Consider the following 134,638-nt stretch of genomic DNA (forward strand, 5'->3'; position numbering starts at 1 on the left):
TTTCTGCTACTGACCGAACGCTGATCAGGTCCTGACCGGACGCGTCCGGTCGTCCCGACCGTTAGAGCTGCGATCAACTGATCAGACACTGCCAGCGTCCGGTCGCATTTTCGCCGCTCTAGAACCTCTCTATACTCGATTGGACGCTGTTGTCCTATGTCCGGTCGGTTTGCCGCTAGCGTCCGGTCCCCGCTGCTGTTGTCGAGCCTCCTGATCGGAGCATCCGGTAGCTTTCTGTCAGTGTCCGGTCCAGCGTCCGGTCGTTGCTGCTGTTGCCGAGCCACTGATCGGAGCGTCCGGTCACTTTCCTCCAGCGTCCGGTCACTTCTGTGAGCTCGTTTCTTCGTGATCTTGCGTACAACTTGGTTCCTATCTTCGTGCTTGGACTTTGCTTGATATCTTGGATCTTCTCTTGTGCTCCTATGGTCTTCCTTAAGGTGTTGATCATCAGATCATCACGTCGCCTTCGTCCAAGTCATGTCACCCTATTGAACTATAAAACAATCACTTGCAAATTCATTAGTCCAATTTGGTTATGATGGTCATCAAACATCAAAATTCAAAGTAAATAGACCTAAGGTCCATTTTCCTTACAACTAACACCATCAAATAGCAAAAGTGGCTGTGTCAAAAAAAATAGCAAAATTGCAGTGATAGGCATTTTCGAGCCGGCGATGATGAGATGTGTAGTGTTCATCCATGCCACGGTGCCACTTTGTGGGTTGGTGTGCAGTTTTTATATATACTCACCATGTGTTTGACATATAGAACCAGAAGCCAGATTTCATTGTTCTCTTTTATTTCAAATCAGTTTTGTTATTGGCTGAATAATATTACCTTCTAGATTACAGTTCTGTTGGTGCGCACGTGTCACTAGACTAGTGGAGTAAGGAAATATTAACTGATAGTTACGGCATTTTATCATACTATTTTTTTATATATTTTCTCCGTGGACAACTGACATTTCCTGCTTTTTTATTTGCCACCTTCTCTTTTTTTACATTCCCCCTTTTGTCTTTTGAGGTGTGGGCATGATCGAAAAAGGGTTCTCAGTTTTCGTCATGATCATCAGGGGCATGGAGTTCACATATATGGAGTTTGATATCACAAGAAAAAAATATATATTGTTTTATCTTGCATTCTGCTCACGATTACATTTTCAGACAACAACACCATTTTTCCTCACCAACTTCTTCCACTGTGATTTATTTATTCTGATACGAGACTTGCATATATATATTTTTTTAAAAATAGTAAAAAGAGAGGGGATTGTTTGTAAATGCCATGTTGGTTTAATTTTGCTGCTGCTGAAAAATAGGAAGCGGCATTAATTTTTCTTACTCCTCACTCCTAGGATGGCGTTCTAGATCCATGCATGGATCAAAACCACGTCATGTGTTTTTTTTGTTAGAAAGTTATGGTAGCCAGATCTCATACTGAGGACTACAGGGCTCTAATTTATATAATAAAAAAACATGGAGTTGGTGAGAAGTTGTTAGGCAGCACGCTCAAGGCATTATTGCAAAGGATTTTCTTCAGCTGCAGGTAGAGTGGTAAACCGGTAATTGGTAAATAGCTTGCAAACTCCAATGCCACTAAAATTGTGCGTTTCAGATCAGTTATGTTCTTGGTCGCAATGTGCTTATACCTTCTAGGTTACACTTCAGTGGAGTGAGAACATTATTTCAGTTAAAATTGTGCGTTCCAGCTTATACCTCTTTGTCCAAAAAAGAATACAATTCTAGTTTTGTCTTTAGTCAGACTATTTTAAATTTGATCAAATTTAGAAAAGAGTATCAATCTTTATCGACAAGGAGATGGGCCGGCCCACGGTCTGTCAGGAAGACACGGAACAGGGTGGTGTGATTCTAAGGCAAGAAGAATCGACCTAATTGGATTACTGAAAGTCTATCTATGTAATAAGATTAGAACTCTTCTGTTTTAACCGACTAGATCAAGAATTATGCGCCGGCCCTCTGGACTATGTAAAGAGAGACAGGGGCACCCCCTTGTAACACATCGTACAAAGCAATCCAGTGCAATACAACACGCCATACAGGACGTAGGTATTACGCTATTCAGCGGCCTGAACATGTATAAATCGTTATCTCGCATTTAACCATCGAGTTCAGTTTACGTTGAAGCCCAACTGATCCTCACTCCAAGTAACCCCGTAGCAAGGTTACCGGTCATTTTGTCCAAGGCGAACATGATGCCCGCCTTGAAAAACCAAAATTGACCGCTTGCAAAAAGCAGATATGCAGCAGTGTACGTAGCTTTTGCTATATAATTAGCTGTACACTATAAGCATATATTTAGAAAATTCAAAATGATTTATTGTGACTATATTTTCTCTAAAGAAATGGAGAAAAAAAGGTATAGATGCAGATTGTGTCGTGTTCACCCGTCGATACTCATACTCTTCTGTCACACCCAATTTTAAGGATAAAATGGGATGCATAATCTTATATGCGCTCAGAGATCAATTACACACATAAGCCGATAAATTATAAAAAGTATCATTACAAGTGTTTATTACATCACGAATAATATCACATAGTCTTCACATAAATATAGCGGAAATATAAAGATAGTCCTCTCGCGGAAGCTCCATAGCACAGGGATGTCAACTAGTTGACCACAAGACTAGTAATCCTCATGGAAGTCGTCATTACCATATCAATTTGTTATCCATCCGGGATTTTTATCCAAATAATAAAAATAAATAAGCGTAAGTATATCTCGTACTCAACAAGTGTAACATAGGGTTCATGAGGCTCAAAAGGCTTAACACAGGTTTAACATCATTTAGCTTTTAGTTGTCATAATTTTAGCATATGAATAGCATCAAGTTGTCATAATCTCATAGTAAACACATGATCAATGTAAACATGAATAATGAATAGCATAAACAATTGATTAATAGTGATAATCTATTCCATAAGGGTTCCAAGGCCGCTCGTGACTGTGAGCACGACTGATATACCAATTTTACACTCTATAGAGGTTGTATACTTTCACTGTGAGTCATGATTACCCATACGCCCGGGTTTATAATTCCCAAGCCTTTCAAAGATTCGTCTAACAAGTTAGGGCCGCTAGGTTTCTAATTGTCAAACAGATGTAAAGCTCCCCTTCTAAATGGCACATTCCGTGCAGGCTATACACATAAAGACAGAGGCCGCACTATACCCGATTCATCAAGCCCCTCTTGCGCCATAAAGGTAACCACTAACAAGCTAGAAAAGGTCCTTGTACTGAGCTAAAGCCAGAGCCATGTGGCCCTCACAGTTATACTGTAAGTACCAGATGATCACTTACAGATAAGTCCTTAGGGAGAGAAATCTGAAGCATTTAGAAAGTAGCTAAATACTCCAGCCCCCTTTTTCCAAGTTACTAAAAAAGTCATGTTTTAATGTTTATTGCATATACCATTAGTCAAGTTACAAGATCATGGTTTAGTTGAGCACTAGCAAAGGCTACCCAATGCATATCCCATAGGGTGACAAGGTATAAGTCAAATTCTAGGAAATCCTTAAATATAACAAGGAGGTACATGCACATGAATTAAGTATATTAAGGTTAATAGGAAACAAGGATGATCCCACGCTATACTTGCCTTGATCAAAGTGTTTCTGCTGATCCTGCTCGTCAAAGTAGTACTCTTGATCACCCACTAATTGCTCATCGTCTATATTCGATCATCACAGCAACATACAAGCATCCAGAAGCAATCATGCATAGCAAACAAAGGATATAGATTAGAACAATACACCAATAGCATAAAATCAAGATGAAAAGTTTATAAAACGAATCTACGTCTCGCTATGAACACACAGACACGAAGATCACAAAAATTGAAGCTACAACAAAGAAGTTATGAATTAAACAAGATTTTCTTTAATAAAATAATAGATTAAATCTAACCACGAATTTCAAAAGTTTAAAACATATTTAATAGTAGGATGAACATGTAGATTATTTAATTATGAATCTAACGCAACTTGAACGGACCAAAACAGAGTTAAAACAAAGATTTTATGGCTAAAATAAGATCAGTGACAAATCTGTAAACAAAGAAAACGTATTTTGAATCTAAATTAGAAAAACTACGCTTTTAGAAAGAGAAAACATATTTTGATGTATACATTATAGACTGCAAGTTAGATTACTGAAAAAGGGTGGGGCTCTTTTGCAAAACAACCATTGAAAGGGTATGATGACATATGATCTGTTGCATCTAATCTGGACGGTCCAGATTAGAAGAGGGAGGGGAAGGCGTTGCTGGCGGCGAGCTAAGCGACGACGCCATGGTCGAAAACGGCCCAACCTCGCCGGAGTTCGTCGTTTTCGACATTCCGGACATCATCAGTCAAAAAGAAAACACGGGGAGCAAGAGCGAAGCACGACGAACTCGATGAGGGCATCGAGGTGGCCTGACGCGGCACTGTGGTGACGTGGGGCTAAGTGGGGCATCTCGGGTACGATGGTGAGACTACGGTGAAGCGCCAGCGGTAGAGAACGAGAGAGATGGCAAAGGTGGTGTAAGGAAAATGGACCCTAGGCCCATTTACTTTGGATTTTGGTGTTTGATGATTAACACAACCAATTTGGACTAATGAATTTGTAAGTGTTTGTTTTGTAGTTCAATAGGGTGCAAGACATGACTGGAACAAAGGCGATGTGATGATCTGATGATCAACATCATAAGCAAGACCTTAGGAGCACAAGAAAAGACACAAGATATCAAGCAAAGTCCAAGCACGAAGATAGGAACCAATTCGAACGCAAGATCATGAAGAAACGAGCTCACAGAGGGCACATGATGCTGCACCGGACGCTCCTATCAAGCAACAGCAGAGTCAACAGCAGCGACCGGACATTGCACAGGATGCTGCACCGGACGCTCCGATGCACAGGACGCTGCACCAAACGCTGCATAGGACACTGAGTGCCAGAGTCCGGTCAACATCAGTAAGGTTCTAGAGAGCCATTTTCATTACCGGACGCGTCCGGTCAGTGCTGACAGGACGCTGGTCAGAGTCCGGTCAGTAGCAGAAAAGTGGGATTTCGTCCCCAACGGCTACTTTCTCAGTAGAGCTTATAAATAGACCCACAACTGGCCATTTGAGGGGTGTGGAGCTGAGGAAACATACCAAGGGTGTTGATACACCATGTTAGTGATCTCCACTTGCATAATGCTTAGTGATTCATCAGGTGATTAGCATAGGTGCTTTGTGAAGTGCTTAGGTTGATTAGACCACCGCTTATGCGCTTGCTCTAGGTTTAGGCCTAGTGTTTAGTGAGGTTTGCATACCTCTTACCACTCGGTGCTTGCGAGCACCATTATTGTACATCAGAGGGGCTTGAAGTCTTGTGAGATCACACTAACCGCATTTGTGGTGTGGCCACCACTGTGTACCGGAGGGAACAAGGCCCGTGGCGTTTTGGCCGGAAGCTTGATAGTGAAGACGGCGGGAAGCATCTGGGAAAGTCTTGCCGGAAGGCACGTCGGAGACCCACTTGTGCGTGGGGAAGGCCTGAGGCTATCCACGGAGTTACCCGACCGGGAGCTTAGCCCTTGCGAGGGATTCCTTACAAGGGGCTCCAACGAGGACTAGGAGGAAGCTTACACGCTTCTCGATACCTCGGTAAAAATACCGGAGTCATCGATGGGAGTTTGCATATCTCTATCTTGCTCTTTAGCTTCCGCATTTACATTGATTACTTTACTACGTTTGCGGTAGAGATAGCAACATACTAGCAAAACTATAGTTGCACATCTAGATAGTTTATCTATTGCATATGTTTTGCTAGGGTTAGAAAAAGAGGCTATAGTTTAGAGTTAGATTTTTTAAGTTGCCTAATTCACCCCTCCTCTTAGGCGTCATGGTCTCTTCAATTGGTATCAGAGCCGGTTGGCTCAATTTGGACCTTTGGCCTAATCGCCATTGAGCCGATGCTATTTAGAGTGGTTGGGATGGATACCGCTAGGCCTCCGCACTTTGATGGCACTAACATCCCATACTATGAAGCTAGAATGGCTTGTCACCTTGAGGCAGTTGATTTGGGTGTATGGAGAGTCACTCGTGACGGGATGAAACCCATCAAGAATCCCGAAAAAACCCACAAAGAGTGATGAAAAAGAAATGCACTTCAATGCTAGAGCTAAAAATGGCTTGTTTGAATCACTTAGTATGGATGTTTTTAACCAAGTATTTACTTTAAATACGGCACATGAAATTTGGTTAAAACTCCAAGAGCTCCATGACGGCACAAGCAATGTCCGTGAGAAAAAATATTGTCTAGCAAAGCAAAACTATGATTTCTTTACTATGAATGATGATGAGCTTGTTCATGATATGTATTCTCGTTTGAATCTAATTATCAATGAGCTCCACTCTATAGGATTATTAAAGCTAGATGATACAGACATCATGAGGAAGATCATCTCTATGCTACCACAAAAGAAATATGCAAGCATCATCATCATCCTTCACAACATGGAGGACTTGAGCAACATGACCTCAGGCATAGTCATTGGCAAGTTAGTGGCATTTGAAATGTCATGTAAGATGGGTCAAGAAGAAGCTTCTTCATCAAGCAAAGGCAAAGCTCTCGCTTGTAGCGAGAAAAAGAAGATGAAGGGCAAGCAAGTTGAGACGAGCTCAAGCTCAAGTTCCTCAAGTGAAGATGAAGAAGAAGATGAGGACGATGATGATGATGATGAAGATTCAAGTGAAGATCAATCTTCCTCCTCCACCTCCGATCTTGATGAAGAATCAATCAAAGTGATCAACAAGGTGGAGAAGATGATCCAAAGGCTCAATGTCAAGGGTGTGCCCATCCAAATTCAAGATTTCATTTTCACAAATCAAAGAAATGAGCAAAGAAAGAGAGGATGCTATGGATGCGGCGAGTTGGGGCACTTTGTGGAAGTTTGTCCAAACAAGCCCACACACAAGACAAAGAAGAAGATATGCAAGAACCAAGCCCTCACATCAATAAGATCATGGGATGATTCTTCAAGTGAAGAAGAACCCCATCACAAGAGGCGAGGCCGCAAGCACTCATCATCAAGCTCTTCTTGTGTGTGCCTTATGGCATGAGGTAATGAAAGCTCTTCCTCTAGTGAGAGTGATAGTGATGATGATATGCCTTCTTATCATAAACTTGTGTAAGAAAATCTTAATTATGCTAAAGCTTACACTAGTCAAAAAAAGAAGCTCAAAAGTTTAAAAGAAAAGCTAGATAGTTCACAAAAAGCATACAAAACCTTGCTTGAACAATATGAGAACTTTGCTAATCTCAATGTTGAACTATCTACTAAAATTGAGAAACTTGAGAGTAGTGCAACAACAAATACATGCACAATCAATGATGAGCAACTCTTAAAGAAAAATGAAAAATTAAAAGAAAAGTTAGCTAGCTCACAAGAAGCATATAATAGTTTGCTTGCTAAAATGGAAACCATGTGCAAACATTGTGATGAGCTAACTAATAAAGTTGCTAATCTTGAAGCCGTTAGCACAACCCCCACCAAGGCATCTAAAAAGAAAAGTCCTATCTTTGACATGTCTAAAAAGGATGCCTCTACTTCTTGTAATAATTTATGTTTAGACTCACCTTTGTGCAACCAAGTTTGTGTTGAGAAAGTTGTTGTAGATACATGCACACAAGAGGTTGCAAAGGAGAATGAGCAACTCAAGCAAGAAGTAGCTCGCCTCACCAAGGACTTGACTCAAGTGAAAGGCAAGGCAAAGCAAACCTAACTTTATCAAAATAACACCGTCAAGGGAGTGAAGAAGCTTGATGAAGGACAAACCGTGGTTTGTTATGTGTGCCACAAGGAAGGTCACAAGTCCTATGAGTGCAAGGTGAAGAATGGGGGAGGAACAAAGAAAAAGGAGAAAAAGCAAACAAACAAGCTCTCCAACACCTACACCAACAAGGTGGACAAGAAGGCCTCCATACCTTATCTCTTGAAGAAGAAGAAAAATGACAAGATGGTGGCCATCAAGGTAAACAAGCAAGCCAACAATGGGGTCAAACGCTTTTGGGTGCCAAAGGAAATAATTTCAAACATGAAAAGCACCAAGAAGGTTTGGATCCTGAAAGGGAAGTGAGAAGTCCGTCGAACTTCAGGGAATTTGGAGATTTGGCAAAGTTTGGGTGCATCATGATGGACAAAGTCATTGCCAAGTAGGTTAGTGAATACTATGGAGCTAAATTCCCCTTCCCATGTTAGGTAACTAGATGTCATTACTTTCAATTAGTATTCATTTCAATTGGTATTGTTTTTCCATTGATATACTCTTAAAGCATCTAGTTATCTTTCATGCCTATGTTTGCATTTACATGCTTAAATCTTTTGTTATGCATTCAATAGGTATATCATATGGTAGGCTTGCTCGGTTTCATTATCAACCCTTGGAGCAAACCTATATGGTTTAAAATTGTTTAGGAGCACGACACATAGCTTGTTTTATAATTATTTATCTAATATGTGCCAAAGTCCAAATTATAGATAATCTCTTCCAAATATCATCTTTCAAGTGGTATTTTGATAATTAAATCAATGTGCATAAATTTTACAAGTATTGCAACACTTGTGTGCATATATTTAGGGGGAGCTTAATCTATATAATGTGAGAGTCAAACTTTGTGATCTATTCCACTCTACATACAAAGGATCACGAAGTTTGACCCTCCCTTGTGCTACTAATGTCTTCCTTTTCGGTGTTTGATTCCAAAGGGGGACAATTTAGAGAACCAAAAGCAAGCATTATTTATTGGACCTATTGGTCTACAAGTGGTAATGGTTCGAGAAAGGGAGGATAGTGGATTATGGATTAGTCTAAGTAATGGGGAGAACTTGTAGGAAACAAGGCTTAAATCCATAATGCCACATGGGGACATTTGCAAGGGCAAGATAAGGTTGCATATAGTATCTTCTAGCATCACATAATCTTGTCCCTTGCATTGCATCCTAGCAAGTAGATAGTTTTTCAATTTTAAAAATTTTATTATTTGCTTGCTTTGGTCGTGTTGTCATCAATCACCAAAAAGGGGGACATTGTAAGGAAAATGGACCCTAGGCCCATTTACTTTGGATTTTGGTGTTTGATGACTAACACAACCAATTTGAACTAATGAATTTGTAAGTATTTGTTTTGTAGTTCAATAGGGTGCAAGACGTGACTTGAACAAAGGTGATGTGATGATCCGATGATCAACATCATAAGCAAGACCTTAGGAGCACAAGAAAAGACATAAGATATCAAGCAAAGTCCAAGCACGAAGATAGGAACCAATCCAGACGCAAGATCATGAAGAAACAAGCTCACAGAGGGCACATGACGCTGCACAGGATGCTCCAATGCACAGGACGCAGCACAGGACGCTTCGATGCATAGGACGCTGCACCGGACGCTGCACAGGACGCTGCACCAGATGCTCCACTCAAGCAACAGCAGAGTCAACAGCAGCGACCGGACGCTGCATAGGACGCTACACCGGACGCTCCGATGCACAGGACGCTGCACCGGACGCTGCACAGGACGCTGAGTGCCAGAGTTCGGTCAACATCAGTAAGGTTCCAGAGAGCCGTTTTCGTGACCGGACGCGTCCGGTCAGTGCTGACAGGACACTAGTCAGAGTCCGATCAGTAGCAGAAAACCGGGATTTCGTCCCCAACAGCTACTTTCTCAGTGGAGCTTATAAATAGACCCCCCCAACCGGCCATTTGAGGGGTGTGGAGCTAAGAAAATATACCAAGGGTGTTGATACACTATTTTAGTGATCTCCACTTGCATAGTGCTTAGTGATTCATCAAGTGATTAGTGTAGGTGCTTTGCGAAGTGCTTAGGTTGATTAGACCACCGCTTATGCGCTTGCTCTAGGTTTAGGCCTAGTGTTTAGTGAGGTTTGCATACCTCTTACCACTCGGTGCTTGCAAGCACCATTGTTGTACATCAGAGGGGCTTGAAGTATTGCGAGATCACACCAACCGCATTTGTGGTGTGGCCGCCACTGTGTACCAGAGGAAACAAGGCCCGCGGCGTTTCGGCCGGAAGCTTGATAGTGAAGATGGTGGGAAGCATCCGGGAAAGGCTTGCTGGAAGGCACGTCGGAGACCCACTTGCGCGTGGGGAAGGCCCGAGGCTATCCACGGAGTTACCCGACGGGGAGCTTGGCCCTTACAAGGGATTCCTTGCGAGGGGCTCTAATGAGGACTAGAGGGAAGCATGCGCGCTTCTCGATACATCGGTAAAAATACCGGAATCGTCGACGGGAGTTTGCATATCTCTACCTTGCTCTTTAGCTTCTGCATTTACATTGATTACTTTACTACGTTTGCGATAGAGATAGCAACACACTAGCAAAACTATAGTTGCACATCTAGATAGTTTATCTATTGTATAGGTTTTGCTAGGGTTAGAAAAGGAGGCTATAGTTTAGAGTTAGATTTTTTAAGTTGCCTAATTCACCCCCCCCCCTCTTAGGCGTCACGGTCTCTTCAGGTGGTACTCAAGGAATGCTTACCCCACGAAGGTGTTCAGCCGTGCAGTCGAGGTGGCGGAGAAGCAGCGGCGCGGTGAAGCAAACTCGGCGGCAATGGCTTAGGGTTGCGGCGACACTATGGTCTCTGGGTGCGGCAGCGGCTTGCTCTCGGGTTAGATAGGGAGGCGGCGTGGGCGTAGGGCGCTATTTAAGGGGCGGGGCGGCTTGCAGCGCACGCCAATCGGGCGAAACGGGGCAGAGGCGGACTCCCAGTGGAGCAGAGTCCTACTCGGACACGAACGAGAGGAGAAAGACGCGACTGACACACAAGCCTAGTGTGTCAGCGACTCCAGACGCGGGGCCGACTCGGCAGAGAGGCGGAAGGAGAAAAGGGGCTTCGGCTACGCCGCTTGCTGGGCTGTGAGCGAGGGCGGGATGGCCCAAGGGGAAGAAAGAGATCGGAGGAAGTGGGCCGGCGGGATGGAGGTGGGGGAGCGCTCCAAAACCGGGGAGAGTGAGAGAGAGAGAGAGTAAAAAAATCTTTTCTTTTTCTTAAACATATTTTCAAATCTAAATTCAAATTAAATTTAAATTCTTTTACAGTTTTGATCAAACCCAAACATCACAAAAATAAATATGCAGCAGCATGTATGCACAAGTATGTAACTAGATCTTATAGTTGATTTTAATTTAACAAAAAATATTATTTTTCTAAGTTTACATACACACAAAATATATAATTATCAAATTCACCTATTTTAAAATAATGTAAATTTTTGGGCGTTCATCTTCACATCACACGGTATAATAAACACAGCAAAACTAAACCACACGAGAGAGCTGCCGAATTTCAAGGCAAGGATTATTCAAATATTATTATTTTTTTCAGAAGATGAACACGTGGTCGCGGTCTTCGTTTCAACCGAAAACGAAGCCTGCTGGGGCCCGCGACGACCGGCATTTTGGTTTGCGCGCATTCCATGAGCGATGACTCACTGGCCACCAAAAGGCTGGTTGGAAGGTTAACCTCAAACAGTGATCCTAAAGAAAAGTAGGAGCATATAATATGTTACACTGTGAGCATGGATTGTTAAGATGTGACCAGCTCATGTTACTAAGTGGTTTTTCAATAAAAAGAAATAAAAACTGATATACAAAATAAATTTAAAAGGAGTTGAACGGAGTGTTTTCTTTTTTGCAAATTACATGGGTTTGGCATAGATACTTGTACATATAGAAGATATATTCACTCCTGTAAACGCACGCATATACATTCTACTTTTATGCAGTGGCGGACCCAGGATTTTACCTCTGAGGATGCGCCGCAAAAAAATTTCTAATACAATTCGGTAAACCATTTACAATTCGGTAAAACCATATTATAATTCATTAAAACCGGTTACATTAAATAACATAATAAGATTTAAATTCAAATATTAAGCTACGAACGAGCCAAATCTTGATATAAATTGTTCAAATGAAATACAAATACTTCAAAATATAGCAACAAGAGATACTTACAATATTACTTGTTTATCCGCCGCTTTCTCAATGACATAAATGTCTCAATTATATCATCTTCATCAACTTGGAAGAAAATATCCCGCTCAATAAATGTGACTAGACAATCATCCAAAACAGTATCACCTATCATATTCCTTGTCTTTGTTTTCACTATAACCAATGCAGAAAATACCCTTTCAACACTCGCAGTTGCCACCGGTAAAAGCAATATCAATTTGAGAAGCAAGTACACCATATCATACACTTTGTGCCTCTTTGTTTCAACAAGCTTAACTAAAAGATCAACAATGTTTTCTAGACCTTGGAAGCTAGCATCTTGTCGCATATCATCAATATAATTATCAAGTTGCAATTCAAGTTTTAAGAAATCATTGTTAGAGAAGTCCTTAGGATAAAATTCAGCCAATCTACGTACCTTCCGTGCATCAAAAGAAGCAAAGGAGTTGGAAGGACTGAAGGCTGCCATACAAGAGAGTAGCTCCATATTGATCTCATCAAACCGATTATCAAGCTCTTACTAATTTGATCAATGACACCAATGTATACTTCTCTTCTGAAATGGTCATCATTTGTTTGGTTTAAGGCACAGGCATACCACGCTGATTTTCCATAAGGCACATAAGCACCATCCATAGCAGGAACTTCAACACCATGTTTAATACAAAAAGAAGTGACCTTCTGAAGAAAATTATCCCAACCATCAGACCTCAACTCCTGCATTCTGCTCTTTGCCACATTAACAAGTGAGACTGCATTAAGAATATCTTGATCCCTTCTCTGCAAGCACTCGGATAACTCATTTGTGTATCCAAGAATAACATACATTAAGTGCACAAAGAAAACAAACTCAAAGGTTTCAAATGCTCCAAGCACAAAATGTATCTTTGTCCAATCTTCCTTATATGCAATATCAGCACCAAGTTCAATGAGCTCATCATGGATTGAGGAATATATAGTGATGATGCTACATATAGTTTTGTAATGAGAGCCCCACCGAGTGTCACCAGGCCTAGGCAAACCCATCTCTTGATTTAATCCCCTCCCTGTTTCAAGCTCACCACACTCTAGTGCTTTCTTAACATTCTCAAGCATTGCATTTCGAAGCATATCGTGACGCTTGCAAGAAACCCCAACAATGTTCAACAAGATAGATACTTGATCAAAAAAAAGTCTTGCAGTCAGTATTTCCCTTGGCAACAGCGACAAGAACTAGTTGGAGTTGATGTGCAAAGCAATGAATATAATAAGCAGAAGGTGATTCTTGCATGATTAAAGTTTTGAGCCCTTTAATTTCTCCTTTCATATTGCTAGCCCCATCATAACCTTGGCCTCTAATCTGCTGCAGACTCAATCCATTAATAACAAGTAAACCTTCAATTGCTTTCTTAAGTGACAAAGAGGTAGTATCATCTACATGAACAACTCCAATGAAGTGCTCACATGGCCTTCTAAGTTTATCAACATAACCCAAGCAAAGAGCTAGTTGTTCTTTATGTGATATATCACTAGACTCATAAGCGAGAATTGCATAGGGCTCATCACCAAGTTCCCCAATTATTTTCTTTCTAGTTTCTATGGCACAACAATGAATAATTTCCTTTTGTATGTTTGGGCTAGTCAAAGTGCAATTACCTGGTGCATTGTTCAAGACATACTTGTTCACTTCTTCACTATTTCCTGCAAGAAACTTCAAAAGTTCAATGAAGTTGCCTCTATTGCTAGACTCTTCACTTTTATCATGTCCACGAAATGCCAATCCTTGATGCAAAAGAAACTTGATACATCTAAGTGAATATGTCAATCTTTTCTTGTAAAGACGAAGCTCCTCCTCACTCCACTTGTCAATGTGATAATCAATTGCAACCTTGGGATTAATAAAACCAATGTACCTCTCTTGAGCTGCTTTATGTGCCCTAGAACCACAATGTTTAAGAAGTATTGTGTTTCCTATATTCCAATTATTCCATCCATCAACCACAAAAGTATTTGACCCACTGCCCTTCTTGAACAAGTAGCATATGAAGCAAAATGCAGAATCCTTCTTGACACTATATTCAAGCCACTCATAATTATACAACCATTGTATACTGAATCGACGAGGTACACCTCCAATGTTTCGGTATGGAAAATCATGTATATAAGGTTTGCAAGCACCTTTAGTAATATATGCTCTACGGATTGCATCTTGATCATTAACATGATAATTTTCAATGGGTAGCCTTTCACCTGGATCATATGGAAGGCGATTGATGTCATACACCGGCGACTTTGATGCGGGGGGTGGCGGTGATGCTAGAGGGGGCGAGGGCAAAGGATCTGCAATTTCTTCAACTTGTACTCTATCTTCTTCTTGATTGTGCTCTTCCACACTACTTTGATCCGGAGCCAGAGGTGGGTCAGGGTTCAAAGCAACAGCAGCCGCCTTCTTTGCTGCATTCTGAAAAAGCGATCGAATATCTCCGTTTCTCTTCATAATTCAACTATTCAAGAGTTCTGAAAATTAAAAAAAAACTCTCCAATTAGCAAAACTAATGAACGGACGCCTGGAACTGAGGAAGGGTGGAGACTGGAGAACTGGAGATGGACGGGGAGGAACGAGGATCACCTGTCACCTGAGCGCCGATCGGCTGCCTGGTGCTGCAATGCCGATCCGCGAAGGCCGAAGGGCGATGGCGGCGTCCGCGACAGGCTTGCGGCGAGAACGCTCCGCGGCCGTGAGCGGAGTCTGGTGATCCGACTCCCTCCCGAGTCCCGGCCTCCTTGGACAGTTCGACGTCTGCCGATCCAACTCCCCCTGTGAGCTGGGCCGGCCCATCGAGCACGAGCACACATTTACGCCGCACTCACGTACTATGAACGTCGAACGGACGCCGCACTCACATACTATGAACAGGACGGCTTGTTTTTTTTCATTTTTTCTATTATATTTGACTGACGGGCGGGCCACAGGGTGGTCGGTGGACCACCCAGACCACCCACTGGATCCGCCACTGCTTTTATGAACACTTTCAAAAGATGGAGGCAGTAGATCTCAAAATTAATGAGGTCATCACATATGTCTAGTTATCTACGAGCACGTCGTCTATTACTCAAAGAACAATGCCATCAAATCTTGATCATACCTTCCACCCTAGTTAATTGAGGTATAGACTCACACTCATTGATTTTCTTAGGCCAGGAGTATGAGATCAATTAGTGAGTTGACACGATCTCACTGAGTGATCTGCCAAAACGGCTCTGTGTCAGGGTCACGGTGAGATCTCCGTCGTCCTTCGCTTCTGTTAGGCTACCTACGCTAGCTAGCTACAGTAGGTGAGGCGCATCCGATCCGGCGTATGTAACGTCACCCGGGTGACACAGCTATAGGCACCAGTCACAGTGGCACCTGTCAATATCTTGTGAACAATGACATATATACTCCCACTCTCAAAAAGAAAGTCACCTTAGGTTAAATTTTCTTAAATTTGACTTGGTCTATATAAAATATTAATAATATTTATATCTTTTAATAAATTTACTATATATTTTAAACAATTAATATAACTGATATCTATTGTGCGCCACAACTATTAATAATATCATGTGTCTATTTAGTCAAAGTTAAAAATATTTGACTTAGAATGACACTCTTTATAGACGAAGCATGGTTCTACTTCTATAGACATATACACATACTCCGATCGAATATATATATATATATATATATATATATATATATATATATATATAACAATATTTATAACTTTAAATAGATAGTATGCAGCATATATATAACTTTAAATATTCCCAAAGGCTACATACTTCTATAGACACATACACATTCTACTTTTCAAATATGGCCACAGCCAAGGATCTCAAAAGAAAACGCAGCTACAACGTACTAAACCAGATGATGTTGCATCTTGTGATTCGTGGTCGTGGGTGGTATCTATCTATTTCCAAGGCTCATCAATCGTTTTCCCACGTGCAAGTGGTTCCTCCTGTGGCACTATGCAGCATCTATATATCTATTCCCATGCATATATAGCAGGCCTGTGTTTCAATTGCCTTGTTACGAAATTTTGTAAACCTCAAGATTTAGCACACCGTACCCGTGCTTTATTATATATATATTGTAGCATATTGAGCTGAAAGCTTTATAATAAGATACTAGTAAAGCCTAATTGAGCTGTAACTTGCTGCACTTTTGTATGCAGTAAAAAGCACTTTACTGCTGATAAGGAAAGCTTGATCTTTGTGCACCTCTTGTTATTCTACTATTGTCCACTACCTTTTTGTTTGTGCATGTGTCAATATAATATAATCTTTTCATGTTTGTGCGCTAACAGCTGGCTTCATAGTGGAAATCTTAAGTGCCATCACATCTTATAGGGGCAATAACAAAGATATCAAACATTTGCGATACCCTTTTTGAGTAACAGATTTTTTTCTTTTATATAGTTGTGCTTATGCACCAAGAATAAGGCTCCAAAGCCTCTAGACTCTAGTGTCTAGATCGACGTAGGTGAAGGTATCAACTTTTTTAGGCATCTTCATGAAAGCTGTAAATAAAGTCGTGAAAGCATATATATATGGTGAAAAGTAACAATTTTATACCATCTCGTTTTCTAAAGTTTGGTCACATTAAATCACCAATAAAGACTACACATACTAGTATACTACCTCTATTTTTTTCTATTTCCTTTTTACAATGAACGACATAGGACGTGTTTGGTTGGGACTCTGAGTCAAACAGTTATAGCCCGGCATCTATCTGAGCCCCAGGCGTGGAAAAATCCAACAACACCTGGGAATGATGGCTAGTCAGGCAGCTTCGGCAAGTTCACAACCAAACAAGTCAATAATGACTCTATTAAATAATATCTGTGTTCATCAACGATAATGACTGTATTCAGGTGCTCATTCGGCTTATTAAAAATATTTTAATCAGTTTTGATTCTACTACATCCATCCTAAAATGAATGTAATTAAAGATTTAGTGTCAGTTAAATTTTCTTAAGTTTGATAAAGTTTATGATAAATAATATCAGCATTTATATCTCTAAATAGGTTTCATATGCAATTATATTTCATAATTAATCTAATGCTACTTTATTCCGTGCTATAAATGTTAATATTTTTTTTGTATAGATTTGATACATTTAACTTCATGGAAAGTGGGAAGTACATTTTTTTGGGAGTAGGTCGTACAACACAAGACTACTAGAGAGAGAGAGAGAGAGAGAGAGAGAGAGAGAGAGAGAGAGAGAGAGAGAGAGAGAGAGCTGAGTTGGAACGGATCCTTGCTTGGGTTTGACCACATGGCCACATGGGCAAGAGATGTGGTGTGAAAGGGTCTTCGTTCAACAGAGAAGGAAATCTGCGCGGCTGCGCCATTACTGAGATTCACTGATTCAGTAGTCTAGAGGCATGTTCGGTTCCACGAACTAAAAGGGATTAAAAGACTAAACAAAGACCAAAACACCCTTGACTTTAGCTTCTCTGCTGCCCTTCACCGCAGCCATCGGAGAGGGGAGTGGAGGGCCGCCACCACTGGCGCCATCGGAGGGGAAGGGGAGCCCATCGCCGCAACCATCGGAGAGGGGAGGGGAGGGCCACCACCACCGGGCGAGCCTGAGGCGGGCGTGGCCACCAGGGCGCCGCATCGGGCGGGGGCGGGGCGCGCGAGGGGAGAGAGGGAGGGGGAGGGGTATGGGCCATTAGTCCCAATAAGCCTATTCCAAAAGAACTAGTGGACTAGAGACTACAAGTCCCTCTAGCAGTCCTCCTGTTTTGTTCAAATGGACTAAAAAAAGACTAAAAATTAGTCCCTCCATTAAAACAGGGCCTACGTTTACTTGAGTGCCAGCCACAGCACGGGCGGCACTCGCACCCAGTCGGTCTTGGTCCAAGTCAATGTCCCTGACCGGTGAAGGCTCAAGTCTCGAGTACCTGAGCATCAAGCACGCAGGTGGTAGTGGTACAGTAGGTAGGTCGGTAGGTCCAAGTCAATGTCTGCGTGTGGTGTGGATGACAAGGTAATCTGCACTGCACTGGCCTACGCTTGGAGCCATGGAGGAGCACTGTGTCTCGGCGACAAACAGCACAGCAGCTCGTGCATCCAGCCCGTGTGTGTCGCCGGTCGATCCGACGACGACGGGGCATTAAAAAAAAAACCGAAGCGAAGCGTACGCAACGCCGGTGGTTGCGGCCGCGCGTCAGGAACCGCCACTGGCTGGCCTGCGGGCGTACGTCGGCGTCGCGGCGACGGGCTGATGGCGACGGCGACGCTGCCTGAAAAGGCCGCACACAAGTGGAGCCGCCCACGCGAAACAGACGCGTGAAATGCAAAATATGCAATGCAAAGGTGCGTTGTTTGGCTGGGTGTGCGTCAGTCAGTGTGTGTGCGATGCAGATTGGCAGGACCCATCCAGCAGAAAAGGCTACTTGAAACCTGGCCCATATGTTTCGATGCATCGCACCTGCATGGGTTCGTGCACGCAGCAGCGCCATCCTTTTCCCACGTGTGTAAGTGCGTAACTAACTAGTGCACGGTATCACTGTGCTATCCATACAGTGGCAAAAAGCAAGGAACAGCAGCATATACATTGGCCACAAGCCCAAATCGTTACCGCCTTACCGGACTCCGGAGAGTTGACTTACAAATTGCCACCATCACACCAACAACAAAGCTTTTAAGTTCTAAATAAGTTGGAGTAGGCTAGAGTTGAAACCACCAGAAACAATCAATGTTCACGCCAAAAAAAATTTAAAACATCAGAGCGTGTTTAGTTGCCCAAATTTGGAAATTTGGGCTACTGTAACACTTTCGTTTTTATTTGGCAAATAGTGTTCAATCATGGACTAATTAGGCTCAAAACGTTCATCTCGCAATTTTCAACCAAACTGTGCAATTAGTTTTTTTTTCCGTCTACATTTAATGCTCCATGCATGTATCGTAAAATTCGATGTGATGGGTACTGTAGCATTTTTTTTTAGATTTTGGGCTGGGAACTAAACACGCTCTACTTGGCAATGTCAAAGCGTGGCCACTAGGGTGCTGCGTACCTACCTGCACGAAGAGTTCCTCGTCCACAAGCAAGGGCCTTGTTTAGTTTGTAAAATTTTTAACGAAATGATACTACAACACTTTCGTTGTTATTTGGTAATTAGTGTTCAATCATAGTCTAATTAGGCTTAAAAGATTCATCTCGTGAATTTTGTCTAAACTGTGTAATTAGTTTTATTTTTTATTTATATTTAATACTTCATGTATGTGTCAAAGATTCGAATTAATGGAAAATCTTGAAAAATTTTGCAAAATGGAAGGGAACTGTACCCAAGAGATTCCGCACGCACTCCTGTTCCCCGTCTGACGAGCGAATGAAAGGACCTCATCAGACTTGGTGCCACACCACACCAGTTCATATACCCGAGGCTGCGTTAGGCTGACCCTAATCCTGGCTGGATCCACTTATTTTTTCATTCGGAATAGTATTTTTCTCTCGTAAATTCATCTATGAACAGTGACGTTTCTCGTCGCTACAGTGCTTTTTTATGTCAGCGGTTGTCGCTCCCAGAAAAAAAGGTACGGAGCGGACTTTGTGGAGAGAACAGTCATCATCATCACGATCTAATCCACGGACCACAGTTAAATGTGGACGAGATTAAGCCACTTCCAAGCTGTAGCGTGCAAACAAGCTCCAACTTTGCGGCGTTACAGTACAGGCGGCTCCGCCGTATATAGCTGATGCGGGATCCGTAGGGTGCACTGTCTTGCAGTCCACACTTATCCAGTTATCCTCTTGTGCGTTGAGATGAATCATGTAGGGGCACAGCCACAGCGCGAAATCGATGCCACTGGGCACTGGCCATGCCAGCTTGCGATTTTACAGGGTTAACAGTTCCTGTTTATACTTGTGGTTTTGCTAATTAACTATGACTCTGTTCGCTTGTCTTATGAGCCGTAGTGTTTAAATGAAGGAACAGTATTTTTCTCTCACAACAAATCAACGAATAGTACTTTCAGCTGTATGTCAAGGGCGCTATGATCTAAGGTAGCTGGCCCTCGACTGCGCAACTCGTAGTCTCGGTCCGTCGTCTTCTCCGGCGAGGTAACCCTGCCGTAGGCTTGGTCTTCTCCGGCTGGTTGCCCAGGCCGTAGGCTTAAGAGGATGACGAGGAAGATAGATTGATAATTCTTTCTTGCCCCAGCGTTCACCGATTACAGCAATATATATGTGGCCATTGGCCCAACTAACAGGAGTAACAAATCTCCTTTGATTTAGGAACTAATAATAGAAAGCTATCTCTAAAAACATCCTCAGCCACTAGCCACGTCCGTGTCTTCAGCTTCGTCTGTTGCGCGCGCCGCGCGCTCAGCGTCGCGCCTGATGTCCCGTGCGCGGCGACGCCTGGCGTAGTGATGTCCAACCATGACATCTCCCCCCCTCGAGTAGCAGCTCGTCCGCGAGCTGGAATCCTGGATACTTCGCGCTGAACTCTGCAACATCTTCCCACATAGCATTGGCGGCTGTCTCGCCCTTCCAGTGAATGAGTACCTGATGCACGCCACGAGCCAGACGCGTACGCACCGCGCGTTCAGGCTCCGGAACGACCGCTCCATGCAGCAGCGGTGGAAGAGGCGGGGTCGCGTCTGGCGGAGGACCATGGAACTTCTTCAACAGCCCGACGTGGAACACATCATGGATGCGGGCGCGTGGCGGCAGGGCGAGACGGACGGCGACGTCGTTGATCAGTTCGGTGATGCGGTAGGGCCCGAAGAAACGTGGCCTGAGCTTGCCGGTGACCGCCTAGGGAAGTGACGATACCGTGCGCTGACGAAGGCGAAGGAGTACCCAGTCGCCGACGTTGTAGACCACATGTCGATGTGCCTTGTCGTAGTGAAGCTTCTGCGTGGCTTGAGCTTGTTCCAGGCGGTAGCGAACATCAGCCAAGAACTGATCGCATTCCTCCATGGACTTGGCAACGGCAGGCACCCGGGACTCGCCTGGCTCGTAGGACCTGATGCTTGGCGGGTCGCGCCCATAGACGACGCGGAACGGCGTGCCCTTGAGCGAGGACTGATACGCCGTGTTGAATGTATATTCCGCCCAAGGGAGCCAGCGGAGCCACTGTCGGGGGCGATCACCTGTAAAGCACCGCAAATACATTATGATGACGCGGTTAGCCGCCTCGGACTGGCCGTCGGACTGGGGGTGGAAGGCCGTCGTCATGTGCATTTTGGCGCCCACCAAGCGCATGAGCTCGCGCCAGAACGTCGAGGTGAAGACGGGGTCGCGGTCGGACACCAAAGACTGCGGCACGCCGTGTAGACGCACGATGTCGGCGAAGAAGGCTTGAGCGACAGATTCGGCGGAGTACGGGTGCGCCAATGGAATGAAGTGGGCGTACTTGCTGAACCTGTCCACCACCGTAAGGATGACGGTCTTGCCACGCACCCGCGGCAGTGCCTCGACAAAGTCGAGCGCCACGTCCGTCCAGACCCCCTGCGGCACTGGCAATGGCAAGAGCAGGCTGGCTGGGTGGAGATGTTCCGATTTGTAACGTTGACAGACGTCGCAGGCGCGCACCATGTCCTGCACTAACTTTTTCATGTTAGGAAAATGGAAATCTCAGCGCAGGCGATGAAGCGTGCGCTGTACGCCTTCATGCCCGTCCTGGTGCACCGCCTCCATGATCTCCTGGACCATCGGCGACGTCGGCGGGAGGTACAGGCGGTCTGCAAACTGGACCAGGCCGTCGACGATCGTCCAGGGCGCCCCACGAGAGCCACCCTCAATCTCCTCCCGCAGGGCGACCAAGCCGGGGTCAGTGTTCTGTAGTTGACGCAGCCGTGCCAGGAAGTCGAAACGTGGCACGGACAGCGCGAGCAGCGTGCCCTCCTCTGGCGTGTCGCGGCGGGACAGCGCGTCCGCCACGGCGTTGGCCGCCCCGGGCTTGTACTCCACCGTGAAGTCAAAGCCTAATAGCTTGCCCACCCAATGATGCTGTGGGATGGTCACGAGTCGTTGATCTAGCAGGTACTTGAGGCTGTAGTGGTCGGTCTTGACGACGAAGCGACGCCCCCACAAGTACGGCCACCAGTGCCGCACTGCATGAATGAGCCCAATGAGCTCGCGCTCGTACGCCGCCAGAGCGCGATGCCGTGGAGCCACCTGCCTGCTGAAAAACGCCACGGGATGCCCGTCTTGCACGAGGACAGCACCGAAACCGTGGGAGGAGGCATCACACTCGACGATGAACGGCTTGGTGAAGTCCGGCATTGCGAGGATGGGCGCCGAGGTCACCGCAGCCTTGAGGGCAGCGAACGCCGCGGCGGCCGTAGGGCCCCATGCGAAACCCTCCTTCGTGGTGAGCGCCGTGAGTGGTGCTGCCACCTCGCCATAGTTGCGGACGAACTTCCTGTAATATCCGGCCAGGCCGAGGAACCCCCGGACCGCGCGCGCCGAGCGGGGTACCGGCCAGTCGTGGATGGCCTGAACCTTGGCCGCATCCATGGCAATGCCGTCTTCCGAGATGGTGTGGCCGAGGTAGGAGATCGCCGACACCCCGAACGCACACTTGGAGCGCTTGATGAAGAGGTGGTGTTGGCGCAGCTCGGTGAGGACGGCACGGAGGTGTCGTAGATGATCCGCCCATGAACGACTATAAATCAAGATGTCGTCAAAGAAAACAAGTACAAAGCGACGGAGGAACGGGCGGAGTACATCATTCATCAGGGACTGGAATGTCGCCGGCGCATTGCACAGGCCGAACGGCATCACCAGGAACTCGTAGAGGCCATCGTGGGTGCGGAACGCCGTCTTGTGGACGTCGGTCGGGTGCATGCGCACCTGGTGGTACCCCGAGCGCAGATCGAGCTTGGTGAAGAACTTGGCGCCGTGGAGTTCATCGAGGAGCTCATCGACGACGGCTATCGGGTATGCATCCTTGACGGTGAGGGCGTTCAGCGCGCGATAGTCGACGCAGAAGCGCCACGAGCCGTCCGGCTTCTTGACGAGAAGCACCGGTGAGGAGAACGCCGACTCGCTGCGATGCACGGTGCCCTGCTCAATCATGGCGGCGCATTGTCGTTCGAGCTCATCCTTGTGCGCCGTCGGGTACCTGTAGGGACGCACAGCCACCGGAGCCGCACCCGGTTTGAGGACGATGCGGTGGGCGCGGCCTCACGGTGGCGGGAGTCCCTTGGGCTCCTCGAACACGTCGGCGAATGAGTGGAGCAGACCGTCGAGGAGGGGCTCGCTCGCGGTCGTCGTCTGCAGCGTGGGCGCAGCGGGCGACGCCTCGCTGGACCAGCGGACCGGGCGGCCGTTCTGGGTGAACGTCACGACCCGCTCGGTCACATCCCAGGCGATTGGGCTCCCGAGTTGCGCCATCCACTGTGTACCAAGGACGATGTCGTATCCAGCGAGGGGCATGACGTACAAGTCGACGTGGAACGCCATGCCCTCGATGGAGAGCGGTGCTCGACGAATGACGCCCGGGCAAGAGATCTTCTCGCCGTTGGCCACCGTCGCGGTCAGTCGTGGATGTGGCTGCACGTCGAGGCCCGTGCGCTGCACCGCCGCCTCCCTGATGAAATTGTGGGAGGAGCCGGTGTCCACCAGGGCCACGAACGTCGCGGCGCCCAGCACCACCCGCAGCAGAATCGATCTGCCCACGGGTACGCCAGCCACAACATGGAGAGAGAATATCGGGGCCTCGATCTCTGGTTCTTCGTCGACGTCCTCGCCCTCATCGTCGACACTGTCCAACAAGAACAGGCGTTTGCATACCTTATTGTGGCCCCGGGAGTACTTCTCGTCACAGTTGAAGCACAAGCCGAGGCGTCGACGTTCCTCCTGCTCAGAGTGGTTGAGCCGACGTATCGGGGGACCTTCGATGGTCGGAGCAGCCGTAGCAGCTTTGTTCGCTGCGGCCTGGGGTTGGGCCGCTCGCGTCCCTGGTGCTGGCAATACTGCCCGCACGGCCGGGTTGGCCGGGAACAGGTAGGGCTCCATCAGCTCGAATTGGTGGGCCAGACTCATGGCGGTTGCCAGATTGGGCGGGTTCTGCTGCTGCACCTGGAGGCTGAGTGGTGGCAGCAGTCCTCCCGTGAAGAGTTGCACCTGCTGGGCCTCATCAAGCCGTCCAGCGCACGGGAGCAGGGCCTGGAAGCGGTCCTGGTAGTCCTCCACGGTCCCCGTGCGGCGGCATGACGAGAGCTCGAAGAGGGGTGCGGAACGAAGCGGTGGCCCGAAACGCAAGTTCAGGAGTTCCTTGAAGCGGTCCCAGGTTGGCGAGCCCTCGGTTTGTTGTACGTGGACGTACCAGAGAGACGCGCCGTCTTGGAGGTTGTAGGAGGCCATCCAAGTGCGTTCTGCCGGCATGACCCGCTGTTGAATGAAGAAAGATTCGCACTTGTTGATGAAGGTCAGCGGATCCGACTTGCCGTCGTAGCGCGGGAACTCCGGCCGCCAGTGCTTGGGCGGGCGATCTTGATGGTGCTCGCCGGATGGCTCCTTGCTTGAAGACGAGGACGATCGGACCCCGGCCAGGGCCGCGATCGCCTGCGTGTTGGCCTCGAGCGCTTTCGTGGTGGCCTCGGAGGAGGCTTGAAGCGCGGCGAGGGTCTGGGCGAGGGCGTCCAGTGTCGGTTGGAGGTTGTTGTCACCCATGGGAGCAGCACGCGATGATGCGGCGGAGGGCGATGATTGTGCGGCGGCGGTAGGCGCGGAGGGGGCTGGTGGCGGGCTAGGGTTTGTGGGTGTCGGTGCAGCGGCGTTGGAGGAAACAGGGGATCGAATGGATCGTGATACCAGGTTGTCAAGGGCGCTATGATCTAAGGTAGCTGGCCCTCGACTGCGCAACTCGTAGTCTCGGTCTGTCGTCTTCTCCGGCGAGGTAACCCTGCCGCAGGCTTGGTCTTCTCCGGCTGGTTGCCCAGGCCGTAGGCTTAAGAGGATGACGAGGAAGATAGATTGATAATTCTTTCTTGCCCCAGCGTTCACCGATTACAGCAATATATATGTGGCCATTGGCCCAACTAACAGGAGTAACAAATCTCCTTTGATTTAGGAACTAATAATAGAAAGCTATCTCTAAAAACATCCTCAGCCACTAGCCACGTCCGTGTCTTCAGCTTCGTCTGTTGCGCGCGCCGCGCGCTCAGCGTCGCGCCTGATGTCCCGTGCGCGGCGACGCCTGGCGTAGTGATGTCCAACCATGACACTGTAGCTTGTCGGCGAAGCGAACAGGGCCTATGTTAGTGCCTAACCTGTCTTCGACTTGCAGCACAAGTCTACACTTGACGTGATGTCTTCTGCTATTGATCCTCCGTGTTGAAGATCTCTTCGGATTCCATGCGAGACGACCAGTAGTGCAGTAGGGATTCCACGGTGAGACGTCGTGTGGCGCTCAACATTGAGATGAAGAAGCGGCAGCCATCGATCTTGTATTCTTCCAGAGGATTTCTGTGTCCAAAACTCCGAACGTTGACCTAGCAAAAAAGTTCAAAACCCAGTCAACACCACAGAGTTCAGAATAAGACATCAGCAGACAATTAAGGCAAAGACAACATTCTTTCATTTACAGTATTTTCCTTTTAGATTTAATTTGCAGAAAAAGAAAGGCAGATGCAAATATTTCGAAAGCAAAACATCTCAAGGCGCGACTTACAGCAGAACTAAGCTTGTTCATGTTTACCAAATGGTCTTTCCATAATGTATCAAGAGTCTTCAAAAGTACTTCCCGCTGCAAATAAACAGAGGAAATATGTTTATAGATAAATCAAATATGCTACACCAAATTTACAGAGTTGATGTTTAAACAATCAAATATGTTTCATGTTGGGGAAAATATGGATATCGTTTTGTTGGGGTTTATGGCCAGACAAACTTTGTGAACAAATTCAAAAGAGAATCATACCTCAATTCCACTTATATATCCATCATCGTAACGGGACTCTTGCACAGCATTCAAGTAGGTAGCTATTAGAAAATCCCCAAAATATTTCCGGAGCAGATTGACAGTGTTTGTGTATCTCCCTTTCCTAGATTGTTTATCGAAAAAAGCAACATACAAACTTTCAAATCATTAACTATTGTTGTGAATGCTATATTGTGCCATCTATAAAATATATAGGTGTATCATATCACAACATACTTTGACGTATCATCAACACAAATGGCAAACCACCGCATTATAGAAGATGTTTTTTTTTTCGAAATCCTCTAAGTGAATCAGGCGGCACTGGCATGTTTGGAAGAACAAAACTATCAGCCTTCACTGGGTCCCAACCTTGCATTTCTTCAAGTGCTGATTGTAGGTTTTGCTCTTGGATGTCCTTGAATGATTCTGCAGAGCATCTCAGAAATCAGAATACCCATTATAGAATAACATGAACTAAAAATAATTTGTGTATATTACCACTCAGTAGTTTCCCTCCTAGACTGACAAATTCATCCAAAAGCTTTACCAGATTCCATGCCTTGGGTGGCTGAAAGAAATATATAATTTTGACAACTGACATAGCACTGAAAATAAATGCTTTCAGAAATGAACTTAAGGATCAGGACAGAGCAAGTACCTTTTGGGAATCAATATTTAGCAAAACAATTTCATCAGCTACCGCTTGCATGTACCTAATAGAATTTCAATTAAAGGCATGTTCATGAAAAATAAAGTAAAATAAAATAGCAGCATTTTGAACAAAAAAAGTGACTACATGCAATGATTCAAGTAAAAGCCAAACATCGTTTTGGAAAGGTGTTTTGGAAAGGTGTGTTGACAAAGTGAGGAAAAGCAATGACTTTAAAGTAAGATGGATTATTAATTCTTTCTACACCACAATTTTGATTCAAAAGGATATGCTTTATAGCTCTACCATTTCACAAACAACATTGAAAAGCTTCAAGCTAGAGGCACTAGTAAACTTACTGAAAATTTTGTTCACTGCAGCTTTCAGAGTCACCAGATAATATCACCTGCCTAAGGTTGTATACATGCTTTCTTTGGACCTATCGAAGGTATGAGCAAAAGAATCCACATGAATACTCGTGATGCTATTAGAAACTGAAAGGCATTCACAATCATTTCTACTATGAATACCTTTTTACTATAATTTCTATTGCCAATCCTCGTGAATACAAGTTTTCCAAAATGAGACTAAATTTGGAAAGCTAGCAAGAATAATTAAACTAAAGAGGGTTAGTCAAGACCCTTAGGGGCACCAATTTGCACCCCTACAACAAGATCTGTCAATCATGATTTGAAGAGAAAGATAACAAGAGTAAAAAAGGGTATTCACAATAGAAATGATAGTAAAAGAAGAGTGCCTGCCAAAGAAAAAGGAGATTACTATCTGAGGTTATTGTTCGTGCAAGTGAATAGCAAAATGTCATACTACAGAATACATGTACTGCAATTTGGGGCAATTGCATACCTCCAGGACTTCATCGAACTCAACAAGACTTTTCCTTATTCCAAAAAAATATTTCTCTGCGTTGATTTGAAGGCCAAGAATACATGTACTGCATCAGTCCATCGATGCATGCAGTGTAAGATAATGAAAGTTGCTGCTAATGGATAAGAAATCTATTTTAATCCAGAATCATAGGGTTATATACTATATGATATAAACTATAAAGGGCTAAGCAGCATGCAATGGCTCAGGTGCTTCCTGCTACATCAGCAGCATCTTACATGGTTATCAATTCGGCGTGAATCATGCAAAGAAGTTCCTACTACATGGAGCCCACCTAATCTCTTCACTGCAGCACCTTCAGCAGAACAATGAATTTCGCAATCCCTTAAGACACTGAGATAAGCAAGTCCTATTGCATCAGAAAGAGGGTATATCTCAGACTCTTCAGTCATGCGCTCTTGCAGTTTCTCCATCCCAAGCATTTGACCCATTTCTATAGATTCGGCAATAGTGGATTTTGCCTTACTAAAAGACCATTCATTTCTCTCGCTGTTGTGAATATATTTTGCTGGAAGCATATGTGAAAAGAGTGAAAGAGTTAGCCAAACAACAAAAAGATAAGTCGTTATATTTTACTATACAACCATTAACACTCAAGTACTTACACATGATTGCAGCTTTGGCCAGCAGACCTACTAATGATGAACCAAGTTCTATATTTGAGAGACCCTACCCATGATAAAAGGAAATAGTGAGAAACACCCTGCAAAGTTCTTGGGTCAGAGAAAAGGATCTGAATGAACCACCTTGTGGGATGTGGATTCCCCTTCCATGTCAATATCAGGAGGTTCATGGGTCAAAAACGGAAGTATGTTATCTTCTACTATTTCTTTTGCAAGCATCTGGCAACGAAAAGATGGATCATATTTCTGTTAAGTGTGTACAACAAAAATACCAACAATGCTGCTATCAGTTTTGACTTTTCGTACATTTTCTTAAAGGAGTCCTGGTGAGCAGTGCTAAACATATGCATGAACTTACTTTTGGATTACCACCTAAAATAATGTCAGTTCCTCTGCCAGCCATATTAGTTGAAATTGTAATAGCATGTTTTCTTCCAGCTTGGGCAATTATTTCGGCTTCTCTTGCAGCATACTGTCAGGAATAAGGCAATTAGCTTTATCAATGGAAAAGAACAAGACAAGAAGTTAAACTAAAGCAACATTTTACAAACCTTTGGTCTTGCATTAAGGACATTGTGTGGAATATTGCGAACTTTAAGTAGCTCTGACAAGTATTCAGAACTCTCGACACTGCAAAAGATATAGACACCATTTATTTAGATAGCTGTATGAAAAGCATCCCAAGACGGTAAAGGACTAAAGGGCATACCCTACATCTTTATGAACAGGTTTTCATCCTATGAAAAGATCTCTAAACCAAATTTTATCTCCTAGCATCTTACGGCCAAAATAAACATATCAAAATCTTATCTTCAGCAGTTTATCTACTACCAAAAAAAGAAAGAAAGAAACAGACAGGTATCTTTGAGCTGTTGCTACTGTGCAACTGCAAATAATATGGGCCCGATTGCTGCACTGCCCCTTTAAATTTGGATGTTTTCTCCAAAGTAAATAAGGGTGCATTCCCACAAATCCATGCCCAAATTTACTTCTTTATTTTCTAATAAACAGGTGGCAAGGGACAAAGGCAGTAGTAAAAATAATGATTTCTGCTTTCTCAGTTCACATCATTTTCGCTAATGCAAAGAAGGAACTAGTAATTTACTTTGTCAGCATCCATCGAAAGGTACTGTTGCGAAAAACCAAATTCCCAGAAGCATAAAATCACAAACAACAACAAATGGAGATAAAAGTGTTGAAGAAACCTAATTAGTAAGTTTTTTCTTGCCCGCAGTCATAACAAGCAAATTTTTTGAATTTGCTAAAAAAACATATTCGAACAGAACAAACCTTTTGTAGTTTTCAGTTTCATTAGCTCCTGAAGTATTATAAATCACAATAGGCGAAACAAATATCTAATACTAATAATCTCATACTGATACAACCAAATTTTCCAGTAGGCATGGAGGCGTGTTATATGGTGGGGATGAGATAAAATCTGCATTAACTATTAAAACAAAAAATAGAATTCACCTTGTAGTTCCAACTAAAACAGGGCGGCCTAATTGGAACATAGACTCTACTTCAGCCAGTACATATTGCCATTTGCCTCTTGCAGTCTACGAAAGCAACAAAATCAATCAATTTTTTTTCCTAGTACCAAAGGGAGGAACCACTTCCACAAGACTCACCGCAAAAGCTTGGATAGGCAAGTCCACCCGTATATTTGGCAGATTCGTAGGTACTTCAATAACAGGCATCTTGAACATCTTTAAAAACTCTTTTTCCTGGAAAACCAGCATGATCCTGTCAGTTTGGAATAATAAACTGTACAGATGAATAGATTATTTAGAAAGCAACCTAATAAACACCATACCTCTGTCTTTGCAGTTCCTGTCATCCCAGAAAGCTTAGGATAAAGCTTAAACAGTGACTGATATGTGATTTGAGCCACAATTACTGAGTCTGCCTGATTAAATTGCAATTAGCATTGCACACCAGAAACTATCATAAACTTTCAGAGAATTATAAAAATAGTAGCTCCATCAATGTCAAGTAGCAATGTGTAAGTCAATAATGACCTGGATTTTTAGGCCTTCTTTTGCTTCTACTGTTTGGTGGATACCATCAGACCATCTTCTTTTGGGTTCAACTCGGCCGGTTAGCTGGAAAAGAATTAATATTATCATCCAACGACAGGATTTCCAAAGCATGCAATTGTTATGAACTAATAGGCAATGTGAATTATATTATCAAGAGAACATAATAGATATATGACAGACATCAATGAAAGTTCACAAATGTGATGAAAAGAAATGTTCTGATGTTATGTTACAAAAAAAAGTGCATGTGCTGAAGGACATTCTGACTTGAAGGATCACTGGATCAGTATGGATGAATGTTATCTTAGTTAGGACGTTAGGTACACAGAAAATTTCTTCAACGCATAAAAAATTTCTAAGACATAATTGATAAAAGCATGATAAAAAAATGAGTTAATCAGTATTCGTTATGAGTGTTCATGAATGGCTTGTTCATGCAAAAACTGATAACAAGCGACTAGTTTGCATGGGCATTTTCATTGGCACATCAGACAACACATCATCATCGATCAGTATTCGTTACATTGTGCTTGTGAAATTGATTGTGTTGTCATAGAAACCTTTTGCTACTAACTGCTCAGTTGCCCAGGATTATGAAAATGAAAGAGCCTCTAAGACAGAATACCAGCTCCAGGATGGACTCGATAGCTAGTGGATATATACCAGGAAGAGGACTGTGCTATTGTCCTGACGTTTTAATTGATATTTTTTTTGTAGGATAGTCCAAACATATTTTCTCTGGTGTATTGCCAATTAAATGGGACCGCTAAAAGCTGATTGGATAGGACGATATGATCTACCTTTATTGGTTCCAATTTTTATCTACTTGAAAAAACCCATGTGGACAAAATGTATCATCATTGAGAAGAAATCTGGTATCCCAGTGAACATTTATAACTTGCTTTAAAAAACATTAATGAGCTTGCATGAGCATTTAAAGTGTCAATATCCCTTCCAAAAACTCAAATAGGCAGATATACAAGTGCATATGTGTGTGTACATATGCAAAGCCTCCCCTGCACAAGCTGCTAAGTACAACTAGGAACATATACAAATAAGAACAGCTACTAAGAAACTAATGGCAATCTTTTCAGAAATACTGAAACTCAGGGAGTACCTCATTAATTATTATACTGACAATATACTGGACATCCCTTCGGTAGAAGACTTTTGCCTTCAAAGCATTCATCACAAACCTGCAGAATTTGAGAAGTTATGGTTATTCACTAGGCACTGAATGTCCCAGCTTGCATTTAAGTTAGTTGCCCCCATCGTGTGATGCCATTATTTATCATTTTGTTTCAGCAGCTAACTGCAACCATGGAAAAGAAGGTGCGCAATGATCTGACTTAAGGCTGACACAGAAGAATTGTGACATGACATGTCTGATTCATTTTGTTGCTTGCACACATACGTATATTCTATAGCAGAAGGCAAATCCAAAACTGCATTCAATAGCAAAATTGGCTAATTGATCAAAAGTTGCACATAGGGAAATGATTGTAAAGGGGCCGTACCCAGTGCAGAAAGCTCCCGCTATGTGTGCAATGTGAGGAGATCGCGACTCGAACCCGGGACCTTCCGGTCACAGGCGGTAAGACTCTACCGCTTGCACCAGGCCCGCACGTAGGGAAATGATTGTAATCAGACAAAAAGGTACATCCAAACCATATAGGGCGTACATACCGCCGCTTAGTTGTAAAATTTCCAATCCCGCGTTTGAACCCTCGTGCGCGGACTAATGAAAGTTCGATTCCCGCGTGCTGTAAAAGTTACGCAGAGAGCAAGCAACCCCTACTCCAACATCCCCCTAACCCACCCACCCCCGGCACCCCCCACCCTGCCGCTACCCTCCCTCCCCCCACACACATAGCTTTTCTTTTCCTCATTGCTGTTGTTCATCATCGCTGTTCCTGCTCATCAGCACTGCTTAGCTCTTGCTCCATGCCGGTGCACATCGCTGGATTGCCCACACAAATCCACTGCCGAACGAGCTGCTATTGTCACCGGCGTTGCCACTCGTGCTCTTCGTCGCCAGATCTAAACGCAAGTGTAATAAGGCCTTACTTGCATCGCCGTCCCTTCTTCTCGAAACTCATCTCCTTACTAATGTTTATTGATGTAGTTCCATGCCAGAGCGGCCTCATCTCTTCGGCTGGTGGTGTCCTTCCAGGTGAAGGAGGCCCCCAACATGACGAGGAACGCAGTGGACAGCCTTTTAGACAATGTGGTTGCTGACATCTTTCGCTACCTCCCCGCTTGGTCCTTGTGCTGCTGCAAGTGTGTCTATCGCTCCTGGAATCACATCATCTCCGACTCCTATCACCATAAGAAGCTTTCACAGACTGTCGTTGGCTTCTTCTATGGCAGCTGGTGGAAGGACAATCGCCACTTCATCAGCTTCACCGATGAATGGCCCTCCTTGTCCTTCTTGCCTTTCCCCCTTCAAAAAGTCCTAGTCTCAAATTGTTGCAGCGGCCTCATCCTTTGCTGGTGTCCTAGGCCTAATGGATTACGGCGCTATGTTGTCTGTAATCCGGCGACCCACAAATGGCATGTAGTGCCGCATAGCATCTATTCTGTTGGTCAGGCTTGCTTAGGTTTCGGCCCAACATCCCCGCACTTCTATGTGATTGAATTTGTTGAGGTGAAGGGTGCGTGCGTAGGTATAGAGATCTACTCATCTAAAACTGTAGCATGGATCTTTAAGGAATCTGAATGGGGGCGAGGGTAGTATTGTTCTACGTTCAAAATTGAGAAGTGTTTTTCTTAATGGTTTTATGCACATGGTTGAGTACTTTGCGATGTTGCTGTGGATATGGAGGACAATTGTAAACCAGGTGGTGCTAAAATATCCATCCATTAAGCTCGGGGTCACCTGTGTGTGTGTTGTGCTAATTTTCACAATAGGTCTTGGCTTTTAGTGTAGATACTTGAAGACTATGGTACTGATGACTGGAGTTTGAAGCATATTGTGGACACGGAGGAACTGCTTGGATACATGAATATTAAAGTTGGTTATGAGCTTTGTGATGAGGAGTACAGAGTGATTATAGTTCACTCAGAATGAAATTTTATTTTTCTTATTGGGAAGGATAGAACATTGATTGCATATGACATGGACCACAGAATGGTTCATGCCCTCCATGCCCGTGTCATACGCTTTTGTAGATCAAGAGGGTGTTTCCATATGAATAGGCCTTACTATCTTCCTTATGTTCCCTTATTCATGGAGTCATTAGCAGAGCAGTAAAGGTGCATTTCCTGCATTTCGTTATCACGACAGTCATTGTTTAGGTAGGGAGTTGTTTTCATTCTATGAATGTATAGGCCAATTTTGCCTTGTTAATTAAAGGAATGGTATGGTCAATATTATTAATTCTGCTGCTTTATTCAGGTTGTAGATCAGAGATGAATAAGAGGGGTTCCATGGTGCATTGGCTACCAGTCCGAAGGATGCACTAATTATATTCATTTTGCCTTTCAAGCAGGAGTGCCACATAGAAGGAGCACAACTACGTCATTTCATTATGTAAGTCTGTATACATCAGTACCTTTAGTATGCTCTATGTACCGCTTGTGTTGGGACATCGGTTGAGAAAGATGTTATGGTAGCGTCCATTGTTATTGTAAAAAGTACTCTTATTTGTGAACATGATTTATGGATATAATGATTATATATCCGTATGCTTTGTGTTCATGAAGCTATTAAGGTCCTAGCTGAATTAGTAACTATTGTGAAATCGGATGAAATTATGTCACCATTGGATATAAGCACAGTTCATTGTTTTGTTATCACCACCGTCGCTATATGTATGATGCGGCAGGGATTAAAAGTATATCACCGCTGAATCCTTTAGTAACCCTACATCGACTAAATGATCATCAAAGGTGGATCATGGTGCAAGGCGACGGTGACCATGACCTTTGTACTGGTGGATCATACATTGAAGCAATGGTGGTGTTAACCTCTACACAGGCGTCTCGGTCGTCGAAGCAATAGTGAACCCGCACCGCTAACAGTCGGATCAAAGTATAAGGCGACGGTGCTGGTGACCACTACATAGGCGGTTGATGTGCCCACACAATAGTTTTGATAGCCTTGACACATGCGGATCATTTGCCAATGCGGCGGTGTTAGTGTACATCCACAGTCGGGTCGTGCTCCAATGCGACGAAAGTAAGGACCTAATCACGGACGGATCATAAGACAATACAGTGTGTTAGTGTACATTGCAGTCGGTCCCAGATGCTGATGGGAAGGCTATGACCAACACTGCCAATAGCTTACTGCCGAGGCTAAAATTGGACTACGATGGGGGTTACGACGTGGCTGTGAAAGGTCTAAGTGTAGTAGTGTTCCCTTTCCACAAGATATGTCTCTTGCGTCATGACATCACCTAGTACTTGGTTAGGGGTTATGTCCTTCAATCCTCCTCTAATGATGATCAATCTCAATGTCTTAAATCTTAGAGGTAAGCGCATCAAGAACCGATGAGAGACGTCATCATCACTTTTCTTCTCACCCAAAGCCTTCAAGTCATTGATGATCAGTTGCAATCTATGGAACATCTCCGGAATGCTCTCATCATCCTTTATCTTGAAGCTTGTCAACTTATCCTTTAGAATGTACAACTTGGCACTCTTGACCGCCGGTGTGCCCTTATAAGTTCCTTCCAATCTCTTCCACACTTCACTAGCTCTATCACAATCCTTGATTTAGTCAAACATCATTGAATCAATGGCATTGCAGATGGTGTTGAGAGCCATTGTATTGCATTGCTTGTTTGCCTTGTCTTGGTTGGTGAGATTGGTGGGATCAAGAATCATATAATCACTCCTGGTCACATCACACACTTGATCAATGATTGAATCAAGATACATCTTCATATTTCTCTTCCAATAGTCATAGCATGTGCCATCAAAGAATAGTGGTCCCCCCCACATGGTTGAACACAACTTGAGCCATCTTTTGACACTGAGGTTGTTAAGCCTTCAATCAAACGGTGATCACGGCTCTAATACCACTTGAAAGGTCCTAATATGGCTAGAGGGAGGGCGAATAGCCTATAAAAATCTCTATAAATATGCTAGAGCAAGAGGTTAGTAAACTAAACGGCGAAATGCAATTTAGATCTAGCTCTACAAGGGTTGCAAGCCACCTACCCAATAATTATAGTTACTATAATCACTAGGCATACAAGAGGCTAAGTCACTACTCACTAAGAGCTCTTCAAACAAGCTACACTAAAGAGCTCCACTAGGTGAAACTAAACTAGCAAGCAAGCTCTCAAAACTAGCTACACTAAAGACCTTGCTACTCAACTAGTTTGCAAAGAATGTAAGAGAGTGAGTAGGGTGATTATACCGCCTTATCGAGGAATGAACCAATCGCAATATGAAAACCAATCAATCACCGTGAGAATGCCAATCACAATAGACACAAGATTTTCTCCTGAGGTTCACGTGCTTACTGGCACGCTAGTCCCCATTGTGTCGACCAACACTTGGTGGTTTGGCGGCTAATAGGTGTTTCACAAACCTAGCCCAACACTTGGGCGCCACAAGAACCTACCCACAAGTGAGGTAACTTAATGACACGAGCAATCCACAACTCATGCCAATGCGCCTCCACTACTCCAAGCCATCTAGGTGGCGGCAACCACCAAGAGTAACAAGAAATCCACAGCCACAACGATCTCCAAGTGCCACTAGATGCAATCACTCAAGCAAATGCACTAGGAATCACTCCCAATCTAACTATGATGATGAATCAATGATGGAGATGAGTGGGAGGAGTTTGCTTAGACTCACAAGGATGTATCAGAGGTGAAAAATGTCAAAGAGAGTGAACCCAAAGCGCCCAAGTTCTATTTATAGAGGCCCCAAGCTCAAAGAGCTGTTGGTGCCTCGGGCAGTCGACCGGACCTAGTGACCAGACCCAGCCAGAGTCTAGTCCTGGTGAGTCAGGTCCTACAACTGCCCAACCAGAACAAGCCATGTCAGCACCAATTTGAATCCTACCATTGCCACCCACGTGCACAGATGACCGAACCCATAGCTTGACTGACCGGACCTAGTGCCACCCAAAGTCCGGTCACTTCCAGAGAGCTCCCAGAGCACTAAAACATGACCGAACCCAATCTAGTCCTGATGACCGGACTCGTAGGACACCAGAGTCTGGTCACGTCGAAATTCACATGGAGAGGTTCTGGGGCGTTCGGACCGAGTCTGGTTTCCCCCGATCAGACCCAGATGCAGGGTCCAGTTTTCCTCGTGCTGCCACATCGCCTTTTGCTCACTGTGCTTGCCTCAGTGTCGACCTCATCCACTAGTCAGACTCAGCGGACAAGGTTTGGTCCTACCATGTGCCTAGGTCCAGTTATTACCAGGCCTTCTCGGTCGCGGTCACTGCACTGACCGGACTCAGCTCCCCTGGGTCTGATCACTTCGACACCATGGTCCGGTCAGAGAGTTTCTTCTTCTTCTTTTCTATCTCCTCAACCACTTCACCTTGCTTCTAAGTTGCTAACAACAAAGTGTAGAACTTGTGTGCTCATGTGTTAGTATTTTTCAAAGCATTTTTAAGGGTCAAAAGTTAGCACACTAGGTCCCTAAATGCATATGCAAGAATCATGTCACCTAGTGGCACTCGATAACCGCTTAGCCAAAGATTTACTCTCTTTATAGTATGGCTATCGATTCTAAATGCACTTATACCCTCTATGGTGTCTCAAGTGCCAAAACACAAACCTATTTGATACCTTTGCCTTAATCTCCTTGGTTTTTGTTTTTCTCTTTCTTCTTTTCTAAGTTAGAGCTTGATCATCATCATTTCATGTCCACCTCCATCTCCATGGACCTCACCTTGCTCCATCACTTGGATTAGACCACCTTGTATAATTCACACACTTAGATCAAAGGTTAGTCCTAGGGTTTCATCAATTATCCAAAACCAAACTAGGGCTTTCACCCGGCCCCTCCCTTGTGAGGCTCCAAGGGCCCCCATGCTCCTAGTGCCGCTGCCGCGCCCATGCTCGTTAGCCTGCACCAACAGGCCGCCCCACGTGAGCTCGCCATCCGTAGCCACATCTTGCCTCGTGCAAGCTCAGCATTTGTAGACGCATCGCCCCATGTGAGCTCGCTAGGAGGTCAGCCAAGCAGCTCACCTTGGTCACCGCCACAAGTCGCTCGCGCTCGGTGCTCTGCCGCCTCGGATGCTCGCCGTACAACCGCCCTACCCACACGCCGGATTAGCTGCCTACGCTCTTGCCGTGTGCCACTCTATAGATGGCTCATTCATGCACACTACCCACATTTGCCCCTACTCGGCCATGACGGAAGAACAAGAAGAAGAAAGGGGACGCGCTCGTCCCCTCTTTTTCAATGGAGGGGGATATCCTTGATTTACTAGTATGTTTCGAGAATATTTCTATAAGGGATGAACCCTATCCTTATTGTCCCCAAACCAAACACCACAAACAAAATAGATCGATCGATCCTATCCCACATCATCCTCAACACCCTAAGCTAGCTATGAGCATGTTCGGTTGAGACCGGGAACAGCTGCATTTTGAGTCCAACCCCCAGGATTAGCCGGACGTGGGAACTTCCTCAACAAGGGTGATGAAACATGTGTTCGTTTAAGGCCCGCACATATTCTTCTAGTCCAGATAGCGGCAAGCTAATCTCCACACATGGAAGTGTTGATTGAATCTAGTGAGATGAACATGCAAGATCACATTCGACACTAGATGCACACCATTTGTTAATGTAGCCAAGCCTACGTCTTGGGACATGACTACGGGCACTCTATCCCAATACCAGCAACACCGGGCACTCCAGGGTCCCAACAACATGCCGCCGCCTTCCTACGAGCCTCAAGCCTATCGCTATATCATCATGGTTACAACAACCCTCCACTAATATTTATGAGAAGACCGTGTTAGAGAGTTCGACTTCAACTCTACAAACCCATACATTAATATTCGATACATATCTAACAATTTTGAATTTTTACAAATTGATTTTGATCTCAAACTTTGAGGCATCGTACATTTATATCTATAGATTATAGTTTTATTTTTTTTAAACACCTAAATATGTTTTTAGAGGGTTTTCATGATCCACTTATTAAATTTGGTTTACACTGAATATTTTTCTCGTACTTATTCGTACATTGGATCTCCCACGGTTATGCAAGTAGGTATACTAGTACTGGTATGATGTTGGCGCCCATTGCCTCAGTGTTTCATATCCAAGACGTGTTACATGCATTTAAGAAATGTTTTAGGCATAATATAGCTAGAAACGAAGTCATATACTCCCGCTGCAAATTAAAAAGAACATACAAATTGCCAAATTCTGAACAATGGTGCAGCCTAAACCTACGTATTCAGCCCTTAATTTATACTACAATGTATCTTTATGACAATTAAAATGATAATGTCATAGGAGTAGCCTTTTAGGCTAATCACACCCATTATATTCCATTCACCTGATCAAATCATTCGTAAACAAATTGCTGGTTGAAACTTAAAAGTTTTGGATCCATACATCAGAAAGCACCACCAAATAAAAAGGTTAAGTTCTGCAAAACGAGAAGCAAAGACTCTGTCAAGCTTGTTACAGACCTGGGAGATGCCTTACCCATAAAGGTCATCAGGCCAATCCATTCCGACCAGACAGACTAAAAGAAAATCCAAAGCAAGCACTCTCTAGTCTCTGCGCCAGGCACAATTTTTTATTTTTAGATATACACCACAAATAACATGAGGGAGCAAACAAAGTCACAACAGTGCTTGGGCTTAATTCGCAAACTGATTTAGTAAATTCGTAATGACACTCTATTTTGTAATCTGCACCCATGCAGAATTCAGGCATTTCACTTGCTGATGGGCTGATGTCCTGTGCATCCGCCGTCCCTGCAGGCTCATTACATGTTCACTAATCGCTGAACTGAACCACCAAAGGTCCAAAGCAGAACAACAAAGCCAGCAGCAGCAGCCTGAGGAAATGTAACGAACGTGGCATTTTAAGAGGAATGGCAGTGCGTTCTGGCCGGTCCAATAAACAAGAAGCAGCGTAAAACGCATACCTTTGACTTGTACGTGAACTCCTGAAATAGTCTATAGTAGCTAGGATCAAGCCTTCAGCCAGCGAATGCATTCCCTTCTCTGGTTACAATTCTTCGGAAAAAGTTTTCCCCAGTTGCACTAAAATCAACCATTCTAATGTGGCTAATCTTCGTTAGCTCTTCCCTGCATTCATTTACTTCACCTTCCTGCCTAAGGATCTTTATAAGCTCATCAGAAGCATGTTCCAAATACAATTCATCAAGCGTCCTAAGGTACTCAATGCCACGAGGGAGCTGCTTCAGTTCTGGGCACCCTGAAAACCACAGCTTAACAAGACTTCCCAGTGCATCTTCTTCTATTTCTACCTGGCTGAGTTGCGGAGGTCCGCATATATATAGTTCTTTTAGTCTAGGAAATGACTACGCAGCACCATGAGGTTAGGAAACGAGTTCTCATCAAGTTTGTAGAAAATCAGAGATAAATGAGTGAGGTAGTTAAGGTGCAACCAGGAAGAGAAAATCTCAGGCATCCGTTTCTTCTCGAGCTGCCCATTCAGTCCGAGTTTAGAAAGAGTTTCTGGTAAACTAAGTTGTTCCAATGGCAACGCCTCATTTTCGTTTGACATAGTAATTGACAAGATTGCCCATGTTCATGATAGCACTACCCAGGACTAACGAGTCCTCACTTGTCACATCGTCAACTGCAAACGTTCGTAAATCCGTCAGAGCTGCAACATCACGTAGGCCTTGTTCCCTTAGGAATCTGGATGGATTTGGAGGAATTTGTGAGAAGAAAACACCATTCCGGATGAAAAAAGAAATGGATCAAACCGGGTTTAAAGGCACGCGAACGGGGCGCAGAGTCTCTGAGGTAGCTTTAACATTTCGTAGAGCATGCAGTCCTGTCAGATTCTTCATTATGCCCCTAGGCACCTTTACTCCACGGTAACCGCCAGAAAGATCCCTCATTGACCCTCACAGATGCATATAGGTACCTAAGCTTCTTCAGTTTTGCTACATCCTTTGGTAAAGATAGTAGACAAGTCTTTGCTGCATCCAGTACTTCTAAGTTTTGTAATCTTCCGATGGTCTCTGGTAGAGTCTCAATTCCAGTATTCCGGATACCCGAGAAACGCACATTAAACAAGCTGAAGACCTCATTAGGGAGCATCTTTATTTTAGTACCTTGCAGATCCAATATTGACAGCAATGTTGAGGATATAAGGATAGACCTTAGCAATTCAATATCGACAGTACCTGTAGAAACATACAGCCTGTTCGTTTCGGCTTATTCGCTCGTATCTGACTTATAATCCACAGCTTAAATAGTATTTTTCTCTCACACCAAACCAGCCAGCAGTACTTTCAGCCATGGCTTATAAGCCAATTCAGCTGAAACGATCAGGCTGATAGACTACACGGAGATGTGTCGCACCAGATTGATTCAATGGTACAATATTGGTGTTGTTAATTGACAGTCTACGTGTTCCATGTATCGTGAATGTCACATGGCCCTCATAAACTTTACCAAAGCATTCTTTTGCTGCTTTGTCAAGGGCAAGATGCCAGATAACATCATGCATTCGGCAACTCTTCAGTCGTCCAAACTCATTCTTCTTCACAACTTGTACTAAGCTTCGATTTACAAGATCATTCAAGTATCCCTCTGCCACTTGTTCTAGTGTTTTGTTCTCCTTTTCCTTGATGAATCCAGAAGTAATCCAGTGCCCTTTTCCTTGATGAAACATCCTCGATGTGAGAACAAACCGGCTGGTATAGTTAGTTGGAAAGACTTCCATGATATTGTTAATCCATACGTCCTTTTCCCAAACATCATCTAGAACCAAGATATATCTTTTACCTTCAAGATGTTTCCGGATGATCTCAACTAAGCCTCTAATTTCCATGTTAGGAGCATCAGTTATGATGCCAAACTCTCTTGCAGTCCTCTTTAGAAGGTCTTCAACTTGGTAACTCTGTGACACAGTTACCCAGGCTGCAGCATCAAAATCTAGTTTCACAATATTGTAGACATGCTCAACCAAAGTAGTTTTACCTACACCACCCATTCCCCAAACTGTGGCTATTTTGTTGTTCTTTTCCAGATCATCTACTAGCCACTGTTTGAGCTTGGTTGCATTATCTTCAATACCCACTAGATCATCTTCCCTTGCAAAACACAAATTTTGATGGGTTGATCTGGTATGATGATCACTGCTTCCAGCCCGCATCGTCTTTAAGCTGGGCATTGATATCACAGAGCTTGTGAGCTAGACGGTGCCAAACCTCGAGATGCTTGATCCTCTTCTTGATCTTTGCTGCAAATCTTCCATGCTTGCCATCCTCAAGCTTGGACATGAACTCGTCGATGACATCCTCGATCTGGAAAGATAATTCCCCGATCTTGTCGACGAAGATGCCATTGATCTTGTCAGTATCCTTGAACTTCTCTGACTAATGCATGTAGGCACTCATGCTCTCCAGCTCCTCCTTGGCTTTTCGGATCTCGCCAAAGAGACCCTTGAGAGCAGTAGCTTCCTTGCAAAGCAGGGATGCACCATAGGCTGCTGCTTCTTTCGCCGAGGCTGCACCTAGCTTGCCAATCAGCACTCGAGCAACAGCCTCCGCCATGGTGGTTGTGTGCTCTTGCTATGCTAGAGGACAACGAGTTATTAGGAGATACAAGTGTAGTTGCATAACTGCAGGCTGCAGCCAAAAGCCCATAACAGAGTTCAGGAATCAACACGATCTTCAAATTAAGATAATCAGTGTGAACGGCCAAACCAACAATAATGTTGCAGACTTGGAATGATGAAATCTTGCTAAGGATTACCTCAATAGGCGAACAAAACAAGCAGTGTTGCAGATCGGGGCTTTGTTTCAGGTCACGGTCAGCTTCCTTCGACACGGGCCAGATCGAGCCCGGAGGAGTTACATCTGGTGGCGAGAAACAGCGCTGCACTGCTCTGAGGTTTAATGGAAGGTAAGAAACCGGGAAAGAAAGAAAGAAAGAAGTTAGAGTGTGCTTGTTCGATTAAAAAGTAGAATGTGGATGTTCGTGGGTATGAAATTATGATGCAAGGACGCATTTGTGGAGGGAGGTAGAATGGCGTTGTGGGCAGGGGAAGAGTGTGTAGGAGCGCATATCACCTTCTGCCAAGCATATGGAGATAGAAGCCTGCCAAGCAGAGCGCGGAGGACGCCAAGGCATCGTGTTGCCCGTGCGGTAGCCGGCGATCTCTTGGAGTCCGGCGAGGCGATCTCGTGAGCCGCCAAGCCCGGACACTAGTGCGGCGTCAGAACTCAGAACTCTGGCGAGCTGGTGACCTGGTGTGTGGGGAAAGGACACAGTGCGCTCCAGCTGGTCATAGACTCGTAGGGCGTGATTGGTTGCCCGAACCGGACCGTTATTTGGCCTATCCGGCATCCTTTCGTGCATTCGCCTGTGTTTGGTTGTCCTACTCGCATCTTTCTCCTGCTTCCTCCCGTGCAGATTCGCTCGTCCATCCCGGGCGGCGCCGTCTTCTCGATCCCCACTTCCCTCTCGGTGCAGGCTCGCTCAGTGCTTGGCGGGAACCTTCGCGCCGAGCGCGGGAGATGAGGCCGTCCGGGTCATAAAGCGCACGCGCGGGTCTCGGCTAGGGTTACCGTCCTCACTCTTCGCCTCTCCTTCCGCCATAGCTCCGGTGCGAACTCCCGTCTTGCTCCCCCTTGACCTCATTAGCCCTACCGAGGCGACCCTCGCCGGCGGATTTCTCTTGGCCCTCCGGCGCTTGGACGGTATATATGCCACCTGCGCTCTTCCCTTTCTCTTTCTTCAGTGTCGATTTTGTTGATTTGTTGGTGGTTTTTGCTTGAAATGCCAAGAAATCAGGGTTCTTGGTTTGACATCCTCAGATCTGTACGATGCTATACCTGATTTACCTGTTCCTAGCTCAGATCTATACATGATGCTTCGTATTTGGTTTATACCTCATGTTTTGTATAGATCTTATACATGCTGATGCCTATTTTGTTGTACAAACTGAGCAAAGTGCCTAGAGGTCAATGATGTGGATTGTGTAACAGTATACGCTGGAGGAGCACCCTTTGGTGTGGCAGCCGCGTCTTTCATAGTTCATTTTGTCTAATTTTTTGCTTGCTAAGCAGTACACACCCATGTTGCATGCTCCCTTTCTAATGTTGCCCTCCATCTTGTTGGTAGACATGGCATTTGAAGCTAGGCGAAGGGCTGCTGCTGCTTTGGTTGTTGCAGTGGCTGCTTGGTTTTTCATGTGGTTTAGGAGGAGAGTTGAAGATTTGCACTCAGTCACCTATGGTCCCTTGGCTGAGAGGGACAAACAGAGGATGAACAACCTTAGATACATCTATGAATCTGATGATGTGCACTGTGTCAACCTTCTTAGAATGAGGAGGGCCTCTTTTTTCCAACTTTGTGACCTTTTCCGTAGTAGAGAGCTTGTCACTAACAACATACATGCATCTGTTAAAGAACAAGTAGCCATGTTCTTGCATGTTGTTGGTCACAATGAGAGGTTTAGGGTGGTTGACCTTACTTTCAGGAGGTCCACAGAGACAATTAGTAGGTTCTTTCAGAAGGTGTTATATGCGGTAGGAGAGCTGAGGAATGAATTGATTGTCCCTCCCGCTATCAATGTCCATTCTAAGATCCTTGGGAGCAGAAGGTGGTACCCCTATTTCAAGGTTAGTATCCATAACTTGTCATACATAGGTCTCATGCATATCAGTTTGGTGTCAATGTTCACTTGCACTTATGCTTTTTCCAATTTGGACTGCATAGGAGCAATTGATGGTACTCATGTATTAGCTAGAGTGCCTGTGAAGATGCAAGCTGCGTTTAGAGGCAGGAAGCACACCATCACACAAAATGTGTTGGCAGCCGTGGACTTTGACCTCAGATTCACCTATGTGCTTACTGGTTGGGAGGGATCTGCACTTGATGCTCTTATCTTGTCTGATGCTCTTGAAAGAGATGATGGCCTTAGAGTGCCACCAGGTATCATCCAAACAAAAAAAACCTTTGACACTTTGCTTAATCCTAAATGAAACTACTAAAACATATTCCTATCTGCTAATTTTTAGGCAAATTCTATCTTGTCGATGCTGGCTATGCAGTGAGGCCTGGTTTCTTGCCACCATTTCGTGCCACAAGGTACCATTTGAGGGAGTTTGGTTCAAACCGACCTCAAAATCAAAGAGAGCTTTTTAATCTAAGGCATTCGTCTCTTAGAGTAACAGTTGAGAGGGCTTTTGGGGCTCTAAAGAATAGATTCAGGATATTGGACAACAAACCTTTCCACCCATACAAGACCCAAGTTAAGCTTGTTCTTGCCTGTTGTATTCTTCACAATTGGATCCTTAGGCATGGGCAGGACGAGCATGTGCCTGCTGAATCCACATGGACACCTAACATCAATGACAATGCCTCACAACCAGACCATGTCCCTGACAATGGTACCTAGGCACAACAGAGGGAGGCATGGGCTGCACAGATGTGGCAAAACAGGGGGAATTCTAGGATGTAGTGGCATGGTGTGTGTACTGTTTAGTAGCATTAGAGAAACTTGTATTTTAACTGAGACCTATGGCACTTTGCAATGATGTAGTACCTATTTCTTTTCTGCCTATTTGATCTGTTGAACTTGTATTCATACAATGCAATTTGTTTTCCTTACATACTGGTTGTTTAATGTTATGGTGGTTGAGGATAGGAAATGGACAATATGCCTGACCAGGTTGTTAACATTAGTGGTGAGGACAATGTGGTGGAACAGGGTGGGGTAGTTGCTGCTGATGATGGCAACCAAGCAGCCCCTCGGCCCAATGACCCTATGCACTAGAGTCTTATCCAGTGTAGGCTCATGCTTAGGAGGTTCCATGATTTGGTTAGGCAGGGGGTCAAAACTAAGAAAGGGTTCAAGGAGGTACATGTTAGGTAGGTTGCACCTGAGAAAGTGGAGGCAAAGGTGGGTTATTATTCTATTTTTATGTTTGTTTGTTACCATTGCTGTGTGTTGCCTTCTGTGTTTCTTATGCTCCAAGCTCAAGGTCAACCGATGAAGAACTGTTATCTGAGGCCAATATGTTAACCACTGTCTGTTCATACATGGGGTGGCTTTCCCTCTGTTATCTGAGCTCATCTTTTAAATTGTTAAACGTGGGAAGAACTGCCTCTTACCATTGCTATTGTATTATTTTGTAATATCTCTTATGCTCCAAGGTCATAGTTGATGATGATACAAATTGATCTGAGGCAATGTTTGTGTTCACATGCTTGTTCTAATAAAAATGGTGGTAACCTCACTAAAGTGATACATGGGTGCTCACACCTTGTGCAATGCGCCAAACCAAACACAACTAGCAGTACCAGCTCATTCCTCAAATTGGTGTAAGCTGGCAACCAAACAAACTGACTGTCATCTAGTACCAATCCCAAAGTTGCAACCAAACACACCTAGATGAATGGTTTCAACCTGCATCACACCACTAGGACTAGTCCTCCATCCTGGATACCCTACCCCGAAGCAACCAATCACGCCCGTAGTAAAGGATGGAAAGCATTCACGCAAGACTCCTCGGGCAATTATTGTAACGATAATGATAGGCTCAGGGTGTCTGTCCGCACGAACGCTTCACTTACTAGGCCTACAGACGACTCAGGCAACCAGTCTCTAAATACCTCATGAGCCCAGGCAACCGTCCGGACCGAGCATGGTAGAGTCCGGAGCATCCGCGATGTCTCCTGCTGCTCAGCCCACGCCACGTGTCACAGGGTGTCCAACCGGATCGAGGGTCGATGGTCTGGATCACCCTAGACAGCAGAGTCCGGATCAAGTGTCATGTGATAGAACCGACCAATTTATAAAAGTACAAGTACAATAGCAACCACCAAAACGATCACACTGTCATACTTGAGTCCATATAAACTCGGTAGTCCATCAAGTACCACGAAAAGGTCTCGATTCATCGCCAACATACAACCAAGATCATACATGATTCAACATACATGCCACATATTACATAAAGTTCACAATTACCTCTCCATACATCAGAGTACAATTAAAGTTATTACAAACCAAGTTCAAATAAAGTAGTAGCGGAAGCAAATATAGTTTGAAACGAACATCTCACACCATCGTTCAAATACTTTGTCAGTTTACGATCACAACCCACAAAAGCATCATAGAGGTGTTAATGAGAAGCGCCTTGCCTAGGGCCTACTCCTCGTCCACGGTGGGACAGAAGCAGTTCTTACAATATTCATGATAGACTGTATTATATGCAACAAGTGGGGAAATAAACCCTGAGCACAAGAAGATACTCAGCTAGACTTACTCGTCATAAACCAAAAATAATGTGACTCCAAAGATCATGCAAGGCTTTATAAGTGGAGCTAACTTGACAATATTTTGCATAAAAAACCACTAGTTCAACTATACATTTTATAATTCAGGTATCAAGTTAATTATAGCTATTCACCTCTAGATTAACAACTAACCTATGCCAAACATGTGATATATTATTATGTAGCATCACAATAATAACCATAGCTGGCGTAGCATTCCCATGTCCAATATAACAATCAAATTCCATAGTCCAGTTACTAAGATGCCGAGACTAGTCGAGTTTCTCACTATCCGAGAGAGACGGTGATTCAAATCGGTTGCAACTAGCTGAGCAGTTATTCCTAACATAAACCCACACTTTATTCCTAATACAATTATGTGGTTTATTCACCCTGTGTGGACCTCAAAGAGCTCTAGTATTGAACTTCTGAAAGATTGGATCTGAAGAAATGGCACCATCACACAGACACACCAAAAATGGGAGCGACGAATAGTAGCACTTGGACTCACCACCTCCTGCCTGTCCTCGTCGTCGCCACCAGCAGCAGCCATACCACCAACATCAACATCACCAACCGATGCTTCAATGTGCGGATGTGCCCCGACGCCTATAGCTACTCTCTAGATCAAGGTCCGATCATGTATAGGAACAGACTACCAGATCCTCTTCTGTCCCCCAGTCGATCTTATATCATTGTCTTCACCGCTAGCTCCACCTCCACCTATTGCAAAATCCAAGAAAGGATGCATACTGGGTTTAATTCTAGGTGGTTCATTAGGTGGTTTCATTTTTGTCGCCTCCTTCATCATGTTCATCTTGCATAGACGACAAATGCAGCGACGCCAAGAGATGCAGAGAGAGGAGGAAGCAGAGTTTGGGAGGCTACCAGGGATGCCTAGAAGGTTCACATTTCAGCAGCTCCAAGAAGCAACTGATCAATTCAGAGAGAAGTTCAAGGAAGGAGGATTCGAGTCAGTTTTCAAAGGACATTTTGGTGAGGAAGCAATCGCGGCGAAACGGTTGGATCGAACTAGTCAAGGAAAGAGGGAATTTTTGGCAGGGGTTCAGACCATCAGCATTATTCACCATATCAATCTGGTGAGGGTAATTGGTTTTTATGCAGAGAAATCACATAGGCTCTTGGTTTATGAATACATGCCCAAAGGATCCTTGGACCAGTGTATCTTTCACCGACACGGCAATGACAACAGTCCTTGCCTGGATTGGAAAATTGAAGGACCAAAAACTACGACCAGAGAGGGGTGAATGGAAGCCTCAAATTTCTTTTAAAATATTCAGCCACCGTCCGAAAATCACCTCCAAAAAACAAAACACAATAACTGTGATGCCCTTGACCCAACCACAGTGGGACACCACTACAAACACGAACCACTCCCGAATCAAAGGATAGAAAATGAGATACCCAACTCCTATAGAGAAGAAGCGAGTTCCTGAATCTAAAATACCCAAGCCAATGGGTGACAAAAGTACCTAGATAGGTTCCTTGGATTGAGGGAAAGACAACGCAAAAGATGAAACTTGAATCGGAGCTCAAATGCGGAAGAAATGAACACAATAAGAAAACAGGCCAGAATTTCCACGGGGCTGCACCGGAAATTCTGGGAGAGAGAGAAAAACTAAGAGAGAGGGAGAGAGGAAAGAACCGCAGCACCAACAGAAGAGGAGAGAGAGTGGACGCTGCCAGCCTGCCTAGCGGGCACTGCCTGACTGCAGCATGTGCTACCTAGGCGAGCACCGCACAGGCGCTAGGAGGGCTCAGCCCTGCTCTACTCGGGTGCCAAGAGAACCGAACACCTGAGCACCAAACAGAGAAACGGAAAGGGGTGCGAGCGGCAAAGAGACCACCGCGCTGCTTAGCTGAGCAAGCTCGGCGCTTGAGCGCCGGCTCTGGTAGCGCTGCTGCACGGCCCCATGTGTCTGCGCCACCAATGCAACGAACAGAAGCCACGTCGCATGAACAGAAAAGAAAGAGAGGGAGACCGACACCCAGAATAGAAAAGGGGCGGCCAAAAATTGACCAAAACTTGATCAAAACCCGCATGAATCATTCCCAAAACTTGCCCAGACAATCACCACGGAGTAGGTAAGCTATTCCCAGGAAATCATCGCTCAAATCAAACTCTACCTCCGTGAATTTCAGATCGCGTGCAAGAACTCGAAAAATCCCCAAAATCCGAAATCAGTTCGATTCATCGTGCTCGTGTTGATTCAATCAAATTCATTAATAGGAAGCATCAACACATGTCATAACACGAATCAAACCAAAAGAAACAAACCGAAACAAATCGACGAATCAAAGTAAGAACGAGGGAGAGGAAAAACGAAGAACACAGAGCTACGAAAATAAAATCACAGACACAAAATCTTGAATCCCAGAGGGCACGAGGAGGTTAGGACCTCCATTCCCAACTCAAAAAATCTTAGCTTACAAAGACATGAATTTGTTTCTGTGGACCGCAAGAACAAACCCTAGGAGAGGGGGAAAATTATAAGGAAGAAATGAAAATGCTCTAAGAGGTAAGGATGGTTGGATCATCCCCTCCCTTATTTATAGGGCTATTAAACATGACCAACTTGCCTCTATATATTGTGAGCCAAACCACTTGACCCCGGGGGCGTTATGATCCAACCCGAGATAAAAGCATCTGATGGCCACGTGCCCTTCATGAGACAGCTTCGTCTCGATGCGAACTCCTCGATGCCACCATGTGCCGCCACTGTTCCTTCTTGGAACCTCCGTCTAGGTTTTGAAGCCCAAACCCAGAAACAGTCCATCCAGTGGTTTTGAGGCCCAAATCACCAAACTACCCACGAGTAGCATACTCCATACGTGTGCCCCGCACCTCGACGTGTGTCACCACCATCCTTGACCGCCGGCCGCCAAGTCTTCCAGAGCCTCTACTCGACATGCTCGACCGCCATCTTGACTCGGTCAACACCATCACTCCTCCATGTACACTTGCGCTTGTCAATGTCCCTAGATGTCAGCCACCGTGACTGGTCACCAAGTTTCTCCAATCCCTCAGTCCAAGCCTCTGGCATCTGTCCTTCACCACTCCCGGTCCCTCAACATGAACCTGCTTGACCTTCACCTTCACCATCGACCACCGCCTCTAAGCTCCACACCTGCGCACCATAAGTCAAGAGACATGTTGCATTACACAACTCACGCCACGGTTAGTCCATAAACTCAACCCGAAGCGCTACGCTCGTTGACAATCACTCATCACAAACTCGAACCACAAGGGCACATATCAACCTTGTGTTCGCAATCTCCCCCTTGATGAGTGCATTGTCAACACCAACACTTGACAACTGAGAGTAAGCACAGAAGAAGAGAAGGAACATAGAGAACTCACCCAAATGACCAAAAGCCAAAGAAAAGCCAAAAACGGGTCATTTGAAATGAGCAAAACTTGGTCCCCAAAGACATAGGCAGCGACTCGACGCAACCAATCAAAACATAGCTAGCCCTCAAGAAGAGGCAAAATGGGCTCAACACCACTAGCAAAGCTTAAAATGCCTGAAAACTGTGAGACCCTCCAGAAGAGGCAAAGGCTCAACACATCTAGCAAAAGCGACTCAAATGTAACTCCCCCTGAACAAATGCAATCTCCCAAATGCATGCACTCAAGATTAGGTGGAACTCTCCCATGGAAATATTTCTCTCTTGTGCATGGAATCCTTCACCCCCTTATTGACACATGCACTTATCAAGCTAGAGCGCAAAGACTGCAACTGCATCTCAAAAGATGCTATGAATGCAAAGGGTGCAGAAATGCAGAAGCTTTAGAAGTATAGCAATCAGAGTGAAAAGACGCTCTACCTGGTGCTGTTATGTGTGTGTAGCAACAAAAGCAAGTGCTAGCAAATGCTCAAACTAGTCAAGTGAAATGAAATATGACAGTTAAGCAATTTTGAGCAATTTTAACCAATTCAAGAAGGCATTCACCACTGAAAGTAGCACATAGCAGGTATAAGCAGGAAATCAACCTAGTGCTAACAAGTGTATACAAGGTGAACTATCCTAAGTAGCGGTCACACATCATGTCAAAGACGAACCTAACACTTTTGTTTGATCAAGATTATCAAGGTTTTTCAAATTTTAGTTTTATCACAAGTATTAGTCAAACATGTGTGTGCGAGAGGTTATTGGTACGGTCACGCCTAACTTTTCAACCATGCCAAGCCTATGTCATAGACAATCAGAAGCTTAAGACTATGGTTTCGGTCATCCACTACAAGGCTCAGGTTCATCCTAATGTGCAATAGGAAGACATCCCGATATCTTGATGTGGGGCAGTACAGACCCATCTCAATCATTTTTCATCACTGTAACAACCCGGGTTTTCGAGCATCCAAAAATACGAGCTTTTTTAAAAAAATTTGCAATGTGTGAAGCATGTAGTCACTAGGTCAAACCTAAGAGACCTTGCTAACAAATTGTTGCATTCACATAGACTTGATTGTAGGTGTGTACCTTGTTCTTGAGTTGGTTTTGGGTTGAGAGTTTTGTTTAGAGTTGGAGTGCACAAATCCGTAGCAAAATCCTTCTCAATCCCTTTTGAATCTCTCTCAAATTCCTTTTGAAACCTTCTCAAATTCTCTAAATCCTAAAAGGAAAAATCATTTTTCCTTTCTTACTCAACCAGCCTAGCTCTCTTTCTTCTTGGCCCAACACGTCTCCTCCTCTAGCTAGCCTAGCTCCCCCTCTTCCTCTCCTGCCGGCCCACAGCACCCTCCCGCACCCCTTCTGCTTCACGCACCCCAGCTTGCAGCATAGCCCAGCGGCGCTCGCCTGGCCCATCCTGAGCACAGAACCTGTTAGCCTAGCCAGCCCCTATAGGCCCAATCATGGCCCCCATAGGCCTGCGCCTGGCCTAAAACAATAGGTACACCCTGAGCCGCACCTAGTCGCGCGCCCTAGGGGACTCACGATGCCGCCACCGCCTGAGCGAAGCCACGCACACTGCACCTCGACGTCCATACCCTGAGCCCCACATCTACCGCCGCGTGTCCCGTATATGGATTCTAGAGATCATTGGAGCTCCCTCGAACCCTAGCTCGCGACACCTATAAGAGCCCTAGCCGTCGCCGCTCCCTGCTTCCTCCTTAATTCACCGCTGCTCCTTCCCGCTCGCACCATGCCACGACCAGCCCCAAGCCCACAACACCGCCCAGCGCCCGCCGTACCGCGCCACCGAGCCAACACCACATGCCATCGGTCTCCTTCACCGTGCGGATGCGCCCTTCCCTAGAGCATGACGTCCTTGCCTCGTCATGCCTTTGTCCAAACTTGTCACTCCCTCCTACCTCACAACGCCATCATCTCCTCCTAACGGCAGCGCCATTGCCATGGCCACCTCTGCTCGCCATCACTAGGGAAGCCGCGATGTCGAGCCTACTGCCTCTACCTCACCGTGTCCTTCACCGGAGACCAGCAGGACCACACTGAGTGTCGGGAACATCGCAGCCAGCCATGATGACCACGACCCCCTTCGCCTCCCCATCTACGAGCACCTCACCGAGCAGGACACCACCACGCCTGCTCCTGCTTCATTGTTAGCCGCGACCTTCTCTAACTCAAACCACATCGCCCTCACCATGATGCTAAGGTCTACCTCCACGATGATCTTCGCTTTGAGCCTCGCCATTCCGTAGCACCGAGCTTGTTCTCCACCATAACCGTGGCACCGTTGTCTTCTTTCATGAACCACGACATCGCTAGCACCCTTCCTCGTCACTGAGCCAATGCCCATCAAGCTGCTACCTCACCCTCACCGGAGCTCCTCTTCTGCAATTGGTGAGCCACCGTGCCCAAGCCCTGCCTTTTCCTTCTCGCTGTTGGTCTTACCATTCATCTTGTCTGAGGCTGGCCATCGTGCTGAGTTCCATACCCTGCAGGAAGGTCATGCCTTCGCTGTCGTGCCCTCCTCCACTGTCGCCAAGGAGCCATGCCGAGAACAGGAGCTGCATCGCCTGTTCATCACGTCGACCACCTCGCTGAGCTTCCCAGTGGCACCATCTTACCGGTGACCCGTCTGAAAGGTCCTTGTTTGGTTTTGGTAATTGAGTGACAACCTAGGTGGACTAATTGTGTTTATATAAGATACACAGGTGATTAGTCCACAGGTACATGTGTGTGAGCAACATATGCCATGAAGGTGAAAATGGCTTGGAAATGTTGCAAAGCTCACACATGTGATGATGAAAGAGCTTAAATGCACATGAGACATGACATTGAGTCATGTGATCAAGGTGGAGAAGATCAAGACAAGACTTGGCTTGATGGACCAGTTGCAAGCACGAAGGGCAAGTCAAAGGCTTTGGAGTAATGGACCGTGTGGCGGTGAAGCTTGAGCAAGACTTGGTGCCGATGGATGATGACAACGGTGAAGAGCAAGTAAAGTCAAGATCGATGAACCAATATGATCATGTGATGATATGAAGTGGATCATATCATTGTTGATCGTGTTGGTGCATGTGTTGCATCGACATTGGAGGAGATGGAATGGAATGCGCAAGGCAAAGGTATAACCTAGGGCATTTCATTTCACCGGTCATAGGTGTGTAGAGAAGTTTATGACTGGGTTTAGGATAGATGGCCATACTATCAAGAGGGGCAAACTTGTTTGCATATCAGTCATCTAGTGCCACTCGAGTGATCTAACTTTGCATTGTCGCTAGGATCGAGTGGCGTGGCAAGTTGAGTGGCTAACATCCTTTGGGAAATGATTGTGAAAATGCTAACACACATACATATGGTAGTGTATACTTGGTGGTGTTGGCACATCTACAAAGGAGGTGGTGTTTGCAGGGTTGAGATGGATTCGGCGCTTTCGGGAAAATGGAATGCCTATTTTCTATTGCGCCGGATGCAAATTCTTGTGGTTGGCACATTGGAGCAAGGGTGAAGAAGTTAGAAGTGAAAACAAGTTGATCGCGAAGACGCTGGCATCGGTCAACTGACCGGACGCTGGGTCTGGAAGCACCAGACGCAGGTAGGGTGCGTCCGGTCAAACTGATGGGTCTGCATAGTACCGAGGGTATTGCACCAGACACTGGCCTATGTCCGGTCAAGGTGGACCGAACGCGTCCGGTCGAAGAAATACGCCTCGGGGAGCTTACTAGAAACGACTGGACGCTGAGGTTTCTACGTCCGGTCAGTTGTAGCTGCTGCGTCTGGTTAGGTCAAGTGACCGTTGGAACCAGGACATGTGGCCGTCTGCGGGCGACCGGATGCTGAGGTCTAGCGTCCGATCAACACGACCGGAGCATCCGGTCGGCCCGATTTTTGCCCAGTGAAGGGGTAACGGCTAGTTTAGCCCTTGGGGCTATAAATAGAAGTGGCCTTCGGCCATGGCTGAAGCTGAGCACCTTGGGGGACTTTGTGTCCATGCTTGAGAGTGCTTGGGAGCCCTCCATCTCACACATACTTGATAGTGATCATCCGATTGTGTGAGTGAGCGATTCTAGTGCGGTTGCATCGTGAGGTTACATCGAGTGGCACTAGGTGATTGAGTTGCAAGCCGGTGGTGCTTGTTACTCTTGGAGGTTGCCACCTCCTAGACGGTTTGGTGGTGGTCTCCGTCGAAGCCCGCATGAAGCTTGTGCGGCGCTCCAGAGAAGTTCTTTGTCAGGGGCATTATGCTCGCCCTGCCGGAGCCGCGAAGAGCAACTTTAGTAAAGCGTGTCATTGATCTACCCTCACTTCCGGGGTAGGTTCTTGCGGCGCCCGATGTGCAGGCTTAGTGGGTGATGCCAATTAGCCGCCGAACCACCAAGCGAGCGGTCGACACAATGGGGACTAGCGTGTTGGCAAACACGTGAACCTCGGGAGAAAAATCATCATGTCAACCTTGTTCTTCCCGTTGGTTTGCATCCCCATTACACAAGCTTGCAATTACCTCTATATATATTAAGCTTGTGTAGTTGCTCTTATGATTAGATAGCTTGTGTAGCTTGCTAATTATCTTCTTGCTTGTGTAGCATAGAAGTAGCTCCCGTGCGTGGCTAAGTTGATTTTAGTAACCTTGTTAGTCACATTGCTTAGTTTGTGTAGCTAAGTATTTGCGCTCTCTAATTAGGCATTGGTTGCCTTGTTATTGAGCATTGCTAGTGAGCTTAGTTAGCTTTGTGCTTTTGCTTACTAGCATGTGTAGGAGCTCCCTCATTGCTTAAAGTACTAGTGGCATAGGTTTGTTTGACCTTGCTCCTAGAATTGATTAAGAGAGCTCTAGCTAGCCTAGCACCTTTGTTGTATAATTGTTATCTTTGAAAGGTGCTAGTGAACATAGATAGAGGGGTGTAGTCTTGGCTAGACCGATAGTTATAATTCCGCACTTGTTTCGGTTAGCCAAAACGATTAATTTTAGAAAAGACTATTCACCCCCCCTCTAGTCCGCCATCTCGACCTTTCATCGTCCCTCTCCACTGTCGGCGAGCTCTGTACCCCCAAAGCCCCCTCTTTTCCTTGAAATTGGCCGATGTACCTGCTGTCCCTGATCGTTCCCTACTGTGAGCTCAATGACACACCCTTGTAGCCCTCATCATTGCCATCGACATCTCTAGCAACAACCTCGACAAGCATCTGCAGGAGGCCCAAGACAGCAAGCCGCTGGAACCCGCTATGCTAGACCTACAGAAGTACCACAGGACCCCAAGACCATGCCTTCAGCACCAATCTGTCACCTTTGACAAGCCACAGTAGCCCTTCATCCATAGCAAGGTCAAACCTTAGTCGACGCCATTCTCGCCATCGACAAAAACCCTTTTCTTGCTCTTTCATAGACTTGTTCATACGTCGTTTTATCATCTATGCTCATTCATACACTTCATACATGATCATGATCTATCTCTATATATGCCTATGCCATGCCTTCGCATTGGTCTATCTCTTGTGCTATGGATATGTGCTACTCCATCTAGTCATCGTTGTGTCGGTTTAGCTCTCGTTCTTATGTTGTTGTGTTGCTAGTTGTGTGTTGTTTATCGTCATCTAGGGACCATGCCTTTGAGCCGGTCAAGGGATCGTACTTTGTTCAATCATTTTGATCGTGGGCTCATCCCACCGTGGCCGTAACGCCGAGAGTAACTCATTTCCTTACTTCTTAGTTGGCTCTGAAGTACTACGAATGCTAGCTCCTATCCACGTCCCTAGGACATGGCCATTGTGGACTTGATGTCGACACGGTTCTTACCCACACATTTTGAGGCCTATGTGACCTAGTCTAGTGGGATACGAATTAGGGGACAACCTTCATAGAACTATCAGAAGCCAACTCATTTAGGTGAAGCTCATGGCCGTGAGTTGCCTCGCCATGACCATCGGGCTTTACCTCTTTTTCTTGCTTGTTTATCCCAACCATCTCATATGCTTGTACCACATTGACCATAGTGTTCCTTTAGTTCTAGCGGTGACAACCGCATCATTACGGACCTTAGGGATAGCCTTGTGCCAATTTAGTTGCATGGTCGTGGTGCCCTATGGGTGGGTTTGGATCGTGGGATTGTGTATCCTTTCTTCCAACCTTCGTCTGTTCCATGATGAGTTGGCCAAAAGAGTGTGAATTCCATTCTTCTCTCCTCTCTTGTTCTCAATCCTCATCAATCCAGTAAGATGTGGATTGATCCATCTGCTTGTTTGGTGTTTATTGCTCTCTTGATTCCATTCCTTCGATTCCTGTCGTTGCTATGGCGAGTGGATCAAAGGAAGCTAAATCTCGTGTCCCCCTATTTTGGTTCTGTTGTGCTTAAACCCTTGTATGCTTGTACCTATTTAGACTGTAGCATTTCTTTGGTTCTTGCAGGTGACAACTGCACCGCTAAGAACCCTAGAAATGTCTTAGTGCACCTAAGTCATGGTACCCTACAAGTAGTTGGGCACTCATGTTCCCTTGTGTGTCACTCCTTTCGATGCCCCATCTCTCTTGCCATGGCGTGTGGATTGGAAGAAGCAGACCACCTCCCTTCTTTTCTCTCCCCGTTCCACCCTCTCTTGGTTCTTGTCAATTATAATGGCGTAAGGATTGGGAGAGACTGAAACTACTTCTTTTCCCCTTAGCCACTCTTTTTTATTTACGTCAATCTCCATGACGCCTAGATCAAAAGACCACGAGCCGTGATGTTCACTAAAGATGAGCTAGGGTCTATGCATTTTATTGAAGTTGTATAGGTCGACACGATCGACCTAGGAAGTATTGGTTAGGCTAAGACTTAAGCTTGTGCTTAGCAAACAACCACTTCTGTTTCTTTTGGCCCAGGGATCGGACATCCATCGAGAGGGCTAAGTCTTTTTCCCTTGGTGTTCTTTTGGTGTTGTTCGGTCTTTCTATGTCTAGTCATCTTTTTAGAGTATTGATTGCTTATTGCCTTGTTTGTTGCTTTATTGAGGTAATTTCTTTGAGGATAACATTGATTGGACTGGAACCCGTTGGAGGAAGGGGAACACAAATGACAACAGGACCATGAGGAGAATGGCTATGAGTACACTTAGGACCTTAGAGATGACCAGTCAACAGGTGCCACGTCCCACCCAACCTCATAGAATCCTATTAGACATGCAACAATGTAGCTGCTAGTGCTTTACTTTTATGCAAATGATCTGTGATAGGTTGCATGGTAGATTTGCTTGAAAGCCATTAGCTTGTCGCAACCTATACCCTTGCACACCTATTGTTAGGCTAGATGCTCGCTTACTACTTACTTGCTATTGCTTCTACTACGCATTATATCTATGATGTGATGCTTGGCGGAGGATTATTTGTGAGTGGTTAAGTCACATGGTGCCGATAATGTGGTAATAACAAGGGAGATCTTGGCGCGCGTCTTGGGTGTGTGGTGAGGGTTGAGTCGATCAGGTAGGATCTTACGATAAGTCATTGGATGAGTCTTACTAGGGGGTGCGACCTGGGCATCTCCTACGAGAGGTACCTATGGCGGGTGCATGTGAGATGAGGAGATCCTAGGGTGGAGTGTCTTTATAGGATGAAGCCCTAGGATGGAGGTGCCGTCGAGGCATGGGGTGTTGGTTACCCCCTTTGAGAATATATCCTGTCCGGTCCCCCTAAGGATTGGTATGTCGAGAGAACCGGATCATAGGACCCTACGTACACACCACTTGCTCCTTAATGGGTGGGGGACGGTTACCCAACCAACTAGGACGGTGTCATTACTACTAGGTTGGAAGTGGATAGTGTAGGGAGGTACGAGCGTATGGCCCATACCCTCCTAAGACAGCGTAGTGACCTCTAGGGGCCCGGTACTATATCTCACAGTCTTAGCGTGCCAATGGATCTGGGGTGGCCTAGGGCTGAGTGCTAGGTGTGGCAGAACCTCCTAAGAAATCAGGCCAACGAGCACCTATCCTTGTCTTAACAGACCTCTGATAGCGTACACGAGTTCCCAACAACTTAACAGGTCTATCGGGTGTCCTCAGGAAACCCGAATCATCCACAAATCATTTTTGAACAGGATCCCAATCACAGACATTGCAGATTACAACAGTTTATTCAAATATATACATCAGAGTGAAATATAGCAGAAGTCTTAAGATAACATAGTTTAAAAACCAGTTGTTTTAAACTTACAAAACCATAAGTGTCATACAACCATAGTAGCGGGATAATATTACATTAACATTATTTATCATACAAACTAGTGCCTTGTCCAAAGGCCATTCATCATTCCTCATCATCATTGACTTCAAACACAGACATGCAGTAGGGACCAAAACAAGCCTGCGCATGCGACTCACCTACAACAAGGGTTAACAAACCCTGAGTAGAAAAGTACTCAACAAGACTGACCCGACGTAACAGGGGGTGAAAAGACTTTAAAGATGTAGGTGTTGGGGCAAGGTGAGGATGTAGCAAGATTCAAAAGTTCTTTGCCAAAGCTTACTATTCTTCATCCTATTTTCAAGTTTTACCCCTAAGTCCTTTTAGTTCATTATCTCAAACTAAGTGTACATTTCCCATATTCTAAGCCTTCTCATTCCATTCTTTTTCTCATGTTTTAGTAATTCACCAGTCCTACATTGCTTCTGTAATGAATCGAGTCTCCATATCCGTGGAGCACCGGCAATTCAAATTGATTCAAGTCCCAGCTGGGGATTCCTTATCACATGACTTATGTAGAACTTAATCTTGCATATATCAACCTCGCTACTGGATCCTCCTATACTAAGCCGTCTCCATGCCACCCGAGAGCACAGCACACCTCAAATCCGGCCACATTCTAGCCATGAGGGTATACGCTACTCTCGCCATCTCTCCACTCCCAGTGCATGGGCATTCGTCTTAGTATCAGATTAGCCAAAGTAGGCTTACCGGAGTATGTGACCAATACTACAAAGTGTCTCGTTCAAAAGATCCACAATGGGTGGCCTTTAAGCGACATAGTCGGCAACATTACCCAACATTCAAGATAAGTTACCTAACTAGTCTCTAGTTCATTCTACCTTCTTTCTTTCTTTGGCCAGTATGCCATCTTTGATTGTATCGAAACTTTTACTTTGAAAGCCTACCATAAAGCATACTAAGCATTCTACGCTTTTGTAAATGAAATCATCTTTAAGGATGGTAAACAATTATCAAGGTAGGCAATGCATCAAGTAGGTAACATTTGAATAAATCAACTTAATGCAATAAGTAACATAGGTGATAAACTTTTCAAAGTAAACAAGGTGATGGTTTAATGCATAAACCGGGGCTTGCCTTCGTTGATGATCTCAGGTTCCGGATCAGTACCACAAATATCGAATCCTGAGGCAACCGGGGATCCTTCCACAACTTGCTCAACTAGGATCGGTTCACTCTTGGATTCTACACGAAATGATAACATATGCTTCCACATGATGATAATGTAAACATGATGCTTTCATGGTACATGAAATATAACGACACCTCGAATACAACTGTCCTTCACGGTACAGTTGCAAGCCAACAAAACTAACTTGCAATTCTACCATCAAGGACCTAACAAGTGGCTTGACCAAATTGATCTTGAAACCCTACTGGTCACAAAACATGACCAAAACAAGATCAAACCCTAAACTAACACTTAGGGTTTGCTTTCATCCACTTTTGAATTAATTTGGAAATAAGCCCAAAAATAAACTTGTTCCAAATGACCTCAAAATTTTATGTAAGCTTCCTCATGACAAATTAGTGTACCAAAATAAATTTCATAATTTTTGAAGTTATACAGTGGCCTACAAAAATCATGGAAATTGCATTTATCAATTAATTGACTGAATTTTTGAACATTAATTTTTTTTTTCAAATTTCAAGTTTCATATTTTGAAACCATAATAGAACATGTACAGAAGCTACACACAAATTTTCAGAATTTTTGGAGCTGTAATTATTTTCCTATAAATTTCCAAATTTACTGCACTATTCAAAATTTAGAAATTAACAAAATCTCACTGTTCTCTCTCTCTCTCTCTCACTGATAGCCGGCCCCCACATTGTGGCAGAATCTCCTAAATTATAGGGCCCACATGTATCTGTCACTATCCGATGACCTTTGACATCTATGCATATGTTTTCGGTAACTTAAGAAGACTGTCGGGTGTCCTCGGGGAACCCCGAATCATCCACAATTTCTGAGCAGGATCACATTACAGAGTCATTGCAGTATTACAACATTTATTCAAATATCTACATCAGAGTAAAAACAATGGAAGTCTTACAATAACATAGTTTACAAACCAGTTGTTTCAAACCTTACAAACTAAGTTTGATAATTATTACAAACCATAGTAGTAGTGGAATGGCATTATAACATAATACAAACACACAATAGAACTGCCCTGCCCAAGGACCACACATTTACTTCTCATCATCAGAATGAACAATAGTCATATAGCACGATCCAAAACAGATTTGCTCATGAGGCTCACCTGCAACAAGGGTCAATGAACCCTGAGTACAAAAGTACTCAACAAGACTTAACCAAAATAAAACTGAGAAGACTCAGGAATGCAGGCTTAGGGATTTAAGGTATGGCTTTAGCAATAATCAAAGTTCTTTTGCGTAAAAGCTCTTTAACAAAATTCTTTACTTCAAAGGTAAAACTTTATAAGTACTACATATGAATCTGCCATGATCCGTAATGAGATCATGAACTTCATATCCATCTCTTTTTCAAACCTTACTCAAGTTTTAGTTATTAATACTACGATGATGAACAGCGAGTTGAATCTCTATAACCGAGGAGCAACGACGATTCGAACCGATTAAAAACCCAGTTGGGAATTCCAGACCACACGACATATGCAGGTCCCCGACCTACATATACCAACCTACCCTTAGGTCTTCTAAAACAAGAACAGGTCCACGCCACTCGAGAATACAGTACTCCACCATTCTAGCCCATGGCCATGTGGGTACACGCTATTCCCGCTATCTCTCCACTCCTAGTGCGCGAGTAGCCATTCTCGTACTAGAATCGCCAAGTTAAGGCTTACCAGAGTATGTGGTTAGTACTACAAAGTCTCACCTCATGCAATTCAACAACGGTACGGACCTTAATCGACACAGACGGAAAGTACCCGCTCACAAGACCTCCATGTCTTGTGGCCCACACACACCGAGTCCGCCCGGTCTAGATTTATTACTTCACATGCTCATATTTCATGATAACATAAGTAACCAAAGATCCATTTAAAACTCGTAGGTGACAGGTAATCACCCGACTAAGCATGACTAAGCATAACTAAGCATTTACGAAGTAAAACTGGTAACAAGGTAGATTTGGAAGAACAAGGTTGGTAATGCACCAATTAGGTTTTTACTTAACTCTTAATCACTTAATGCAGTATAGAAAAGCAAAAGCAAAATTAATTTGCAAAACACAAGGTAGGGTTGTATGCATCCGGGGCTTGCCTTCGTTGACGGAAAAGTCTGATTCCTGCGACGTTCCACAAGTATTCGATCCGACCTCAACAGACAGACTAACTTCCTCAGCAACTTGATTAACTACCATGTGTTCACCTTCATTCACTACATGTAGTAACAATGCCATGTTTAACATGATGCGGAATACGAAACATGATGCTTGATGATGGATGCAAAAGTTAACAACTGGAATACAACTTTCCTTTGCGGTATAGTTACAAGTCAAACTAACTAAACCTTTCCAGAATACTAACATCAATTGCCAAAGATCATTACCAACTAATTACCCAAGCACATCACTCAATCAAAAATCCAAACAAAACCTAAATCACTAAAGGTTACTATTTGCCTTTATGAATTAATTAATTAATTAAGAATTATGAAATAAATCAACTTGTTCCAATTGACCTCAAAATTTTTGTAAATATTCATTACATGATAAGTAAGTGGCAACACAAATTTCATAATTTTTGGACAATTAAATAAGCCTAGAAAAATCATAGAAATCCATTTATTAATAAATTGAGCAATTTTCATCACATTCAAAAAGTGCTGAAAAATAACATTTCATATTTTTCATAAGTAATATACATCACAGAGAGGTCACACAAAAATTTTCATAATTTTTGGAGCTCTAAATAAATCTACATAAAAATAACAAATTACATCACTATTCATTCAAATCTGAAAATAGAAAAATTCCATTTGAACGTTGAGTCACTGACAAATGGACCCCACTTGTCATCTTCAACCTCCAGCGCTGACTCTGGCAACACGCGCACTGACCGACGATTCCTTACCGTCGGTGAGACCAACGGCGAAGGCAACTGCACCAACATGCTCCCCACGACTATGCACATCAACTAACGCCCTTAATTGCATCGATTACGGCACAAGATGAGCACGGCACCGGCCATGGCGGACACGGCGGCTCGGCGGTGCTACGCCAGTGAAATGAAACCGAAAATGGTGAAACAAAAGGCACAAGAAGAACCAGGAGCTCACCCCGGTCACGTTGAAGGTGATGGACAAGTCGGAGGAACAACAGAGAGGCGGGTCGACGTTCACGGTGGTCACGGCGAAGCAGAGATCGTTGATGGCGGCGAACCAGCGACTGCAGTGGGCAAAATGACCAAACAACAATAGATTAAGTACTACAGCATCGAGATGAAGCCGTAGGTACACTGATCACGGGCAACGGCTCATCGGAGGGCTCTGGCCACGATGACACACCCGCGGCGGTGAGGTTGCCGGCCACGAGGAAGAAAGATGTGGCAACGGATTCTTGGCAATTTCAGGCGACCAAGGTTAGCTGGCTGGATTTGCAAGGAAAAGATGGAACTAGGACGGCAATGGCGCTGGGGAGACGATGCGAGCTCGCCGGAGCTATGGCGTCGGCGACTGGAAAAACAGAGCAAGGGAGCGGGGGCAAACGGTGACGGCCAAGGCTAAATAGCACGGCTCAGAAGCGCAAGGAAGCCACACAGGAGACTTCACCACGCCAGCGTGAAGCCGAGGACGTCCACGCGCGTGCCTGGAAGCAAACCGAAGGTCGACGGCGGTGTAGCTAAGGCGGTGAACACTGTTCACAGAATTTACAGAATTGCCCTTCGTTTTCAAATTCAAATTACTCCCAAATTTGTGTAACTCAAAAATCTCCAAAAATAAAAGTTGTTCAAAATTAAAAGTTCTACAACTTTGCTTTTATAACCAACCCCAAATTCGGTCTATATTTTGAAATGAACTTTTGAATTCAAATAAGTGACATTTAACGAATTACGCCTTTTCGTATTACTCCAAATTTTTCATAACAACTTTGAAAACTCCAAAAATAAACTTTGTATAACTTGACAAGCTCTACACTTTTGCTTTTGGGCTCAACCCCAAAATATGCTTATATTTTGAAATGAGTTTTTGGGGTAGGATTTTAATACTGAAAATCAGGGTTTTCTGTAAAAATTCAAATCCAAACCAAATTTTGAACTTGATTCAAACAATTCAATTCAACACTCATAATATAATTGTAAACTTGTTTTAGTGAATGCATATCAAAGTTTGCAATATGACCAAATGCCTTACAATGCATATGATGACATGTCCTGTTTTTAATATCTAAACACCCGGGGTGTTACACGCATGTCAGCGACACAAACACATAACACGGCGGCGCTGCCATCACCGGTTGGCCAAAACGCGCCGACGGTGAGGCTCCAGCGAGGCAGACCATACCTACATGATCTACACCACCCCGTGAACCTATCCCAGCCCTTAGAACAGCAGCAGGCACACCGGAGAAAGCTCCACGCCGGCCATGGTGGCCACGGGCACAGCGGCGAGACATACTCCGACGACTAGGCTCCGATAGGGAAAATAATCGAGCATACGAGCAACAGGATGACACTGGGAGGCTAAACCACAAGAAGAATCGATGAGAGGCTCATCGGAGTGGCTTGACCACGGTGAGATGCTTGTGGCGGAGCTCCGGCCGGTCATGGGGAAGAACGCGTCACGCTGGGCGATTCTGGCCAACCCAGGTGATGCAAGCAAGCCGAAGAGAAGCACTAGGTCGAGGCGATCATGCTGGCTTAGCTAGGCACGATGGGAAGGGTTCGATGGCGACTACGGCGAGCGACGGAGCTGAGCGGTGGAGCAGAGCAGAGAAGAAAAGGAAGGACGACGGCGGCGGGTGTGACTATTTATAGCAGAGAAGGACGCGTCCGGCGTCGACAGCTCACGAACGAGTTCGCCACGGAGACAATGGCATGTCACCGCGTGAGAAAGCGGCAAAGACGGTCGGCGGCAAGCAGCTGCGTGGCGCCGGCGGCTTCAAAATTGGATTTTTGAATTATTTACAGAATTGCCACTGCATTTATTATGCAAATTACTCATAACTTTTCTAAAGAAGTTGAAAATCTCCAAAAATGAAAGTTGCTCAACTTTTCAAACTCTACAACTTTGCTTTAATGAACATTTTCAAATTCTACCTCCAATTTGAAATTTGAATTTGGGGTGCATTTGAGCATTTGAATCATTTCAAAATTACTCCAAATTTTATATGTAAACTTTAAAAACTTTGAATACCAAAGTTGATCCTTATAAAATAAGCTTCAACTTTGCTTTTTTGTCACAACTCCAAATTCCAAATGGATTTTGAAATAGACAAAAGGGGTAAAAAGGACTTTTATGGTTTGAATTTGAATTCAAATTTGATTTGTTTACATTTTTACTTAAATATGATTTTTGACCAGTTACATCGCCCATTAGGGTTATTTGAGTCAATTGACACATGGTCTCACATGATCACATGAAATTTGACCCTTGTGGTCATGATCTTTATTTAGAGTTTTGAATCACATCACATAAAATAACAACTTATGAAATAAAGCTTATTTAGTGAATGCATTCAAAATTTTCTACTTTATGAATGCTTTGCAATGCATATGATGACATGTCAAGTTTTAGTACTAGGTCAAAACACCAGAGGTGTTACAACCCTTCCCCCTAAAAGAAATCTCGTCCCGAGATTTAAAACCTAAGGCTAAGTAATGGAAAAGGAAATGTGTCAAACTAACATATCATAACTTTATTCAAAAGCTAGTGAGTTACAATATAGACAAGGTATTGCAACTAGATAGAAGCGAAGAAGTTAGGAAAGTTTTCTTCTAAGTAATCCTCGGACTCCCAAGTAGCTTCATCTTCAGTGTGTTGATTCCATTGTACTTTGTAGAACTTGATTGTACGTCTTCGAGTGACTCGATCTTTCTGATCTAAGACTCTAATGGGGTACTCGGCATAAGTCAAATCAGGTTCTAGTTCTACATCACCAAAGTCGATCACTTGGTCAGGTACTTGAAGACACTTCTTTAACTGGGATACATGGAAGATATCATGCACAACTGACATGTGATTTGGTAGCTTGACGCGATAGGCGACCGGTCCACATCGTTGTTGGATTTGAAAAGGACCGACATAACGGGGTGCCAATTTTCCCCAAATCCCAAAACAATGAACTCCTTTCATCGGTGATACCTTGAGGTAGACATGATCTCCCACTTTGAATTCTAGCGACCATCTCCTCTTATCAGCATAGCTTTTCTGTCGGGATTGAGCTACCTTCATATTAGCTTGTATGAGTTTAACTTTCTCTTCTAGACACAGGTGCTGTTCCTGGTTTTAGATCAATTCTAAACTCTACATCTCGGTCTGGTGGCAGACCATGCAGATCATCGGGAAAGACATCCGTAAATTCACATACCACAGGAATTTTCTCGGCTTCTTCAACAGTAGTTGCATAGACTATTTCAACTGTACTCTTAGGAAAGGGAAGTTGGATGAGAAGTTGGGTTTTGCTGTCAGGTGCATTTACCCTTATGGTTCTACACAGGACATCTATGATAGCCCCGTGTTGGGTTAACCAGTTCATACTAAGGATCACATCTATATCTTGATCCTTTAATATCAGCATATTGGTAGGGAACTCATATCCTCCCAAATCAATAGGTACATGTTGAACTACCTCCCTTGTACAGATTCATCCCCTAGGCCACTGTATATGATATGGTTCTTTCGTTTCCCCAATAGTTATCCCATGCTTCACAACAAATGTACGATTGATGAATGTATGGGATGCACCAGAATCAAATAAGGTAATTGCAGGATGCTTAGCAATGGGAAACATACCCATCATTACTAGTTCTCCTTCTGGAATAGATTCCACCTGAGTATAGATGACCCTTCTAGTTTTCTTCTCAGCCTGACCCTTCTGACTGTTCTGAGCATTGCCCTTGTACTGATTCTGAGCTTGAGTAACAGGGGTTTTGGGTGCATCAGGATTGTTCTTCCTGGGATACGGACATTCTCGGGAAAAGTGTCCGGGTTTACCACAATTATAACATGGATAATTATGATTCTAGGGAGTAGTAGTGCGGTTTGCATTATTTGTATTATTTTGCTGCTGCGGTGCTTGATGAGGATAAGGCATTTTAATTGTAGGGCGAATAAAGATTTGCTGCCTACTTTGGCTTTGTTGTGGGCGGAATGGTGCACGGCCATGATTCTGAGGATGGTAGACTATATTTTGACGCTTTCCACTCGACGATCCGGAAGCAGATACTCTCTTTTTCTTTGCCTCCTTGTGTCGGCGGTAATTCTCCTCTGAAGTGATAGCAATATTGACTGTCTCATGATAAGTTGCGTTACCACAAGTTGCCATCATGGTCTGATGTTTAGTGTTCAGGCCTCTAAGGAAATGATTCTTCTTCTTCCTATCAGTATTCACATATTCTATAGCATACTGTGACAGGTGATTGAAGCGTCCAACATAGTGCATCACCGGGTGCTCCCCTTGCTTAAGAGCCAAAAACTCTTCTAACTTCATGGTCATCACACCATCTGGAATATAGTGTGCCCTAAAGGCATCCTTAAACTCCATCCAGGTGATTTGGTGACTAGTGGGCTGAACTGCTACCAAATTTGCCCACCAGGCACCAGCAACTCCTCGGAGTTGCTGTGCCGCAAACCTTGGTTTCTAAAACCTTGGTACAGTGAATCAGCTCAAACTTTTGCTCTACTGTCCTAAGCCAATCGTCAGCTTCTAAAGGCTCTTCTGCCTTAGAGAACACAGGTGGACGTGTGTCAGTAAAATCAATATAGGTTGACTCGTCATTTCCATTATTACAACGGCCACGATTAGGGTATGGTGCCTATTGGTTCTGAGCCAATTCCCTTAACAACCTAGCATTCTCTGTCGTTGCATTGACGAGTGCGGCTATGGCATCTGCCATAGTCAGAGGCATTGGTGGAGGATTTGGGATATCATCATTGTCATGCGAGCCACTAGCACCAGCTCGGGTGATAGGATGAGGCATCTGTTAGAGAGACATGTTGATTTACATTATTATTTATTGAAAACAGTTAAAAGGTTTCATGCTACAAAGGGTTGCTTATTTAAATTACATGTCTTGTATCCCACAAGACAACCCTGGTTTACTAGGAAAGCAGTAAAGGAACTACTACTACTCCGAGCTCTCAGTCATCGGCGTCCGTGTCCATACCGGACGAAACCTCATCTTCGTCTGAGAAGTACACTAACTCCTCGGGATCCTCCTCCTCTTCTTTATTCTCGACTTCTCCTGGATCTATAATCATTTCTTCATCTGTAACTTCACCATCCCCATGAGGAGGATGAAGTTGAGCGTACAGCATGTGGACATTCTCATGAAGAATGGCATTGTCCATCTCCAGGTCTTCTATGTAGAACTCCAACTCATGGACGCGTTCATTGGCCGCATCCTCTTGTGTCTAGGCTTCATTCCATAGCTCCATGGTCATGGTGATGCCCCTTTGCATTTCCGCCAGCTCCTCTTGATCTTTGGCATGAGCTCAACGAAGAGTGTTGAGCTCCTTGGTAAGGTTCTCAATGTTGGCAGGATTGCTTGAAGATCCTTCATCTCCTAGGGTCTTGGAACTTCCTTCACCAAGCTCATGGTTTTGCGGTGCCAACTGGTGACGAGGGACTCCGTGAGGTCCGGTGGACTTGCGTGCAGTTATCTTGGTCTTTGCCATAGCCTGTAGAATTTAGGGTAGGACTATAAGAATAGCTTGAGAATAATGGAGGTTAGCAAGAATGGGATTGACATTACTTACCCAACTATTTTTAAGGTGAATTATTATGCAAGGTATTCAAGCAAGATGCATGAATCGATCTTACGAATCTAGGTACAAAAGATTTATATAATCAAAAGTTCTAGATTTTTTTATACATAGGACAAACCTAATCATATTATCTGCCATGAACTTTCAAATAAGATAGGATTGAGACTAGATCAAAGGTAAGAAGAAAGAAATTTGAACTTTAAAATATCAAGTTTACTTTCTTTGATCCAAATCAATTTGAAGGTTTTCCAAAGTAACCTACAATGATCTTAGATAGGAACTGCTCTGATACCAGCAGTGGCAGAACCTCCTAAGAAATCAGGCCCATGGGCACCTATCCTTGTCTTAACAGACCTCTGATAGCGTACATGAGTTCCCAACAACTTAACAGGTCTGTCGGGTGTCCTCGGGAAACCCGAATCATCCACGAATCTTTTTTGAACAGGATCCCAATCACAGACATTGCAGATTACAACAGTTTATTCAAATATATACATCAGAGTGAAATATAGCGGAAGTCTTAAGATAACATAGTTTACAAACCAGTTGTTTTAAACTTACAAAACCATAAGTGTCATACAACCATAGTAGCGGGATAATATTACATTAACATTATTTATCATACAAATTAGCACCTTGTCCAAAGGCCATTCATCATTCCTCATCGTCATTGACTTCAAACACAGACATGCAGCAAGGACCAAAACAAGCCTGCGCATGTGACTCACCTACAACAAGGGTTAACAAACCCTGAGTACAAAAGTACTCAACAAGACTGACCGACGCAATAGGGGTGAAAAGACTTTAAAGATGCAGGTGTTGGGGCAAGGTGAGGATGTAGCAAGATTCAAAAGTTCTTTGCCAAAGCTTACAATTCTTCATCCTATTTTCAAGTTTTACCCCTAAGTCCTTTTAGTTCATTATCTCAAACTAAGTGTACATTTCCCATATTCTAGTCCTTCTCATTCCATTCTTTTTCTCATGTTTTAGTAATTCACCAGTCCTACATTGCTTCTGTAATGAATTGAGCCTCCATATCCGCGGAGCACCGGCAATTCGAATTGATTCAAGTCCCAGCTGGGGATTCCTTATCACACGACATATGTAGAACTTAATCTTGCATATATCAACCTTGCTACCGGATCCTCCTATACTAAGCCATCTCCATGCCACCCGAGAGCACAGCACACCTCAAATCTGGCCACATTCTAGCCACGAGGGTACACGCTACTCCCGCCATCTCTCCACTCCCAGTGCGTGGGCATTCGTCTTAGTATCAGATTAGCCGAAGTAGGCTTACCGGAGTATGTGACCAGTACTACAAAGTGTCTCGTTCAGAAGATCCACAATGAGTGGCCTTTAAGCGACATAGTCGGCAACATTACCCAACATTCAAGATAAGTTACCCGACTAGTCTCTAGTTCATTCTACCTTCTTTCTTTCTTTCGCTAGTATGCCATCTTTGATTGTATCAAAACCTTTACTTTGAAAGCCTACCATAAAGCATACTAAGCATTCTATGCTTTTGTAAATGAAATCATCTTCAAGGATGGTAAACAATTATCAAGGTAGGCAATGCATCAAGTAGGTAACATTTTAATAAATCAACTTAATGCAATAAGTAACATAGGTGATAAACTTTTCAAAGTAAACAAGGTGATGGTTTAATGCATAAACCGGGGCTTGCCTTCGTTGACGATCTCAGGTTCTAGATTTGTACCACAAATATCGAATCTCGAGGCAACCGGGGATTCTTCCACAACTTGCTCAACTAGGATCGGTTCACTCTCGGATTCTACACGAAATGATAACATATGCTTCAACATGATGATAATGTAAACATGATGCTTTCATGGTACATGAAATATAACAACTCCTCGAATACAACTGTCCTTCACGGTACAGTTGCAAGCCAACAAAACCAACTTGCAATTCTACCATCAAGGACCTAACAAGTGGCTTGACCAAATTGATCTTGAAACCCTACTGGTCACAAAGCATGACCAAAACAAGATCAAACCCTAAACTAACACTTAGGGTTTGCTTTCATCCACTTTTGAATTAATTTGGAAATAAGCCCAAAAATGAACTTATTCCAAATGACATCAAACTTTTATGTAAGCTTCCTCATGACAAATTAGTGTACCAAAACAAATTTCATAATTTTTGAAGTTATACAATGGCCTACAAAAATCATGGAAATTACATTTATCAATTAATTTACTGAATTTTTGAACATTAAAAATTTATTCAAATTTCAAGTTTCATATTTTTAAACCATAATAGAACATGTACAGAAGCTGCACACAAATTTTCAGAATTTTTGGAGCTATAATTATTTTCTTATAAATTTCCAAAATTACTGCACTATTCAAAATTCAGAAATTAACAAAATCTCACTGTTCTCTCTCTCTCACTTATAGCCAGCCCCCGCATGTCAGCGACACAAACACATAACACGGCGGCGCTGCCATCACTGGTCGGCCAAAACGCGTCGGTGGTGAGGCTCCGGCGAGGCAGACCGTACCTGCATGATCTACACCACCCCGTGAACCTATCCCAACCCTCAGAACAGTAGCAGACACACCGGAGAAAGCTCCACGCCAGCCATGGCGGCCATGGGCACGACGGCGAGACATACTCCGATGACTAGGCTCCAATAGGGAAAATAATCGAGCATACGAGCAACAGGATGACACTGGGAAGCTAAACCACAAGAAGAATCGACAAGAGGCTCACCGGAGTGGCTTGACCACGGTGAGATGCTCGTGGCGGAGCTCCGACCGGTCACGGGGAAGAACGCGTCGCGCTGGGCGATTCCTGCCAACCCAGGTGATGCAAGCAAGACGAAGAGAAGCGCTAGGTCGAGGCGATCATGCTGGCTTAGCTAGGCACGATGGGAAGGGTTCGACGGTGGCTACGGCGAGCGGCGGAGCTGAGCGGTGGCGGAGCAGAGCATAGAAGAAAAGGAAGGACGACGGCGGCGGGTGCGACTATTTATAGCAGAGAAGGACGCGTCCGGTGTCGACAGCTCACGAACGAGTTCGCCACGGAGACAATGGCATGTCACCGCGTGAGAAAGCGGCGAAGACGGTCGGCGGCAAGCAGCTGCGTGGCGCCGGCGGCTTCAAAATTGGATTTTTGAATTATTTACAGAATTGCCACTGCGTTTATTTTGCAAATTACTCACAACTTTTCTAAAGAAGTTGAAAATCTCCAAAAATGAAAGTTGCTCAACTTTTCAAACTCTACAACTTTGCTTTAATGAACATTTTCAAATTCTACCTCCATTTTGAAATTTGAATTTGGGGTGCATTTGAGCATTTGAATCATTTCAAAATAACTTCAAATTTTATATGTAAACTTTAAAAACTTTGAATACCAAAGTTGATCCTTATAAAATAAGCTTCAACTTTGCTTTTTGTCACAACCCCAAATTCCAAATGAATTTTGAAATAGACAAAAGGGGCAAAAAGGACTTTTATGGTTTGAATTTGAATTCAAATTTGATTTGTTTACCTTTTTACTTAAATATGATTTTTGACCAGTTACATCGGCCATTAGGGTTATTTGAGTCAATTGACACATGGTCTCACATGATCACATGAAATTTGACCCTTGTGGTCATGATCTTTATTTAGAGTTTTGAATCACATCACATAAAATAACAACTTATGAAATAAAGCTTATTTAGTGAATGCATTCAAAATTTTCTACTTTATGAATGCTTTGCAATGCATATGATGATATGTCAAGTTTTAGTACTAGGTCAAAACACCAGAGGTGTTATAGTAGGGTGGCACCATACCGGTTGGGAGGCAGTCAGTATCAGCCTATGCAGGGCGCACCGCCGATGATGGTGGTCTTGTGGTTTTAGGTGTACACGCTCTGCAGAGTTGATCAATCTATATGTATAGCCGTGTCCATGGATATGGACATTCCTATGACCTATGCTTCCCTTGATTAGCAAGAGGTGTCCTTTCTTCATCTACCCCCCTGGGTTTGGTGTTGGTTTTCGGCTTTGGCCGTTGAGGCAAGGTAAGAGTAGGAGTCGTCCTTGCCACCTAGAGAGTGAGAGTGTGGTGAGATGTGTGTGATGGGATGGGTGAATGTGTGGATGAGATGGGTAAAAACTTGATGAACTATTATAAAATATGGATGAACTTGCATAGGAAACCTACAGCCATATATAGGCCTTTTGCTCTACCCTTGCATTCCACTTACCACAAAGCATACACAAAGCATAGGGTGGGAGCCAGTGGCTAGTTCAAATCATACTGAAAGATATTTGGTAGATTTTGGATGTCATCTACAATGACGACAATAGAGATTAGAAGGATTAGAAGGTCTCGTTCCTACGCTCAAGTTTGGTTGAGGAGATGAAGATGAAGTTTACGCCCGCTGATGTACTATGCCTACTCTAATGATTGCCCGTGAAGGAGGAGCCTTCACCTATCGACACTCTCTGTCAACTCTGATGATAGTCCGTGAAGGAGGAGCTTCACCCATCGATGCCTACGTCTACTCTGAGTAAGCCCTATGTGCGTTTCCGCTAGTATAACGATGTATTTTTGTGTGTAACCATGTGTTGTAATACCTTGTAAACTTATACTTCCGCTATGTATGAACTATGGTATCAACTATTATTTGATAATGTGATGGCTTGATCTCCTTGACTATCACATTATAATTCATATCTATGGATTTTCCCTTCGTGGGAAAATCGAGATCGTTTCAATCACTTAGCTTGGGTTTCAAATTTTAGCACAAGAGTATTGGAGTTGTCCAAGCAAGTGAATGACTCAAAGCAAGAGACATAGCAACCTAGCATATAAATGATAGCAGCAGGGATCTCAACAAATCCTACACATGCTAGTTGCCAATCTCAGCGGTGAACAAATTTTCATGTTTCAACAGTTATTAACCATGTTCACAAGATATATAAAATAGGCTTAGCTCATAACATGTATCAAGTGATCAAAGAGAGCATAAGCCACAAGCACCATCATATACATACAGAACATACTAGAGAGAGCATAATTTCATTCTAACAGCTATAATCATGAAGCTCAAATATGATGTATCATACATGATGCTACACAATGCAATATGATACAAAGTCCAAAACAATATCTAAGCTAGAAAGAAAGGCCAAAACTATGATACAACAACTAAAAGTTTCCCTCCTCTAAAAAGGGAAATAAACACCTAGCTCCCCTCGCAAGCGTGCAAACTGGGCTTGGTCAAGGGGTTTGGTTAAGATATTTGCAAGCTGGTTTTGGGTGTCAATATGGCACAGGTCTATGTCTCCTTTCTCATAATGATCACGCAAGAAGTGAAAGCGCACATCAATGTGTTAGGTTTTTGAGTGGAGAGCTAGATTTTTTGCTACACTTATGGCACTAGTGCTGTCACAAAGTAAAGGCACTCAAGTGAAATCTAAGCCATAATCTCTCAAGGTAGCTATCATCCAAAGCAGCTAGGAGCAGCAAGCAGCGGTAGCAACATCTTCAGCTTCTATGGTGGATTGGGCAACGCTGGATTGCTTGCGAGAGGACCAAGAAACCAAGGAAGAACCAAGAAACTAACAAGTCGCCAACATGGACTTTCTATCTAAGCAGCAACCAGCAAAATCCGCATTAGAATAACTACAAAGACAAAGTGAGGAGGAAGTCGAATACAAAAGCCCAAACTCAGGAGTGAATCAGAGGTACCACATGATCCTCTTCACTGCCTGGTGATGAGAGGTGCGTGGCAAAGCTTGAAAGCACACACAGAGACAGACTACGAACTAGATGTCTAGTCTTGTCGCTGTCACATACAGCAAAGACCCGATCATGCTATGGTACTCCTTCTGGTCCATGGCTTCTCCTTCCTCACCAGCGTCTAGGGCCATCGTGGTCGACATGGGTGTCGAAAGAGGCTTGGCCTCGCCCATATCAAACTTCTTCAGCATGTCCTTGTTGTACTTCCCCTGGTGCACGAATGTCCCATCCTAAGTTTGCTTGATTTGCAACCCACGAAAGAAAGTCAACTCTCCCATCATGCTCATCTCAAATTCCCTGCTCATAGGATCTGCAAACTTTGCAACAAGTGAATGAGAAGAGCCACCAAAAATGATATCATCCACGTATATCTAAACCAATAGAGTGTCATTGCCTTGCTTGAGGAGAAACAAAGTTTTATCAAATGAACCCATTTTAAAACACTTTTCAAGCAAGAAAGTTTTCAAACGCTCATACCATGCTCTAGGGGCTTGTTTCAAACCATACAAAGCTTTTTGGAGTTCAAACACATGGTTTGGAAACTTTGAATACTCAAAACCGGGGGGTTGCCTCATGAAGGGACCGATGACCTCAAGATTAGCAACTTTATTAGTTAGCTCATCACAATGTTTGCACATGGTTTCTATTTTAATAACCAAACTATTATAAGCATCTTGTGAGCTAGCTAACTTTTCGTTTAATTTTTTATTTTTCTTTACAAGTTGCTCATCATTGATTGTGCTTACTTTTGTGCTTGCACTAGCCTCAAGTTGCTCAATTTTAGTAGATAGCTCCACATTAAGATTGGCAAGAGTTTCATATTGTTCAAGCAAAGTTTTATAAGCTTGTTGTGAGCTATCTAGCTTTTATTTTAAAAATTTTAGCTTCTTTTGTTGGCTAGTGCAAACTTTAGCATATTCAAGATTTTGTTGCACAATTTGATCAAATGAAGGCATTTCATCATCACTATCACTCTCACTAAAGGATGAGCTTTCGTTACCTCGTGCCATAAGGCACATATGAGAAGAACTTGATGTTGTGTTGGGCTTCATCTTCACTTGATGAATCATTCCAAGTCTTGATTGAAGTGAGGGCTTGGCGCTTCCCTTTTCTTGCCTTCTTGTCCTTGGTTGTGGGCTTATTTGGGAAATCTTCCACAAAGTGCCCTTTCTTGTTGCATCCATAGCATTCTTTTTTTCTTTGCTCTCTTCTTTGATTGGTGAAGATGCAATCTTCAATTTGGATGGGCACACCCTTGACATTGAGCTTGCAGATCAACTTCTACACTTCTTATATGAGATTGAGTGAGTCTCCATCAATGTTATAAGTGGAGGAGGAGGATTGATCATCACTTGTTTCTTCTTCTTCATCATCATCCTCATCTTCATCTTCACTTGAGGAGCTTGAGTTTGATCTTGTATCAACTTGCTTGCCCTTCATCTTCTTTTGGTCACCACATGTGAGAGCAATGCCTTTGCTTGATGAAGAGGCTTCTTCTTGACCCATCTTGCGTGACATCTCACATGCCACAAGCTTGCCAATGAGGATGGTCGGGGTCATGTTGCTCAAGTCCTCCATGTTGTGAAGGATGGTGATGATGCTTAAATACTTGGAATGTGGTAGCATGGAGATGATCTTCCTCACAATGTCCGCATCACCTAGCTTTGTCAATCCTATAGAATTGAGCTCATTGATAATTAGATTCAAACGAGAATACATATCACGAACAAGCTCATTTTCATTCATTTTAAAGAAATCATAGCTTTGTTTTGCTAGGCAATGTTTTTGCTCACGGACATTACTTGTGCCGTCATGGAGCTCATGGAGTTTTAGCCAAATTTCATGTGTCAATTTTAGAGTGAACACTTGGTTAAAAACATTCATGCTAAAAGATTCAAACAAGCAATTTTTAGCTCTTGCATTTAGATGAATTTCTTTTTCATCACCCGTGGTTGGTTTCTTGGGATTCTTAAGGGGTTTCATCCCGTCGCAGGTGACTCTCCAAACACCTAGATCAACCGCTTCAAGGTAAACATACATTCTAGCACTATAGTAGGGCAAATTAGTGCCGTCAAAGTGTGGAGGCCTAGAGGTATCCATCTCAACCACTCTAGATAGCGTCGGCGCAAACGGCGGTTAAGCCAAAAGTCCAAATTGAGCCAACTGGTTCTGATAACACTTGAAGGGATTGTGACGCCTAAGAGGGGGGTGAATTAGGGAAATTAAAATTTTACTTCTAACAATGGCCTCTAATTTCCACTTAGTCAAAACCTATGCAAGAAAGTAAACTATCTAAATGTGCAACTACAGTTTTGCTAGGTGTGTTGCTATCTCTACCGCCAAAGAGTTATGCACCCTAGGTTCGAATCCTATCAACTAACCTATCAAACTAAGCTAGAAAAGTAAGCACACTACCAAGGTACACAATGTAAATGCGGAAACTAAAGAGCAAGGTAAAGATGCAAACTCCTGTCGATGACTCTGGTATTTTTACCAAGGTATTGAGAAGCATGCAAGCTTCCCCTAGTCCTCGTTGGAGCCCCTTGTAAGGAATCCCTCATAAGGGCCAAGCTTCTGGTCAGGTAACTCCGTGGATAGCCCCGAGCCTTCCCCACGCGCAAGTGGGTCTCTGGTGTGCCTTCTGGCAAGCCTCTCCCAGAACGCTCCCAACTGTCTTCACTATCAAGCTTCCGGCCAAACCGTCGTGGGCCTTGTTCCCTCCATACACGGTGGTGGCCACACCACAAACACGGTTGGTGTGGTCTCACAAGACTTACAAGCCTCGCCAAGTACAACAATGGTGCACACAAGCACCGAGTGATAAGAGGTGTGCAAACCTCACTAAACACCAGGCCTAACACCTAGAGCAAGTGCAAAGTGGTGGTCTAACTAACTTAAGCACTTCGCAAAGCACCTATGCTAATCACCGAATATTTCCCTAAGCATTTTGGTGATTGGAGCACTTGGTGGAGAGTCTCAACACTCCCCTATGTTTGGCACACTCCAACTCACTTGTTTTGGCTGGCCATGGACATATTTATAAGCCCCAAACAAATAGAGCCATTGGGAACCTTGGAGGGCATCTCTACCATTCATTGGTCCTGACGGGTACTGTCGGGTTCATAAACCCAGGGTCCCTAACGGACCTGCTTCCCAGCAAAAGCTCGGTCCAGCAGACAACGTTGCGAACAATGCATAACTCCTAGGCTGGCCAAAAAACCTAATGACAAGCTAGAAGGGCGATCCAGTCTCCAACCAGAAGGCCTGGCCAAAGACTTCCGACTCTGACCCACCTCTTCGACCGGAAGGCCTAGCCAAGGAGGGATGACGCTCGCTTACCTTCGAGGTGGTGGACTTCCTGGGGTCTTACCATGCCATCTTGGGGTGGCCATGCTACGCCAAGTTCATGGCAGTTCCCAACTATACGTACCTAAAGTTGAAGATGCCGGGACCGAACAGTGTCATCACTATGGGCAGCACCTTTTCGCACGCCTACACATGTGACCACGAGCATTACGAGCTCTCCACTGCCATCATCAACTCGTTCGAGCTCCCATGGCTCAGGGAGTTGTCGACCCCAGCAGTCCTAGACTACAACAAGGCAACCTCCTCGACTGCCTTCCGCCCACTCGAGGAAACTAAGGCAATGGGGATCAACCCCACTGACCCTACCAAGATGGTGCGGATCGGGACCTAGCTCCTGGCCACATAGGAATGCGAGCTCGCTGACCTTCTACGCGCCAATCGTGATGTCTTCGCATGGAAACCTTTTGACATGCCAGGCATATCATGGGAGGTCGTCGAGCACGCACTATGCCTCATCCCGCGCTCGAAGCCCGCCATGCAACGCCTGCATCGCTTTGACGATGAGAGGCATAGGGCCATAGGCGAGGAGGTCGCCAAACTCCTGGCAGCCAGATTCATCAAAGAGGTATACAACTTTGACTAGCACACCAATCATGTTCTTGTTAAAAAAAAAGAAGACCGAGAAATGGAGAATGTGCGTTGATTATACTGGCCTCAACAAGGCGTGTCCAAAAGAACCATTTTCCTTTACCATGCATAGACCAGATAGTCGACTCTGCCTCAGGATGTGAAATCCTCTCCTTTCTGGATGCCTACTCAGGATACCACTAGGTCACGATGAAACAGTCCGACCAGCTTGTGACTTCATACTGTTACATAACCAAGCCTTTCGGTCTAAACAACGCTGGCACGACCTATCAACGGTGCATGCAGCAATGCTTCGCTGATCAAATCGACCCGCTCGACCAGCCTGACCAAGTTGAGCTACCAAAACCAACAATTGCCATCTATGTTGATGACATAGTGGTCAAAACGGCTCAAGCTTGCGACCTGATCGTGAACTTGGCCGCAACGTTCGCCAACCTCCGAAGGTTCAACATCAAATTGAATCCTGAAAAATCGTGTTTTTAGGGTTCCAAAGGGGAAGCTGCTAGGATACATTGTGTCCGAATGCGGTATCGAGGCCAACCCCAAAAAAATCACGACCATCCCAACATGGGCCCTATACGCAACATCAAGGGCATACAAAGGCTCACCGACTGCTGGGCCGCCCTAAGCCGGTTCATCTCCCGGCTAGGCGAGCGAGGGATACCTCTCTACAAGCTTCTCCGAAAGATGGACGCTTTCGTCTAGACTAAGAAAGCACAACAGGCTTTGGAGAGCCTCAAAGCGTCACTAACACCGGCCCCAATCCTCATTGCTCCCAAACAGGGAGAACCCCTCCTCTATGTCATGGCAAGCAACCACATGGTGAGCGCCGCCCTAGTCATCGAAAGGGAGGAGCCGAGACACCACCTTAAGGTCCAATGACCCATATACTTCGTCCGGGAGGTACTCACCGACCCTAAGGTTTGGTACCCTAGGTGCAAAAACTCATATACGTCGTGCTGATGGCAACCCGGGAGCTCCTGCACTACTTCACCGACCACGAAGTCTCGGTCATCACTTCATACCCGCTCAGAGACATCATCCGCAACCACGACGCCGTGGGACGAATCTCCAAGTGGGCACTCAAGCTAATGGGCCACGACATTAGGTATATCCCTCGTACCGCTATTAAGTCTCAGACTCTCGTGGACTTTGTCGCTGAACGGATGGAGGTCCAGCTCCTAACCCTAGACGTCACCCACGAGTACTGGACGATGTACTTCGATGGGTCTGTAATGGCGCCTGGCTCAGGGGCTGGAGTGGTTCTGATCTCCCTAGACGGGAGTAGGCTCTGCTACGCAATCCGCATCCATTTTTTAGCCTCAAACAACGCCATGGAATATGAGGCCCTCATAAACAGACTGCGCATAACCATCGAGCTCGGCGCTACAGGGCTCTACGTCTATAGCGATTCAGAGCCGATCATCGACCAGGTCTTGAAGGAGTCCTCATGCAAAAGCCCCCTCATGTTAGCATACTGCCAGGAGGTGCGCAAGCTCAAGGATAAATTCTAGGGGATCGAGCTACACCATGTCCCTCGAAAGGACAACGATGCCATCGATTTTCTCACAAAATTGGCTGCCAGGTGGGTTCCGTCTCTAGACGAGGTCTTCATCAATGACCTTCACGAATCATCTGCCCGCATCCTAGAAGGTCCGATCCAGACACACCCTAATGCCAACCCGGTGCTTGGGGGCTCCGACCCCAGTGCCCCATGACGACGTCGCCCGCCAACATCGCCGTGGTAGCACTTGATCAAGCCGACTGGTGAGCGCTGCTACTCGCCTACCTCCTCAAGGAGGTTCTCCCACCTGAAAGGACCGAAGCGCGATGGATCGCTCGACGCACAAAGATGTTCATCACGTTTAGTAATGAACTTTACAAACAAAGTCCGTCAGGAGTACTCATGAAGTGCGTCCCTACCAACCAAGGAAAATAGCTCCTCCTTGAGGTCCATGCCGAAATCTACGGACATCACGCAACCCTGAGGTCGCTGGTCAGAAAAGCCTTTCGCCAAGGTTTTTACTGGCCCACCGCGCTACAAGATGCAGAGGAGGTCGTCCATAGGTGTGAGGGATGCCAGTTCTATGCTCGGCAAACGCACTTGCCAACACAGGAGCTTCAAACCATCCCCATCACCTGGTCGTTCGTGGTCTAGGGCCTCGACATGGTAGGACCCCTCAAAAAGGGCCCAGGCGGCTTCACTCACCTACTCGTAGCGGTCGACAAATTCAACAAGTGGAAAGAGGCCAAGCCCATCACCAATATTCGCTCGGAAGAGGCAGTCAAATTCTTCCTCAACATCATCTATCGGTTCAGCATTTCTAACTGTATCATCACTGACCACAGAACTAACTTCACCAGGAAAAAGTTCTTGGACTTCAGTGATGGATATGACATCAGGATCGACTGGGCCTCGGTCAGACATCCGCGTACTAATGGTCAGATCGAGCGAGCCAATGGCATGGTCCTCCAAGGACTCAAGCCACGCATCTTCGACTGACTCAACAAGTACGCCGGGCGATGGGTTGTAGAGGTCCCAGCAATCCTCTAGAGCCTGAGAACAACCCTGAACTGATCCACAGGGTTCACACCCTTCTTCCAGGCCTACAGAGCTGAAGCAGTGCTGTCCTCCGACCTCAACCACAGCGTCCCAAGAGTGAAGGCCTTCGACCGTGACCGAGCCACGGAGGCTCAATAAAGACGTAGTCGACCTGCTCGGGGAGGCCCACTAAACAACCGTCATCCACCCTGCTCGCTACCAACAAACTCTCCGCAGGCACCACAAAAGAAAAATCCGAGGGAGAATCCTCGAGGTCGGAGACCTCATGCTTTGAAGGACTCAATCAACCTAGGAGAAACACAAACTCTCTCCACCATGGGAAGGACCCTATACGGTGACCGAGGTGATCCGACCGGGCGCCTACTGACTGAAGGACGACAACGGCAATGTTCTCACCAACACTTGGAACATCGAATAGTTACGTCGTTTCTTCCCCTAAAAATCTGGTCTTACCGCTTTCTTTCATTCAACGTTTGCTCCTACAAAGCACCTTTGGCCCGGGTCACTCAGGGGCTTGACGGGTGTGTGATACCACCTCTCTTTTTTTACTATCATATGGTAAATACCTTTTTACCTGAACGAAAGGGTAGCCCGTTCCTTTAATTACCTTATGTAACTTTGCTTTAAACATTCCGACCGATCACACCCCACCACGACCTACGGTTACGAGCAGCTGAGCCTTGCGGGCCACGCCCGGGTTCTTAAGGTAGCAGCCTACGGTTCAAATGGGCAGGTGTGAAAAACAAAGAATAAAAAATAAAGTTATGCTAGGGAAAAAATATGGAACAGATGGGAAAAGCTTCCCCTTACGAAGCGATTCCATCACAAAACAAAGTCGATGTATTCATGGATACAAAAATGTTTACACAGGGGGCTAACCCACGAACTTATCCCTTACACATATTGACTGTTTTTTCTACTCTAAATACTACTGCGGCTACCCGGCGGCATCGGCTACCAGCTCGATCGGCAAAGATAAGGGCTGCTCGATCTCCAACGGGACGATGTTTGGCTCGGTTGGAGGCGGGACGACGTTCGCTTCCGACCTAGGCTCCACTCCATCTGCAGGCTAGACGACGTCTTCTAGACGCGCACCTTTGGCTACGCTCGCGCAGCGAGCATCCATCACCCACCGCGCGGAGACTTGCTCAGCCACCATCTGTGCACATGGCAACAAGCTCTCCCCAAGCGCATGGATGGCGTTCGGGCTCCAGCCGTCGACATACCCGCTGCAGATGGCGGCAAAGTCCAAGTCTGGTGGTATGTCGCCACCAAAGTCAGCACCCTCGACGTCCCGTAGAACATCCCATCGGAGATAAGCGCCCTAACTTCGTCTAGGACCTCCGCTAGTCGGATAGCAGGCGTGCTGGTACTCGACGCCGATCCAAACACCTCCGAGATGATGACCTGGGTGACGTTGTGGATCTAGTCAAGCTCCCCCTCAAGAGCATGTCGCTCTTCAAGGGACTTGGCTAGTGCCTCTGTATTTCGACCAATCATCGCCTTGGCCGTCTGCAGGTCCCACTCTAGCGACCCAACCCTTCCGCCTAGTTCTGGAAGAAGGATGACAAGCTCAGAAGCAAGGGAAAGAAAAAACCAAGACATCAACCAAAAAGCGGAACAGGTACATACCGAGGCGGGTGTTCTTGAGGATGGAGAGTCCTTCCTCCTACCGAGTAACCTGCTTGCATAGCCGAGCGTTTGACTCCTCCGTCCCCAGCACCTACCCCCAGAGCGCTAGCACTTCCTAGTCGACCACCGATTGGGCCTACCGCTCTGACTCCAGAGCCTCTAGGGAACTTGGGGGTGCCACCTCGGTCTCTGCTAGGGACTTTTGGAGCACCGCCTGGGTCTCCGCCTGGTGGACCTTCGCCGCGTCAAGTCCCCGCTCAGTGGCAGTCGCCCGCTCCACCACGAGCAGTTCCGCTGCCCGTGCTTCTGTCGCCTCGGCCGCCCTGTCTTGAGACTCACGGCGGGTGGACTCTAGCTGGCGCTCGAGCTCCGCGACCCACCGTGGCCTCCTGCGCCATCCAAGCGTGCTCCTCCTAGAGCAAACATGATTTGTGGCTCGACATCTCTTCTAGACCCTGCAAAATGAGAAGCAAGCATGCTGAGGCAACCAACGAAAGACCAAGGAGTAAAGGACGAACATAGAAAACATACCTCTACGATGTAGGGCAAGTCGACCGTAACCGCCTGATGGATGACCTTGACCTGCTCCAAGGCCTCCTCTAGCCTCACCCTAATTTGGGTGAGATCGGACTCCATCGTGATTCCTCTCCCCCAAGTACATCCCAGAGTTGCACCTCCTCTTCATCCCAAAGGATAAACCGTGCCTTCCTCGGGTCACCGGGGCAGGGCCACACCACCTCGCGAGTCACCCTCGACCCGCTGGAAGGCCCAGCCGATGACCGAACCACCACCAGCTCCTACGATAGTGGGATGGCCGGTGGCTCCACCCTGGTGCCTACCTCGCTGAGGCAGGGAATCTCCACCTCCTCGACCTTGCGGCCCACCGGTAGTTGTTCTACCTCTAGTCTGGTCACGTCTCCTCCTAACCCTGATAGCTCCAACCAAGAGGGCAAGTCATGCGTCCCTCCACCGGGCGAGGCTGGGAGCCCGGTCTCCCTCCTCTCTTCCAACACGACTGTTGGGGGAGGGGTCACAAGGGTCACCTCCAACCCAACCTCCACCATCGCCACCGAGATCACCGCCAACACCGTTGTCGCCGCTGCCGCCGTACTTGCGACTGGCCGGGAGGGCACAGCCCACGGAGGGGAAGGTCACACCGCCGCCACCCTACTCTCCCCACCGCTCATCACGACGTGCTGCAAGCTGGGTCTCCATGTCCTGTCAGTATCTGGCCGCTGTCAGAAAGTACAGGTCAGTCACGCTAAAAAAACTTAAAATATGAGATCGAAAAGAAACAAAGAAAGCATACAAGGACGTAAGCGGCTGGGCTCTGAAGCCTCGACCCACTAGCAACAGGCCCATTGGATGAGGGCTGCTCATAGGTCGCGAGGCACGCCCCATCACTTCGACCAGGGGAGTCAACCCGATCGGCTCTCGATCGACCCATGAGTCGCCGCGATCGTCGGCTTGAGGCGCACCCACCGGAGCAGCTAGTGGGGCATCCCCCTATTGTGGATGCGTGCACACGCCAACCCCAAAGATGCGGGGGTGCGAGCTCGCTCCTCCGACTGCCCGACTTGTCCCGAAATGAGGGGTAGGTGGGGGCAAGGCCGACGATGCCTTCGAAGGGCGTGGCAACCGCGTCCACTTCGCCTCCCGCTCGCCGATGGCGTCCGAGCTCATGGCATGCTTCCTTGGCGTGGGAACATCGCCGCGCTGCTCTGCCTCCCGCCCATCGCCGGCGGACGTGGCCATAGTCTTACGACGCTCCATCGAAGTCACGATGATGCTCCGGCTACCCTCATCCTCGAAAGAGCTCACATCACCACCCACCTCTGTGGGGTCCTCCGACTCGAGCTCTGCCTCGACATCACTCTGATTCTCACCAGCCCGCACCCGCCGGGCGATCTCCATCTCCTTCCCATGCTTCCTCTGAGCCTTCTCAGCTCTCTCTTCTTCTTCTTCACGACCACCGCCTCCTTCAGGGCAGCTTACCGAGCCACACCCTCCGACCCCTTCAGAAGATGTGGCTGAGATTTATAACCGGTGAGTCCCTGTGAAATGGACGACTTGAAGTTAAATTACAGGAGAGCAAGATTGAAAGGGACACAGAATAAGGAGAGGAGAATATACCAGATTGGGCAGCTTCTCGGCATGGAGAAGTCCGGGCTTTCCTTCGAGGGTCTCTCGGGCCTTCAGTTGCTGCACCCGGTCGAGTCAGCTCCAAACTTCGTCCTTCGCCAACTCCATCGGCGATGCGCGGTCAGGGTCCATCGAGCCAGAGTACAGCAACATCGACCGTGTCCTTTCTACCAGCGAGGCGACCCGATGGTGGAAGAAGGTGTGGAACACCCGCACCCCATCGAGGCCGTGCTACAATAGCTTCTGAAGCTTTGCCTCGATGATCCCCAACTTATTCTACTGGCTGGAGGGGGCCCACAACCAGCTTTCCCGCCTCTCTGGCCTTCTACCGGTGAACGGCTGGAACGGCGCCTCCACCAGGTTCCTGATGTAGAACCACTCCCCATGCCACCCCTGATTGGAGTCATAAGGGGTGTACACGGGGTAGGAGCCCAACAAACTCGGCTTCTTCTGTAGGGAGAAGCCACCAATTAGTGTGGTCCTAGCTAGCTTCCCCTCCGACAAGGCTCGTCCGGTGAAGATCCGCCGAAAGAAGTCCATGTGCGGCTCCATCCCAAGGAAAGCCTCATAGATGGTGACAAAGCCAGCGACGTGCAGCACCCCAGTTGGATTGAGGTACTATAGCTCCAGGCCCCACTCAGTGAGGAGCCCGCGCAGGAACCAGTGAGCGGGGTATCCTAGCCCGCGCTCATGGAAGGCGAGGAAGGAGACGACCTCACCAGCCCAAGGTCACGGGAAAGCCTCCCCCGTAGGAGCTCTCTAGTACGCCACCTCCTCTGGCGGAAGCAGCCCCTTCTCAGTGAAGGCGGCCAACACCGTCTCATCCACATTGGATGGCCTCTAGCTCAACATCTCGCTTTAGACTCGCAAACAGATCTGTGAGTTCTCCTCTCCCTCGATCTACCCTTTTTCTCCTAGGAAACGTCATGGCACATGAACACTCTTGGCGAGAAGGAAGGAGGAGAGGCGACAGTTGGGGAATAGGCGAAGGAACGGGACAAAAAACCTCTCCCTTCCCCTATTTAAGGAGGAGACGCAGTAGTTGGAGAAAGGCGAAGGGTTGGGGCAAAAAACCCTCCCCCTTCCCGTATTTAATGCAGATGGGAACGCGATGGGACGTGTCCTGACCGATGGGATGCGCCCTACCCGACGAGACGGTGCCTGATTAGACAGGACGTGGCCTAGGCATGGCCCACCACTACTGCACGCCGAGCACGAGAAACAAGGCACAACCGCATGTAGGCGACCCTCTGCCTTCCATAGCAGGACCTAGAAGGGCCCAACAATGGGATCTCCGCCAAGGAGAGACCAACGAGCTTCCTGAGTCGATCGAACGGCTCAGGCGAATGTCGAGAGACAAGTAAGGAGCAGACGGACGCCCCATGTGGGCCATGCCGACTCCATCACGAACGATGAATGCTGATCCCATTCGGACATATCCGATAAAAACTCCTCAAATCCTGTCACTCGAGCCATCAAGGTAACTCTACCAATCCCTCTTACTTTATTTTTCCAAATGCATGATCATTCATTCATCCATTGACATACACGCATTCACACATTCATTCATATAGTCATTCATTCATCCCATACATCCGAAGCATCACATATGCAGTTAAATGCATCGCAATGCTCCGTGTTGCGTCATGAAGCGGTAGCTGCCTCATTCAACATGAGCAACGACTGACCGGGTTTCGAAGGCCGGCCCGCAAAGGGCTTGAGGCCACCTCATGTGGTAGAACCGCCTGAATTAACACACTTACAGAGGCACTCATCTTCCACTAGACACTAAGCACCCCGAAAGCAAGCTACAACGGGGGGTATCCGTCGGGCACACCCCAAGGGAGAACCCGAAAGATCCACATTTTCCCCAAGGATCCAATAATGAGAACGAGTTACAATACTTAATCCATTTCATACATCCAGAGTGTGTAAAAATTACATTATTACATTTCCAAAGTCATAGTGCGGAATAAAAATAAACATCTAGCGATAAGGAACAAGGATCCGTCTGTGCCTACCAGAAGAATCCTTCACACAATGGTACTCCTCAAGCATTACCTGCACCAGGGGTAAATAAACCCTGAGTACACAATGTACTCGCAAGACTTATCCGACTAGTGGGAATAGTTTCCCGACTCCAAGGGGTATGCAAAGCTTTATGGTTTGCTGGTTTCCTTTTGTAGAAAGCAATACTAATAGTGAGTCCTTATTTATGTTATTATTTATAGCCATATTAATTTATTATCTAGCCATTCTATGTAAGCATATATTCTACTTTCAAGCAAAAGTTGAGCAATCAGTTCCATTTTATCATCTTCCAGATTTCAGTTCTTACAATGATGCTAAACCGTAGACAAGCCGTACTGGAACACCAACGATTCATGAATCAATGCCCCCAGCTAGGTACCCTAAAAACACATGCCCCGCTTATACCCCAAGCACAAGCAGGACCAACCCATCACCCTCCTGTCATGGGGTCTAGGTCCCCGTCCAAACTTGGACTCCAAGGCCCCGCTCCTAAGTCCCAAACTTAGTGCAATGCAAGGACCTCCACTATCCCCGCCTCCAATCAGTCGGTCCAGAAAGAGCCAAAACCCATGATAAGAGAGCAACAAGTCTTCCCTGTGCCCATACCCAAGTATGTGCTCAGAATAATAGATCTATGACTTTCCTAGAGCCCAATGCAACGACCGGTCCTTAACCGACACAGATAGGAAAAAAGTGTAACCAAGTTATACCCTGTTGGCCGCAGGACACAACCTCTTACACCCATCAATACCCAAACCATATCCCTGCCCGGTCACCATTTTCCTTTCCACCATTTTATCATGAGGGATCATAATTTTCACCTGTTGTGAGTAACGACAGGTTACTCATGCTACCGAAATCCTGAGCATAGCAGCTACTCGGCCTATACTAGTAGGACTCATAGGTAAATATATTTATGCATGTGGTTTCCATAAAATGCCTATAACGTAAATGCACATCACATATATATTCAGTGATCATTAAAAATATGGGTTATGTACCAGGGCTTGCCTTGGGTAGGCGATGGGTCAACAAAGTCAGCACCAACAGGCTCTAGGGCTCCCTCCTGCATGAGAATCTCCTCCTCGTACTCCTCAATGACTTTCTCATAATCCTGTTCATCCACAGGCACGAACTCTACCAACTCATGATCTACATGCATGAAATGATGATACAACACTTAATAATATGGCAACAACAACTCTTAAAATACGAATACGTTTATCAAGCTACTAAACTAGCTCTACCGACTAAGATGCTAACTTACCTACTGTTACCAATAACAAGTATGAAGCGTGACATATATTATCTTAACAACTGAAGGTATTCTTACTCTTAATACTAATTTACTCTACATACGATAAAAACAAGGGGTACTAGCTATTCTATTTATCAACCTACTCTAGTACTACAAAAATTACAGTGAGTACATAATAATCTAATGATTTTACTGTAAAAATTTTATGGCTAAAACTATCATCAATTTGCCATAAAAATTCCTACAAATATCAATCTACATAATACTAAGCTCTCTAATTTGAATTTGTGAACCTATCAGTATCATAGCTAACTATAAACTAACTACACCAACAGATAGATATCATTTTTGTGAACCTAACAAATTTTGTTTCACTATTTTTGGACATCTATAAGATTTACTATAATTTATCAAAGTTCCTCAAAACTAAATTGAATAAGGATTTATAATTTTGCTGGAAATTGAAAAACACATTCCACCGGGCGGCCCAAGCGCGAACGGCTCGGCCTAGTCCGGCACGAACGCGCGCGTGCACGCGACGCACCGGCGCGGCCCAACATGGGCGTGGCCCATCTGCACGACGGCGGCCCACGACGGGGAGGCCCGCGCACTTCAACTGTTTTACGAAAACAACCCTGACCAATCGACGAATCACCCCGAGACCCACAGCACTATTCCTACAGTCAGCTACTTCGCAGATAAACCCTCGGAAGAACCTATCTTCGCAACGGCGACACCCTCGGCACCCACGCGCGCGCACCAACGTGGCGGCGTAGGCACAGGGCGGTCATGCCAGCCATACCGGCCCCTCCCCGCCCCTAAATGCGAGCTGCCGCTCACCTAGGCGTAAACCCAAAGTGATGGGTGGCGACACGGCGAACGGAGATGTTGTCCCGAGCTCCCTCCACGACGGCGGACTCCTCCCTGCAACGACAGCCATGTTCTCATGAGCAAAGTCACAGATAGCATGAACGAGTTCAAGAATGGGCATCGACGACTCACCCCGAACCTACTAGACTTGGTGGCCTGACCGGAGACTGATCCAGCGAGTCTGGCCACACGCACATAGTATACCTCGCGACGGTGGCGGTGTCTCGACTACGTTGACAACGCTGAGTAGGCGGTAGCAGGGCGAAATGGGGTGCGCACAGGATAGAGTGGAACAGGGCGAAGATATAGTGCCAACGAATTGGACGGAGGTGGACGAGGTAAGGTGAATTAGACAGGCGCTACCGCGGGGTCTTATGATGGCCGATGGCGAAGGAATCATCAAATTGAGGCTCGACACCGACTGGCAGCAGCAGTGGGAGTGTTCGACGCGTAGCTAGGTCCCTACTCAATCCATTGGTGCACACAATTGCGCGGATTTGACCGGCGCTGTGAACTGGCCTTGGCGCGGCCCGGTGACTCCGGCGCGACGCCAATAAAGGCAGAGGTGACCGGGGGCGCAGAGCGATGCTCTCCACTCCACGCAACGAACAAGGGCGCACAAAGAGAAGACACACATGGTTGTACTAGCTGGCACGACTCAAGCGGCCGCAGCGCATTAACCTGCAAGCTGACAGCAACACGGCCATGTGCCGGCACAGCAGCTCAGCCAAACACGACGCGAGCGGTGCAGCGCACGCGGTGACTCAGCACTCACGACCGCGACTAGCAACAGCGCGTTGACGCGACGCGACATAGCGTAGGCAACGGCATAGCGAATCGGGCGGCAGCACTACGGTGACGGGACGATGGCGCAGCGATGTCGGCGGTGAGAGTGCACGCGGGCGACCCAATGAGGACATGGCGGGGCAAACAACAACAGACCGACCGAGCATAGGGCCTGTGACGATAGTAGAGGTGGCAGAGCGGCCAAACCCACCGCGCGCGGCGTGCATGCATGCGCGAGCATGAGCGCGGGCCAGGGCGTGGCAACGGGTGATAGTGGCCCGCAGCGCGGAGCCAGCGGCAAGCCGGCCAGCGCAGTGGCGTGTGTACGGTGTGCGAGCGCGTGCGCGTCGATGGCCGGCGCGGCAGCGCCGAGGGCCGAGCACGGTGACTATGCCCAGGTGCAGAAACCGTGTCGTGCACGCTTTTCAAAGTGGTCCTAAAACCCAACTCGGTGATCCAATTGCTAAACTAGTTTTTCTACACTCAAGAGGGTATGTTAAACTACTTAAACAAGCCCTAATACCCTACCATTGCTTAACACAAATTTCCTACAAAAATTTTTGAACTTAGCTTCGTCGAACCATTTTCTGACTTACGAAAATTGACTAAGTTCTTATTGGTTTCGCATTGAATTCAATTTCCAAGCTATCAAGTATGCTATCTAGCGAATCCCATTCTCAACCGCAAGTATTTCACCACCACCTACGAAGTTTGTACTACCAACTTTATTAAAGTGTCGCATACACATTCTATAGCATTTTTGTTCAATAAAAATTCATTTAGAACGCTAAGTGATATAATGCGACATGAAACATAACATTCGTTTCGTGTTTCCGATGAATGTTTAGAGCAACAGAAATTGATTTACACTCTATAATTCATATACTATCATATAAACATGATGCACATGCAATGTTTTAGCAAAAAATTGTACATCGCGTCAAACAGAGCCAGGGAGAAAACGTAGATGAGCCCCAGCGGCCCTCGTCCAATCTGCTCTAAAGCAGACAGGGTCATCTCAACCTTCTCGTTCGATCCTAACCTCGAGCCATGACCACAGAATCTCCATCGAGAGAAGGCCAGCGAGCCACCTAAGTCGATCTCTAGAACAACTCGGGCATCTGCATGCGCATGCATCAATGGTCCAGAGTGAGGCCCTCCAATGGTCACTGACAAACGACCGTTTAAACCGACTGTTGCATGCGTTGTGAGGCTAAAAGGTGCGGCCTCACTCTGGACCATTGATGCATGGTCCGGACCCTCGCGTGCCCTCTGGAACCTCTCTGGACGCCTCAGGACTGAGCTGTTCGATGGTCCTAACGGGGTACTGTTTATGGCCTGGAGGTACTGTTCATTGGTTCGGACACAATTCATTGGTCCGGTCTGTACTGTTCATGTGTCCAGAGCTACTATTCATAGAGTCTGAAGCACCCTAGACTTCATTTCTTTGTCACTTTTGCATCCTTCTTGGTTCCATCTTCCGTGCTTGAACTTTGCTTGATCTTTTGGGTCTTCTATTATGCTTCTAAGTTCTTTGCTTGAGGTGTTGATCATCTAACCATTACATCGCCTTTGTCCAAGTCACGTTTGCACCCTATTGAACTACAAAATAAACACTTGCAAACTCATTAGTCTAATTTGGTCTAGTTGATCATCAAACACCAAAATCCAAACTAAATGGGCCAAGGGTCCATTTTCCTTACACCTCACATGGACCTCTTCCTCTATATACCCGTTCAAGAAAGCGCTTTTGACATCCATCTGATAAAGCTTAAAACCCTTCAAAGCTGCAAAAGCTAGAAGGATTCTAATCACTTCTAAACGAGCTACAGGAGCAAAGGTCTCCTCATAATCTATACCCTCTTTCTGGCAAAAACATTGGACTACCAACCTAGCTTTGTTAAGAACTACCAACCCATCTTCACCCTGTTTGTTTTTAAACACCCACTTAGTTCTTATGGGATGGCAATCTGGTGGAGGTGGTACTAAAACCCAAACCTAGTTTCTCTCAAAGTTTTCTAACTCCTCATGCATGGCATTAACCCAATCAGGATTAGATAAAGCATGTCCAACATCATGGGGCTCAAAAGAAGCAACAAATGTAGAATGAGCGAAGTGTGAGATTTGATAAGACCTGGACCGCATGACTCGCTGGTCGATGTTGCCAATCATGGTCTGAGGTGGATGGCGACGCTGAATGTGTCATGGTGCCTCTCTAGTCGAGGTCACCTCCCCCTCAACAGCAGCTGGTGCTTCCTCAGTTGCAGTCGGTGCAGGCTAAGGAAGCTGCTCAAACGCCTCCCCCAAGTAGTAGAAGTAGAAGGATCAGGATCGTGAGCCAAAGTAATCGTCGCAGACTTGATAGGGGCAGCCGGTGGAGTCGGCTCGAGATCACCCCAATCAGCATCTTCCTGCTCCTCCACAAAGATGTTTTCACCAAGCTCATGCTCACCTCCACACTCAAAGGCAGGGGTTGTACAAGGCATTGCTTCATCGAATGTGACCTCGCAGGTCTCCATGACTTCATTAGTTTCCAAGTTAAGAACACGATAAGCTCTAGAATGAGAAGCATAACCCAGAAATATACCGTCGAGAGACCTAGACCCAAACTTGTCCAAATTACCTTGTTTTAGGATGAAGCACTTGCATCCGAACACCCTGAAGTGACTTACCTTGGGTGTCCGTCCAAAACGTAGCTCATAAGAAGTCTTTTCATGAAAGCCCGTAGAAAAATGTGATTGGAAACATAGCATGCGGTGTTGATCGCTTCGGCCCAAAATCTCCTAGGAGTCCAATGCTCATCGAGCATCATCCTAGCCATTTCAACCAATGTCCAATTTTTGCACTCAACAACACCGTTTTGCTGGGGGGCATAAGGAGAGGAAAACTGGTGCTCGAGACCCAAAGAGGCACAGAAGGTTTCAAACTAAGTGTTTTTAAAATCAGTGACATTGTCACTGCGGATCACTCTCATGGCATCTTAGGCAACTCAGTTTGCAACCGAAAAATCAAGTCTCGAACCAAAGAAAATGCCTCATCCTTACCCTTCATAAAAAACACCCAAGAGTACCTCGAAAAGTCATCAACGATCACTAGAACGTACCATTTCCCACCCTTTGATCGGACCTGAGCTGGACCAACTATGTCCATATGAAGAAGCTCGCATGGTCCCTTGGTCATGACTTGGTTCACAGGGGGGTGAGATGCGGCAACCATCTTCTCGTGATGACAAGGGTGGCAAACCAAATCTTTCTCAACCTTTAACTTGGGCAATCCTTGGATTAGGTTAAGTGAACTCAACCTAGCAAGTAGGTCAAAGCTCAAGTGACCAAGTCTCCTATGCCACTTCCACAATTCAGAGAAAGATCTGGCCACCAAACATTGAGAAGAGCCAAAGGAGTGAGAAAAATCAGCTCGAAAGACACGACCAAAAGGGACGATATGACAAACAAGATTTCCCTAAGAATCAAGAACTCGAAGCTGGTCTTAAAACATACTTCAAAGCCATCCCCAAGGAGTTGCGATACAGAGAGCAATTAAAATGCAAATTCGAAACCAGTGCAACATCCTTGAGAACAAAATTCTTATTCAGCCGAATAGACCCACGAGAAACCACCTTACCTTTGCTATTGTCCTCGAATGTGATGTACTCCTTGTGTTGCATGGGGTCGAGGCTAGAGAACCACATTGAATTTCCGGTCATGTGGCGCGAACATCCAAAATCAATGAGCCCACGTGTTTTCTAGGCCTCCGTCCTACTCAATAGAAAGGCATAGGATGAGCAAATGGCGCAACACTAGGGTTAGTAACTGTGAAGGATACCAGCATTGGCTCATTTGCCCTAGAAAAGTGTTTGGAAAAACACCAAACATACCATCTCTCATTTAAGAAAAGCGATCACCACGATGGGGAAAACATGGTCTGCTAGAGCTGTGGGACTAAAAACCAAAGCCACCGCCACGGGGTTCAAAGTCATATTGATTATGACTTGAACCTCGCCGAGCACGACCACCACGAGATCTTGTAACCAGAGGCCTAGCACCTTGAGGCATTGCACCTCTAGGCCTAGCACTGTGCCTCTGAACAAGTGGTACATGTACGCCATGGGAAGGGCGGTACATGTTTTGGTTGTTTAACTCGTACTCTCACCATTCATCTCTCTTCCTCATAAAGCAGAACTCGGCAAGGTGACCATCCCTATGGCAGTAGTCATAGTGATACCTCACCTCTCTTGGGTGGTTGTTGGTTCACACTTTTGTGGGTATTGTTCACTCTTGGTGGTTGTTTGGCTTTAGGAAGGGGATCCTCATAGATGTTTGGTAGAGTGTCAAGTGGGTTCTTGAGATAGTTCAGTTTTGGAACCCAAACTTGTTTATGAGATGGAGCTTTTGGAGGTTCTTCAAACACTCCATCTTTGACAGTGGGCTCAGTGGGCTTAGGTGGAGTGATTTTCATCAACTTGGGAGTAATGGAAGGTTTTTCACTTGGTTTCAAACCACTACACTCACCAACCTTGCCATAGAGATTTTCACCCTTCCCACCTATAGTAAAGCCTACACCCGATGCACCAGTTCCCCTCCTGAACTGGCTCATCATCATGCCCAACTATGGCTCACTGTAGGACACCTAGCTCAAGATGGACCGAAGGTATGTGTTGTCTTCCTCGGTTCTCATCTTGTCGTGCCTGCAAGACTCAAGCTCTAGCAGCAAACTCTCACAACGTGCAAACTCAGCAACTCCTGTGCTATCTGAACTGGCCTTCTCAAGAGCAGAGATCTTAGCATTCTTCTTTGCTAGCTCAGATTGCAAGCCCAAGCAGGACTTGCACGCACCCAACAAACTAGACCTAGCCTTCACCTCCTCAAGTTCATCTAGTAGATTGGCATACTTAGATTGCAAGGAAGCAAAATTGGACATGTGCATTGCACACTCATCGCACTCGGCCTCGTCAGACACTACCACAGCGCACTTCTTAGCAACCTCAAGCTCCTTAAGCGCAACATCTAGCTTGTCCTTATACTCTCTCCTCTCATGAGTAGTGCACTTAAGCAACTTGTCCTGATTAATCAAAGCGTCACTCAAAGTATCAACCTCAGTGGCGAGCTCATCGACAGAAAGTGGTACCTCAGAAGTAGTGTCATCGCCGGGAGCATTGTCCTTGCCGCTCTCCAACTCGTCACCAGGTGCCATGGCGTAGAAGCCTCCATGGGTGGAGTCGACGAAGAAGCAGAGTCTGGTTAGCTTGTCCTCGTGCTTCCTCTTGAACTCGTCGTCGCTCGAAGGGGAAGAAGAGTGGTCATCGTCCGAGTCATTATCGAGGTCACTAAGGGAGGCGAAGAAGGCGCGTTGCTGGGCCATGGCCTTCTTGAGGAACTTCTTAAGCACCTCCTTGTCAAATCCTCCCTTGGACTTGTGCTTGCTGGAGGTCGCGCTTGTCCTTGCACTTGCCGGCGTCGTGCTTGTTGGAGGAGTGCTTGTTCTTCTTGGGGGCAGTTAGCGATGAAGTGGTCGGGGTCTCCACAACTAAAGCAACCCTGGTTTGGATCACCATGGCGGCAGTTCATGTGGTTGTTGTGAAACCACGAGAACCAACTGATAACCAATATCAGCTCGTCGTCCCCATGTGCCTCCATCTGCTCCTCTGTGATAGACACCAAAAAAGACAAGGAAAAGAAAATCTATGAATGGTTAGCTGAAGAACTTGAACCAATACCTAAGACCAAAGTCGTGGTCGGTGCAGAGGGATTCTCGATCTTAGCTCAAGTCTAGTAGTCGATCTCGGTGGACTTGAGCTTGCTAAAAAGCTCATCCACTGCGAGGGTCTCGTAGTTGGCAGACTCAATGATAGCGGACACCTTCACATCCCAAACCCTCCGATCTAGGGCGTATAGTAACTTGAGAGCCCTCTCATGATCGTCATAGGGTAGTTGCAGTTTGTTTGCCCACATCTTGTTCACAGTCGACTAAAAGCGAGAGAACATAGCATCGATAGACTCTCCATTCAACTGGACAAAGTTGTCATACTCACGTTTGTATGTCTCAAAGAGTCTGGTCTTGACCTGAGCGGCCCCCTCATGATGGCTCTAAAGCTTCACCTAGATCTCTTGAGCCATGGTGAGATTTAAAACCTGCTCGAACTCAAAAAGCGAAAGACTCGAAAAAAGAGCATTACACGCCCTGATATTGGCATCGTGCTGGTCAATCTGCTCCTGGCCAACTCGAGCAACAAGAACCTCGTAATTAGGATCCTCACAAATCTCCTAAACTCACAAGCCCATGCTCTGAAGATGCGTAGACATACAGATCTTCCAATACAGGTAATTTGTTCCATCGAAGAACAACGGCTTGCCGGAACCACGCTCTATGTCGCCTTCGTTGATCACGAATTGATTAAGGTGAAATGATCCTTAACCGGCTCCAATACCAATTGAAGGACCAAAAACGACGATCAGAGGGAGGGTGAATGGGAGCCTCAAACTTCTTTCGAAATATTCAACTGTTGTCCCAAAATCACCTCCAAAAGCAAAACACGATAACCATGATTCCCTCGACCCAACTAGTGGGTAGATGTTCCCTAGGAACACAACGCGACACCGCTACAAGCACGAACCACTCCCGAACTGAAGGACAGAAAATGAGATACTCAATTCCTATAGAGAAGAAGCGAATTTCTGAATCTAAAATACCCAAGTTAACAGGTGACAAGAGTACCTAGATAGGTTCCTTGGATCAATGGAAAGACAACGCAAAAGACAAAACTTGAATCAAAGCTCAAACGTGGAAGAAGTGAACACAATAAGAAAATAGGTCAAAATTTCCAAGGGGTTGCACCGAAAATTCTGGGTGAGAGAAAAACTAAGAGAAGGAGAGAGGAAAGAACCGCAGCACCAATAAAAGAGGAGAGAGAGCCGGAGCCACCAGCCTGCCTGGCGGGCACTGCCTGACTGCAGCGTGTGCTCCCTGGGAGAGCATCGCATAGGAGCTGGGAGGGCTCGGCTCGGCACTGCTCAAGCTCTAATAGAACCGAGCACCTGAGCACCAAACATAGAGAGAAATGGAAGGGGGGCGAGCGACAGGGACATCGACGAGTAGGGCAAGCGTTGCTCAGCCGAGCAAGCTCAGCGCTTGAGCGCCAGCTCTGGTAGCGCTGCTGCCTGGCCCCATGTGTCTGCGCCACCAATCCAACGAACAGAAGCCACGTCGCACGAACAGAAAAGAAAGAGAGGGAGACCGACGCCCAAAATAGAAAAGGGGCAACCAAAAAATCGACCAAAACTCGATCAAAACCGCATGAATCATTTCCAAAACTTGCCCAGGCAATCACAAGGTAGATAAGCTATTCCCAAGAAATCATCGCTCAAATCAAACTCTACCTTTGTGAATTTCAGATCGCGTGCAAGAACTCAAAAAATCCATAAAAATCCAAAATCAGTTCGACTCATCGTGCTCGTGTTGATTCAATCAAATTCATTCATAGGGAAGCATCAACACATGTCATAGCATGAATCAAACCAAAAGAAACGAATCGAAACGACCTCAAATCGACGAATCGAATCAAGAACGGGGGAGGAGAAAAACGAAGAACATAGCTACGAAAATAAAATCACAGACACAAAATCTTGAATCCCAGAGGGCACGAGGAGGTTAGGGCCTCCATTCCCAACTCAAAAAATCTCAACTTACACAGACATGAATTTGTTTTGTGGACCTCAAGACCAAACCCTAGGAGGGGGAAAACTAGGAAGAAATGAAATTGCTCAAGAGGTAAGGATGGTTGGATCATCCCCTCCCTAATTTATAGGCCTATTACACATGACCAACTTGCCCCTAAATATTTTGAGTCGAACCAAACCCCAGGGGCGTTATGGTCCAACCCGAGATAAAAGCATCCGACGGCCACACGCCTTTCATGAGATAGCTTTGCCTCAACACAAACTCCTCGATGCCGCTATGTGCCGCCACCGTTCCTCGCCGGAACCTCCGCCCAGGTTTTGAAGCTCAAACCCAAAAACCGTCCATCTAGTGGTTTTGAGGCCAAAACTACCAAACCGCCCGCGAGTAGCGTACTCCATACGCGTCCCCCGCACCTCAACACGTGTCACCGTCGTCCTCGACCGCCCGACTGGCAAGTCTTACAGAGCCTCTGCTCGACTTGCTCGACCGCCGTCTTGACTCGGTCAACACCGTCACTCCTCCATGTACACTTGTGCTTGTCGATGTCCCTAGATGTCAACCACCGCAACTAGTCACCTGGCTTCTCCAGTCCCTCAGTCCAAGCCTCCGGCGTTCGTCCTTCACCGCTCCCGATCCCTCGGCATGAACTCGCTTGACCTTCACCTTCGCCGTCGACCACCGCCTCCGAGCTCCACACCTGCGCACCACAAGCCAAGAGACATATTGCACAACACAACTCACGCCATGGTTAGTCCACAAACTCAACCCAAAGCGCTACGCTCGTTGACAATCACTCATCACAAACTCGAATCACAAGGGCAAATATCAACTTTGTGTTCGCACGAACGCGTTGCAAGATTATTGCTCATATAGCTAAGGGTCTCTCTTATCTTCATGTGGAGTGTATGGAGAGAGCTGCTCACTTGGATGTAAAACCACAAAACATCCTCTTAGATGACAACTTCAATGCTAAACTTTTTGATTTTGGACTATGCAAGCTCATTGATCGGGATAAGAGCCAACTGGTTACTAGACTGAGAGGCACACCTGGATATTTAGCTCCAGGATGGTTGACATCGCACAACACAGAAAAGGCTGATGTCTATAGCTTTGGTGTAGTGGTGATGGAAATCATCAGTGGAAGAAAGAACCTGGACACTTCTCGATCTGAAAACAGCTTTCATCTTATTGCCTTATTGGAAGAGAAGTTGAAGAGTGATCAGTTGGTAGATTTGATTGATATGTGCAGTAGTAGTGACAGTCATGCACACAAGCAGGAAGCAGTTCAGACGATGAAGCTGGCAATGTGGTGTTTGCAGATTGATTGCAAATGAAGACCTAAAATGTTTGAGATCGTAAAAGTCTTGGAAGGCACTATGACCGCTGAAAATGAAATAGATCATAACTTTGTCGTAACAAATCCAGCAAACTTTGGTGCTTCTGGAATTGTGGATTTGTCAGCTCCACCTCTAGCCTCAGTTGTGTCAGGCCCAAGGTGAGAGACTGCGAGCAATTTATCTGTGTACAGAATTTAGCATTCCAGCCTAGAAAAATCCATTCAGTGTAGTGATTAAAACTGTACAATATCAAAACATTGTAAACCATCTGTGGTCCACAGTACAAATTCGTTTATTTTAGTTTTGTTCAGCTTTCAATTATTGTGCAATTCTATTTCTGATTCTTATAGCTAACACTAACAGCATGTCCTAAAACAATGCTAACTCTATGAAGCAACAGAAACGCATAGACATGAAAGCAAAATGAAAGGGTTCCATTGACTGGAGGAGGCCTCCATTCAGCTAGACAGTTGAAAGCTTAAGGGGTCCTACTGTTGGGATGTGATCTCAAGCCAACATATTAGTTTGGCAATAATTATTAAATAATCGGCACTCTGCTGCGATCCTAAGCTTTCTAGGGTTTCAATAAAGCATGATTAAGTTTATCATAGCTCTGTTTTCAGTGCATGCCTAAGTCAAATTCTTGGATGCTATAAACCTAAGATATGAAGATGTAAGGTGTGCATAGTGCATCAGATCTACTCTATGATAAAATCAGTACGCAAAAAGCGTGTTTTAGAGTAATTAGGCTTTAAGGCTTACTGTTTCCATGGATTTAAATCCTGAATTAGGCACAATGGTAATTCCTTTTATGCTACTAAGTTTCTAAGATGGCATATTAGATGCAAATCAGTGTGAAATTGGTCTAATTTGAAGTTTAAGTATTACACAATTAAAAGTTCGTCACTGATCAACAATTTTTTTAGCATGGGATAAGCATTTAGAACGAGGTGATTGGACAAATCCAGAGAAAAGTCCAAGAATCCTCAAATAAAATTCCCCAAAGCTCCGAAGCTAACTCTTACTCAGTTTTGAAGCTAACCGTAACCCCAAGTTGAGCGAACTCACCTCTACTGACCATGTAGCCGCACGCGGCATGAGTCGAAGTCGCCGGACGTGGATCACCGGCGCCCCTGAGCCGGCCGGAGTTGACCCTAACGGCACGAGCGACGTAAGAATGTTGCCATCCGCACCGCGCACGCCCGGCCGGATCTGACCCAACACGTGCACGCCATTAAACCCAGCACGCGCGCGCCTAGTGCGCCTCAGCGGTCGTGAGCTGGACCGCCGTCGTCACTGCGTCGTCGCCTTGTTGCACGCGTGTGTCCCAAGGGCACCGCAGTGGAGCCCCTCGACGGAGCCGCGTGCAGCCTAGCCGCACGGGGAGAAGAAGGTGAGCAGAGCATGAGAGAGACGAGAGGAATGGCGCCGCCGCTTGGAGAAATGCTGCAAGGGCTGACGGACATTTGCTCGTGCCGTAACGTGCCTGTGCCGTAGATTTGCATCCGACGGCCGAGACCTCAGTATCCTTCAGCCATTTCTGGGCCGGGGCCCAGGTTGGACAAGCCGGATACAGCCCATCAGAAACTGGCGCTGCAGAACGAGCAAGCTTGAACGTATTCTGGCCATCTGGGCCATCAACACATTATTCAGACGCACGCGGATGAGGAAAAAAAATTTACATTCATTTTTTCTGCAAAAAATGTTTATCCAAATCAAAATAATGGCAACACTATAGTACTACAGCCCATTGAATGGCCGCAGTACTTACCGTCGGTTGTATTGGCGCAATTTTCTTTTCTCTGTGAGCTTGTCGTAAAAAATCATAACTTCTACCTATAAAATCGACTGAAGATAAAATTTATAAAAAAAAAGTTGTAGAGAAAAAAAATAGATCTATAACTTTATAGTTTATGACTTTTTTATTAGAGATCGCTTTGATACCTAAAAAATATAAATAATATTCAAATGTTCATTTGTAGATATAATCATTAAATTGATTATTTAGGTACCGATAGCTTTAAATAAAATTATTGTAAACTATTAAATTATAGATCTCTTAGGTATCTACAGTTTTTTATATACAAATTATGCCTACACGAGGTTATACAGAAAAGTTGTGTTTTTTCTAAAATAATATGCACTAGCTAGTGGATAAATTGAGGCATTTTATTCACACCCTTACGTAGCACTTCTGGAAGTCAAAAGGCAGGTTTTGTCACCTCGATTTTTTTTGTTTTAAGGTCAATTGAGTTATGTACTTATGTTGTCCTTGGAAGCGAAGACGTGGCGAATACACCGGAAATGATCACCATGATGAGTTAATTTTGGTTCTGGAGACATCTCTTTAGTACGCAAACTTTATACTAAAAAGCCAAGGGGACATACGTTGACGACCTAGGGTTGCTGGATGACCTAGGGTAACCCGTCAACGTTCTTGTGCTAATGGGATTCCTCCTAGGCTCCTTTGCTAGTTTGCTCCAAAACTAAACGTTATTCGTCACATAAGCAAGATTTGTTATTCTCTGCTAATTTGCCCGTAAACTTTGTCGTTGTTCACTACGTAAGCGTGACAGCTATCGTTCCATGGGTGAAACCTGGAGAATTTCTAATCTGCCCAGGACAGGTGGGTTAAGTTGTCTGTACAAGTTGGCTAGGCCGGCGTTTACGGACCGTGCTAGGTCTAGATCTGCCAGACTAGTCGTGTATGCTCTGCTGTGTTCTTCGGTCCGTTCATGATCTGTGTGATCTAGCACTTGTGGTGTGTGACCGATCTTTGCATCAATAGAAATCAATCAAAACTGAATAACGACATGCTAAATGGGTAGAGTTCATAGAATCTTTTCCGTACATAATTAAGCATAAGAAAGATAAGAACAATGTCATTTCTCATGCATTATCTAGGTATTATACCATGTTGTCCCAATTTGATCACAAAATCTTTAGCTTGAAAACAATAAAAGAGTTGTATGCTACTGATGTGGATTTTAAGGATGCTTTTGAAAATTTTAAAGTTGGAAGAACATGGAATAAATATGTGCTTAATGATGGCCTTCTTTATCGTGCTAAAAGCTATGTGTTCCATCTAGCTCCGTATGTTTGTTATTTTTTACCGGAGGCGCATGGAGGAGATTTGATGGAACATTTTAGAGTGAAGAAATCGGTGGATGTGCTGGACAACCATTTCTTTTAGCCCAAGATGTGTGCGTGATGTTGCGTGCTACGTGTCTCGTTGCTCCACTTGCAACAAATCTGAGTGTCGCTTGAATCGACTTGGTCTTTATATGCCTCTTTCTATTTCTAGGGTTCCTTGGGATGATATCTCTATAGGTTTCGTTTTGGGACTACCTCGAGAAAAGAGGCAGAGGGATAGCATATTTGTGGTTGTGGATCATTCTTTGAAAATGGCATACTTCATACCATGTCACACGAGTGATGATGCTTTACATATAGCTAATTTATTTTTCAACGAAGTTGTACGTCTACATGGATTGCCCTGCTGCTTGGAGCAAGAGCCGTCCTTCTGTGGATTGGGATATGATATCTTCACGCCAAAACTTGATCTGCTGCAGCAAAACTGAGTAGCAAGCATGAGCTTGCTCTGTTTCAAGAAAGCAGAGTAGCGTCGCAGTTGCAGAGCAACACCGCCCCTAGCCTCGTGTCTTGGGGCGTTGTTATGCCGTGGAGACACGGATGGGCAGCTGTGTGCTGCACAGCTTCGGGTTTCTTGTGCTGGCTCACGTAAGGGCGTGTTTGGCTGCACATAAATATATCCCATTCTACATGAGTTGGGAGGAATTGATGTGGATTTTGAACTAAATTCATCTCAATCCCTCCCAAACCATGTGGATTGAGGTAAATTTATGTGTAGCCAAATAAAACCTAAGTAAGAATTTGTTCAGCATCTAGCTAGCTGTTAGGCCTACTCTTATGTGGTTGCGCTCCAGCGGAGCCCGCGACCCCTATAGACCACGGCTTTTGTAGGTTTGGCGACATGGCCCAGCTAGCAAATGGTTAGGTAAAGAAAAAGAAAAAGTCAATTCTACCTCTTGAGCTATCGTTATAGTTTGTTTTTTTTTATTGAACTCTAAAATCAAACATCTTACCTCTAAACTCTTAAAACCGTTTAAATATTCTTTGCTTTGGTTTGGAGTGGTTTTGTCTTTTTTTTTGTTAAAAAAGGTCAGTAAATATTTGATAGGTTTTTAAACCATAGAACATGACTCTAACCTTTAAAACTTCCAAAACAAAGTTCCTAGAGATCGATTGGGATACGACAAATCTAAATAAAATATTTAGCTTTATGAAAATGAAAACATATCCAAAAAGATCTAGAAAAAATCCCAAAACATTTTTTCCTTGTATAAACATGTTTTAAAAATTTTGTTCAGCAAAAATGTAAAATGCAATTGGCACAGATGTAACATACATTAATGATAAATGCATTCATACTGGTTGCGTATTTTTTTTTGTGAAAAGTTTTCAAAACAAGTTTGCATATAAGTTAGAATGTTTTCGGAATTTTATAGATCTTTGATACTTCCATTTTTTAGAGCTAATCTATTTTTAAAGAATCTAGGATATTTTCAGAACTCTAAATAGTTTATTTGGATTTTTCATGTCTCAATATATATCTAGAATTTTTTCTTCATATTTTTAAAAGCTTAGAGATTTTTTAAAAGCTTAGAGACATTTTTTCATTGTTTAAAAACCTTATCAAGGTTTCTAGATGTGTTGACTCTCTTTGTTTCCTAGGGAATGGGAAACTCCTCGTCGCAAAGACACCAAGAATGTCTCAATGACCCTGTTTGGTACAGCTTATCTGGGAAGCGCTTCCCAGATAAGCTGTACAAATAGAGTAAAAGTGGCGGTCAAAATAAGTTGGTCTGATCCAACTTCTGCTTTTTAGTACAAATGGGAGCTGTGGGAATAAGCGTGGTCAGAATAAGCTGCTGAAAAACGTGACATTTAACTGTTGATTTCAGCTTATTTTGGTCATAAGCAACTTATAAGCTGTACCAAACAGATCCAATGTGCGAAGCTTTCCCACCCCAATGGTACCGAGGAAGCCCTCTTCGCTCAGAACGAGGGAGGAATGGTGAAGCCGAAAGATCTCGTGCAAAGGCTACAATGTCGTGAAGGTCGTAAGCAGAATTCATGGTCGCGAGAACTTGGGAGAGGCATGAAAGGATCAATCAGGCAAAGGCTGGTGCCAGGGAGGCCACTGCCCGATAAATCTACTGCCACTTCTCCGAGTACTCCGTTCGTCCTAAAATAGATGTCATTTTCATTTTTTGAGAAGTCAAACACTTTTAACTTTATTAAATATATAAAAAATATTAATATTTATAATACTTAATTAGTATCATTAGGTAGATCGTTGAATACACTTTCATAATAAACTCATTTGGAGATATAAATGTTGTATGTATTTTGTACAAACTTAGTCAAAGTTGAGAAAGTTTGATCTGTACACATCCTATAACGACTTTCATTTTGAGACCGAGGGAGTAGCTTTTATTCCCCGCACAGCTCCCTATGTGTTTACTCTTTGGCCTCACAAGTCATGAGACATGGCTGTAAGAAGAGCCACTACAATTTTTCTAACATGTAAATTAAATGCATACTAAACATATACGGAGGTATTAAAAAAAGAAAAAAAAACTATATATAGATAAAAATATATCTGTGATCCATGAGTTTATCACAATTGACGAGAGACAATAGAGTATCTTATATATATTGTGTTAGGAAATGAACAAAAAGAAAGAAACATGCAAATTAAAATAAATAATTTTTATTAGTAGTAGGTATTAAGCATTAGCATCTAATACTTATGCATAAGATTCTAGCTCGTGCAGTAGCATAGATGGATGGACTAGTATTTTTAAATTAACAAAAATCCCAATTCCCAAATGACATGTAGCACCTAAATAAAAGAAATGTTTGCGCTTAATTCTCATGCTAATTTGCTTAAGTATATCTGTACGGACACTCCATTCTTCAATCTGAAACCATGCAGAATTTATGCCATTCCCTTCGCTGCTGGACGTGTCGATGTGTCGCCTCAATCGCTAGTTCAATACATGTTCAGCCACCAACGAACTGGATCTGAGGAAAGTAAAAACCAACAAGATATTTAGGAGTGATAGCATGTTGCCGCGCCCCAAAGGACCCCAAGAAAGCCACCAAAAAAAATACGTTAAAACAAAAGAAGCCACAAAAAACCATACCTCTTGTGCGTGGAATCTGGGAACAGTATCTAGACTTCAGCCAGCGAATTCATTCCCTTCGCTGGAAACAATTCTTCGCGTAAAGTTTTTCTCATTTGATATGATAGTAAACTTTCTAATGTGGCTAATCTTCATAAGTTCTTCCTCGCATTCATTTGCCAACTCTATAAGCTCAACTGCCGTATTTACCAAATGTAATTCATCAAGGATCGCAAGATACTTGAGGCCATGAGGGAGGCGCTTGAGTTCTAGGCACTCCACAAATCATAGCTTAGCAAGGCTTCCCAGTGCATCTTTTTCTATTTCAACTCGGTTGAGCTGTGGAGCACACCATACTCGTAATTCTTTCAGTCTTGGGAATGACTGCGAAGGAAAGCATAATGTCTGTTCATCATAAGCCTTGACAAGGGTAATTAAGCATAAACTACGCAACACCATGAGGGTAGGAAATGAATTTTCATCAAGTTTGGAGGACATCAGATAGAGTTCAGTGAGATTGTTAAGGTGCAACCAAGATGACAAAATATGAGGCATTCGTTTCTTTTTGAGCTTCCCTGCCATCCAAGTTTGCAAAGACTTTCTGGTAAACAGTGTTCCTCCAGTGGCAATACCTCATTTTCGTTTGACATAGTAGTAATTGACAAACTGACAAGATTGCTCATCTTCAGGAGAGCATTCCTCAAGATTTATGAGTGTTCACATGTAACATCGTCAACTGAAAATGTCCGTAACTCTATCAAAGCTGCAACATCACATAGAGTCTCTGAGGTAGCTTTAACATTTTGCAGAGCATGCAATCCTGTCAAGTTCTTTATGCCCCTAGGCATCTTCACTCCATGATTACCCGAGAAAGATCCTTCAGTGACCTTTACAGTTGCATATAGGTATCTAAGCTTTATCAGTTTAACACTTTAACTACATCATTTGGTAAAGATAGCAGACAAGTAAACCATGTATCCAGTACTTCTAAGTTTGCCAATCTTCCAATGGCCTCTGGCAGAACCTCCATTTTGGTATTTCAAAGACCCAAGAAACGCAGATTAAACAAGCTAAAGATCTCATTAGGCAGCACCTTGATTTCAGTACCTTGCAGATCCAATGTTGACAACAAAACTGAAGATGAAAGGATTGGCCTGAGCTGATCAATATCAACAAACCTTGTAAAAACATGTATTTGGCGAAGATGTGTCGCACTGGATAGATTTAACAGTTCAATATTGGTGCTCTGTATTGACAGTCTACGTGTTGGGTGTACCAAAAAAGTCCAATTGCCCTCATAAACTTTACCAAAGCATTCTTTCTCGGCTTTTTCAATAGCAATATGGCGGATGACATCATGCATTCGGCAACATTTTACTCGTCCAAACTCACTGTTCATCACAACTTGTAGTAGGCTTCGGTTCACAAGATCATTCAAGTAGCCCTCTGCCACTTGTTCCAGTGTTTTATTTTCCTTTTTCTTGATGAATCCAGAAGTAATCCAATGCCTAATTAACCTCCTCCTCTTCAGTTTATAATCCTCAGGAAATAGTGCACAATGCAAGAAACAATTCTTCAGTTCATATGGAAGATCCTCCAAGCTGACTTTCAGAATTGTTTCAACACCAGGGATTGTGTTTCTAACCGACTGCAACTCTTAACTCGTCGAACAAAATTTTCCATTCAGTGTATGTTGGGGGTTTACAGGATAGCAGGCGGCCTAAGCATGCAATAGCAATAGGCAAACCTTCACACTTTTGTAAGAACTTTGTGGCCAAATCCGATAACTCCGGAGGACACCTTTTATCATCATTATCCCAAAAGGCTAACTTGCAAAATAGCATATAAGATTGATGGCCTTGTAGCGGTTTCAGCTCAATTGCACAGTTACTACTTGCCAAAGATGCAACTTCAGATAATCTTGATGTAAGAACAAATCGGCTAGTACAATTAGCCGGGAATACAGGCATGATATTGTTTATCCACAGCTCTTTTTCCCAGACATCATCCAATACCAAGATAAACCTTTTACCTTCAAGATGTCTACGGATGGCATAAACTAATCTTCTCATATCCATAAAGCTAGAATCAACTGGCACGTTGAACTCTGTACAAATTTTCTTCAGCAAGTTCTCAACTTTATAACTCTTGGACACAGTTACCCATGCAGAAGCATCAAAATCTAATTTCACACTCTTATAGACATGGTCAACTAAAGTAGTTTTGCCTACTCCAGCCATCCCCCACACTGTGCTGATTTTGGTGTTCCTTTGTTCCAAATCATCGACTAGCCACCCCATGAGCTTCGCTGCATCATCTTCAATACCCACTAGTTCCTCTTCCCTTGCAAAACACGAAGCTTGATTGGTATCTTCCCTTGCAAAATGATGGGCGCTTCCAGTATGTCTCCCCATTATAGGAGTTACATAACGGTCCCTCCTTTTCACAGTGTCTTCAAGCTCGATATTGATATCACGAAGTTGGCGAGATAGGCGGCGCCAAACCTTGACTTGTTTTACCTTCTTCTTTATCCTGGCTGCGAATCCTCCATGTTTATTGCCATGAAGCTTGTACATGAACTCGTCAACAACATCCTCTATCCGGAAAGATAGTTCCCGGATAGTCTTGATGAAGATGCCCATGGTCTCATCAGTATCCATGAATTTCTCTGACTCACGCAAGTAGGTCTTCATGCTCTCCAACTCCCTCTCAGCTCTGCAGATCTCGCCAAAAAGACCCTTGAGGGCAGAGGCATCCTTGTAAAGCAGGGATGCACCATAGGTTGCTGCTTCTTTCGCCACGGCTGCACCTAGCTTGCCAATCAGTGCCCCGACAACAGCCTCAGCCATGGTGGTTGCGTTGCGTGCGCTTGCTTGAGTTCTTAGAGTGATAAAGTGTAAGCAAGACCGTGACCACCAAAGCTAAACCTGACAAACCAACTAAATATTCAGAGTTTGTTTCAGGTAATCAATGGAAACTTTATTTGGAACTAACATTGAACAAACCGTGAGCTCAATGGTGTACCTGAACATTGGGTAAGCTAGAAAACAAGCATGTAGTGCGGATCTGGCCTTGCTCTAGCCACTGTCAACCTCGTCGTCAGAGTTGGAGGAGTTGCATTCTGTGAGCAATGATGCTGCAAGGCCCTGCCAAGAACAGTGACAAAAGAATCAACTACCAACAAGGGATATGGAGCCCTGTTCGCTTAAACGGCTTTCAGTACACAGTATTTTTCTCTCACAATAAATCAGCATAAGCATCAAAATAAGCCAAAATTTTAGAATAAGCCAACATGGTTTCTTGCAGCTTCGTGGAAAGAAGGACGTGCCAATAAAAATATATATATAATGCACTGTATCTGACTTTGAGTCTTTGACAAAGCAAAGTCAGAAATGAAGATTGCTGACTTCACGAGCCCGAAGTGAGTGGACCTTGATCGTCGCGATGTACCAGCTGGACTCCACCTTGCTCGAGTACTCTCTCCGTCCCAGAATATCTTGTTCTCGCTTCTCAAGAAATAACTTTAACAAAATATATATTAAAAAATATTATTATTTATGATATATAATTAGCATCATTGGAAAGATCTTTGAATCTAGTTTTTTAACAAATTTATTTGGAAACACAAATGTTGCACATATTTTGTACAAATTGAGTCAAAGTCGTGGCACGAACACTGAAAACGACAGATAAATTGAGACAGAGGGAGTAGCTTATTACTGTGACCGATTGAAATTGGTACCATAGAAAACAACTGCACGTAACCGCGCCATTATCCGTTTTTTTTATAATGAAAAAATATCCAGCTTCATCCTCTAAAAAAAAAGGAATCGGATCATCTTATTACAAGACTCACGTCATAACGACCGGAACGAGTTTGCATAACAAAAGTCAACTCATAACTCAATTCTTGACATAAAAGGCAATCCAAATAAGACCTTGTTTAAATTCAGGGGGTAAAGTTTTATGGTGTCACATCGGTTGTCGCATGGGGTGTTCGGATACTAATAAAAAAAATTATAAAATTCGTTAGTAATCCGTAGGGCGAATTTATTAAGCCTAATTAATCCATTATTAGCACATGTGTTACTCTAGCACCATATTGTCAAATCATGGACTAATTAGGTTTAAAAGATTCATGTCGCAAATTAGTCGCAAACTATGCAATTAGTTATTTTTTAGTCTATATTTAATACTCCATGCATGTGTCAAACATTCGATGAGATAGGGAGTAAATTTTAGAGAGAGAAACTAAACAAGGCCTATCACGAAAAAAACACATACACATTCCCTAGCTGGCGGCACGCCTGTAATATCATTTTATTCTGCTCCTCAGATAGTTGCAATTGGGCCCAAGATCGAAGCCAATGTGTTCCCTTGAAGAGGACATGCATAAGAGCATTTGGTCGATATTTGTCAAATATAACTTCGTTCCTGGTTAGCCAAATAAACCAACAAATCATGGATGCTCTTGTCAATAAAAAGGATCGGAAAGATTTACCCCTGGTGGGATACCTATCATCAAAATAGTTTTGGACATTCAGAGGTGGACTAAGACCTTGCACCATATGAACTGCTCTCCACAGGAACTTACCATAAGTGCACTCGAAGAAAGAGGTGGTGGATGGTTTCTGGCTTACTACAAAAGCAGCAAGTCGTGTCACCGTGGGCCATGCCCAAGGTCCGATGGTGGCCGGTCATGGGCAAGTCGAGACTCCTCGCCCTTGGATCAAGGGCAGGGAGTGTTGTCCCTGTCTGAACAGAGACATTAGGGAGGGAAGAAGATGGGAGATCGAGGGATGACATGTGGGCGCGCACATAGGAGGGAGTGGGGAAGGAGATGAGGGAAGGATGACATATGGGCCCCACATGCCCGGTGCACAATTAGCAGCCACGTAGACAACTTATCGCAAACAATAGTAATTTGGACCTCGCCTGATTTGCAAGTTTGGGGATTTAGACTATAGTTTTGGAAGTTAGGGACCTCGATGGCACTATCGTGCAAGTTTAGATATCTACTACGTCCAGTTTAGCAAGTTTGAGTATCTAGATATGCAATGTTGTAAGTTTAGGACTTAGGTGGCAAAGCCGTGCAAGTTAAATACTAGACCAAACATGTCAGACCCACATGAGCGTTAATTAAGTCTACATGTCACGTCAGCGTATGGAGCGGGTTGAAACCCGTTTGGACCGGTACTAAAGGCCGGGACAAGTTTAGGGGCCTAGAAATAAAAAAATGGGACCTATCCAAAGTTTAGGGACCGCCAACATATTTTACTCTTACACTTTCTGGATTTTTAAATAATCTCAGATGGAAACCAAAGTTGTAGCAAAGTCTTTATTTTGAATTCGCTTAAAAATTTAAATATGTATTACAATATTGACTAAATTGAATATTAAAAGGGCTGTATCAATTATTTAGTTACAAGTAACTTTGAGATGTAGTGCCTAAGGAAGCAACAAGTGAGGGCGAGGTCTTAAGTTCCAACCCCACAACCGAATACGTATGAAGAATTGCGTGGCTTGTGAGGCTATTGGGTGGGCTTCTCTTTGTTTCTTTTTTTGCTGTTTTGTGGCCCATTTTGCAAATTCTAAAAATCAATTTATAAAGACATTTGAGATTGAGTTTGCCTCTAAAATCAATTTCTTGAGACGGGTTGCCGCCTCTGTAGCTCGCATCTAGAAATCATTCTAGAGGTGGCTGGAACAACCACATCTACAAATTATCTACAGCCGCCTTTAAAAATGCTAGTTGTAGCAGTGATAGTCGGCGCGTTCGCGTTATGGTTACATTTGTGGAGAAAACAAAGCTTTTTATCATGTGCATTGGTCATCTATCGAGCGGCAAATTAAAAACAAAGCTCGTATCGTAGAAACTAAGTGGTGAATGTGTCATTGTCACAACGAACATATTGGTACAAATATTTAAATCATATTGTGGTAGGGATGTGCTCACATGAAGTGGCAAAAAAGGACGTTATTTGAATATGTACTATGTGTTTTGATTATACTAAGAGCATCTCCAAGAAACTTTATAAGGTAGCGTTTGGTTGGGAGACAATGTGGAGTAGGATGGTCCTGTCTCTGGTTCGTGGGGCGGGACGACTCTATTTTCTATTTGGTTGGGAAGAGATGGGACCAACCCATTTTTTGTTTGGCGTAAAGACATCAAAAGTGGAACCAGCCACTGATGGGTGGGGGCCCATTTATCAAATTTTTATGTTTTTTCTTTTCCTTTCTCTTCTCCTCGTCTCTTTCTTCCCTAGCTACCCAACACAACAAAGCGCTCGCACTACGGAGCCGTTTCTTCCATTGGCGAGCCTGTCCGCGCGTCGCCTCGCGCCTCATCCGCCGCACACTGCCGCACGCCAGCAAGCTCGGCCGCGCGTTGCCCCCTTCTCCTCTGTCGGCAAGCCTGGCCGTGCGCCGCTCGACGCCTCCTTTGCGCATGGCGCCTCCTCCGCGTGGCGACAGGGCAGGACCTAGAGCTTGTTAGATACTCCTATGTGCTATAGATAGGCAGCATGTTTACATTTATGCATGCGCGCAGACATCAGCCTGTGGTGATCGCGCGCGTATAGGAAGTAGTGGTAGTTAGTTTCGCCATGAACCAAGACATGCCGCCATGGCCGGGCGACGTCGTGCGTGGGGATGGACGCGCACCTTTCTTGCGTCGTGCGAGCCATGAGGGGCATGATCCTTCTCTGTTTTCAATAAATGACAATACATGCATCAAAAACGCTGCGCGTTTTTAGCAGCACCAAAACCTGTGTCCAGTTCTCACGTTGAGTAGGTGTTGTGCGCCTTCGGGTTCTCGCCAGAGCTCGCCGTCGGCGTTCCTCGCGTCTCACAACTGACAAGTGGTACCGGAGCTAGGTTTTCGAGGGACCTCGCCGTCGCCATGGCATCTCCGACGAGACCCCGCGGTCGTTCACCGGCCGACAAGAAGGACGATTCCAAGAAGCCGGTCGACGGTTGTAGCGGCTCCGACATCAAGACGCTGCAGCGCACACCGTTGCCGGATCGATCTCCGCCTCGCCGATCACGCACGCGCAACGCACGCCGTTCGCACACCTGCGATGCACGCCGTCCGCGGGAGGTCATCGTCGAGCGCATCATCAAGGAGGCCCGCAGCTCCGGCAACTGGCCTCAACTCACGAAGACCAACTATAATGAGTGGTCTCTCCGCATGAAGCTCAAGATGGAGGCGCGTAAACTCTGGGAGGCCGTGGAGTACGACGACGTCGACTACACCGACGATCGAAACATGCTCGACGCCATCTGTAGTGCGGTCCCGAAGGAGATGGTGCCTGTGCTCGTCGGCAAGAAGAGCGCCAAGGAGGCCTGGGAGGCCATCCGCACTCTCCGCATCGGCGACGACCACGTGCGGAAGGCAACGGCGCAGAACCTCCGCGCCGAATATGAGTCGATCGCGCTCCAGGAAGGCGAGCCCATTGAGGACTTCGCACTGCGCCTCACTGGCATGGTGCAGCGTCTAGCCACACTCGGCGATTCGGAGCCTGATGAGAAAGTCGTCGCCAAGTACATGCGCGTCATTCGCCCACGGTATAAGCAACTCGTGATCTCCAATGAAACTCTGCTTGACATCTCTCAGCTCTCCATCGAAGAGGTGACCGGCCGTCTCAAGGCCGCTGACGACGTTGAGCCTGCTCCGGCGCACACCGCGAGCGGCAAACTGCTACTCACTGAGGAGCAGTGGGTGGAGAAGTACAAGAAGAAGGCCTCGGAGTCTGGGCATGGCGGCTCTGGCTCTGGCGGTCACGGCAAGGGCCGTGGCAGAGGTCGCGAACGCGGTGTCGGCGGCAGCAGCGACTCTAGGAGTGGCTCCAGCTCTTCGCGCCCACCGCCGGATGACCCTTGTCCTTGTTGTGGCAAGAAGGGCCATTGGGCTCGTGACTGCCGTAGCAAGAAGGAGGAGCCGGCCCAAGAGGCCCATGTGGCCCAGGAGGAGGAGGCCACACTCATGCTGGCCATTGCCACTGCCCAGCCAGAGGGGATTGAATCCTCCCCGACGCCAGCGTTCTCCACCGAATCTCAGCCGCCGTCCTCGTCAACCACCCAAATCCACCTCACCGAGAAGAAGGTGTTCCCCTCCTTCGACTCCGCTGCCAACTGGGATCCGAGCCGATGGATTCTGGATACGGGCGCCTCCAACCACATGACGGGCGCCCGATTGGCCTTCGCCATCCTTGACACCGGCATCACCGGATCCATGCAGTTCAGAGATGGCTCCACCACCCGCATCGAAGGCAGCGGCGTCATGCTTCTCTCCTGCAAGAATGGGGAGCATCGAACGCTGTCGAACGTCTACTATCTGCCCCGACTAACGGCCAACATCATCTCCATCGGCCAGCTGGATGAGGGCGATTACGAAGTCCTAGTGAAGGGCGGTGTGATGGCCGTCCACAACGAGGAGATGCGGCTGCTCGTGAAGATTCCCCGCAGCCCAGGGCGCCTATACGTGCTCGACGCCACCATAGCACGGCCGGTGTGCCTGGCGGTGCGGGGCGCTGAGGATGCGTGGGTTTGGCATGCCCGATTCGGGCACGTCAACTTCACCGCGCTTCGCAAAATGGCTCGAGAAGAGCTCATCCGCGGCCTCCCTCTGCTCAGCCAGGTGGAGCAAGTCTGCGACGCGTGCCTCGCTGGCAAGCAGCGCCGCACGCCGTTCCCACAGAAGGCTCGAGCGCTCCACCGAGGTCCTCCAGCTCCTCCATGGCGATCTCTGTGGCCCGATCTTGCCACCAACGCCTAGCAGTAATCGCTATTTCCTCCTCCTGGTCAACGATTACTCGCGATACATGTGGGTGGTACTGTTGCCGTCCAAGGATGAAGCTGCATCGGCCATCAAGTGTGTCCAGGCAGCCGCGGAGAGGAAGACCGGCAAGAAGCTGCTCGCGCTCCGTACCGATCGGGGTGGCGAGTTCCCTGCGGCAGACTTCACCGAGTACTGCGCCCAGCTCGGACTGCATCACGAGCTCACGGCACCATATACACTGTAACAGAACGGTGTCGTGGAGCGTCGCAACCAGTCTGTCGTGGGCATGGCGCGATGCATGCTGAAGGCCAAAGGACTCCCTGCCGTGTTCTGGGGCGAGGCGGTCTCGACGGCTGTGTACCTGCTGAACCGGTCTTCGTCAAAGAGCATAGGGGGCAAGACACCCTACGAGCTCTGGACGGGGAGTGCGCCGGGCATCCATCATCTCCGCACGTTCGGCAGCATTGCCCACGTTAAGGTAACCTCAACAAATTCCAAGAAACTTGATGATCGCAGCAGGCGCATGATCTTCGTCGGGTATGGGGCCAGGTCCAAGGCATATCGTGTCTACGATCCCTCTACCCGCCATGTGCACATCAGCCGGGATGTCGTCTTCAACGAGGGCGCTCAGTGGGCATGGCCTGCTGATCATGATGGGGGCGACACCGACTTCACCATTGCCGAGTCCACGGCGGAGGAGCCCGCCGTGATCACCACCACTCGTGCATGAGTGGGCCGCGCCTCTTCTGAACCTGCTGCATCGGGCTCCACCTCGCCACCATCGCCAGGCGCGCCCATGTCTCCGTTCACGCCAGCGCACACTCCTGCCGCAAGCCCTGCACTAGGCTCGTCGAGTGCCCATCTACATCCCGACGTCGAGTTCGCCACGCTGCCCGGGTCTGGCTTCAGCGAGCAGCTAGACTTCGACCATGATGACGAGGCGCCCCTGCGCTTCCAGCGCGTCGACAACATTCTCGGCCAGTCCACTTCGCCCCGTTTCGTTGATCGGGAGTTGGAGGAGCACCTCCTGCTTGCCAGCGACGCCGAGCCTGTGACGTTCGACGAAGCGCTGCGTCACGAGCACTGGCGCCACGTGATGCTGGATGAGATGACCTCCATTGAAGCCAGCGGCACCTAGGAACTCGTCGATGCTCCTCCATGTGTGAAGCCGATCGGGTTGAAATGGGTCTACAAGACCAAGAAGGACGCCACGGGTGTGATCACCAAGTACAAGGCACGACTCGTCGCAAAGGGATATGTCCAACAACAAGGCATTGACTTTGATGAAGTCTTCGCACCGGTGGCCAGACTTGAATCCGTGCGGTTGCTGCTCGCCCATGCTGCCTCACAGGACTGGGCAGTGCACCACATGGACGTTAAGTCTGCGTTCCTCAACGGCGTACTCCAGGAACAAGTCTACGTCGAGCAGCCACCTGGTTTCATACTCCGCGTCCATGAGAACAAGGTCCTGCACTTGGTGAAGGCTCTGTACGGTCTACGTCAAGCCCCCCGCGCCTGGTATGCCAAGCTCGACTCCTCTCTGATCGAGTTGGGCTTCTAGCGGAGCACCTCCGAGCACGCCGTGTATCTGCGCGGTGCGGGCGCACGCCGGCTGGTCGTCGGCGTCTACGTGGATGACCTGGTGATCACAGGTGGCAACAACCACGACATCATCGTGTTCAAGGAAGAAATGAAGGCAAAGTTCAAGATGAGTGATCTCGGCCTCCTTCGCTACTATATGGGGCTGGAGGTAACCCAGAGCGAGGCTGGGATCACCGTCTGCCAAAGCGCGTATGCCACCAAGATCCTGGAGTCGGCGGGGTTGGCTGGCTGCAGTCCCAGTCAGACTCCCATGGAGCCTCGCCTGAAGCTTAGCAAGCAGAGTTCAGCTCCATCAGTGGATCCAACCAGGTACCGCAGCATCGTTGGCTCACTCCGGTATCTGGTGAACTCCAGGCCCAATCTCGCATACTCGGTGGGCTACATCAGTCGCTTCATGGAGGCTCCCACCACTGAGCACCTGGCAGCTGTCAAGAGGGTGCTCAGGTACGTAGCAGGCACCCTGTAGTTTGGTTGCTGTTACCAGAGGAAGAAAGAAGCTCAGCTCATCGGCTACAGCGACAGTGACTTGGCCGGCGACATCGACACCCACAAAAGCACGACTGGAGTGATCTTCTTCCTCGGCGGCAATGTGATCACCTGGCAATCACAGAAGCAGCGTGTTGTGGCTCTGTCATCATGCGAGGCAGAGTACATAGCAGCAGCCACTGCAGCTTGCCAAGGCGTTTGGCTTGCTCGTCTCCTAGCTGAGCTCAAGGGAGAGGAAGCTGGCGCCATCACACTAAAGATCGACAATGAGTCCGCCATCGCGCTCAGCCGGAATCCGGTGTTCCACGACCGAAGTAAGCACATAGATGTGAGATTTCATTATATTCGTGAATGTGTCGAGGAGAATAGGGTTCATCTTCAGTCCATTGGGACGTTGGAGCAGCCGGCGGATATTTGCACCATCTCACTGGGGCGCGAGCGATTCTGTGAGTTGCGTTCCAGACTCGGTGTTCATCATGTACAGCGGGCACACTAGGAGTAGGTGGAGAATTGTTAGATACTCCTATGTGCTATAGATAGGCAGCATGTTTACATTTATGCATGCGCGCAGACATCAGCCTGTGGTGATCGCGCGCGTATAGGAAGTAGTGGTAGTTAGTTTCGCCATGAACCAAGACATGCTGCCATGGCCGGGCGACGTCGTGCGTGGGGATGGACGCGCACCTTTCTCGCGTCGTGCAAGCCATGAGGGGCATGATCCTTCTCTGTTTTCAATAAATGACAATACATGCAACGCGTTTTTAGCAGCACCAAAACCTGTGTCCAGTTCTCGCGTTGATTAGGTGTTGTGCGCCTTCGGGTTCTCGCCAGAGCTCGCCGTCGGCGTTCCTCGCGTCTCGCGACTGACAGAGCTCGCATGAGTGAAATGGCGGCAGGGCCGGACCCAGAGGTTGCACGGCGTTGGTATGCTGGACCCCAAGCTCATACGGCTCTCCCTTCTTCCTCAACGCCGATAACCTCTCCCCTTCTTGCTCACACTACTCCTGTTGGGCCACCCATCCCACCTGGGGATGACTCTGTCTGCTCAAAAAAGAGGGACGTAGAGTCACGGAATCTTCAAGAAATATCCCAAGTGAGATGTCCTTGACTCCAGGAGTTTGTGAACCAAACACCACGAAAAATAGGTCCATACAATCCTCACTCTGGAAATCCTCCCAACCAAACTTTCTATATCTTTCCGCTATCCAACAGTTTTTTTATATCTTGTGTGCACTCTAGAGAGGCATTCTCATTTTCTATCTTTGGCTAGCAAGAAATCTAGAATAGAAGATGGCTATATTTGGATAACCAGATAAAGAAGCTGTTGGAGTGTATTTTTTCATAAAATCTCTATTCCTAGTAATTAGCACTAGTATAGAAAAGGTTTTTACTCATGGTCAAAAATGTTCTTCAGAAATGGTTACATAAAAATGATCTTCATAAAATATTTAGTCAAAAATGATGTTTTCATAAAATCTATATTCCTATAGAAAGGATATAGAGAGTCTCTTAGAGTTGCTCTAACACCAAACACCAGTGATACATATACTCCTTCCGATCGAAATTAATTTTATGTCACTTTAGCATTGTTTAAGTAAAAACTTTTTTAATTTCATGCCATTTATAAAAAATGCATTGACATTGTGTACAATATCAAATTAACTATACATGTAATATCTCTTTGTAGTTCAGTTCATTTGAACTTTTATATGTTAACATATTTTTCACTGAGGTTTTCCGAAATTTAAAAAGTGATTGAAGGGAACAAGCAGAGAATTTATTTCGTGACTCTATATATCGAGGTCACTTTCAGCCTTTTGACGCGGCATTGCTACGGGGTGATGATGAGTGCATCTAGTCTCATCAGCCTTTCATGGCCTTAATAACGGCCGTCAGATTGTTGAACGACGTGCCATCGTTGCCGATGCTCCTGGATGCAACCTTCTGCAACTCCAACGCCCTAGACACGGTCGCCGGATCGTTCAGCAGGTTCTCTATGCGCGCAGCAATGTGCTCGCTCGTCACCAGGCCGCCGGTGGCGTCCTTCACCAGACGCAGGCCGGTCTTCCACACGTCGCAGATGTAGCTCTCGTTGATGAACTGGTCAGCGAAGTACGGCCAGGTCAGGAACGGCAGCCCGTTCCTAACCCCCTCCATCACCGAGTTCCACCCGCAGTGCGACACGAAGCAGGCGACGGCTGGGTGGGCGAGAACCCTGTGCTGAGGTGACCATGTCACAACCTTGCCCGTTTTCTCGACGGTTTCGAGGAAACCGTCAGGGAAATTGGCGGTATTGGCCAGGCCAGGACGGACAACCCAAAGGAATGGTCTCCCTGACAGCTCCAGCCCACGAGCGAGCACATGAAATTGTTCCTCGTCAAGCACAGCGATGCTACCGAAGGCCACGTAGACAACTGACCTGTCGGGTTGTGCGTCCAGCCACGACAGGCAGCTGTAGTCCTCTGCCCAGAAATTCCCGACGGGCTTTCCCTGACGGAGACCTGTCGGCAATGGCCCGATGGGGAGGATGCTGCGGTGCAGGGACAGGATGCCTTCCTCGAGCTCCTTGGCCGTGTTGCACAGCAGGAGGTCGACAGTGCCCTGCCCTAGCGCCTTGAGGATGTTGTTGAGGCACCGGAATAACTGCTTCTGCGCCTCCTCCGTGCCGGCGGCGTTCCATACGAGCGGCGCCAGTTTCATCTGCAGGTCGCCTACCGGGGGTATCTGTTTGCCCGTCGGTAAACCTGCAACACCAGAGGATTTAATTAGCTTGGATCTGCTACCAATAATTTTGAACAAATCAAAAATCTTATTAATGTTTCTATACATAGTTCCTACCATCCTTGTCGAGCATGCCGTCAGCGATCAGCTCCGGCAAGTCTAACCCTGCGGCCATCACCGCAGCGCACGACGGCCAGAGCGTCGCCGTGCGCATGCCAGCCTTCTTGGCGACGCCGAGCACCCACGCCAGGCCGTAGTCAACGACCATGCAGCGAAACTGGCCGTTTTGGATCATGTGCTCGACGGCCGCCGGCAGGGAGCTCATCAGCGCGCTGGTTAGCGTGCCGAGGTCGTTACGGTCGCCGTCCGGTGGGAAGCCGTCGGAGACGGAGACGAAGCGCACCTGGCCTGATTCAGGTGGTGGCGCTCCATCATCTTGTCCTGCTGCCACCAGCTCTGGCGACGCGGCTACGAGCTGGCCGTGGATGTGGTCCGTGTTGACGAAAGTGACGGCGAAGCCATGGTCGGCGAAGCGGTGCGCGAGCTCGAGCAGTGGAAGGACGTGGCCCTGCGCCGGGTAGGGGATGAACAGAGCGTGGGTTGAACAAGGCATGCTTGAGTTATGAAGTGAAGAACTAGTTTATATCTACTGCTGAATTGTTGGTACGTACGCAGTAGTCTACACGTACTGGTGCCTTCCCTCACTAGTGTATTTAAGGAAGTGCTAACTCGTACTGCTCATCAGTACTGGACCTGGTTGCAAAAAATATATCCTTTTTCTTTTCTATAGGTAATGAATATGAAATGGAGATTGGATGGTACAGACTAGAACTTTGTTTACTTATTTAAAAAAAAGAGATGGAGGTGATCCTCCAAATTAAGAGCAGCTGGCTCTCTTTTTTATTTCAGACATGCCGGACGGCGGTGATGCTGACTGACGTACGTCACTAATCATATGCTTGTTTTAAATTAATTATCCAACTACGTACCACTACTGAAAAATGTTTTTACGCAGCTGAAATAACATTTCATGTATGGCGGGCACAATCTCTCATCTAACAAAATACCTGTAGAAATGGAAAATTTGAACAGCCAGCCACGCAACCATCTTTATTTGAAAACAGATTTCTAGAGGTGGGTTGTTATGACAATACATGATGGGTGGATATATATATATATATATATATATATATATATATATATATAGAGAGAGAGAGAGAGAGAGAGAGAGAGAGAGAGAGAGAGAGAGAGAGAGAGAGAGAGGATACTGCTAAGAAAATAGTCTTTACAAATTGATTTTCAGACGTACCTAGGTTAAGACCACCTCAAAAATTGGTTTCAGAATTGAAAGTTTCCATAAATTATTAATAATTATTTCCCACTGTAGTATTTGAAACATTTATTTCCCCCTATATATTGTATATCACATATCTATATCTATATCTCTTATAAAGCTAATCCCCACCACTATCGGAAACAACAGATTTGTCGAGTGCAAAAATGTTTGCCGAGTGTATTCTATCGGGCACTCGGCAAACAAGATATTTGCCGAGTGCTTAAAACACACACTCGGCAAAATAATGGCCCGAGTGCTGAAAAAAAACCACTCGGCAAACTAGAAAAAACACTTGGCAAAACAGAGACACTCGGCAACAAACCGCCACGTGGACATCCATCGGTTAGTGTGACGGCCGTTAGGAGTTTGCCGAGTGTTTTTTTGGCACTTGGCAAATAAATAAGTTTTTTTTCTCTTTTGACCTTGAAACTTTTTTTACTCTCCACATACAACATGTGATACTCCTTGTTAAGATTTGGTATATTTATGAATCTGTTTGTTATATTTAATTAATTTATTATATTTCAAGGAATTTTTTGGTATAAGCCAAATTTGAACTACAAGTGATTGAAATAATAGAATAAAATGTGTAGAAAAATGATATTCATATTATTGAGTCTAGTGTGAGGACTTATTCGGGAAATGAAAAGAAATTTCGAACATCTTGTTCAGGAAACATGACCACGAACGTGTGGCCGGATGATTTTTAAATTTAAAAAAAGCAAACGAAGTCTGAAAATCATGAGATTTGTCAAGATCTCATGATATCATACGTGGAGGCTATGGTAAAAAATTGAGAAGATTTTGCACAATCTGTCACGTACGATGTTTACAAACCGAAGTATCTCAGAAAAAAAATCGTAGCGTTGAGAATGATTCGGTAAGATTTGGAGTCAAAGTGACGGTCGAATTGGGGTTTGACTTCAAAACTTTTTGTAAAGGAAATAGAGAACATAGATCGATTCATGTGTAATTTTGGTAAATTTTTGGATCTGTTTGGTAATTTTAATTTATTAAGTGTAATTATAGAATTTTAATTGATATAAATTAAATTTGAGCTATAACTGCATAAAATAATAAATTTTTTTCTGTTCTGACCTTGAAACTTTTTCTACTCTCCACATACAACTTATATTACTCCATGTTAAGATTTGGTATATTTCTGGATCTATTTGCTATATTTAATTAATTAATTGCATTTCAAGGAATTTTTTGGTATAAGTCAAATTTGAACTGCAAGTGATTGAAATAATAGAATAAAATGAGTAGAAAAATAATATTCATGTTATTGAGTCCAGTGTAAGGCCTTACCCGGGAAATGAAAAGAAATTTCAAACATCTTGTTCAGGAAACATGACCACGAACGTGTGGCCGAATGGTTTTTAAATTCTAAAAAAGCAAACGAAGTGTGAAAATCATGAGATTTGTCAAGATCTCATGATATCATACATGGAGGTTGTGGTAAAAAATTGAGAAGGTTTCACACAATCTGTCATGTACGATGTTTACAAACCGAAGTATCTCAGAAGAAGAATCGTAGTGTTGAGAAGGATTCAGTAAGATTTGGAGTCAAAGTAATTGCCGAATTAGGGTTTGACTTGAAAACTTTTTGTATAGGCAATAGAGAACAAAGATTGTTTCATTTGAAATTTTGATAAATTTTTGGATCCGTTTGATAATTTTAATTTATTAAGTGGAATTAAAGAATTTTAATTGTTATAAATTGAATTTGAGCTATAACTGCATAAAGTAATGGAATAATATTTCAAGAAAAATCAAATATATATTGTTGAGTGAATTTGAGAAGTTATTTTCAAAGTACATCAAAACAAATTGAGGAAAACACGTATGGAAATGAAGGAAAATGAAAAAAAAAGTGTGCCGAGTGCCCCTGATCTGGCAAGTGTAAAACGTGGGACACTCAGCAAACCACTTCATCGGGCCCCACACACGCAGAGTAGTTTAGGGTTTGAAAATGAAAAAAAAACAAAATGGGTTTGCCGAATGCGCGCGATCTAGCACTCGGCAAACTTCCATCATAACCACCCCCGACCGCACACACACACACGCACACACTCACACACACAGCCGTGCCTGCACACACACGCCACGCCGCCACCGTCCCTTGCCTGCACCCCGCCGTCGGCGTCCCATGCCTGCACCCCACCGTCGGTGTCCCATGCTTGCCACGCCAAGCCCTCCCATGCCCGTGCCACGCCACGCCACCGCCGGCCCACGCCACACCGCCGCCGGCCCAAGCCACGCCCCGTGCCCCCAGCCGTCGCCCCGTACCCCCGGCCGCCGTCAGCCTCCCCACCATCGCCCCTTGGCCCTCCCTACACCGCCGCCGTCCACTACGCATGTGACCCCTATGCCCGAGACCGCGAAGCCACCGGGCGACCTCGCCAAGCCACTACCACCGTCGGACTGGGCACTGCCGGACATGACAAGGCACCTGCGACCCCTACGCCCATGACTGCAAAGCCGTCAGACGATCGAGGATGACCATGCAAAGCCATTGCCGTCGTCGAACGGGCCACTGCCGGCCGCGACCACAAAGCCGTCGGACGACCTCGCCCAACCGTCGTCACCACGATGCCTCAGTTCCTTAGCCATGACCAGCGGGGACTAGCGCACTAGCGGTGTTGCCATCACCTGCTATGAGGTATGTGATTACAATTCTTAATTATGTGATTCGGGGGCCAACTTCGCCACCAAGTATTCATGCAGAACCAAAGCCGATAGCCATCCATCTCCCCCACCAATGATTTCTTTCTCTTTCGCACTGATAACAGATGAATAAAGCTCAAACTCTGAATTTTTGTCTGAACTCTAAATTTTGTTGCAACTTGATAGTTTAGACACTTGTTAGATAGGTCTTTAACCCATTAAGGTCTTCATTGTTGGGATAACTACCAGGAGCCCAGGATTGCACCTAAAACTGCTAACTAAAGTTAACCTGAAACTGAGTACTAAAGTTAACCTAAAACTAAGAATTGAAGTTACTCTATGGTTGTCTGATCTGTACCCACGTCATTGCAAGTTTTTTGTTAAATTTTTTACTTATGATTCCCAATTTTTTATATTGCAACATGTTCAAAGCTTGTATTCTTTGAAAGGTTTTGTGTTTGTGAGTAAATCTGCTAATGTACCTAACCATACACCTAAAATGGAAAAAGGACATGATTTTTTAATATTTATTTTAGTGAACTACATAACCATATATCAAATTCAATTAGCAGATGGGGCAAATAACACATTTACAGCTCACCATAGTTCACCCATGCTACTCCAAATTCCTACCTGTATGTGTTCAGATCTGCTCTAAAATTAGGTATTATGATCCAGCCAATGCAGTTGATGTTTTGAGCACCATAATATAAGCATATAGGAGTAATGTATGTTAACTGATTTTTTCCAGTGCCATTTAGTGCATACTTGTAAGTTAATAGAAAAATGGTATACCTTTCTGGCTTTCTCTAGACTGCGTCTTACTATTGCAGGAAATGAGAGAAGGTAGTGAAGTGAGGCAAGCTGAACTTTTCTACTGATAAAATATGACTCAGTGAACTATTTACAGCTTATGATCCAGCTAATCCCGATCATGATGAATATTTCTAATACATGTATGATCCGTGCTAATTGATTTATTATTTGTCATACCATGTTATTTTCTAAGTGTGTTTTGTTTATTTTGCATCTATTTCGATGTATTATCTGTGCTAATTGGTTTACTCTTTTTAATTGCAGGTGATTAAACAATGGTGGGCGGTATGAAGAGGATAACGTCGTTTTACTCAAAAGCGACAGCGACGCGTAAAGGGTCCAATGCAGCTATAAGTCCAATGCAGCTGAGGGGTCCGGGAAGAGACCTCGGGGTAGACCCAGGGGTCGAGGGAAGGGTGGAGGCAAGACGAGGCCACCGTCGCCTGTACCTTCGTCAGTGTCTGAGTTATCTTCTGCTCACTCATCCTCTGAGGAGGAGGTACAAGTGGAGGAGGAGGCAGGGGTGGAGGAGGAGGTAGGTGTGGAGGAGGAGACAAGGGGTACCTCTTCCTCTACTTCATCACCGTGTGTAGTTGCGAGGTCCCTCGACCCTCCCGAGGCGACCAATACCTCTTGAGAGACTCCCGCTGATTCGATCCGATGGAGACAAGTAAGTAACTTTAGATGTTATCACTAATTTTTCATTTGATATGTTCAAAACTACAATAGAAACTAATAATTTATCTTAATCACTTGGACAGGGGTTGGAGGAAGGTCAGTGGGGGTGATCACGCACGCCATGTGAACGGCATTCTTCGTCTTTTGATCAAGGAAAAGCTCCCTGGCTTGGTGCATTTCAGCGGAACTATCGGGTCGACCTACACGTGGGCCCACTATGCCGCCGTCCCCGAGTCCCCTGATTAGGATGGTAGGGTATTCACCAACAAGGCGCAGCGTATCAAGGCCGAGCTTTGGGTAAGTCTTTTTCGCACTACATTGCTCAATACATTGCATTGATTGGACATTCTTAAAATAATGACTAGATACATCACGTCCATATGCAGAATTTCTTTAGATGCGAGGAGGGATACAAGGCCAAGGCGGATGTTGTGGCTGATAAAGTCGCCAAGACCCTCGTCAAGGACATGCACTACGAGGCACGCATCTAGGTCGTGATCTAATACCACGCGGAAATTCTTAGAGTGAGGGTCCCAAAAAGTGCGGCAAGAACCATGAGGCTGACCCTGGAACAATACCTGAAGGTAAATATAGAACACTAATACTTATTTTTTCTAAGATTAATTACGCTTAATTTCATCTTCTTATATGTCATATACTTTATGACGTAGGTGCCTCCATGGTGGTGCGCCTATGATCTGCAGTGCTAGGCTCGGATGGTGGATAGGTGGTGCGACCCCACGTGGGAGGAGAATCACAACGCTTGCGGGGAGCAGCGTTTGTAGTCGACGGCACATGGTGGCGAGCCTTGCTCCCAGTTCATGGCATATGCTTTGGCCCACAACGGCAAGGCGATGGCCGACGTCGCCTACAACCCAGAGGACCCACAATCGGTGTACAGCAACGAGTCCGTCCACAGCCGCCTCGATGGATAGACATCGATTGCAAGGGCAGTCCATGGCCCAGAGTACGATCTAAGCGCCCATGACCTTGATGGAGAAGTGGTCATGAGGGTGGGAGGAGGCCAGAAGCATGGCTAGTTTTGGATTGGCGATGGCACAATGGACACGACTAGTACTCCCACTCTCTCCTAGATTCGAGCACGGAGCACGAGTTCTAGCCCGGCGATACGCCCACAGTCGGACTCTACATGGTTCCAGATGAACGCACTCCAGGTTATTTCTGTTTTATTCATCATTCATTGATTTTTACATACTTTTGCATTGTATTGTAATATTGGGATGAAATATTGTAGGCTCAGCTGGAACAAGAAATAAGGCGCTGGGAGGAGCTAGAGGCGAAGATGGAGGCAGACCGGTAGAGGATGGAGGTAGAGTGGCAGAGGATGGAGGCAGAGTGGCTACAGATGTTTGAATATATGAGGGGTGTTTATGCTGCAATCGGTCAACCTCCGCCACCGTTGCTAGTCCCTCCTCCTCAACCTACTCCAAATACTGTTTTAGGCACTGTGAGTCACTTCACAACCTTATAATCACCATTTCTAGTTTATGTAGAATCAATTTTTCTCCTTTGTGATGTGCGTATGTTTATAGTTTCTAATTTCTAGTTTATTTCTAGTTTGTAGTTAACCTTGTAATCACTGTTTCATTCTCAATCACTATAACTTAGCAACTTTTAGTTTTCGCAGAATTAATCACTTTTTCTAGTTGCTAGTTTATTTCTAATACTTGTATGTTTTGTTCTCAATCATTGTTAATGATTTATCTCTTCTCCTTTGTGCAAAATCAATCTGCGGCATCGAATGAGCCTTATGACCGACAGTGGTCACCGTGGTCATAGTTTATTTTGCATTCCTGATGAGCCTAGAGAGCGATTGGGAACTATGTACTTGTGATTCTGAAGTTTATTTGCATTTGTGATTGTGAAGTTCATTTGCATCTATGATGTGGTCGATATATCTATATGAACTATCTGTGATGCCTATTGTGAACTATCTGTGATGGATGTGATGTTTATTTGAATGTGGTATGTGGTTATGACCGAACCAAATAAACTGGTTATATGTGGCAGCTTTGTCGAGTATTACACTCGACAAAAAGGATATTTGCCGAGTGCCATGAAAAATACACTCGGCAAATCAGACACGTGGCAAAAATCTGTACATTCTGGGGCTAAAATGGCTTCTCTGCCGAGTGTCAGCACCTGGACACTCGACAAAGAGACCAAAATCTAGGTCTGGAATGGTGATTCTTTGCCGAGTGTCCGGGATGTGACACTCGACAAACATGGATTATTTGTCGAGTGTCTAGGCCGGGACACTCGACAAACATGCATTATTTACCGAGTGTCATAGCTAGGGCCCTCAGCAAACAAGGTCATGTTTGCCGAGTGCCGAGGCTGTTAGACACTCGTCAAACACGCCATGACCATCTCTGCGCCATCACATTACTTTTTTTGCCGAGCATTGGTTTCAACACTCGGCAACGTCTTTGCCAAGTGCTCGATAAAAAACACTCGACAAGTAAACTTTTGCCGTCACTGTGTACACCGTGTGCTTTTTGCCGAGTGTTTTTTGGGCTTCGCTGTGTGCCTTGGACACACGGCAAAGATCATGTTTCTGGTAGTGCACGACATGCTCTATCTCAGCATGCAAGATATCCACATCACCTTCCACTAATAGTCATGTCATGCCACTAACTTCTAACCCCTTAATGCAAGCTATCCACGTCATCTCAAGTTCTATCTCACCATGCATGACATTCATACCATCTTCCACTAATAGCCATGTCATGCCACTAGCTTCCAACCTCTTAATGCAAGCTATCCACGTCATCTCAAGTTTTATCTTAACATGCAAGACATCCACATCAACTTCCACTAATAGCCATGTCATGACACTAACTTCCAAACTCTTAATGCAAGTTATCCACGTCATCTCAAGTTCTATCTCAATATACAAGACATCCACATCATGTTCCACTAACTATTCACATCATCTTCCACTAATAATCGTGTCATACCACTAACTTCCAACCTTTTAATGCAAGCTATCCACGTCATCTCAACTTCTATCTCACCATGCAAGACATCCACATCATCTTCCACAAATAGCCATATCATGCCACTAATTCTAACCTCTTAATGCAAGCTATCCACGTCATCTCAAGTTCTATCACAACATGCAAGACATCCACATCACATTCCACTAATAGCCATGTCATGCCGCTAACTTCCAACATCTTAATGCAAGCTATCCATGTCATCTCAAGTTCTATCTAAATATGCAAGACATCAACATCACCTTCCACTAACTATCCACATCATCTTTCACTAATAGACATGTCATGCCACTAACTTTCAACCTCTTAATGCACAAGCTATCCATGTCATCTCTACTTAATTTCATTTTTAATTTTTCACAATCACCGCAGCAACGCGCGGAGTATCTTCTAGTAATTATGTAACAAATCTCCTTCCATTTATGTACGTGTAAAAGAAACTATGCCACCTAAGCTACGTATATGCTCTCCACGTTCAAAAATAGAAAACCCCTTTTATTTTGCCACGATATTCACATTTATACACTGACCATTCTTTCCTCACAAAATCTATCATTTATAATTACAAAAGTCAGTGAAACGTAAAAATCATGTAGGGATATGATGTAGTTTTATAATTTTCACTCTTATAAATCTAATCCACTAATAGCCATATCATGCCACTCACTTTCAACCTCTTAATGCAAGCTATCCACGTCATCTCAAGTTCTATCTTAACATGCAAGACATCCGCATCATCTTCCACTAATAGCCATGTCATGCCACTAATTCTAACCTCTTAATGCAAGCTATCCACATCATCTCAAGTTCTATCACAACATGCAAGACATCCACATCACGTTCCACTAACTGTCCACATCATCTTTCACTAATAGACATGTCAGGCCACTAAACTCTTATAAAGCTAATCCCCACTACATGTTCTATCTCAACATGCAAGACATCCACGTCATCTTCCACTAATAGTCACGTCATGCCACTAACTTCCAAACTTTTAATGCAAGCTATCCACGTCATCTCAAGTTCTATCTCACCATGCATGACATCCACATCGTCTTCCACTAATAACCATATCATGCCACTAACTTACAACCTCTTAATGCAATCTATCCACATCATCTCAAGTTATATCTTAACATGCAAGACATCCGCATCATCTTTCACTAATAGCCATGTCATGCCACTAACTTCCAACCTCTTAATGCAAGCTATCCATGTCATCTCAAGTTCAGTCTTAACATGCAAGACATCCACATTATCTTCCACTAATAGCCATGTCATGCCACTAATTCTAACCTCTTAATGCAAGCTATCCACGTCATCTCAAGTTCTATCTCACCATGCATGACATCCACATCATCTTCCACTAATAACCATGTCATGCCACTAACTTCCAACCTCTTAATGCAAGCTATCCATGTTATCTCAAGTTATATCTTAACATGCAAGACATCCACATCATCTTCCACTAATAGCCATGTCATGCCACTAACTTCCAACCTCTTAATGCAAACTATTCATGTCATCTCAAGTTCTATCACAACATGCAAGACATCCACATCACGTTCCATTAACTATCCACATCATCTTTCACTAATAGACATGTCATGCCACTAACTTTCAACCTCTTAATGCACAAGCTATCCATGTCATCTCTACTTAATTTCATTTTTAATTTTTCGCAATCACCGCAGCAACGTGCGGAGTATCTTCTAGTATTTACATAATGGCAACCCAATATACATTGCCGGCTTGTCTGTTTACACCCTCCAAGGTGCCCCCTCTCCCCCTCAAGCAACCATCTAAACATGTAAACAAACAAGAAGGAAACTGGTTATTTTTGTCAAATTCATAACCTAAATAGGATAGGTTATTTGTCTATGATATTGGCCAAGACTAAGTGGGAGTCACACAAGGCACCTGCTCGCCAGCTGACACCACTACCCCACAAATAGCAATTACAATCGGTTCCAAACCGGCCTTCACTGCTGGATTTCAATCTAGCAGTGGGCAAGTAGGAGTGATGACTCTGATGTTTTGCTACCGGCTGCTGACTCAATAGTGATGCCCATTTTCCAAAAAAGAAAAAAAGTAGAAAATGATGAGCCTCTGGCGTTATTGGACCTTGAGCAGCTGGCCTTGAGCCTTGAGCACCACTTGACCTTCTAGACCAACCTCGAGTAGATGGCCATGTGTCTTGAGCAGCACTGGACCTCTAGCCAGGGCTCGAGCGTTGATGAACCTCGAGCCACAAGCCCCGTGCGCCATCGGGCCACTAGCCATCGGTCTTGAGCCCCGTGCGCCGCCAGACCTCGCTTGAGCCACTAGCCTCGCTCCATAAGGCCTTGAGTCGCGAAGACATGTCGTGCTAGAGCCATTGGCATAAGACCACGCCACACAGTCATGGCCTGCCTTGCTACCCACCTTCATGTCGCTGAGCCCCGGTCACTACTATAAAACTGATTTTCAGCAACGGGAGGCTTTTCTATAGTGGCAACTCAATTTCTGGCTGCCTCTATAGTGGCCTCCAAATCGAGCTACCTCGAGAAATGCATTTGTAGAGGCGGCTGCTATTTTCAGTTGCCTCTACAAATGTCTCTATTTTTAGAGGCAGCTATATTTCCAGCCACCTATAGAAATCAATTTCTCGAGGCGGCTCTAATTATAGCCACTTCTAGAAATCATTTTCTAGAGACCTCTGGAAATAGAGCCACCTCTAAATATAGGAGCTGCATAGTAAAATTTAAACTTTAAGCGATCTCGGAGGGAGAAATGATCAAAACAAAAGTTGTAGATGTTATGTAACTTTGTAGTTGACAACTTTTTCATTTTTAATCATCTGTGCAAAGAAAATTACATTTCAATTTCTCATATCTAAAATCAAAATTTTCAAATGACTTCAGATAGAGAAACAACCAAAACCAAAGGTATAGATAACGAAAAGGTATAAAACTTTGCGGTTGACAACCTTTTCATTTAAATTCATTTATGGTCCCAAATACTTATTTTAAAATCCGATGAAAATAAAATAAGTAGGACGAATATCCCAGATGGACACAGGTGTCCTATGGGTGGAGTGATTAGAGGAGGAATGCGCGAGGGCTGAGGTTATAGGTTTGAGCCCCCTTGGTTGCGAAGCATGCTTTTTTTGTGTGAAAAATCACATGACTTGTGACTTTGTAAGAACCTTATTTATGTATTATGATGTTGTTTGACTTTGTGGTCAAGTAAATATTAGATGTCTGTTATAATTGAGATATTCTGCGACTATCGCACAAAGGCACAAGAGTACAAATAGAAAATTCTAGTCCATTTCAGTCCCCATAGAGTAACCATGGATTTGTGAGTAGAGGCGGCTAGGTCTTTATAGAGGCATCTCAGCCGCTTCTGTATTAGTGGGTCTCTATAGAGGCATCTCAACGGCTTCTGTAGTAGTGGGTGCGCCATCGGCCTCAATTTGGACTTTAGCCGAGGAGGAGTCTGGCGAGTGGAGGTGAGGAGGAGATATGGCGAAGAAAGCAGTGGAAGATTTGAGGAGGGCGGAGGGGAAGAGATTCTATGAGTAGGGAGAGAAGAAGAGAGAGCGCGCGCACAACTGTACAGACTTGAGGGAGTTAATCCAATTGAAGAGAAAAATTCTGGTCTGATACGGTAAAATCAATGTTGGTTGCTGGTAATATGCTGTTGGAATATGCTGTCGGGCTATATTACCAACAGACAGTTGCTTTCGAACTGATACCCTTATCATTGTCAGTTTAAAAGTATCTAGCAGCGTTGGTTTGTATGTAGCAGTGCCGTATGGACAAAAAAACACTATGCTGAGTAGTTCCAAAATGTTGCCTATGAGTATCAGAACAATTATGGATTCCATGCCGGCACGAGAGTATACATATTCTTGGGAATTTGAATGTGTCATGCATGTGTCCAAAGTAAGAGGAAACGGTCTCCGTGATACATATTGCCACACATTTTACATTTCTACGAAACCAATAATCAATCTGCCGGCTACAGGTTCTTGAAATTTTTGAACCAATAATCAATCTGCTGGCTACAGGTTCTTGAACTTTACACCAACTTGCCGGCCCGCAGTAGGGCAAACTTTACTAAATAGAAGCTGTACATGTGAGAAACATATCTTTCAATTTCCAAAAGGTTGCTGTCTGCGGATTCCATGCGTCTATAAGAATTGAAGTCTGATCTCATGGGTGTGTGGCTAACGCTACTAAAAAATGTTTGTAGCAACGGGACAATTTTTTTTAGGGGCCGCTGGTGATGGAGCCGCCCCTATAGTGGACGTATTCGGGACCCACGAGACCAGCCGTGATACGAGCCACCCCTACAAATGGCTGGTGATACGAGCCACCCCTACAAATGGGTCGATTTGTAAGGGCGGCTCACTCACCAGCCGCCTCCGGTGTTGCGATTTGTAGGGGCGGCTCAATCACCAGCCGCCCTTACAAATGAGCCATGTATAAAAACCTTCATCCCCTTCTTCCTCCTCGGGTCACTCACTTCAACCCGTGGAAAAAAGGTAGGGAGGCCTTTGGCACCTCCTAAAAATTGCACTACTAAGGGGGAAGGTTTTGGTCTTAAATCCTTTGGTGGAGAGGTTGTAGAGGGTAAGAAAATAATATTCTACACTTTTTTTAAGTTTTAATGGTTGTTTAATGAGTAATTAGAGTTTTGCTTTTCTCTCTCTTCTATGGTGCTTGAGCTACTTATGAAGCAAATTAGACCTAAGTTTTGAATGTATTAGGGTAAATTAGGTAGGGGAACAAGATCATACCCTTATTTGATCTATGTTTCTTGATTTTAGTGAACAATTAGTTAGTTTTATAGATGTTTCGTGTGCATGTAGATCTAGATCTAGGGTTTAGTTTTTTATTAATTTCATTTTTATAAATTTATGTTTGATAAAATTGGACTAGGGTTTGCATGAAAGATATTGGGTAAAATATAATTGTTGCTAATTGTTGTCTTTGAAATTGTTTATTGTAATCAACAAATATGTATTTTAATTATTTATGGATAAATAGGCCAATAATTAATTTTTCTCTACCATGGTGTGTTTGTATGCTTCATGTAATTATATTTGATTTATATTCATATATATCTGAAGTATATACAATTATTCTTGAGTAATTATTAATTTGATTCATTTTTATATATATCTGAATATGTAGTCCTTTAATGTTTGTTTTGTTGTTGTTGTAAAAGATGGAGTACAGGAGCTCTTGGATGTATGATTCATTAAGGTTCAAGGCAGGTTTCCGTGAAGAGGTGGATAAATTTATTGAAGCCGCAGAGAATCATGCAACGTCGTTGATAGAGAATAAGGATATAATTATTTTTCTATAAAGATTGCAAGAACCATATAGCATGGATAGATATGACTATCATCAGATCAAATTTGATTATGCGAGGATTTGTTGAGGACTACACAGTGTGGATTCATTATGGTGAAATGGTTATTGTTAATGACGAGGATGAGGAGGAATATGACAACGAAACCTTAGAATCCATGTCCCAATATTCAGCAGAGCTTGATGCACGAATGGATCCTGAGTTTGGCAATGAACAAGGTGGTGATGCTGGTGGTTGGGATGATAACGACGAAGGTGGCGCCAATAATGATGGCAGAGCACATGTCAGGGATGAAGATGATTTGGAAGACATGATTTGAGCCCTTGGACCAGAGATTTTACTAAAGAGCCCGAAAGGTCTAGAAAATTTAGAAAGGGTGACAAAAGCATCGAAGGAGATTGTGTATGGTGTTGAAAAGGACTATCCAACACATTGGACATTGCTACATTTTGTGCTTGAGCTACTCATCCTGAAGGCTAAGTATGGCTGGTCAGACTGTAGTTTCAATTATCTATTACGTCTCATGTCATGGGTGCTGCCACAACCAAACTCAGTTCCCGCTAGCACATACCAAGTGAAGAAGGTTATAAGTCCATTGACAATGGGGGTTGAAAAAATCCATGCATGCCCCAACCACTATATCCTTTTTCGTGGCGAAACGTTCAAGTCACTGGATAAATGTCCCCGGTGTGGGGCCAGCCGGTACAAGAACAATGACCTTTACGGTGGGGACGAAGCCTCCATGGGAAAAAAGAGGAATAAGAAGGGTGTGAAAAAGGTAGCACAAGAATCTCAGCCCCTAGAGGACACTCCATTAGGCAACGATGCAAAGCAGAGAAGAATTCCTACCTTGGTAATGTGGTACCTGCCAGTGACCGACCATTTGAGACATATCTTCCTAAACCCTAAAGAAGCCGCACCATGACATGGTGGGATGATGAGCGCAAGGTGGATGATGATAAGATTGCACACCCGGCTGATTGTAGTCAGTGGCAAAGGATCGATGAGAAGCACAAAGAATTCAGCGATGACCCAAGGAATATACGATTTGGCTTGAGCACCGATGGAATGAATCCCTTCAATGAGAGGATGAGCGACCACAACACTTGGCCAGTGATCTTGACCATGTACAACATCCCAACATGGTTGTGTCAGAAGAGAAAGTACCTTCTCCTCACTATTCTTATTTCTGGCCCTAAACAATCAGGCATTGATATAGACGTGTTCCTCGAGCCTTTGATGCAAGAAATGGAGAGGCTATGGAGGCATGGGGAGCCGATGTACGATGCGTTCCGAAAGGAGAACTTCATATGTAGAGCAATAATATTTGTTACTACCAATGATTACCCGCGCTGTTTGCTTTGTCTGGACAGATCAAAGGGAAGACGGAATGCTTAGTTTGCTTGGATGGTACTACATAGGTGTTCCTGGATGCATCCAAGAAGATAGTTTACCTAAGGAACCGGTGCTTTTTAAAGACAAGTCATAAGTACCGCAGTAAATTATTCTTTAGATTTTAGGACAACACCCCAGAGATTGAACCCCCTCCAGAGAGACATCATAATAGAGAACACGTGTACAGAATGGTGAAAAACATATACATTGTCTATAAAAAGAAGAATCCAGATGGGACGAACATAGATAGAAGCACACCTCTTGTCGAAGGCGTACCTTTCAAGAAACAATCGATCTTCTTTCAGTATCAGCCTTATTGGCCAGACTTGAAGGTCCCCCATGCCATTGATGCTATGCACATGCAGAAGAATGTCTTTGAGAGTCTCATTGCTACCTTGATGGACACAGGCAAGTCAAAGGATGGTCTAAAATCATGGAAAGACATGGTGCAGCTAAACGTGATGCCACAGCTTCACCCGGTACCTAAGGCTAAAGGAAAATACACTCTGCCCGTGGCGTGCTTCAACCTAACACTAGAAGAGAAGAGAGCTATATGCACTTTTCTAAGGGGGGTCAAAGTCCTGACTGGGTTTTCAGCGAATGTGAAGAAGCTAGTGTCAATGAAGGACTTGTCAATAACACACTGCAAGGCTCACGATTATCATGTGATGCTGACAGTGTTGCTACCTATTGCAATTAGGGCTCTAAAGCCAGAGTTCTTGAAAATAGCCATCACCCGCATGTGCTACTTCTTTTCGAAGATCTCACAGAAGACGATTGGAAAGAAAGAGTTGAGTGACCTACATGAATTTGTGGTGGAGACACAAAACCAACTAGAGATGTGTTTACCTTCTTCTTTTTTTTATATAATGCCACATCTCATTATTCACATGGTTCACCAGATACAGGTGTTGGGCCCTTGCTACTTGCATGAAATGTGGTCCTATAAGCGGTTCATGTCAGTTCTAAGCCAATACATGCATAATCAAGCATACCCAGAGGGCTCCATGATAGAGGGTTACAGTACTGAAGAAGTCATTGAGTGCTGTCAAGCGTACCTAAAAGTACAAAAAGGGATTGGTAAACCCGATTCTCGTCACAAGGGTAGGCTAGCTGGGAAGGGCGCCAGTGGTAGAAAAGTGTTCATCAACCATGATTACAAAGAGGTGAGTTGGGCACATTATAGTGTCTTGCAGAGTACACAACTGATGCAACCGTACATTGATGAACACTTGTCTATCATTATGGCAGAGAGAAATGGTCATTTAGATGATTGGGTCATGAAACAACACAAGCAATGACTAACTACATGGTTGAAGGACCAAAACATACTGCCTAGAGAAACCATAGACTCTATTACCATCAAT

The 134,638-nt window shown here is 45.3% G+C and overlaps 2 protein-coding genes and 5 pseudogenes across 2 annotated transcripts; 2 read left to right on the plus strand and 5 right to left on the minus strand.

Moving 5' to 3' along the window:
• Window positions 1-13,186: 13,186 nt before the first annotated feature.
• LOC136479613 (uncharacterized) lies at window positions 13,187-14,500 on the minus strand. The gene has a single exon (XM_066477420.1). It carries the CDS (start codon window positions 14,498-14,500, stop codon window positions 13,187-13,189), a length of 1,314 nt encoding a protein of 437 aa, XP_066333517.1.
• Window positions 14,501-25,333: 10,833 nt separating this feature from the next.
• On the minus strand, window positions 25,334-32,399 carry LOC136479614 (protein translocase subunit SECA2, chloroplastic-like; annotated as a pseudogene).
• Window positions 32,400-39,309: 6,910 nt separating this feature from the next.
• Window positions 39,310-41,865, minus strand: LOC136479615 (disease resistance protein RPM1-like; annotated as a pseudogene).
• A 1,575-nt stretch (window positions 41,866-43,440) lies between these two features.
• Window positions 43,441-44,780, plus strand: LOC136479616 (protein ALP1-like; annotated as a pseudogene).
• A 2,671-nt stretch (window positions 44,781-47,451) lies between these two features.
• Window positions 47,452-99,267, plus strand: LOC136481686 (G-type lectin S-receptor-like serine/threonine-protein kinase SD2-5; annotated as a pseudogene).
• A 5,194-nt stretch (window positions 99,268-104,461) lies between these two features.
• LOC136483200 (disease resistance protein RPM1-like) lies at window positions 104,462-107,253 on the minus strand (annotated as a pseudogene).
• Window positions 107,254-117,092: 9,839 nt separating this feature from the next.
• LOC136482454 (UDP-glycosyltransferase 83A1-like) lies at window positions 117,093-118,317 on the minus strand. The gene is made up of 2 exons (XM_066479668.1): window positions 118,110-118,317; window positions 117,093-118,015 (listed from the first exon to the last, which is right to left on the minus strand). Exons 1-2 carry the CDS (start codon window positions 118,315-118,317, stop codon window positions 117,135-117,137), a joined length of 1,089 nt encoding a protein of 362 aa, XP_066335765.1. The 3' UTR covers window positions 117,093-117,134.
• Window positions 118,318-134,638: the final 16,321 nt, after the last annotated feature.

This window comes from Miscanthus floridulus, chromosome 9 (assembly GCF_019320115.1).
Source record: "Miscanthus floridulus cultivar M001 chromosome 9, ASM1932011v1, whole genome shotgun sequence".
Taxonomy (NCBI): Eukaryota; Viridiplantae; Streptophyta; class Magnoliopsida; order Poales; family Poaceae; genus Miscanthus; species Miscanthus floridulus.

Excerpts from the sequence above, each read along its gene's own strand:
- LOC136479613 (XM_066477420.1), bottom strand. The coding sequence starts at position 14,500 with ATGAAGAGAAACGGAGATATTCGATCGCTTTTTCAGAATGCAGCAAAG.
- LOC136482454 (XM_066479668.1), bottom strand. The coding sequence starts at position 118,317 with ATGAGCTCCCTGCCGGCGGCCGTCGAGCACATGATCCAAAACGGCCAG. Across the intron at positions 118,016-118,109 it reads CGGCATGCTCGACAAGGATG|GTTTACCGACGGGCAAACAG; the intron begins GTAGGAACTATG and ends CTGGTGTTGCAG.